The sequence below is a fragment of the Pseudorca crassidens genome, chromosome 3 (genome assembly GCF_039906515.1).
Source record: "Pseudorca crassidens isolate mPseCra1 chromosome 3, mPseCra1.hap1, whole genome shotgun sequence".
In the NCBI taxonomy this organism is placed as follows: domain Eukaryota; kingdom Metazoa; phylum Chordata; class Mammalia; order Artiodactyla; family Delphinidae; genus Pseudorca; species Pseudorca crassidens.
The window spans coordinates 154,825,874-154,970,052 of NC_090298.1; the positions used below are offsets into that span (position 1 = coordinate 154,825,874).

A 144,179-nucleotide genomic window follows, 5' to 3' on the forward strand; every position below is an offset into this window, starting at 1 on the left:
AATGGATACCAGAGTGTTTGTGCTGGCCATCCCCATCATCTCTAGTTTGTTTAGGATGACTTTTCCTTTTGACCTGAAATGCCAATTTTTTTCATGTTCTCATACTTTATATGATGATTAAGTTTTCAAATAAAATATAGACCAAGGAGATCCAGTGTAAGATTTTTAAAGATAAGTTTTGAAAGTATCTTTATAATTAAGTACAAATTATTTTTTTAATCTGGCAAAATCACTTACACAGTGTTGTAAACGAATCAATAAACCTATATGAATTTCTTCTTTTATAACTATGGTAAGATCAGAGAAGGTAATATGCATAAATTATACTTTGATGGACTATTAATTAGGACATGATCTTTTCTATAATAACGTGTTACAGAGAAAGACAGGTGAATTATCGACCAAAACCAAAAAGAATCTTAGTATTTCACAATCCTATGGAAACTTTGATCTCTTTTTAGACTATAAATGTTTTATTGAAAAATTATGTGACTTTTGCAAATGTAGTAAATCAGCATTCTTTCAAATAGAGTTTTGACGTTTGCTAACTAATACAGAGGACAACCTTCCCTTTCTCTGTGAAATAATCTTAACGCCAAACATAGTATAGCTATTCAATTAATGATTACCCAATGAATGTGTGGATTTGTGTAGATATTCTGAAAAACAGAGATCACTAATCAGCTGAATTAGCCAAATTCAACTGGCTGATACATTACATGTGACAAACAATAGTTTCAAAATTGGAGTTAAAAAGAAATTCAGAATCAAGTGTTTGGTTTTTTTTATCCTAACACTGTAATACATAGCAATATGAGGACCCTTTCCCCACATGGCACCAAATAGCTGGAGCTGAGGCTAAAGAGCCTGGGGGCATGTACTGTTTTTCACAGTCCCCAAAGCTTCACTTGATGTGATATTGTCTGCTTTACATATACATGTTAGTTCCCTGGCAGTAGACTTTGTGACTGAGTTAAGTTTTAACGTGTTATTATCTTTGAATAAAAAATATGTCCCTTATCATCAGCAGCCTCCCCAACACTAAAGTGCCTGATAAATGTTGAATCATCTTTCAAAACGTAGCTCAGCCAACACTTTCATCTGAAGACCTCCCTCCTACCACTTCCCAAGTATAAATGCCCTGTACTTTGTCCCTTTACATCTTTTTTACTGTTATAACTTTAGGTTCACTTGGATTGTCTATGAAATTATGATCTTTCCAAGAGCATACTGTTATCTTCATCTCTGTAATCTCAGTAACTACTATAATACCGGAAGGGTTCTAAGATGTCCCAACTTTTTAGTCAGTGGTTAAATGGTTAACACCTCATAGGTTGGCCTTACATCCCAAGGCCACTGTCCCGTGGTGCAGGACTACTTCATTTCCTCTTATATTTCAAGTTTCATCTTAGACATTATTAGTTTCTACAGATTCAATAACCTAACCTTATGAAGAGTGGCAAGGAACCCCTGTTATGTGTTTCATAGCATCCTCTACTTTTCTTACAATATTTTTATCATTATTTTTGCCTAATTCTTTGTTTTCCTCCCCAATGATAGCATTGATTTCCAAATGGAAAAAGGCCATGAAATATTTATCTCTACATCCCTATTGACTAGCACAGTACTTAACACTGGGTAGAGACTCAGCAAATGTTAGTAGAATTTAGTTTAATTAAATTAACATTTGGAGTTAATTTATTTGACTGAATCATGGCTATAACATAATCAACTCAGATGACTGCTCTTGTTGGTCACAAGAGCTGGATGGATGTTAGAAAACTCCAACAGAAGAGATTAACGAACAGGTATAATTAAATTCAAACAGATGGTCGGTCATAATGCCAAGTCCATTCTTATTCTGATTCCTTTGATAATTGTTATGGTTAGCCTTGACATGGATATAGTTTGATAGCCAAAATAATCATTCACTACGTTCATTTTTATGAAAGCCAACAAATCAATGAATGTTATGGTTCACCTAGTTTTCATGGGTAGTTTTATTTGGCTTGAATAAGTCATTTCACTGGAGGATTTTAAAAGTATTAATTTTCCTAAGTCCTGAATCATTTTTTTAAGAAGATACATGTTGTATTGTAGAAATATAATTTACTTTGTTTTCACCTGGCAACCATTGACATAGAAAGATTTGGCCTCACATGGTCTTGTCTGTAGGAAGCAGGTACAGTTTTGTGCCTATTGTTGAAATTTCTCCGTTGTCTTTCAAGCAATTACAAGTATTTTGAACTTTTATTTTTTACAAAGGTAATTTTTATTTTTTTAACATCTTTATTGGAGTATAATTGCTTTAGAGTGGTGTGTTAGTTGCTGCTTTATAACAAAGTGAATCAGCTATACAGATACATATATCCCCATATTTCCTCCCTCTTGCATCTCCCTCCCACCCTCACTATCCCACCCCTCTAGGTGAACACAAAGCGCCGAGCTGATCTCCATGTGCTATGCAGCTGCTTTCCAATAGCTATCTACCTTACGTTTGGTAGTGTATATATGTCCATGCCACTCTCTCACTTCATCTCAGCTTCCCCTTCCCCGTCCCTGTGTGCTGAAGACCATTCTCTACATCTGCGTCTTTATTCCTCTCCTGCCCCTAGGTTCTTCAGAATCATTCGTTTTGTTTTTTTTTTTTACATTCCATATATATGTGTTAGCATACAGTATTTGTTTTTCTCTTTCTGACTTACTTTGTATGACAGTGCCTAGGTCCATCCACCTCACTACAAATAACTCAAACTCGTTTCTTCTTATGACTGAGTAATATTCCATTGTATATATGTGCGACATCTTCTTTATCCATTCATCTGTCGATGGACACTTAGGTTGCTTCCATGTCCTGGCTATTGTAAATAGAGCTGCAAAGAACATTGTGGTACATGACTCTTTTTGAGTTATGGTTTTCTCAGGGTATATGCCCAGTAGTGGGATGGATGGGTTTTATGGTAGTACTATTTTTAGTTTTTTAGGGAACCTCCATATTGTTCTCCATGTGGCTATATCAATTTACATTCCCACCAACAGTGCAAGAGGGTTCCCATTTCTCCACACCCTCTCCAGCATTTATTGTTTGTAGATTTTTTGATGATGACTATTGTGACTTGTGTGACGTGATACCTCATTGTAGTTTTGATTTTCATTTCTCTAATGATTAGTGATGTTGAGCATCCTTTCATGTGCTTGTTGGTAATCTGTATGTCTTCTTTGGAGAAATGTCTGTTTAGGTCTTCTGCCCATTTTTGGATTGGGATGTTTGTTTCTTCGATATTGAGCTGTATGAGCTACTTGTATATTTTGGAGATTAATCCTTTGTCTGTTGCTTCGTTTGCAAATATTTTCTCCCATTCTGAGGGTTTTCTTTTCTTCTTGTTTAATGTCTCCTTCGCTATGCAAATGCTTTTAAGTCTCATTAGGTCCCATTTGTTTATTTTTGTTTTCATTTCCATTTCTCTAGGAGGTGGGTCAAAAAGGATCTTGCGGTGATTTATGTCATAGAGTGTTCTGCCTATATTTTCCTCTAAGAGTATTATAGTGTCTGACCTTAGGTTTCTAATCCATTTTGAGTGTATTTTTGTGTATGCTGTTAGAAAGTGTTCTAATTTCATTCTTTTACATGTAGCTGTCCAGTTTTCCCAGCACCACATATTGAAGTGACTGTCTTCTCTCCATTGTATATTCTTGCATCCTTTATCAAAGATAAGGTGACCATATGTGTGTGAGTTTATCTCTGGGCTTTCTATCCTGTTCCATTGATCTATATTTCTGTTTTTGTGCCAGTACCATACTGTCTTGATTGCTGTAGCTTTGTAGTATAGTCTAAAGCCAGGCCTGATACCTCCAGCTCCGTTTTTCTTTCTCAAGATTGCTTTGGCTATTCGGGGTCTTTTGTGTTTCCATACAAATTGTGAAATGTTTTGTTCTAGTTCTGTGAAAAATGCCATTGGTAGTTTGATACGGATTGTATTGAATCTGTAGATTGCCTTGGGTAGTATACTCATTTTCACAATGTTGATTCTTCCAATCCAAGAACATGGTATATCTCTCCATCTGTTTGTATAATCTTTAATTTCTTTCATCAGTGTCTTATATTTTTCTGCATACAGGTCTTTTGTCTCCTTAGGTAGATCTATTCCTAGGTATTTTATTCTTTTGTTGCAATGGTAAATGGGAGTGTTTCCTTAATTTCTCTGTCAGATTTTTCATCATTAACGTTTAAGAATGCAAGAGATTTCTGTGCAATAATTTTGTATCCTGCTACTTTACCAAATTCATTGATTTGCTCTAGTAGCTTTCTGGTAGCATCTTTAGGATTCTCTATGTATAGTATCATTTCATCTGCAAACAGGGACAGTTTTACTTTTTCTTTGCCAATTTGGATTCCTTTTATTTCTTTTTCTTCTCTGATTGTTGTGGCTAAAACTTCCAAAACTATGTTGAATAATAGTGGTGGGAGTGGGCAACATTGTCTTGTTCCTGATCTTAGTGGAAATGGTTTCAGTTTTTCACCATTGAGAATGATGCTGGGGCTTCCCTGGTGGCGCAGTGGTTGAAAGTCCGCCTGCCGATGCAGGGTACACGGGTTCATGCCCCAGTCTGGGAAGATCCCACATGCCGTGGAGTGGCTAGGCCTGTGAGCCATGGCCGCTGAGCCTGTGAATTCGAATGTTGGTGTGTTTAATGTTGCCTTAGAGGTCTCTGAGGCTGTCCTCAATTCTTTTCATCCTTTTTGCTTTATTCTGCTTGCAGTAGTTATTTCCACTATTTTATCTTCCAGGTCACTTATCCGTTCTTTTGCCTCAGTTTTCTGCTATTGATTCCTTCTAGAGGACTTTTAATTTTATTTATTGTGTTGCTCATCATTGTTTGTTTGCTCTTTAATTCTTCTAGGTCCTTGTTAAACTTTTCTTGTATTTTCTCCATTGTATTTTCAAGATTTTAGATCACCTTTACTATCATTACTCTGAATTCTTTTTCAGGTAGACTGCCTATTTCCTCTTCATTTGTTTGGCCTTGTGGGTTTTTCCCTTGCTCCTTCATCTGCTGTGTATTTCTGTCTTCTCATTTTCCTTCACTTACTGTGTTTTAGGGTCTCATTTTCACAGGCTGCAGGTTCATAATTCCTGTTGTTTTTGCTCTCTGCCTCCAGTGGCTAAGTTTGGTTTAGTGGGTTGTGTAGGCTTCATGGTGGAGGGGACTGGGACCTGTGTTCTGGTGAATAAGGCTGAATCTTGTCTTTTTGTTGGCAGGATCGCATCTGGTAATGTGTTGTGGGGTGACTGTGGTCTTATTTTGATTTTAGGCAAACTCTCTGCTAATGGGTGAGGTTGTATTCCTGTCTTGCTAGTTTTTTTGGCATAGGGTGTCCAGCACTGTAGCTTGCTGGTTGTTGAGTGGAACTGGGTTTTAGCGTTGATATGGAGATCTCTGGGAGAGCTTTTGTCATTTGTTATTACATGTCGCTGGGAGTTCTCTGGTGGACCAATGTCCTGAACTCGGCTCTCCCACCTCAGAGGCTCAGGCCTGACACCTGGCCAGAGCACCAAGACCCTGTCAGCCTCATGGCTCAGAACAAAAGGGAGAAAAAAAAGAAAGAAAATAAATAAATAAAATAAAATAAAGTTATTAAAATAAAAAAAATTGTTAACAATAGAAAAGTAATAAAAAGAAAAGAAGCAAAGAATGAAAGAAGAGAGCAACCAAACCAAAAACAAAATCCACCAATGATAACAAGTGCTAAAAACTATTTTTAAAAAAACCCCGAAAAACAGAAATGGACAGACAGAACCCTAGGACAAATGGTAAAAGCAAAGCCATACAGACAAAATCAAACAAGGAAGCCTACATGTGCATACCCACAGAAAGAGAAAAAGGAAAAAAAAAAAATATATATATATATATAATCATTTTAAAAAGGAAGAGAACAACCAAATCAATAAACGAATCTACCAATGATAATAAGCTCTAAATTCTCAACTCAGATAAACATAAAACCAGAAACAAATTAGATGCAGAAAGCAAACCCCAAGTCTACAGTTGCTCCCAAAGTCCACCACCTCAGATTTGGGATGATTCGTAGTCTATTCAGGTATTCTACAGGTGCAGGGTACATCAAGTTGATTGTGGAGATTTAATCCGCTGCTCCTGAGACTGCTGGGAGAGAGTTCCCTTTCTCTTCTTTGTTTGCACAGCTCCTGCGGTTCAGCTTTGGATTTGGCCCTGCCTCTGCGTGTAGGTTGCCTGAGGGCGTCTGTTCGTCACTTAGACAAGGAGCAGCTGATTAGGGGGCTCCGGCTCACTCAGGCCGGGGAGAGGGAGGGGTACGGAATGTGGGGCGAGCCTGCAGCGGCAGAGGCTGGCATGACGTTGCACCAGCCTGAGGCGCGTCGTGCGTTCTCCCGGGGAAGTTGTCCCTGGATCCTGGGACCCTGGCAGTGGCGGGCTGCACAGGCTCCCTGGAAGGGGGGTGTGGATAGTGACCTGTGCTCGCACACGGGCTTCTTGGTGGCTGCAGCTGCAGCCTTAGTGTTTCATGCCCGTCTCTGGCATCCACGCTGATAGCCGCGGCTCATGCCTGTCTCTGGAGCTCGTTTAGGTGGTGCTCTGAATCCCCTCTCCTCGCGCACCCCAAAACAATGGTCTGTTGCCTCTTAGGGAGTTCCAGACTTTTTCCCGGACTCCCTCCCAGCTAGCTGTTGTGCTGTATTCACACAGCCAACTCCAGTCCTCTCCCTGGCATCTGACCTCCCAATCCTGAGCCTCAGCTCCCATCCCCCACCCACCCCGGCGGTTGAGCAGAGAAGCCTCTTGGGCTGGTGAGTGCTGGTCGGCAGCGATCTTCTGTGCCGGAATCTCTCTGCTTTGCCCTCTGCACCCCTGTTGCTGCGCTCTCCTCCGTGGCTCCAAAGCTTCCCCCCCTGCCACCCACTGTCTCCACCAGTGAAGGGGCTTCCTAGTGTGTGGAAACCTTTCCTCCTTCACAGCTCCCTCCCAGAGGTGCAGGTTCCATCCCTATTCTTTTTTCTCTGTTTTTCCTTTTTTCTTTTGCCCTATCCAGATATGTGGGAGTTTCTTGCCTTTTAGGAAGGCTGAGGTCTTCTGCCAGCGTTCAGTAGGTGTTCTGTAGGAGTTGTTCCACATGTAGATGTATTTTTGATGTATTTGTGGAGAGGAAGGTGATCTCCATGTCTTACTCTTCCACCATCTTGAAGGTCCCTCTCAGTGTTTTGTACTTTAACTTTTGTGCTTATAGAAACATTAAGGAATGTAATATATCTGTGGGAGGTTTAAAAACTATAATGCTGAGACTCTTCCTCTAAAACAATTAAACCAGTCTCCCGGGAGTAGATCAGAAAACAAATCTACTGTATTAACAATAGATATGAACAAACTACTATTGTTTCAGTATGTTGACTCTTTTGTATTTATGCTTTACAAATTTTGCGTTGAGGTGCTACTGGCAGCACCAGATACCAGGTGTTTAACAATTCCTCTTTTTGAAAGTGATTCATTTAAAATCATAGTTTAGGATCATACTATTGATACATCTTCAAAAATCTTCTGAGTAGCCTAGATTCTTATTAGCACTCGGCACTTTTAGGTGCTCCTACTTGAAAATATTTTAAAACAAGGCAATGGTAGGTCATATTGATAACATGAAAAGAAAGTCAAGCATTCCATTTTTTACTGAATAATGTTAGCTTTATTATTATAATAGAATACAGTATGACATAAAGTTAAGAGCTTTTGCTAAACTCTGTAAAGCAATACATGCATCTGCCATAAACAATCTCGATTCATGTTAGGTTTTATTGCCACTTCACTGCACTAAGGTGCAATAAACATTCAGTGTCATCTTTAAAAAAATTTTCCTGGGAGTTTACAGGAACTGTCCTCTATAAGAGTGTATCTTTATTTTCAAGGAAGACTTAACTAGTATTACATGGTTTAGCAAAGCACTGTAGAAAAGCTACATAGAATCATTTGTCTTTGATAAGTTGTGCAATCAATTTATACAATAGAATACTGTCCACATATACTAACAAACTAAGAAATGATAGAAATGCAGTCATTGCATAGCAGAAAGCAGACTAATAAGAAATATTCACATCTAATGAGCAAAATACAGACCAAATGTTAGCTATGAGGAGTCTGGAAGATAAAATGCTCTTAATAAACACATTAGATTAACGTCCCAAAATAACAAGATTAACAGCAACACAGAAGTTAGAGCCATATTTTACTTTATTTCTATACATGATATCTACACATGATACCGAAGGATGAAATATCCTGGTTCACACTTTATTGGGCTAGCTCATTGAATTTAGGCAGGACCATATCAAACAATAAAGCACATTTAAAAACAAAACCAGAGTTTGTTTAGGAAAACACAAACTGTATTTTCCTGCATCATTGGATAGCAGCTTTTTGAGACAAACGTTGCTCAAAACTTGGGTATGGATCCCAACTGTCTTATTTGGTAATTATGATGACAGGTTTATGTCATAGTATTCTAAATGTGGTTAGACCATAACCTGTGGATTCTGGACACTAATTTTAAATATCTCTGAAATTCTGTCAGACAAAAGGAGGCTTCAAAAATACCTTCTGCATAAATATTTATTTCTAAAACATCTGGGAAGTAATGAAACAGACTAGAATTTTCATAGGGAGTATTAATGGACCTCTTGTCATTAAAGCCCTTACGTAGTATGCCTACAAATATATTGCTACAGTATAAATGAAATGTAATATTACTCAATAAAAGCTATTTCCTGTACATTCTTTCATGTATTTTTATATTTAATGCTACATATGGTACAACACTTATTGAAATAGTTGGTATCAGCAAAGATAGCAATAATATACAGTTGATTTTCTAGCTCCCACTAGTGCTTTTCCATTTTCTTTCTATATTACAAGAGCTTAAAATAGGGAAATGTGGGATGACTTGAGCAGATAGCAACTGATTTACTGCTGTACACTGGACAATTACAAGCTTTCTCTCCATAAGTAGATTTTATACCCATATATTGGAACTTCCATCTGATTCCTTCAGGCTGTTCTGGTCTTAAATGCAGGCTCTAAAAGTATTTCCATAGCATTTAACAACATTCTAACAGCTAAGAGCGGTGAGTCCTACACAGTATTTTAAGAACACAACCTTTAAAAAAGTAAAAAAATTTACAATCTCATGCCGTATATTTACATATATAATTTATATATTCTATATTTGTTTACTAGTCATAAATTTCAATCTAAAGCTTTTAATGTACTGTTATATAAAATAATACATTCAACAATTCTAGAGCTTGCAAAATATTTTTGCCCCTCTAAAAACATCTTCAGAATGAAAATCCAGTGATTATTGGATGCATGTGCTATCTGGATATAGACAGGATGGAAAATAAATCTTTTAAAATTGTTCTATTTAAATTTATTATTTCTTTTTTTAGTTTTATTAAGTGTGTATCTGTTAAAATGACTCCTCATTGAGTCTAGTGGTAAAAGCTCAGATGATAGTAAAGCAGCCTATTTAAAGCATTTGTCTCCATTGGATTAAATGTGCTCTACAGTGAGGAACTGCACATTTGCCAATGCAATTTCCATAAATTTTAAAATAGCATTTAACAACAAAATAATGCATTAGGCATTTCTTAAAAGGAGAAAGAGTGGGGATCTTTAGCTTTGGAAACAGAATGTTAAAGCTATACATCGGTTTAAAAAACAAAACAGAAATGTAAGAAGCACATTGTAGTTTGTGCAATAAAGACATAGATTTTTTAAAATGCTTCTTCTTTAAACATTTATAATTTATTCTTTTAAACACCTTCACATAAAAATATTTTTGACATATACAGTATCTTTTTCTCTAGAATATTTGGAAATATATATCTACAAATGACCCAGAGTTATAGAATTAAGTTTGATTTTTCTTCTACTTTTCCTCATGTCTTTGGACCTACTTCCCCCACCTTTCCTCTCTCTTCCCTTCTGTCTCCTTCTGTCGTGATTTTTCTGTCTTGCTCTCTCTTTCAGAATCCTGTCTCAGCTGTATGCTCTGCTCTGGACTGCCAGACAGGGGTCTGTTGTTCTTATATGAATTATGGAAATAAGGAAATCTTCAAATTCTTTAAAATAGAGGCAATAAAGCAGATGGGAATTACTGCGTTGAGAACAGAAAGCAATTCCCAGCGCAGAGGACTGAACAACAGAATGTGAATGACAGGACCTACTGATGTGGGGTAGGGGCTTTTAGCTGAGGCTCTCTGTTTAAATATGTAGCCCAATAGACCAAGTTAAAGATTCCGAATAACAGCGGGAAGGCTATTCTTGACAGTCGGTCAATTTTGCTTACACTATTAAAGGTTTTCTTCGGTTCTGGTGGTTTTGTTTCCGTCTTGACTTCTTTTGGTTCTATGGTTGCACTTTTAGCAATGGTGGCTAAGCCGGGGTCACCCCTGGCCAAATTAGGTGTGTAGCTTGTTGCTGTTGGAGCATAAGTGTTGTTTTTCTTAATGAGAGGATCCTTCATTTTCTTTGGCTGTAGAAGGAAAGAGTAAAAGTATTTTGTTTAGTAAACTGTGGGAAGCATGTTTATAAGTTGCTGAGCAAAGGGACCTTTAGAACTCAAACATGTGCTTTATTTAAAATCTAAGGAACGTAATTTACAACTGCATTTTGGGGAGAAATGAAAAACGCAGATTGACAAGTGACCTTGCAGGACATTTGTTCCTGTCCAAAATGTCCATAAGAGAGTTGGTCCGTAAGACATTTGGTTTACGCCAAGTCCTTGAAATGTGGTCCTATCCAAAATGTCCATGAGCATATCGGGTCCATGCCAAATGGTTTTGGACAGGATGAAATAACAAAGTCCTTTGGTGTGGACCAAACATCTTATGGATGTTTTGGGCAGGACCAACTATGACCACGTATCAGGGACTTTTGGGCATGAGCCTAGGTCAGACTAATAGAAATACCATCAGGTTTTTCCCAGCCCAAAATGCTTGGTCGTTGTTTTAGGTCACTAAGTTTTGGGGTAGTTTGTTTTGCAGTGAAAAACTGCTGAACTAATTATTTGTTCCTTCTCCCCATGTTTCCAATGGGCAAATGGCAAAGCAGGGCTACGTAGTCAGGATACCCTGAATTCAATTCTTGCTCAGTGTTGCCTGCTTATCAACGTTATCTGTGCAGTAATTGACAAGTGCGGTATTTCTTAGAGTTTCTGTTTCTCAGAAATAAAGTGTATCATTGTTTAGAGCTATGTGCTCTGATAGAGTTGCCATCAGTAACTTGTGACTATTGAGCACTTGTAATGTGGCTAGTCTAATTTGAGATGTTCTGGAAGTATAAAGTACACATAGGATTTCGAAGGCTTAGTATGAAAAATAAAAAAAAGTACAGGGCTTCCCTGGTGGCACAGTTGTTGGGAGTCCGCCTGCCGATGCAGGGGACATGGGTTCGTGCCCCGGTCCGGGGGGATCCCACATGCCGCGGAGCGGCTGGGCCCGTGAGCCATGGCCGCTGGGCCTGCGCGTCTGGAGCCTGTGCTCCGCCGCGGGAGAGGCTGCCGCGGTGAGAGGCCCGTGTACCGCAAAAAAAAAAAAAAAAAAAAAGTACAATATTTCTCCTAAATAATGTTTAGAATTACTTATACGTAAAGAGGATATTTTTGACATTTGGCTAAAGTATGTTATTAAACTTAATTTCACTGGTTGGTACTTTTTAAATAAGACTACCAGAAATATGTTAATTATATATACGGCTCACATTTATGACTCACTTATATTCCTGCTGGATAGCACTAGTCTAGAAGAGTGAGCCTTGTTTTTATGTGCACACTAAATCACCAGTTAAAATTTTTTTAAGTGTAAATGTCTTGGGCACAATCTTGCATTTTGAATCAGAACTCCTAGGGAGTGAAGCCTGATTATTGACATTGTGAATAAACTACACAGAGAATGTTCATGAGCAGCTAAACTTGACCAACCAGACTCGATATACTCTGGACAATCTGTATTTTTAATATCAAATCAGAATAAACTATTACTTCTAGAAGAGCTGTTATTTCTCACTCACAAGGTGCAATTTTAACAGGTTAATTTCTTTATTATCCAACTCCATGACCTATCTGCTACCTTTTCTCCTCTCCAAGTCCTTAAGCATACATTCACTGGGACTTAAAACCAAAAAAAAGCCCAGATTTTTTTTTCTCCTAGTATTACACCATTAAAAGTAAGCCCACTTAGTCCAAGTATACACCCATTTCATAGTGAAGGCAGATTTGCTTAAGCTTTAGGAGGAGTGACAGAAATTTCTATAATTATTTGTACAAAAATAAAATGAGTAAAATTGATTCTCTCTGAATGTGGTCCAAATGACTACAAGTCAAAAAGTGATATGAATTATTTCAACACAAACAGCCAGACTGAACTTGTATTGAGTCCACTGCTTAGAAAATAGCAGATCTAATATTAAAGGATACATTGAAAAGCATGTATGTCCTTTAGATAAAATGTATATGCACTCTGATGTTGAAGAGAGGCAATGGGTTCTAATCTAAACAAAATTTGTTGAGTGACAGATACCTTATTAGATAAACTGAAATGAATAATCTGCCACAGGAAGAATTCTTGGAGAAGAGTTTGTATTATTGGTAGATTTCGTCTCTCCTACTGCCAATTTATCATAATACCCTAATACTAAATTTTCTCAACTTAAGTGTTTTATTTCTTTCTTTCTTTTTGCAGCATCATGTTGAAAAGGATATTTAGAAATATCTGGTTGGTTTCTCAGGAAATAATACAGTTTTTTTCATTTCTGAAAATATTGAGCTCCCCCATATTCATTAAGAAGTTGGGGGCTTCCCTGGTGGCGCAGTGGTTGGGAGTCCGCCTGCCGATGCAGGGGACGCGGGTTCGTGCCCCGGTCCGGGAGGATCCCACATGCCACGGAGCGGCTGGGCCCATGAGCCATGGCCACTGAGCCTGCACGTCCGGAGCCTGTGCTCCGCAACGGGAGAGGCCACAACAGTGAGAGGCCCGCGTACCGCAAAAAAAAAAAAAAAGAAGTTGGTATTTCTTTCAACAATTAAACATATGAGGATGGATCTTGAGAAGGCTACTATATGCTTGCTTGAAAACATGATGCCCTATGTGGATTTTCTTTTTTTTTTGAAGTTATACCATGTCAGAGATTGAAATTTTACCTCTCCTGAAAACACTCACCTGGTCACAGGAAAAATATGTTATTTATTCTCTCTGAATGTCAAAATGAGACCTGAATCACACTGTGATCATGCTCCTTATTATAAGCTAATCAAACTGGCAAAGCCCTGGGGAAGATTTTTACAGAGACATAGATAAATTATAAAAAATATTCTCTTTCTCATTAGGATGACAGATATAGGCATTATGTATATGTATCTATCTATATATACGTAAAATATATAGATATGACCATACCTATAGCTATATGTGTACACTGAATAACACGGACTGTAGATTGATAGAGATTGAAATATTTTATTTGAGACACAGCACTTGAAAGACTAACATACGGTCAGAAAGAGAGAAATATAAACTCAACTATGAGCTCACCAATGCCTCAACCCAAATTCTGTGCTTTCCAGATCCAGTTCAATTCATCTAACAAGTCATTAACCACTGATACTGATGAGCCACAATCAGAAAGACATTGGCCTCTTGCAGCATGCAAAGAAAGGATTAAGATAGAAAAGCAACTTTTCCCAGTGCTTGCATTTCATTTTTCAGTTGCATATCACCGATGTTTGCATATAATTAATTTTGAAGAACTTTAATAGAATATGCCAGTGATTCTAAGATGTGCATTTTTAAAATGTCCACATCTATGACTTTGGGCTATGTCTTACAATTGGTAGTGTCTTATGATCACTCATCTTCAGTTTTGGTGCTCTTTCCTTTGGGACTGCCCTTTTGTTCTAGGACAAACGGAGGCCATCAATGGCTAAGGTAAGTATTGGACACAAACTCTGTCTCCACTCTCTCACCCCTTTCTCCAACTGGTAAATGCAGTCCCTTTTGTCTTGTCTCCTCTTTACTGAACCTGAGCCTAGGTCCTTGATTTGAAAATTCAGAGATTTTTTTTATACTGGGCAAGGATGTTTCAAGGCAAGGTGAATTTTGAGGACTGGTTCTGGCCCATTTTGGTTGTGATAGTGCATCTGATGCAGAACCTTCTATGCTGTTGCTTGTGTACAAGATCATTGAGGTGTTCAACTGATTCACCTGTGGCTGAAAGGTAAAGCTCAAAGAGCTTTTGCTTGGCAGCATATTTTCTTTCTTATGTATACATGTATTAGTGGTACATCGTATAAGCAGTAATGCTTTAGATTCTATTAAATGTGGTAGATGTTTCCAACACAAAGGATCCTCTTTTCAAGTATATTTGTGGAGCTATGGGAAAAACATCATTAAATGGATTTCTTTACTATACACCCTCTCAGACTCTTTACTATACTGTGACTTGGTGACAGTATGCAGAATTATTCAAGTGTATTTGACCACAGAACTGTATTTTTAGGGACTGACTCAAGACACTAGAATTCTATATTTGCTGTAGAGTGATTCCTCCTAGATTACTTCTAGATGTCTTAGAATCTCTGTGTCTGTGACTTTGCCCTTCTTTCCACCATCCCAAGGCTCCCTTGCATTTTGACATATTTTTCCTTCAAACCCCAGAAGTAGAAATATCCTCCCCAACTGTGCTTTATTTATTTACTTATTTATTTTGGCTGCATCCTGCAGCATGCAAGACCTTAGTTCCCTGACCAGGGATGGAACCCTCACCACATGAATTGGAAGGAAGAGTCTTAACCACCGGACCATGGGGGAAGTCCCTCCCAACTATGCTTTAAAATTCACTCTAAAGTAGGTTCTAATTGAGAAGAACAGTGATATTCTTGACTTGATAATTTTCTACAGTGAAGAATTTTTCTGTGAATTCTGTGTGTTATGATTCTTAAAGCAAACCTCTATTTTGGAAAAAGAAAATGTGTTTCCTACCCTTTAGTGAAAATTAGAGATAATGCATTTTGCAAGCTCAATTCAATTGAGCCATTAAAGTAATAACATTTCTGACCAAAGTTATTAGGCTTGGAAAACAACCAGAAGACTATAATTTTCAAGTTACAAAAATTATAATGGCATAATTGCTCCTAATGTAAGGTTTGTTAAAACAGTTCTCACGTCAATGGGGACCATAGGAAAGCATATTTGAGGAGAGATGTTTACCTTTGTGTTTCTCCTTTATCTCATTCATTCTACTCTGAACATCTATCCACTGAAACAACCTTTGCTTAGCAATAACAAAATTCTCATAGCACTTAATCATTTGTGACATAAGAAACAAAGAATCCTCTTTACCCTTTCTCTGCATTCTTCATCCATTTCCCCAAGTCCAAACATTCCATCCTATATGTTTAAAAAGACATAATAGTGCTATATCACAGGAAATATTAAAGCATTTACCTTTTCTGGAACCACACTTTTGCCATCCCATGCATAACCTCTTTTGGTGAAATAGTTTACTGTGGCAAACTCAATTAGAGCTGAGAATACAAAGGCATAGCACACTGCAATAAACCAATCCATAGCAGTTGCATAAGCCACCTTAGGGAGGGAATTTCTGGCACTGATACTCAAAGTTGTCATGGTGAGCACAGTTGTTACTCCTGTAAAGAAAGAAAGTGAATTTGTAGGTTCATACTACAAACTTTCATCACTGAGGTCAGCCTACTTATGTAAAGGGAAACACAGACAGAGTGTGTCTTCAAGTTCATCCCATTTTGGTTTGGGATGGATGAGTTTTAATTTAACCCCAGTGTAGTTTGCAGTTCATGGTATGGCAGTATTGATGGAGAGCTCTTGGAGGGATAAACTCCTCTGCTATTGAGAAGCTGTTAATAAGATAGTGAACTCCTGTAAATAGGTGTCTTGAACATGGTGTCCTGGGTAGGAAAGGAAATAATATTCCTTCACTGTCCCCAACTGTAGGAAAAAGAAAGCAGGTATCTTCACTGTCCTTGATCCATAAGTAGTCCTGGATCCTCAGCTCTGTTTAATATTCTACCTGTGTACTTTGAATATACAATCCAAGAGACCAATAACTTTTTGATAATTCATCATTGATAGATAATTAAATTATTTTAGGATAATATCTTGTTACATTATTAACTCTTTGGCTTTTATACTATATTTTCCTGATTCTTCAAATAGATACTCTTTTGAAGATGTTCCTGAAATAAGTTGCATGTAACTTGCTTGAGGTCACATAGCTCAGAAGTAGCAAAACCAAATTTGAACCCATTCATCAGATTCAAATGTCCACAGTCTTACTCTCTCTGCTAATGCTGCCCTATCTTCCCTATTCTGTGAATCTATCCCTACTGATTAAAATCACCTACATTCAAAGCAATTTTCACATCAGTTGCTTTTAGTTTACTTAGATTATTATAAGTGTTGGTATGTGAATGATGACATCCATTAATGTTCATTTAACAAATTAATATTATCAACCTACTATATGTAATGCACTAAACTAGTTAGAATACTTTAAGTTCCCTTTTAAGCCATTTGAAAATGTATGAAAAAAATCACAGGAACCCAGTGGGGGTGGCTTAGGTTGCATGATGTTGAAAAAATCTTAACCTCTTCCAGTAACTAGTTCCTCACTACTTAGCTCTATAGCCTTGAGTAAGCGAGTTAACTTCTAGGGCCCTCAGTCTCCATAACTTTAAAAGTGATGATTTAAACTTCATTCTCTCGATTGTTTACATCATTGTTGAAATTCTAAGAGAGGAAAAGTTCTGCACATTTACAAGATTATTTGAGGATTAAATATAATAATATGTGAAAGCATTTTAAAGATAAGTAAATTATTGCCACAGAAGATATTGTCATCCCGTGTGTCTAAAACTCATACCTATGATTCACCCTTTTGATTAATTTTAGAGAATCAGCAGGGTTACACAGCTGGTCGGTGGCTAATTTTTCTAAGCTGCTTTAAACCATACAGTATTCCCTAGTTTCCATGATTTTCAAGATAGATGATCTTTAACTCTATTACAAAGTGATAGGACTAAGAAGAAACACTGAGATTTTTATTAACTCATATTTTTGATACATGGTCACAGTTGTAGGAAATAGACTTACTATGAACATTGGAGGTGTTGCAGAAAGTTCTGGGGCATTAACTATATTATGTAACCAACAAATGGTTTCAGGAATATTGGTGGGAAAATAGCCCCCAGATTTACATATCAATATTAACTTGAGCAAAGAGCAAGGTAATTAAATGTCAGTATTTGGAAAACAGAGCAACCCAGTTTCAAATCCCAGCTCTGTAACTGCTGAGTGACGTTGGGAAAATTGCCTCACGGTTCTGAGCTTCTGGATGTTTTGTAATTATTTCCTTATAAATTAATTTTACTAAGTCTAACTCAGAGGGCTATTGTGAGTATTAAATAAAATAATGTAATAAAGTGTTTAGCACTTAGCCTGATACTTACTAAGGACAAAGTTAATAACATTTTTTTATTGTTTGGCTGTGTTGGGTCTTCATTGCTGCGTGCAGGCTTTCTCTAGTTGCGGTGAGCAGGGGCTACTCTTCGTTACGGTGCATGGGCTTCTCATTGCGGTGGCTTCTCTTGTTGCAGATTACGGGCTCTAGAGCGCAGGCTCAGTAGTCGTGGCACACGGGCTTAGTTGCTCCGTGGCATGTGGGATCTTCCCGGACCAGGGCTCAAACGTGTGTCCCCTGCATTGGCAGGCGGATTCTTAACCACTGTGCCACCAGGGAAGCCCCAAAGTTAGTAACTTATTATGATCAACTTCAGTCCTTTTGGATAAATCCCCGCTAAAGTGAATTCCATTTTTTATTTGAATTTTGGCTTATGTGGGCCACGAACTGTTAAAAGTAATTGGGGAATGGGTGTTCTTAAAAAAAATGTATCCATAAATTAAAAACAGTTAACAATAACATAAAGAGAGGTGTGTGTATGTGTGTTTGTGTGTGTGTGTGTGTGTGTGTTGTCTTACAATTCCTGCTATAGGGAAAGGGAAAAAACCAAAAATATGCTGAGTATCTATTAAGTTTCAAGTATTGAGCCCGACAATTTACAAATTTTATTTTATTTTTCTCACTTAATCTTTTAAATGGCACTATTTTATTTTAATTGTACTCTCATTTTATAGGCAACTGACACTTAGAAGACTGAAGATTGAACCTAAAACTTGGGTCTGTCTGGCAGCAAATTTACATGACCACAGCCTCCAAATGAGAAAGAGCATGGAAGGTTAAGAAGATGATGTTTTAAGACATGAAATGGCTCCAGCTTTGTTGCCTTTTGGATGCCATTTACTAAACTGTTATAAGGTACAACTTTTGCTTTATTTTTTCCCTCTGGTATTTTTTCTTTAAATACCCATGACCCTCTCAGGCATTCCCCACAGCTCAGAGGAATGTGCTGAGCACAGACTAGAAAGAATAGAGACGTGTACTAAATAAATGTTAGAAGGCTGAAGGTCTCAGAAAATTGTATTTGTGATTTTATTGAACTTAAAACATTAGAAATATAACTTGATACACAGAAACACTTGCCAGGGTTGAGTTTACAGATATGCAGTTATGTTTACCAAAAGGGCATGAGTCAGCTGAGATAGCAGACTGTTGAAAATGTTAAAACAAGGTTTTTGACTTATAAAACATTCCAAAGTGCTTTAGAGGATTTCCAAAAAGGAAGGGTAGGATTTGTTGGGGACCAAGGCGGGGGAAGTGAGCATTTTAAAAAATCATTTTCACTACAGTGCTGGGCTCATTCTACAAAAATAAACATAAAGTACATGTCTTTTGTTCTCATTTTAAAAAAATTCAAATGAATAAAGGGCTCAAACTACATACACATATAGAAGTGAGCATCTGACAAGAATTCAATCTTCAGTTCTAATAAGTGGTGTAAACACTAGTTAATATTTACAAATTGTGTTAAGGGAAAAAAAGAGTTTTAAATGAACTACTCTTTTGCTCTGCAGGTGAAATCATTCTGGGTCTTGATTTAGCTGTTCTTAGGCTAATGTCACAGCAAAGATTTCGTGGTTTCCAACCCAGAAGCACCTTGCTAAGTTCAGAAGAAAAGATGTTTTTCTGTGCCCTTGTAACAGAGTCTTGCTTTTTTTCCTGAGATGACTGATGCCACAGGGGTCTCTGCACAAGAATAATCCTCAGTTTAGAATGTAAGCACCTGAAGGCTTCTGTTTTGTGGTAAAGGATTTTAAACATAGCATGTGCCTAGTTGATATTTTTGGAATGAGCCTTGATAATTGTACCTTTCACCAATTAAATATGTGGTTATAACTTCCAGATAAATTATGTTGCCCATGACAACCCCGTTCCATGCCTTGTCATTGCAGCAGGAAGTACATGGGTAGTTGTACCTCATCATCATTAAGTGCACAGACTCTAGAGCTAAGAGTCTGGGTCTTACTCCAGACTTCTTCACCTCATAGCTTCTGAACTTGGGCAAGTTACTTAATATCTCGCTCCTTAGCTTTCTTGTCTATACCACAGGGATAATATTACAGAGGATTCTTTTAGTGTTAAATAAGATAATATAGGGTTGTTTCATAGAACAAAGCCTGATATAAAAGCATTCAATAAGTATTCTGCATGATTTTATTGTTATTTAAATTTTAAGCTCAGAATTTAACATTCATGAAAAGAATGGTTTATGTTAAGGTAACAGCTACATTCCATGCATAGAACATAGTAGAACCTCATAGTAGATTTCAAAGAAAAAGTCAGTTATTGAATGAGTGAATGAATGAATGAATCAGTAAGTTTTTGGTGATGAAATCTTGTTTTCATCAGCCTGAAAAGTACACTTAAGACAGTGTACTATGACACAGGCAGGAAATACCTCTTTATATGAAATACAAACTTCTAAAATTATAAATTAGGGAGTGAGTTTTCCTATTAGTAAAACGTTATTACCCTTTAAACATTTTTCCATTAGACTGACTTAAAGCATCTAAGGCATTTAAAATATTTTCATAGAAAAAAATATTTGTAACTCTTCAGAAGTGCACACATTGGGTAAAATGAGATATTCCTGTACTGGTGTCATGGTCATCAATGAGTTCTTTCTACATAAGGACCCCTTGCTTTCATATATGTAAGGAAGTAGTTCTGCTGATACTATATTTTCTCAGATTCTCAAAAAATACACTGACACATGATTCTAAATGTATGATTTAAGTATTAATGTTTCAGAATCATTAGATTCTAAATGTATGATTTAAGTATTAATGTTTCTATGTGTGTATTTTAATCTATCACAGGCATTTCATACCTGCTTCATTCCATTTTTCTCCTAAAATAGCAAATCACGTGTTCATTAATCCCATCAATTAACATGCACTAAAACAGCTTGCTATTTTAAAAAAAGAATTTTTTTACAATCATGTCATAATGAGAATGGTAATTCCTTGAACATTCCTATTGTATTAACTTCAGATTTTAACGTATTATTACTTTTTTCATTCTATCTGCAATGTCACAGATATGATACAACTTGCCCTCCAGACCCTTGCATGTGCATCTTGATTGGCACTTACCAAAGACAGTCCTTGCTGGTACAGACTCTCTGTTGAGCCAGAACGAGACTTGGGAGAGAATAACCGTCATTATGCATGGCAGGTATGTTTGAATAACAAAATAGCCAATCTTTCTTTTCAGGTGGAAATGAGTGGTCATAACAACATATTCTCCTGGAGGGTAAAACAGACAGTAAGGTGAGCAATTTGACCTTGAAAATAAATTATCTGTGAGTTTTTCCATCAGCAGCAAGAACCTGGAGGTTAGACATAGCCTTTATCCATGTGACATCTGGTTCCTGGAGAGAAAAGCTTTTATCCAGGAAAGAAAAGAGACATTTAAAAAACACACCATAACACATTACTGTATATAAAATAGATAACTAATAAGAACCTGCTGTACAGCACAGGGAACTCTACTCAATACTCTGTAATGGCCTGTATGAGAAAAGAATCTAAAAAAAAAAAAAGAGTGGATATATGTATATGTATAACTGATTCACTTTGCTGTACACCTGAAACTAACACAACATTGTATATCAACTATACTCCAATAAAAATTAAAAAAAACAAACAAACACCAGAATGGCACTGAGGTTGAGATTGATGTGCCAGAGATCTCATCGATTTTCTTATGTCCTAATCCCGGTACCTGATACATTTAAGAGACAAATCTGAGCATGTGTTTACAGATTGGCTTTAATAACCCTGAAGGCAATGTGCTAGATCCTGATGGTGTACACCAGTGGATTAGAAGACACCAGTTTGTCCTCTGCAGAAAAGAATCAGGCTGTCTAATCGAGGAGCTTTGGTGTCCAAGTCAGGGGAGCTGAATTCCAGCTCTTGCACTTTCTTTCAGTAGCTCTCTGACCTTGGATTTGGCTTACCCTGATTATCAAGGTGAGAAGAGTGTGATAGAACTCTCAAAATTTGTTTTGAGGAACACCTTCATCACCATCACCTGGGAAGGTTTCGAAACATGCAACTCTTCAGGTCCCACCTATTCACACAAACCATTCTTTAAGGTGAGGGCAGAAAAATCCTATTTGTCACTAGCTTTTGAACTTGTCTCAATTCCTAGACCAGTCTGGGAAATAATGGAGTAGCTAGGCACTCTCCATGGTCTTTATATATGTCAAAGTCTGATTTGATTAGAGGCCCAAAGAAATAAACACACAGCCCAAATTGTAGGAGGTGTTTTCTGTTTTTAGTTGATGTTATTTCTTAATTGCAAGTCTTAGAAGTTTTTAGCTTTACTCACTCTGAATATATACTTAGTTATCTGTGTGTGGGTAGGAGAAAAATAGGTGTATCCTTACTAAGAAAATATTGCTGTCTTCGGTATTCACATTTCTCTATCTTCCTCCTTCCCTTCAACTTCAAACTTTTCCCTCCTCAACCTGTGATTTATGTCTCAGCTCATGGCCATCCAGCTTCAGCCCCTATAATGTGGTTAAAACTGCTCACGATCTCTTAATATCCATAACTGAACATCTCAGTCTTAAAGATCTCAATCTTCAAACCCACTGATCATCTTCTTTGTAGCACTAAAAATTAAGCAATGCTGACTGCCCCTACCATCTTGATAGCACTCTCTAGACTCACATTCTCCTTTTAGCTCTCATTTTCAGTTTCTTTTGCTAACTCACTGGATATTTCAGTCAGAGAGTTATGAGTTCTTCCTGTCTCTTGGGCACTAATCTTCATCTTTCTGCAAAGCAAATGCAGAGGTTCCTGGTATAGTTCTGTCTTTAGCTGTCATCATCTCTATTTTTTTTCTTGACTCTAATAAGGAATTTTCCTTCTCACCCCTGCTCTTAATGTCATTTTTATCCAGATGGCTGCGGGAATCTACATCTCTAAGTGACATTGCTCTCAAAAACCACTGTATTTCCAAATATCTACTAGACATCTCATAGATACTGATTTTTCATTGATATCACCAACTAAATATGTTCAAAAGTGATATTACTTAAACTTTTCCATAAAAAATAATGACTAGCATATAGCAGGGCTTCTTTTCCACTTAGCATCCATTTCTAAATTCATGGCACTCTCATCTGTCTGTTCACTCAGGCTATTGATAAAAACCTGGAATTAATCCTTGGTTGTTAGTAGGACTTCCAAAAGAGAGAGAAAGGAATCAGTTGATCATCACAATTTTAATTTCACCTGTGCAGTATCTTTCAGTCTATCTCTTATCTCATGGTCATTGCTCTTATCTCCTTTGCAGATTTACAATGTAAATCTACCGTAATCTATGAACTGTCTTGTTGGTCTCCAGTCATGTCCTAAACTACACTTTTCCCTAAATTTGAGGTCAGAGTGATTGTTTTAAAGCATACGTACATACCTTAAAACACCTTAATGGATTCCCATTATCCACATCAGGGTTTGTCAACCTCAGTACTACTGACATTTCAGAACGGATAATTGTTTATTGTGGGAGCTGTCTTGTGTAATGTAGGATATTTAGCCACATACCTTGCCTCTTGCCCGCTAGATGCCACTTGTAGCCACTCTCCCTTCCCACAATGTGATAATCAACAGTGTCTCCAGTGTTACATACTAAAAAGCAAACTCCCTAACCAATCCCCAACACTCTCCACATCCTAGCTCTGACACGTGTTTCAGTATCACATCTCATGTCTCACCACACATTTTCATATCTCAGTAATCTGATCAACAAAATTCCCTACTTGACCTCTTCTATAGCCGAATATTTTGTTCATCTATGGGTTGGGCTCAGTCCGTAGTAGAAGAGGAAGAAATGTACTGTATGGGGACACTTTATTAGCTTTAGAAGCAAATGAATTTGGGTTCAAAACCCAGATATGCTATTTTCTTGCTGTGTAGCCTTAAACTCTCTGATCCTCAGTTTCCTCATTATAAAACAGTGATACGTATATTGTGGGGAGGATACAGAATAAGGGCTCTAGTGAAGATCATTCTACATAAGAGTTTTAAAATAAATTTTAGTTGCTTTCTCCATTTCTTTTCTTGTTTCTCCAGTCAGAATTGGTAGAATTATTGGTAGAAGAAATGCTCCCTGTACTCTCTATAGTAGGAAATCATCGATACATTCAGTTATGTTTTCATGATTGTTATTAATGATAACACCTGCCATTTACTGATCAATATTAAGTAACTTCAAATTTATTTACAGCTTCTGTTTACACTTATCAATATATTATATACTTTTAATTTTAGTTATTTATATACTTATACACCTCCACCAAACCGAAAGCTAATTAAGAAGAGACAGAGTTCTTTGAGTATAGCATGGCTTTACATATCCTCAATATTCAGCACCTACCTATGGTGAAAAGGGATGAATGAGGCTTAAGAATACTCGTTGCAATTAACATCCACTAGCATCTCTTTTTTGAAAGGTGAATAAAATGTTATCTAATTTTTTTCTATTTTCTGTAGATAACTTGGATAATGTCTCCAAGGTCATCTGAAATAAACAAGTGATTCAAATTTGAGAAGAATGCAAAAAAACACATTTTTTTCCTGGGACTCTGCTAAAATGTAGCCTTGGGTAGATATAGTCAGGTTACATCTCACCTCCCAGGAGTACGCATTATCATTCCTAACCATTCATTCAATTGTAGACTGCAAAATGTCATCAGCTCAAAGAAAAAATTCCATCTGTCACATAATGTCAGAAAGGTGAATGTCTATATATATTCCATTATCATCTTTTGTTGTTCACAATGTGACATTTTGGGAAGATTCTGCAAAGATTATTTTTTTGGAGGAGCTATCATGTGACATTATATTTGTTTTATAAACCACTTCCTCACTAACAAATTAGAAAAAGTAGAGGAAAACTTCAAATCTTTTGACGTCACCTTCCTCAATTAAACAAAATCTAAGAAGTTTTGGTACAAAATGTTGATGGAAGAAATTTTCACATGTTGAGGCATGGGGAAGTCATTCTGGCTTATACATGAATTGCTTGATACTTTTTGCTAACCAGAACAGCCTGTCTTGTGGCCTGTCAAGCATGTATTGTACATCGACTTTAACCATTAAAGAAAAGAATTCATTTAAAAATCTAAATGGAATAACTGAGGTTCAGGCATCCAAAATGGATCTGGGTGGCCACTGTGGATGTGGTTTCAGATATATTCCTGTATCACTGAGAATTTCAATTTTCCGAACTCTACCAGACTCAAGGACACCACCAGCCATTCTCAAAATAATATCTGCTAGCAGCTGCCAGCTGCAACCTTATGGTCTCAATTTCTCCCCATGTAACTATGCATCCATTTCGGACCCCAACCAACCCTTGCTTAATAAACATCCTTACTTCTTGCCAGCTCCATCTATAATTTCTGACAAACAGCTTATGTAATTTTGCAGTTTTTGCCTTTGTAAGCCTCCCCCGTTGTTGTAGTCTGGTAGAGCACAATTTGAGCACTTCTTGAATCTGTGTATAATCCACAGATTGGCGCAAATAAAGCTTTTATCTATTCTTATTGGCGCAGTAAAATAAATAATCCACAGATTGGCGCAAATAAAGCTTTTATCTATTCTTATTCTATATTATTTATTATTTCCATAAATAACATTTAAATAAGGAGAGCAAAAGGCGGCAAAATCAGAATCACATTGTAATCATTTAAAAATGAAAGAAAAAAAACCAAAAAAGTCATGTAAATTGGATTGAAAGAGTATCTCTAGACATCAAGTGCTTATGTACTAAGCATGTCAAATTATTTACCTCTGATTTAACAGTCTAGAAGAATTGTAATTCAAATATCCTTTCACATCATGTAACCCTGAGGGAAGCTTGTAAATTAGATGTGACAATATTTCTTATACATCACAATACAAAATTAAAGAGAGAGAAGAAAAGAAGCAGGAATATAATTTTGTAAAGCAGCATTGAGGGTTTCTTTAGATCTGGCTTCCATCCTTTACTTTCTTAAATGTTGGTTACTTAGAGTAAATTCCTTGCTTAACTTTATTTGACTTCAGTTTTCTCATTTATTCAGTAAAAATGATAATGTGCTACTTAACTGTTTCCTGGGATGCTGTGAGGATAATATGAAATAACAGATGTGAAAGTTCTTCTAAAAAAGTCTGAGTCACATGCAGATTTACAGTGTAAAGGTAGAAAGGATAGAAATGGATTCTCTAGCTCCATTCATTTCTTTAACAAAATTGTAGTGGATACTTATTCCATGTAAAGCTATCACTTTCCTTTCAAGTATTCTAAATTTTATGTTTTCTAAGATGCTACCTGTTTCAAAGGAATGAGGAATAAAAAATGTCATTGAGGGAGGGGCTGGTATTTTAATATCTGCTTCAGAGAATACTGAAATAGAAATAAGGAAACAATGGTTATAGTTCTAGGCCACTTAACCCCTCTGGACCTATCTCCTCATCTGAAATATGATTAGGTTGACCAGATGACTATGTAAGTTTCCCTCTCCATCCTCCCTCCTACAAACCTGTTTTCATGTCTTACAGTTTTATTATTTCTCTGGAGATCATGTATTAGGCTGCAAAAATAGAAGTCCTGAGGCTCCTTTGGTGAATGTCGATCACCACTATTGCTCCCTGGTCAGTGAAAACTGTTGCTTTCCTCATTCATTTCAACCCTGCAGAGTCATCCTTAACTCATCCAGAGAAGACTGTTTCTAGGAAAGAGGATCCTATAATTTTCCCTGGTCATCTGTTCTAAGGATAAACAAAAGTCATTCACAAAGAAGAGACATTCTTTTTTTTTTTTTTTTTTTTTTTTGCAGTACGCAGGCCTCTCACTGCTGTGGCCTCTCCCGTTGCGGAGCACAGGCTTCGGACGCGCAGGCTCAACGGCCATGGCTCACGGGCCCAGCCGCTCCGCGGCATGTGGGATCTTCCCGGACCGGGGCATGAACCCGTGTCCCCTGCATCGGCAGGCGGACTCTCAACCACTGTGCCACCAGGGAAGCCCAAGAAGAGACATTCTTATTAGACAAAACTCACCTACGTTTCCTTTGATCACACCTGTCTATTGACTTAGGCAAATATGACGACTTTCCAGTCATCACTGTGTTTTAAAAAAAGCATTTTATATTACATTCTTCTTATTTTATAGCCGTGATATTATTCTTATACCTAATGCCAAATTTAACAACTTTGCATTTCTGTATAAGTCACATTGTCATGTCCCTTAATTACAATTATAATTTTTGTGTGGGCTTTCCTTAAAGAATTCCTTAGGAAGCATATTGTGGTATATTAGAATGAGTCAGGGGGCCATGGCTGGGGTCTAGTTTCAAACTGCCTTCCCTTATACTTCAAGAAGAAATGACGTCTTCTTAGGTGTCATCATGTAGCTTTCTTGTACTAACTTCATCATTACTATTAATAGTAATATCTAATATTTATTATATAATTTTTACATGTCAGATACTCTGGTAAGCAGTTTACATGCATTTTTCTCATTTCAATTTCACAGTAACTCATGAAGTAGATCCTCTGATCATCTCCAAGTAGTACAAGAGAAAAGATGAACAGAGAAAGGTCACACAGTTAATAAGTGGTAAAACCAACATTCAAAACCTCACAGTATAACTCCAGAATCCACCCCTTAAGCTCCATGCTATACCACATTGTTGCATTTTCACATGTCTATCTTGCCTATTACTAGTGTGTCATGTGTGAGAGCACACACTCTATAGCTAGACTTCCCAAGTTCAAATCCCAGCTCTGCCACTGCCTAGCTGTGTGACCTTGGAATAATTATTAAACCTCTCTGGGCCTCAATTATGTCCCATCTGTAAAATGGAGATAATGATAATACTTACAACCTCGGCCTGTTGTAAGGATTAGAACAACGCAATGCATATTAGCTACTTACATCACTCAACCATGAGCTTCTTGAGTGCAGGAACTACGGGTCCTTCACCTCTCTTTTCCAGGCCCGATCACAGTGTCAAACAGAGTAAATGAGCAAATGGTTGAAGGAATAAGCGAATAAATGAATGGATAACAGAGAATTGCATCGGATGTGAAAACTGACTAGACTCATCCTTCTGTGTCCTTGTAACAAGTTTGCTCTGCCAGGTGAATAAGTGCACTTCAAACTAAGTCTCCAACTCATTTTTTCCCCCAAACTGATGGCAGATTCCAATGAAGGGACTGTCCCTCTAATATGTTTGCACTGAGAAAAATCCAAGTATTGGATTGAGCCTCATATCTTCCCTCCTATGGCACTGAAGTGATCTAGAGGTATTTGACCTGAAAGAGGTCACTGGTAGTGTGTGTGAGTGAGTATTCACACATGTGCTGGTTGCACGCAAGCGGGGAAACACCTTCTAACCTTCTAGAAGGTGACCTGAATTGCTTCTCTCCCCACAGAGAATTTTAAGGTAAGAGAAGATGCTTTTTATCTAATCATTCTCAATGTGTGTGTACTTTTCTGCCACCATTCCTAGTCTTCTGGCAGAAACAGGGAGATAATAGCACTCAATGTCATTTATCTTAATGTTTGCAAGGCTCTGTAGGAGTTGTGAAATATGGGATTGAAGACCTTACAAAAGATCTTTGTTTCTTCTCATAGAAATGTAACAAGGTGGATTTTTGATGAGCTAAAGGAGACCCAGAGGAAGGGTAGTTCAGGGTTTTAGTGTGGAGGGGAAAACATACGTCAAACTGAGCTCCCACATTTGAGAATTTGCTCTTTATTCTCCTCCCCACCTCCCCCCATATCCATTATTGAAATGACAAAGGAAAAGCTCTTATTTTGTACAGATAAACTTGCAGCTCTAACACGAAATGATGACTTTTAATGAGCCTAACTTATGAGGTCTAGCCAGCTTGGTGGTGGTGGGTTGGACCACTCTTTCTCTCCTATTGCCCTTTTGGGACTGTATATCTTTTCTGAGTAACAAGAATATAGGTAGGCTGATTTAGGAAACCAAAAGTGAAACAGGTCTCCAAGTTCATAAGACTAAGCCACTCATTTTGCAGACATGGGAACTAGAATATAAAGAGGGATACAGTGACACACCAAGTTCACTAGCGTTAGAAGAGAATGGAAGCACTCCTTCCTCCCAGCAAACGTGGTATATATTTGTCCTATTGCATGCATGCTATTGCACTTGAATTACTATTTCCCTGACATCCTCTAACCTCCATTCTAATGATAGTAGGGAGAGAATTTCTTGAGGGGAAGTTCTTTGTCTATTATTCTGAATGTCCTGGGCCTAGAATAGTGATTACTTGGATCCCAACAAATACAGATTGACAAAATGAAAGTCAACCCCTGCAGCAATCCTTCCTTGACTACCCAGGCTGGATTCATTTATTTTTTATTCATTACTTCAAAATATTTATTTAGTGCCTCCTGTTTCATCTACTGTAGTAAATCATAGGGATACGGAAGACGGACACGTACTTGCCCTCACAAAAATGTTAATCACAACACTTACCACCCATTTTGATAACTATAGTTTGTGTTTGTCTGTCTTCCTTTAGACTTCAGATTTCATGAGAGCGAGATATGTCTTGTCTATCACTGACTGTAGCACCTGCCACAATATCCAGTTTATAATAGCATTCAAGTTTTAAAAAGTAAGCACTGCTCATTTTAGTATCTTTTCCAACATAACTTGGTGAGGAAGAAAAATTTTCGGTATTTTTCACGTTTGGGGATATTTTCAGGACAATAACAACAGCTATTGCACACCATTTTGAGCATCTACTGTATAACACTCTGTTTAGCGTTTTATACTATCTCATCTTTAATGCAAAATTACAGACTCGCCAATATTAGAAGAGAACAGAGTTTCTAATTGGATAAATGACCTTCCCAAAGTCACCAGGCTTCTAAGAGGCAGGACTAGGACTTGAACCCACATCTTTCTCACTGCAAAGCCTAAGACATTCCCACTATGCCATGTGCATTTCTAAGGTAGGCAAAGCTGAGGGAAAATCTCCATTTTTCAAAGCAAGAAACATAAATATTTCAACTTCTATAGTAGCCATGGATGCTATAAAGTAAGCAAAAGACAGATCCTGTTAAGCAGCAATTATCCAATAATCAAAGTAAGATATATTGACCTATTACTTGAATTTAGAATGGTCAGATTGTAATGATCATTGTCCTAATATAAAGTCTGAAATGTAAGGAAGAAATTTTCCTGAGAAAAAGAGCAATTCTGCCTTTACATATCACTTAATTGTCTTTTTTTTAGGAATTACAAATCAAAGTGAATGAACTAATTTCAAATTTTAGATACAGTCATAAAATTGTTGATCCTTGCTAAGCTTTCAGTAATTGAACATAATTAAAAATATTGGTATTAAGGGAGTACATTTTCCTAATTGTTAGAATCCAAATTTTATTTATAATTATCTGACCCTATGATCACATATCCCTTAGTCACAAAAGGGATACATGCATAACTAAACTCATCTTATTTCTTGAAGCAACTTCAAAAGTTTAAAATTTTAGATACAGCTGCTTCATAGTATCTGATCTAATTCTGAGTATTTCATTGGTAAAACAGTTACAGTACCAAGAAGGATGGTGGTGCATCTACTTTTAATTCCAGAATGGAGTGATCAGTGTAGATTTTAGCTGTAGAAGATCCCTGGCTAGAGTTACAAATGGATTTGTGGGGAAAAAAAGGCTTTTTGGTATCCTATGCGTAATGATTGCCGCTAGAAATTTACCAAGATTTATTGAATCATGACAATAAATGGGGCCTAGATGATATTAATAGCTAACATTTATTAAGAGTTTTTTATGTGCCAGGAAGTGTGATGATTACTCTTCATGGATTTAATTCATTCCTTCCAACAACCCTGTGAGGTGACCACAATTAACTGGCAAGCTGGAGGAATAAGGATTTAACCCGTATATTCATCTCCAAAAGTTCACATGTCTAAATACAATGCTACCCTGATCACATGGAACTACTTCTTCATTTTGTAAACAAACAAACAACAACAAAACCTCCCAGAGACCAAAAGGCATTAAATGTCAAATTCAAGGTCACAGGTCTATAGAGTTTACACTAGTTCCCAGTCCAACTGTTCCCCAGTTTAGTGCAATTTTCACTCTCTCTACTTGTGTCATTGAGGGACTTAACTGAATTTGCACATTCTTACAAAAACTTTTTCTGGTCCTTCTCCCCTATCTAAAGTAACTAAATGGCACTCACCTGTGCTAGACTGAACAATTCCAGAGTCTACTGTTTGTCCAAGAAGATCGTATTGGTTTAGGCGTGACCCATCTTCTGCTACAACCACTGAGCGTGCCGGCTCTCTGGTCCACTCATAAACAACTTCCGCTCTCGTGTAAGCATCTAAAAGGAAAGAATGGAAGATGGTCCATGTGTTTTGCCGCTTTGCTTCTCCTAGTTAGTTGGTGTGTTCTATCAGTTTCATATTTTCTAACACATGGTTCCAGAGGTCAGCCTAGGAAAGGAGAGCCCATATCCCTTAGTTTAGGAAAACTGACACATTTTCCTGATTCATTCAGTTATCAGTTCACTCATAACAAATGGTATTTAAGCATCTACAAAGGACTGAGTACCTTGCTGAGGATACAGCAGTGAACATAACAAACACCTGATCTTGTGGAACATGCATTGCAGTAGTGGGGACAAAAGCAGAGAAGCTAATGAATACATAATTCAAGTAGTGTTAAATGCAGTAAAGCCATATACAACAGATATGAGGATAGAGAATGGAGGGGATGGGGCCTATTCTAGGTAAGGGACTCAAAGAGGTTCACTGAGGAAATGACATTTATACAAATACATGACAGAAATGTGAGAGGGAGCAATGTCTTGGGGAAGGGTACTCTGGATAGATGAGCTAACAAGTTTCTTCCTCCAGGGCAGGTAAAAGCTTGACATATTTAACGAAGAACAAGAAGACTAATGTGGCCAGAATGAAGAGTTGAAATGAGGTTAGAGGCAATAGCCTGGGTCCAGATTATATCAGGCCAGGGGAAGGTCATGATAAATGTGATAACACTGGAAATTTTACTAAGCATCCTTTTTTTATTTTGACATCCTTATTGGAATATAATTGCTTTACAATGGTGTGTTAGTTTCTGCTTTATAACAAAGTAAATCAGATATACATATACATATATCCCCATATCTCCTCCCTCTTGCGTCTCCCTCCCACCCTCCCTATCCCACCCCTCTAAGTGGTCACAAAGCACTGAGCTGATCTCCCTGTGCTATGCGGCTGCTTCCCACTAGCTCTCGATTTTACATTTGGTAGTGTACATATGTCCATGCCACTCTCTCACTTTGTCCCAGCTTACCCTTCCCCCTCCCCATGTCCTCAAGTCCACTCTCTACATCTGTGTCTTTATTCCTGTCCTGCCCCTAGGTTCTTCAGAACCTTTTTTTATTTTTGATTCCATATATATGTGTTAGCATATGGTATTTGTTGGTTCTCTTTCTGACTTACTTCACTCTGTATGACAGACTCCATGTCTATCCACCTCACTACAAATAACTCAATTTCATTTCTTTTTATGGCGGAGTAATATTCCATTGTATATATGTGCCACATCATTTTTATCCATTCATCTGTTGATGGACACTTAGGTTGTTTCCATCTCCGGGCTATTGTAAATAGAGCTGCAATGAACGTTTTGGTACATGACTCTTTTTGAATTATGGTTTTCTCAGGGTATATGCCCAGTAGTGGGATTGCTGGGTCGTATGGTAGTTCTACTTTTAGTTTTTTAAGGAACCTCCATACTGTTCTCCATATTGGCTGTATCAATTTACATTCCCACCAACAGTGCAAGAGGGTTCCCTTTCCTCCACACCCTCTCCAGCATTTATTGTTTGTAGATTTTTTGATGATGGCCATGCTGACTGGTGTGAGGTGATATCTCCATTTTTAAAGTGTGTGATTTTACTTTCTTTTTAATTAATTATCCTTCTCATAGATATTTACTCTCATGATGTTGAGGAAGAGGAGGAGGAGGACCGTACAGCTCTTTCTACTTCTCAGTCATTCTTATTTGTCATGTAACACTTTAACCTAGTCATCCTCCTATAGGAGAAGTTAGGTCATAATCCTTATCTTTAATTCAGGAAGGTTAGACGGGAGATGTACAGAGTGAGAGAGACAGAGAAGGAGAAAGAGAAGGAATTCCATAGCTTTTCTGATTTCTAGTCACAGAACACCCACGTCATTTAGGTTGTAATGGTGGTACCTATTCTCCTCTGTTTAGATGTAGAGAGATAAACATTGAAGGGATATCGCAGTAGCAAAAACAGTTTCCAGGGCTTCTGAGTGTGAGATATGATAGCAAAAGTTAGCCTTATGGTGAAAGCTTTACCCCTTGGCCAACTTCTCCATTAGGGACAGTAGGCTCCATACCTAGGAGGCACAGACATGTTTCACTTTCTTTTAAAATCAGAAGAAAAAAATGAATATAATCAAACTTTTTATTAACATCGTATAAAATATAAAAATTTAAAAGAGAAAATAAAAATGAAAATACATTTTTAATATATATGTTTGGAGGAATGGCCCTCAAAGGCAAACATGCCTTTGGCTCAGAAGCCTTAATGAGTCCCTGCTCGACACAACCCTCACCCCATGGTAACCTGGCTTGGATACTTTGTCCAAATTTGTATTTGTCCAAACTACAATACTATGAGATGTAAAATAATGGTGGCCTTTTCACACAAACATGAGGCTGCCTAAAACCAGATGTGAGCCCGTGCCCCTCATTCTCTGAACCACATTCTCTTTAGAGTGACCACTTGTTTCTGGGTGATTGATGCAGAAAAATGTAGCTAGTATTCCCCAGATTTTATGTGGGTATCCTATCTGCTCCAGCATCATTCCTGAACCAACTTGCAATCAGATAGCTTTTTAAACAAATTTTTTCAGAAGTTTGAGAGAATATACAGGAATTAATTTAGTGGTTATGGCTTCTTTCAGAAACATGTAAGAGTGACAGTAGATAATTTTGGAGTTTATCGTCATTGCCTTTTTTATTTTATTAATTGTGGTGGTCCTCACTGAAATTTTTTTAACTGCAGTAGTCTTTTATTTATTAATTTATTTTTAGCTTTATTGAGGTATAATTAACAAATAAAACTGTAAGATATTTGAAGTGTACAACGTGAGGATTTATTATACATTGTGAAAGGATTTCTCCCATTGAATTAACACATCTCATTGACTTAAAAAAAAAAAAAAAAATTAAGCATTTCAGAATTGTATATAGTGGCATGATTGCATTTGATAGGAGGGTCTAAAACTTTATTTATTAAAAAAAAAAAATCCCTTTGGAGAGGCCAGAGCACACATTTGAAAGGAACCATATCACTTAAAATTTGTAGGTACCTATATTCAATAAAATGTTTTTCTGGTCATGATAAACTCTTGTTTGTCAAGTGGAAGGGTCTTACCAAAGAGGACATACTGGGTTTATGGTGACCTGGAATCACTGAATGTTAATGGGGAAGAACTTTTAGAGTCACATAGTTTATTTCATTTTACAAATGGCAAGCTGGGGCACAGGTACATTAAATGACTTGTTTAAGGGTGCATAGTTACTTACTGGGAAAACCAAGATAAGAACATAGAATGGCATTCATTCTACTCCACTGCTGTTAGTAAGAATTTTCTAGGCAAAGACTCTCTAATATATGCTCAAAAGCCAAGCAAAGGTAACTGGTGGTCATGTAACTATTGATGAAACCAATTCTAAACCTTGTGTCATTTCGTAAAAATTAGAGTTCTTGCTACTTTATCACACTGTCATTAGCAACAGTGGCTGGACCCTATCTTTTTTTTTTTTTTGCGATACGCGGGCCTCTAACTATTGTGTCCTCTCCCGTTGCGGAGCACAGGCTCCGGACGCGCAGGCTCAGCAGCCATGGCTCACGGGCCTAGCCGCTCTGCGGCACGTGGGATCCTCCCGGACCGGGGCACGAACCCGTGTCCCCTGCATCGGCAGGCGGACTCTCAACCACTGCGCCACCGGGGAAGCCCTGGACCCTATCTTTTTATACCTTGTTATGTGTTGCCAATGGGCTGCTGATTTACTTGTAGAGGGAAAAGAAAAATGTGTTACCATCGACTTCTCATTTCATATAATTCAGGGTCTCATTTCTTGCAATTTTTAGAAACTCCATTGTGTATGAAATCTACTATAAATATGCTATTGTTGTGAAGGTAGAGATTACTCATTGTTTACATCTCTCAATAGAAATCTTCCAAAATGAAGAGTAAATTCACATGATGAAATTTGCTGTTTTAAATATAGAAGACAGATACACCTAAAAGCTCAACCTAAAGTTCCACAATAGGCGATATATCTTATTATTTCTTTGTTTCCATATCTGGAAAGTAGGTCCTATGAAAACTTTTTTGATTTGACAGTATTTAGCATAAAGAAAAGAAGGTTAGAAAGAGTCTTCAGCTATGTAGTCAAAAACGTTAAGCTCAGATTTCAAATAAATCAGTAGATTACTTAAGAAAAAAATTTTTTAAACGACGGCATAGACAGTATCAGGAGAGCATCTGTCACTTCGGTTTTATGGGCCTTTGTTTTTCCATTTGTATGAGGCAGGTACACCAAATAATTTCTAGAATTATTTATTGTTCAGAATTCTTTTGAATTTCTATTTATCCCTTTCTCCTTGTTTATAAGACACTGCTTGATAATCAGTCAGGAAATGATCATTTATTATGTCCTGACTACGTCTAGCACTTGCCTAGACCTTATTGTCAGAATATAATCTGAATCTCTTCTTCTAGAATCAAAGCCTTATTTTGTAAATTCCTCAGAAAGCAGTTAAAAGATGTCAGCTGCCTTATGTATATATACTGTGTTTGAGTTATCTGGCCTTATACAGAGGGTGTTATCCCTAACAAGCAGAAAGTATAATGCAGCACTGACAATCAGAATCTAATGGCGAGTGGTAAGGAAAACATCTGCTTTTCCAGGTTTGGTTCTTATCAACATGTGGATGAAGTTGCTTCTGCACCTCATGAACACTTATTACATAGTGCTTTACTAAATTATTGTGAAATCATCTTGCTTATGTTTTCCTTATTTTCTCTGATACTTTGGCAAGGTGTTTGCTTCAAAAGTTGGGTCAAAGCATTTTTATCTCACTTTTGCCTCAGTTTCTTTATCTCTGAAATACACTAGTTAGGCCACGTTGGAGAAATGACTATACAATAAATGGACCACCGCTGCATCTTCCCATGCTACTGGCAGGCAACAGTAATTCTCCATGGTGTTCCCTTCCACTGAGCATGTGCCTTCTGAGACTATTCTTCAATATTAAGTCTTTGATGTTGAGGTTTCATTCCCCACAGTCCTTAAACCCTCTTTTCTGAGGCCACCATTTCTGAGGCTTAAACACTGAAGGGGCATTTAAAACCTGATTATTATCATCTTTATCCATTCAATAAATATTTATTGAGTGCCTACATTGTATTAGGCTCTGTGCTAGGAAATGTAGAACAAAATAGATTCTGCTGTCATGGAGTTTGCAGTCTCCAGACAATAACAATGTTAACAGAACTAATAATTATTTCTGTGATAAATAGTATAAAATAAATGTGTATTGTGATCAAGAAGACTGATGGGAGCACCTACAAGTTTTGATAAGGGCTTCAAGAAAGGCCCTAGGAACCGATATTTATGCTGAGATGTAGGGGATAAATAAAACCAGCCACGGGGAATTCCCTGGCGGTCCAGTGGTTAGGACTCGGCACTTTCAGTGCCGAGGACCAGGGTTCGATCCCTGGTTGGGGAACTAAGATCCCACAAGCTGTGAGGCATGGCCAAAAAAATAAATAAATAAAAATCCTATATTTAAAAAATAAAACCAGCTATGCTAAAAACCAAGGGGAGAGTAACCCAGGCAGAAAAAAGAGCATGTGCAAAGGCTCTGAGGTGGAAAACAGCTTACTTGTTTTTCTTTAAATTTCAGTTTTCTTATATGAGACATTATTTGTTTTCTCCTCACTGTTGATTTTCTTCAGGGTGACAATGTGCCTAGTTAAAAATATTTTTCCCCAGCCTCCTTTGCAGTTAGCATTGGTCATGTGACACAGCTTTAATTAATAAGATGTGAGAAGATACCTGTTAGGTCTTTAGGGAAAGATTTTACTTTTTTGACACAGGCACTACTCTTTTCTTCTTTTCCCACTATTCCTCTTCATCTTGAAAGCAGAGGCAATGGCTGGAGTTGCAACAACCATTCTGTCATCAGGAAGAATTTCTAAGGACGTCTTAAGACAGCATCCTTGTAAAGATGCTGAACTAACCAGCAATTAACCAACAGTCACTTACCTTCATATATCTTGTATAAAAATATAAACTCCTCTTTTTTAAGCTATACTCACTGCTTAAAAGTGAGTGAGCTAACTAATATACTAAACATAAAATTAATTGTCTAAAACAATATATTTTTGAAGCCAAAAGGAGGTACTATTAATTATACCAGGATTTAGTCATGAATCAGTACTGTTTCAGGCAAACTATGATGTATGATATCCCTAACTATAAGGTTATTTTGTGGATTAGATGAGCTGATGCATATACAAATATTTAGTACACTGCCTGGCATACAAGTAACACATAATACATAATATTATCGTTAAAAATGGAACCGGTAATCAGAAAAAAATAATAGTTCATGGTATAGAACATACATTAAATTGGGGAAGAAAATGGATAGGAGGGAGTTATCATCAAAGGCCTGTTTAGCTGACAGTTTTTGAAGTAGTCTACCCTTGGGTTTCAGTATAGAATGAGATTTATAAATAGAGAAAGTTGTCTTTCCATGACTAGCGCTGCTAGGAACCCGAAGGCCCTTTGCTATTTTCTTTGCTTGCTGTCTTCCTACACTACCACTATTTTTCTTCTGTGAATCATACCTTCACCAAAATAGTTGCTCAGATTGCCTGTCTAGTGAGAACAGAAAGCTGGTTAGGTTAGTCAAGAGGTTGACTCAGTCCTTATACGTAACTCCCCTGCAGGAAACCAGGAATACATTATTCCTCCTCACTTTATGCATGCACACTATAATCAAAAGCAGAAAAGCAGAGGAAGACAAGAGAACCTAACTCTGCTGACCACCGTTCTCTGGGCTCCTGTAACGTGTGCGCCTGCATATTTTCAAGTAGCAGAAACCCTGAAAGTTATCATAAAGGTGATTTATCTAAGATAGCTTCAAAAGCATTCATATATACATGAACTTCATGAGATATCCAAACATATCTAGAACTGTTTTAAGACTATAATTAGAGTAAATTCTTTTCTAGCATCATCTTTGGGTGTAGGCTTCATTATTAAGAGGACCTAATTATTGTCCTTTGCCACCTACCAATATTTCCATTTGATAAACAAGTCACATTATTCTTAAGAACAAACCAATGTCAGTAATGATATAAAATAAACACAGTGACCTCCATTTATTGGAAAGAAGATATTATCTATGAGGTATAAGCATCCAAACTCCATTTGGTTTTTTATGAATACTACTTGAACAAAAATAGAATTTTTCCACTAAATAGTTAAATCCCTTCCTTCTAGTTCAACAGATAGGGAATAACCCCTTCCTGAAAAAATATTAAAAAGTGAAGTCAAAGATTATTACTTATAGAAAGCACTTGCAGTAAATCACTGTTTAAATATTCTTGATGTTCTTTATCTGTCTCTTGAACATTCATAACTAACTGGAGGTTTCTTGCTTAAAGACATGCCTCTCATAAAAATAAAAATAAAATAAATTTACTCACAGCTCCCAAATTTTAGTGGGCAGGCATGGGCATCCATAGGGAAATCCTCCAAATGCATTGGACATTCAGCTCTCACCGTCAGCCTTATCGATTAAGGGAAATATGGGATACAAACAAAAGTCCTATAGATTAGATACTTTCTGATAAATACAAGTGGGATGTTATTAACTATAGCAAATATATTAAGAAAGCAGGAGAGACAAACACAAATGGCAATGCTATACCGAACTGTTAATAATCAAACGATCTAAAAAGAATTATTGGACTTCCCTGGTGGCTCAGTGGTTAAGAATCCACCTGCCAGTGCAGGGGACATAGGTTCGAGCCCTGGTCTGGGAAGATCCCACATGCCGCGGAGCAACTAAGCCTGTGCACCACAACTACTGAGCCTGCGCTCTAGAGCCCACGAGCCACAACTATGGAGCCCATGAGCCACAACTACTGAAGCCCACGCGCCTAGAGCCCATGCTCCACAACAAAGACAAGCCACCACAATGAGAAGGCTGAGCACCACAACGAAGAGTAGCCCCTGCTCACCGCGACTAGAGAAAGGCTGTGCGCAGCAACGAAGACCCAATGCAGCCAAAAATAAATAAATAAAATTTAAAAAATAAAATAAAAAATATAAAGAATTATTTACAACAATGACTGGATTCTATCCATTTTTTGGTCTGTTTTGAGAAAATAGGTGACACCTGATTTTGTATGATGGGCCAAAGATTACCAAAGATTACCAAAAGATAATTACCAAAGATTACCAAAGTTTTCCAAAATAGGCATCATCAACTAATCCACCTACCAGAGCAAATCCTTTGAGAATAAAATGGGATGTAAGCAAATAAATACTTGCAATAATACTAATTCATCCTTGGTTGAGAAGACATGGATAACAAGGAAGAGAGGCAAATTTCTCCATTCCTAAGTGCATCTCTCCCCACCCCCTTCCCTAATATAGCACCAAATGCATAAGACAACAAAGGAATAGGTGAGGGAGGAACTGTCCTCAGGTTCTGTGAAGCTGACATTCACTTAAAGTCTCCTTTATAAGTGATTTCACTATATTCCAACCATTTAGTTTTACCTACAAATCTACTGCCTAATTGAAGCCAGTACTCTGCTGAGCTTCTTTTTAGTCCCTATGTTATGGGAATGTGAATGTGAATTCTATTTATGTTTTTAAAAGGGTAGTCAAGAAAGGAATTCACTGAAATATATTTGATGTCATTTGGTGGAACTATGGAAAATTTACACCCAAATTCCTCACATAATTTTCAGGAGATATATTTACCCATATTATTAAGTAACTCTAATGTGGCAAGATGGCTTTATAACAAGTAAAATCATGAAGTGATTACAATATTAATTAAAGTAAATATGAAATGTGTAAATTAATGATTACACTCTTATACTTAAGTCAAACTATTCAGGGAAGTGGTAACACATTAGCAAAGGTGATGAGAAATTTAGGAGAAGGGGGATATAGCTTAGTTACTGTGAAAGAATATTACACAAATCAGGAACTATTAACTGATAAACTGTTCAGTATACACAAATCCCTCCTTAGATAATTAGCAGCTGGCAGGAAAGGATACTAGATTTAGGCTCAAAAACAAGTGTAGGGTATTTTACAAGGGGAGAATATTTCAAATTTCAAATATAAATAGATCCTGCTTAGATGATCTGGAAAGTTCTCAACACATCTGTCCACTGATCCTCTACTTTCTCTCTTTTCTGGAATTTTCATTCTTTCAGTCCTATTACACTTTTACTAGTTGAGTCCAACATCTATCTAAAGTGGCTCTTAAAGCAGTTTTTCTTTCATTTGGGTATAAAAAGCTAGGAATTCTGGCAGCTTTCTCCAAAGTCAAAATATCACTCTACTCCCACTCGAAACACAATCCGCCAAGTCTAGGGGTTGCCTTTATTACCTTTTCATACCAAAGGAATAATTGGATGGTCTAAATTACCAAGTGCTGGCCAGATCTATAAAAACAACATTCCAACAAGTCATCTGGATATGAAAAAACTGCATCTCTTCAGAATGAGTCCTAGATAATTTTTTTAATATTTTATTTATTTATGTATTTATTTTATATTTTGGCTGTGTCAGGTCTTAGTTGTGGTACACAGCATCTTCATTGCGGCATGTGGGATCTTTCGCTGCAGTTCGTGGGCTTCTCTCTAGTTGTGGCGTGCGGGCTTTGTAGTTTGCGACACACAGGCTCTCTAGCTGAGGTGTGCGAGCTCAGTAGTTGTGGCGCACTGGTTTAGTGGTCCCGCAGCATGTGCAATGTTAGTTCTCCGACCAGGGATTGAACCCATGTCCCCTGCATTGGAAGGTGGATTCTCTACCACTGGACCACCAGGGAAGTCGCAAGTCCTGGATAATTCTTAATTTCTCATAAAATAGGAATGTTTTTAAACAACTTTTTTTCTAAAAATATTCAAACCTTTATTCAATTCATGTTTCTTTCATTCATCCATAAATGAATGATTGGTATCCAGATTCTGGGCTTACAGTAATCTCAAAATGGGGAAAATGTTTATGGAGCAAAAATATATATGTAGTCTTCAGTTTAAGCAAAATTAAGAATATTTATATTCTCAGTCTAATTAACATCATTGTGAATTAATATACTTCTTCAAAATGTATACTTCCACATGAATTTATATATAAAAATTTTGAACTTTTTCTATTTTCTGGTTTTTTTCTCCTTTTTAAATAGAAATATTTTCAGATATATACCATGAGATAACTTCTAGAAATTTAATCTAGACCTTACTGGAATGCAGGAATCCACGAGGATAATAGTAGGGAGAAGTCCTCTATTGAATTAGAACATATATATATTGCATTACTTATACATTGTAATTTTTTTTTCATTTTGTCTAATCATTTTACTTAACGCTTTAATACTTGCATAATATTTCAGCCAGTTTAGTTTTCATAGTAGAATAATTATTAAAGTTGAAAAACAGGGAAAACAGGAAACCAGATGCTCTACAATGGCCCATCAGCGTGTTGACTGCCTACACATGAAAGAGAAGGTCTAGAAAAACTCACGAACGGAAACACAGTCATCCTTACCTCATGGTGTACAACAAGGTCCCATCCTCTGTGATCCGTAGGAGCTTGTTGGGCATGGTCATGTTGTGCGCCACTGATTTCTTTCCATTGTGGAAAAAGGTATCCGGAGTCCAGATTTTACTTGCCATTAGGTTATTTAACCGGAGTACCGTCATGGGTCCTTTAAATTTTAACCTTTCATCCTTCCAGCTTTGACGGAAGAATACATCTATTGTATATTCCTAGGTAATTTTGGAAAATGGCAAAGAGTTCACTGTGCTGTATTTTGCAATGCAAATGGCTTACACAGACGATGCATAATTTTTGCAACTTTAGAAGCAAAATATGACCTAGATGATATTCCTAGAAGTAAACTTGTGGTGGCCTGTACATATTGGTATCAGGTGAATCGTTGGTTGACATAATCACTTGAAAAATATCTAAATGCCTGAATTACTTTTTGGTGAGAAAACTTCTGCTGAGTATCTCCTCAGACATGTGAAAGGAAACTAGCACCCTATTCCCACCACCACCTGCACCACAGCAGTACTCGAAGAGATGGAATATATTGCAAGTGAAAACAAAACTCATGTTACAGATTATTACATACAGGAAAATGTTTAAGTTAGGCAATCCTAGTTATAAAAATAAAGCATTTGGGGGGCCCTCTTATGGTTTCTGAAAACCCCACACCCAGTCCCAAGACATCCTTGGTGCTAATGTGAATGTGATAATCCCATCTTCTTTTTGGCTAAGTGAACATTTTTTTTCCACAAATAATGTATATAGATTTTCAGTTCTACACAGTGAAGAAGATTATGAAAATAAGAAATTGTTTCAGGTAATTTGCATACTTTCCAAGAAAAAAAGAAAAGAATGCAGAATATGCGGGGGTGTGTGAGTGTGTGCTTGTGAGTATATATATGTGTGTGTATGAGACACAGGAGAAATGTGTGAAGCTCATCATCATTCACAGCCAGGGAATCTATTTATTTGAATAAGCACAGCATTCCTCATGGCAATACCCAGAGACAAACATCTGCTAATCTGAAAACAAGCAATGTGATTTACCAGCTCCTAAAATTGAAAGGGGTAATAATATCCATCTTCTTTGCAGGACTTGCTACACTGACACTAAAATTGGAAGTCAATGGTTTGAAATAAAGATTACCACATTCTCCATTAATCTTAGAATGCTCCAAACTGGAAGGAAGACTAACTTGAAAACATCATGCTCTGTTTTCTTAATCCCCTAAACCCTGATGCATCAGAAAGCTGTTTTTTAAAATCTTTTATACGTATCGTCTTTAGCACATGCACAATAGTGTCTGTGTTCAGGCTTTTTGTGCATGAATTTTACGACCTGTCTCTTTCCCGGGGTTAATGCAAGTTTGGGTAAAGACTGAATGAAGATTTTCAAAGCACACATTTGACATTGCTGAGCCCTTACTGATCAGGTAACTAAGAATTATTATTGGTTAGTCTATAATATACGAGGCATAGTGGTAAGTGCGATTGAGATAGAAAAAAAAAAAAAAAAGGTGTAACAGGACACCAGTCTATCTTTGCAGGCAGGAGAAGTTACTTTGTTTGTTTGCTCTGTCTGGAAGTGTCAGATGAGAGGCACTGGGATACCTGGCATAGGAATTTACTTAGACACATTTATTAAGCATCTGTTAAATTCGACAGAGGGAGAAACTGTTTGGACTTGGAAGCTATAGGAAAAACTTGTGGAGGAGTAAACTGGTTTAGAATAGTATTTTTCTTGAGGAGAGAAATGAGGGGGGTGCCTGTGGATTATATCAGGAAAAGATCCAGAGTAGCAGTGCTTGCTAGGGAAGCAGAGCGTATGGGTTTACTCTGGGCTGTGCATGTTCTCTTCTCTGGACAATAGACAAGCTTCTGAGATAGGGCTATGATAATGATGCTATTTCTATTACTCAGGAATCAGCGCTCTATAGTTTATGCAACTGAACAACTTTAGCCTGGTCAGCAGTGGAGGCAACAGTCTCTCGTAAACCAAGGTTCCAAGGATGTCTAAACTGACCATATCCCCATGAATTTGAAACATTTGTTCACTTGTTGCTTGCTCCAAGGAGATTTTTGAATCTAAAATAAATGTTACATATAAAATAAACTTAAACTATATTTATCATCAAGCGTTTGACAAGATATATCCCAAAGGCAAAGATTCCAAAAAATTATGTCAAAACTTGCCAAGGTCCTAAGGTTTACAAGTTTATCATATTTACAGCTAGCTTTATTTACCTGTGATAATGGTGGACAATGAAATCCCCAAATTCATTTAAGATACTCTCTTTTCGAATACCTAGTTACACAAGCATGCGTGTGCACACACACACACACAGACACACACACACACACACACGCAAGTACAAGGGGCAAAATTAACTGGATTAGCTTTCATTTCCATGATTTCCTCTGTTAGAAGTGGAAATGAAAACTGATATAAAGCAGTTGATCATGATCACCTCTTGCCTAAAAAAGAGTGTATTTGGTCTCCCATATCCTGAGAATGGCCCCTGCAATATTGCCATGGTAGCAGCATGCAGCTCCCAGCAGCTACTTGTATAGTGTGACCTCTCCCCATGGTTGAAATTCATTAGACCAAGCTGGGCCAGAGCCCCTTTTTTAGGAAGTTGGAACAAGAAGGAGAGGGTAGAGCCAGAGCATAATGGTTACACATGTAAATTCTAAGTCTGCTAACTAGAACTGAATCGTCCCTCTGCCAGATGAACGGCCTTAGGTCATTTTCTTATTTTCTCTAATGCCCTAGTTGCCAATTTATAAAGTGGGGATCATGGAAATACTTATTTCACTTTGCTGTTGTGAGAAGTGTCAACACAAGTGAACAGCTTACAAGAATGTCTAGAGCAGCGGTCTCCAACCTTTTTGGCACCCAGGGGCCGGTTTCGTGGAAGACGATGTTTCCATGGACCGGGGCGGTGGGCAGAGGGGTTGGTTCAGGAGGTAATGCGAGTGATGGTTCAGGCGAGAATGGGAGCGATGCGGAGCGGCAGATGAAGCTCCGCTCGCTTGCCCGCTGCTCACCTATGCCGCTTGGTTTCTAACAGGCCACGGGCTGGTAGTGGTCCATGGCCTGGGGGTTGGGGACCCCTAGTCTAGAACACAGAAGTTCTCAGTAAACATTAAAAGTTATTGTCTCTCTCTCTCTTTTTTTTTAATCAACACAAATTTATATTAGATTTCTAGGTAGCTGGGAATGGAAAAAGTGCAATTTCTTTGGAAGGGTGGTAGGACAGAAAACCTGAAGAAAGTGAGAAAGTGGTCATAACTAAGCAAAACAAAAAAAGGAGGCAAAACAGAAGACTCCACAGAAAAGTGCCTGAACAAATAAGAAGCTCTGGTGAACACTTTGTTCAGGGTTCAGTGTTCTAGCCCACACCACTTGAGTGAAAATTCTCTCCAAGTTACCCTGTTGAATAGAGTAGGACCCTAGAGAATATGAGCCTTTTTCTGAAGACTGGGACAAAACATCCATTATATTCCTAAATAAATATTGTACTGTAGCGTTCCCGCTTGCACCGTTTATTACTGTCTGTGTGTGCTTTGATTTAATACATTTTAAGCGCTATGGAAAACAGGGTTGTATGATTGTGCTGCCTGGATATTTCTGTCAGAACCTAGTGCCCTGGGAATGTGAGGTTTGATTGCCAATTAATGGTTTTTAAAATAAAGTTAAGGAGTTGTCCTAATTTTGTTTTCTATTCCAGATGAAGTCAAATGCCTTGGGAGCTATGGAGTCTCTAAGGACGGACAGGCTGAGTTCAAGTTGCTACCTAGCTGGGTCACTTTTCTCCTCTGGAAAATGTGGGTAATAATAACACTTAGCTAAAATGTGGGCAGGAGGATTAGAAGAAATATGATCTATAAAACCCTTAGCACAGTGCCTAACATATTGTAGCATTCAATCGTGTTGAATGTTGTTATGGTTATTATTATTAATTAGATATTTTATCAGCGCTCAGTTTAAAAACTACATTTCATGTCTTGAAAAATAGCTTTGTCATTCTGCCTTTTAATTTTGATAGCCTCTAAATCATACTGCTCTTTCATACGGATAATTCCCCAGTAATGTAGTTTAAATGATTAATCTCAAAGTGGTAAGGTACAGTTTCTGCTTGTCACTTAGGAAACCGGTTGCAGGCCTATGGCTAATTTGATCCCTTGATAGAACAATTCAGATATTGTCTTGTTCAAGAGTTTTAGGCAAAACGGTATCACTGGTTTAGACTCCGTTCCCTTCTTCCTACCTGATATTTGATCAAAGGCCATAAATAAAAAGTGATTCATGATAATCTTAGGGTTAATGGTGTATCCAAAATCCTAGAGTGCATCTTTTGTCTAAGACAAAAGACATCATTGGTTCCTAAGATCATACTTAATCTGAACCAATAACTCAAAGGTATACCAAATATTTTTAAGAGAAAACTTTTTGATTGCATATGGCTTTATTTGGGCACTGTCCCTAACAACTTCTATCGAGCATCTACTCTTTGTGAGACATCATGCTAGGTGCCAGAGATAGAGAGAGAAAAGTTATTTATTATTATTATTAGGAGTAATATCATTATCAGTATGTGCTCTTTGTAATGCTTCATCCCCTCTCTTAGTGTTTCCATCTATGAGAAGAGAGCTTCACCAGTGTAAAACTTCTGAAAGTTCTCCTTTATCTCACACTCTTCTATTTGGGGAGGGGAGAGAGGAGGAATAATTTAATTCGACAGGAGAATTTGCAAGGAGAAATCAATCTTGCCTATCTCAGCCTCTTCCTCTTGTCTTCTGCATTTTGGATGCTGGCTGTCCATTAGACTCACAAATGCAGCTGTGTTCCTCTATGCTAGAAGTTTTACACGGACAGTCTACACCCTCGCAGAGGGAAACCAACTCTGCCTGCTGATGGGGTGGGTTAATCTGACTGGTTGTTTACTCTCTGGAAACTCACTTGTCTGCAGATATAAGCCACCTTTTGCAATACCATCATTATTAGTAATAAAGATGATATTCTCATTTTCCATATCCCTTACACTGCAGCCTTATTTCTCAAAAGGCTCAAGATTCAGGTAAGAAAGAGGGTGTTATTTACTGAGTTTCAGAAGACCTTAATTTTTAAAAGATAATATAGACTCCTCAGCCTTTCACCAAATAAGTAGAAATTCAACAGTTACTGTAAAACAGCAATGCACTGTTACTGTGAGGGATGCAAAACAAGAGTGCCTTTATGTTTTTTGGCGTCACTTTAGGAAAATAAGATATTTATGTAAGATAAATAACTTTACAAAGCAGTGTGCAAAAGCTAAATTGTACCTTACAGTCAATAAATGTGATTATAATGCAGAAAGGAAAAGTTAACTTGTTATTGGATTAATTAAAAAAAGAAGTTTTCATCAAGCATTTGGGTCCTGATTAGGGCTTTTGTGGAAATACAGAATTTAGATGGGTGGAGAGTAGAGGAAATTTCCACAAAGAGTGCATGGCTTGATAAAGGGTTCAGAGGCAAAATAATAATAGCTACCATTTATTGAGCACCATCACTAGACCATTATTTACATATCTCATTTAAAATTCCTAACAGTCTTACAAGGATAGGTAATTATAATAATATACTCACTTTAGAGACTTTGAGCCTTACAGCCTTAACTGATTTGCCCAAGGTCATGCTGCTGTTAGTGAGGAATTTGAATTCAGCCAGCCTGAATCCTAGAGCCAGTCCTGCTAACCCCCAGTGTTATGCCTCACAGAAAGTAGTACTAACGTGAATGACTAAATAGTAAATATTGGGAACAAGTGAGGTCTAGTGGTAAATCGTGTATGGATTGTATGGGATACAGGCAGAGGAGTTTAAATTTGACCTTAAACTTGACTAGGATCTATTAAATGTTCCTGATTAGAAAAGTAGCATGAGAGAATAGGGTGGTGGGAAGACTGAGTTCCAATATGGGAGAATCACAGTAGGTACTCAGACCGCAATCAATTTAGCAAAAATAATTGTATCACACAGTATTTCAATAAAGTGGTCTACGGACTGACCACAATGACAAAATGAATTGCCAGAGGAATAAATCCACAATTATGGCTAACTTTTATATTTCTATTTCTTACATAGTAATAATGGCTGACATTTGTTGAGTGCTCATGATACGCCAATGATTTTTAAGTGCTTTTCATGTATTAATTTGTTTAATACTTGTGATAACCCTATGAAGTATTATTATTATTACTCCCATTTTACACATGAAGAAACTGAGGCAGAGACATATTAAGCAACTTCCCCAAGGATACACTCTTATAAATGGAGGAGCTGGGATTATAGACCCAGGCATTCTGGTTCAGAGATCTGTATTCTTACCTAGCACTCTGCTGTCTCTCATATGCTCCACTGACTCTAATTTGTACAGTTGGTGCATTTCATAACCTCTCTTAGGCATAAAGTATCTAATTATCCTAAGCCAGCATTTCCCAATGTATGCCTCACAGAATGTCAACAAGTATCACTTGAAGAAAAGGGTTTTGGACAAATATGATTGGAACACACTAGATTAAATGCAGTTAAACAGTTTACCTTACCTCAGGACTGGTCAGAGCTTTAACCCTGCCAAGCTGGGTGCCCTGTGAATTTCCACACTTTGGGAAATGCTGGTCTAAATGGATATTTTCTGTAACTTTTATTCTGAATCTTCTGAGTTACTATGAAACCAGAAGACTTTAATGTTAAGGTGGTATCAACAAAAAGGCATTTCAAAAATAGTATTTAATTAATATATCTTCAAAATATCCATAACGATGAATCTTCATGGCTTCTTTATGATTTTTTGCTTATACAGGAGCTTGGCTGTTATGAGTTCAGAAATATTATACAATATCTGCAGAGCTCTACGGATTTACCAGCTCCCACCAGATAGAAGAGAAACTCATGTTAGTTCATTTGGGTTGGGAAAAGAGAGAACAGGTATGTATTCATTTTATTCTCACTCTTGGTAATAATTTAACGATTGCCTTTTGCAATGAAGCTGAACCTTTCCCACAGGTGTTATTTCATTCTCTGTCTAATTCTGGTCAAGTATTCACTCAGCTTTTAAACACATTTCTCCTTTTTAACCAAAAATAATTCAGCAATTGCAGTGTTTATGGCTGTTTTATAATAGCACTGGCTATCCAGAAACCTAGCATTCTTCAATCAGTATGTCCTCCTAACTAAAATATAAGGTAATTCACAGTACTTGTCTCGCAGAACATAAACCAAGGCAAAGGAATAATTTCAGGGATGGAACAAAAGAAGACTGCAGTGGTTGATAACCATAAATAGGACTGGTCTGGAAAGTAAATGGGTATTTTCTACTACATAAATATTATATGTATTACATATTACATATTATGCATACAGAGAGACACGAAGATATAGCCAAGGCATCGCGAGCTGCTTCCTAAATACCTAATCTATATTTTTTCTTTCAAAAGTTAAATTTAGAAAATACCCCAGGAAAACCAAAAATGCAGTCACTTACCATATCATGGTCTGAAACAGGTCCGAAACTGGTGACGAAGATGTCAGTCTTCACTTCAGTTACACGCTCTGATGAAGCAAGAAATTGGGACAGTGAATGTCTATCAACAGCCCTTATTAGATCTCACCACCACAAACTCACACCCCAATGGGAAATTTATAGGCTTTGATTAGCAATTTCTAAAACTGGTCCACTGTGTAGTCCTGGTAATTTACTGCTTACACATGAAATTTCACAGTGAATATCTTTCAGTGGAAAAACGGAGCCTAAATATGCCACTTTGGGAGATAGATTTTATGGAGATGTCAGATGATGCTTAATGAATTCTTTAAGAATGGACACACTTTCCTGAGTGATACCAAGCCATTTCATATTATAATAAAAATATGTTAGCATATGGATATGGTTTGAGCTTAAACAGTCTTATACAGCTCGTCAGATGCTCCAGGTACTTAGGCTACTCTTGGGAAGTATATAGTGTACTGTAGTGAGCTTTATTAACTGTCTAAGGACTCAAGGGTATGTTTTAAAAATGATTGCTTTCTGGCACTAAATCATAAGTTAATTATCCAAATTACCCCTGGGAAAAAAAATCTGACAACCTATATAAGTTTCTTCAGTTTTGAGGATAAGAAGAACATATGACAGTACAGCAAAAGTTCATTTAATAGATTCCATTTCAAGCTCAATGTGATTTTATGTTATTGGTCTCTGAGGCATATATTTCAACCAATAAAACATATGTATTATAGTTTGGTGACAACTCAACACAGATATTTTCAAGGAAATACAGTCACTCACCAAAAAAAAAAAAAAAAGAGAGAGAAAAATATTGCCTGTATAAAAGGAAACAGTTTGTTAAGAGGTGAAAATGAAAAAAGATGACTCTGTTATTTTCAACTTTAGCTCTGAGAAATAACAGTCCAGTATTTTAAGCAATTCATTTCATTTATCAGGACATTTGTATCTTTGGTGTAGGACATTAAAAAGGTGATCCAATACATGCAATAAGAATTCTTTTGAAAATCAAAAATTTTATCCGTTAGCAATTCACTTGTAAACAGGTAATACTTTCAGTATAAATTTGGCTCAACAAATGATATAATAATTTTGAGGTGGAGAGAGTCGCCTCAATAACCAATCTAATATTTTTAGGCCATTTCACCCCCAACAATTTGACTGGCCCCAAAATGCTTAAATGAGCCCCCTGACATAAGAGTTATGTGGGGTACACTGTTTAACGCCTCAAAATAGAGGAGGTAGTTTGAGACAAAGAGAATAGAGATGTGTTTTTAGAACTCATTTCCAACCTCAGCTTTAACATCCAACATCCTGCCACAACTGCGTCGCTTAAGAAGAGCAGCTGTCAGCAATAAGTCTCAGCTGTATTAACCACTTGCCTCTCATACCAGTCCCCCTTCTCACCCCTTCCAGCAGCCACTTCTGCAATGTATACGTCTCTCTATTGCACACTCTCTTTCCATATATATATATATATATATATATGTATATATATATTTTTTTACTAGACTGATTCTTTTCTGTTTTTGTTGTTTTTGTTTTTTTTGCGGTACGCGGGCCTCTCACTGTTGCAGCCTCTCCCATTGCGGAGCACAGGCTCCGGACGCGCAGGCTCCGCAGCCATGGCTCACGGGCCTAGCCGCTCCGCGGCATGTGGGATCTTCCCGGACCGGGGCACGAACCCGTGTCCCCTGCATTGGCAGGCGGACTCTCAACCACTGCGCCACCAAGGAAGCCCTGATTCTTTTCTTAGTTTAAATATCTGCTATTTCTTATGACTCCATCAAGAGCTCATACTTTATTAGAATGTCAGGAATGACCTTCAATTAAAAACCATAATGAAAAGAAAATACATGCTATCTAGTCACAAAAGCTAGAATCTGTCTTATTAATTGAGCTCACTTTCATCTTTCTCTTTCAAGATTTCCCCTTCTAGATCAAGCAAAAAACCTCATTTTGTTCCCAAGTTTGAGTTTTGGTTCTCTCCAGATTATAAACTATAAGATTTATGGTGAATATCTTACAGATTTGAGTGACACTTATGGAATTAAAATTATGTCCTTTCTTTCATTTTTATTTTTACAGCAGAGATCTGTCATTAAATGCATAATCATTTGGGAAATATATACGAATCTCAGTTTGCACACTTGCAAGTGCTTGGTGGTGTGGGATGGTTCTCTTGGACTCCTTTATCACTATTATCCATTTCGGGGGTGTGAGGAGGGTATAATTTCTACACTTTAAGGTAACTCCCCAAGGTAGCTAGCTTTACACAACTTGGCTTACCAGATATTTTAGGGGCAACCAATCTTTTCTTTTTTTTTTTTTTTAAATGCTGGAGAGGGTGTGAAGAAAAGGGAACCCTCCTACACTGTCGGTGGGAATGTAAATTGGTACAGCCACTATGAGAACAGTATGGAGATTCCTTAAAAAAACTAAAAATAGAGCTACCATATGATCCAGCAAAGAAATCCATAATTCAAAAATATACATGCACCCCAATGTTCATAGCAGCACTATTTACAATAGCCAGGACATGGAAGCAACATAAATGTCCATTAGTAGAGGAATGGATAAAGAAGATGTGGTACATATATACAATGGAATATTACTCAGCCATGAAAAGAATGAAATAATGCCATTTGCAGCAACATGGATGGACCTACAGATTGTCATACTGAGTGAAGTAAGTCAGACAGAAAAAGACAAATACCATATATCACTTATATGTAGAATCTAAAAAATAGGATTCAAACAAACTTATTTACAAAACAGAAATAGAGTTACAGATGTAGAAAACAAACTTATGGTTACCAGGGGGTAAGGTGGGGGAGGGATAAATTGGGAGATTGTGATTGACACATACACACCACAAATCTGTTTTATCTAGCATGATAAAATGGTCTGAAGAAGTGAGCTATCCACTTGCCAAATATATGGACTATTTCCCTCTGCTGATTTTAGATTGTTAGCAGATGATTCCATCTTCAACTTGGGGGGTGTAAGATAATCAGAAGAGAACACTCACTTTCTATATTTTCCCTTCTAATATATTTCCCTTGTCACACATCCAAACAGTTTTCTTTGATTTGTCATCAGCTGTTAGTAAGTATGCAGTGGAGCAAGAAGTTTCCATTGCTGTAAAACTCTGCTTATTATGTATGCCTCCGAAAGATTTGTCTTGCACATTAGCATGCTAATGTCTCTAAGAAACCATGTTTTAAATAAAAACGTGGTCAACATCATCTACCTCTGTGTTTCCCAAACTTACTTGGGAATGCTACTCTAAAACATTACAAAAGCTTTAGGGTAAGCATGAGGCCCATATAACATATTATGTTGTTTATAAAAATTTTTTAAAGTTCATAGTATAAGTTTAAAAACTTCAGAAAAATATTTTAAAAAATTTAAATTCCCTGGAATACCACCTTCCACATAAATCCACTGTTAATATCTTGATGTATTCCCTTACATATTTTTTTCTATTCAAATATACACTTAATGATTATCCTCAAACCACATTCTCACTCAGTTGAGTACCATCTCAGAGACAAGGAATAGGATCCTTTGACCAAAGTGTGTCTTTCACTCCAGCTTACCAGGGAGTCCGTGAGTGGCATGTGAAGTCATTCTGCTTTAAGATAGAAAGTTTATAATCTGGAGTGCAAAGGTTCAAGACAGAAGGTTGTTGTGAATCAACTTCCGCCAAACTGTAAATAGAGGCATCGTTAACTTGCTTTTTTGACAAAGAAATGGTGGTTTGTAATCAAGTGCTCTTCAGGTGTACCAGGCTTAAATGGAAGATGAGCTCATACCTATGTGCTTTGGCTGAGAGCTAGGGCAACTGCTGAGGAACCTTATTTTTTCCCAATTCGAGAAAAACTTTGTCATCTCCCCCCCAACATGAAATCCCTGTTGTAGGGATATATATATATATATAAAATTTATTATTTAAGGAACATTGAAACAGAATTTAAATCACGTGCTCTAATACTAGACTTTATTGACTTAGCGTTAGACTCTAAAGTGTTACTAGAAATACCTATAAAGTACTCAAGGCCTTTCTACGGGTCACATGAGGAAAAGTCAAAATATTTTTTTGCTTTGATATATTGTATTTAAGAGCATACAGCATGAGTCAGGAACTTCTGATGAAGTTCAGCTAGGAAGATATACACCTAGCCAAAGTTAAACATGAATGAACCTCTTAGGTAATGAGGAAATTGTATGCAAGTGGAAATCAATTAAAATAACTCAGTTGGAAGAAATGTTCAGAGAGTAGATAATTCAGCAAATAATTTTTTTCAATCAAATATTTTCATCACAATAATCCTTCTCTGTCCAATGTAAAAAAATCAACAGATTCTTTCAAATTAGTATAACTGAATACACATGTTCAAGTTTTCAAAGGATAAAGATAGAATAGAATTATATAAAATGAGATTATGATGATGATGGTTGTTATTGCAGTGACTAAGAATATCTTAATATAGTACATCAATGTAAATGAAGTTTATGATGATAAATTAATTAAAATCAGTCTTTAAACAAGCACACTCTTCAAAGATATGTTTTACATACAACATATATATATAATTTATAAACATATATGAACACACACATATATGTACACAAACACACACATATATGTATACACATATATATACACACTATATTATATCCCTCTATAACAGCTAAACAGCAGTAAATCTGTTTTTTACTGGGGATTTCCTACAATGTTGATATCCTGCTGATAAGTTTTGAAGTAACAGATGTTTTGAAGTGATAATTCAAAAAGATGATTAGTGCTTGAGGCAGAAATGAGAAAAGCAGTGCAGTATAGTGAGTAATAAGCACATTGGATTAAGAGTCAAAACACTTGGATTTTAACTCTGATTTTCCTAGAGAACAAGCTGTGTGACTTTAGGTACAATCCTTTAATGTCCCTGAGACTGTTTTATCACTTCTTTAATGAAGAAATAATACCTGCACAGTCAACTCCATTGCATTAGAGTGAGGATCAAATAAGATTTTAATGCCGAAAACACTTTGAGATGTATTTACTGGGTACATTAATTTAGACAACGAATGTTTACTGAGCATTTTCTATGTGCCAGGAAGGCACCGTTCTAGGTAATAGTAATATCGATACATTGATGAGCAAAAGTGCAATTGCTCCTTTTCTTCTGTAGCATATCTCACAATCTTAGGTAAAACATATTTTAGGTAAATAGGTTAGAAACATAGATAGGTAGGTAGATAGATAGATAGGAAGAATTACATACGTAGTTGTGTATGAACACATATGCACAAATTATACTAGTTAATGTCATCATTATAAATGTTCTGAAAGAGTGTCTTTGAAGAGATGACATTTGAACTGCAACCTAAAAGGTGAGAAAAATTCAAGGATGAACAGAGACAGGGAAAGACATTTCAGGGAGAGGAAAGAATAAGGTGAAGAACTGAGGTGAGAATAGATGCGCTTGACTTAAGAAACAGAAAGTCCAGTACATCTGGAGCTTGGTGAAGCTGATGATCACGGTACAAGATGACACTCTAGAGGAAAGAGGGCCACACCTAAAGAGCTTCTTATAGAAGCAGCTGACCTTTGTTCTAATGCAATGTCTTTGGGTAATGAAGTGAAGGAATGTTACTTGCAGTTTAAGAAGACAGCTGATGTGTGAAGAGTGGATTTTAAGAGTGACTGTAATTTTAAAAATAATGGAAGAGGGAATCAATAGTGAAGAATTGTAGGTGGTGTTTCCTTAGGAATCCCTATTACAACAATTTATTTAATATGGCATTGGCCCTATTTTCACTGGAAATGCTGTCTATTGAGGAACTCAGAATAATATTCACTGGGCCCAGTTCTGTGTACTCATAACTTAATGAAGGACGTTTATTGCCTCCTTCAAGCTACTTTGCTTCTATTAATTCACAGAGGCAGTCACTATATGGAGAATGAATTGGCTAACATTAGTCATCATAATAAAGTATGTCTTAAAACCCCACTTTGAAATGGTCCTGTTTGGAAATTGAAAGTATCCTGAGCTCCCTACATAACCATCAATTTATACTCCTGGATTGGACAATGTTTCAGCTCCCTGCCAATCTGCCTGGGGCAACATTTTTGCTCCTTGTCCTTCACTTCCATTCCCTTAATTCTTTAGAATAGTTGGCAATTTTCCCCTCCCTGATAATGTAGAGCAACTTAATGTTGGTGATATTCAGCTACTAAACCTGGATATGGGGTAGAAAATCACATTTCGAGGTGTCTAACCAATACCTGGTCCTTTGTGTTTTCAGATTCCAAGAACTCAGATGATACAAGAATCTCCCAGGGAAAAAAAGGTAAAGTTTATTACAGGAGACATTTATTTCTTCTCGACTGAGAATTTGCCTCCTTCCCTCCTTACATCATGGCATTTTCTATTGGGAGAGAGCAAAGCTGTAGAGAAGAATGTGATTGCTGTGTTGGAGGAATAGGTTTCTTTTGGTCTGTAGAAGTCTTGATCAAAATTGCCTAACCTGCAGTAGCTTTGAGGTATCCTACTTTCTGTTCCTATTATTGAATTTTAATTATATGAGAATAATAATATAATATCATTATATATTATATATATTATGGAGGGATATGGCGTCCACTTAGGACTTGGTTTTAAGTTCTTCAAAATGGCAGAGTCCATAACTATTAACAATAAGATTCTTACTTCAAAAACACTACAAACACTATTTTTCAAATATGGGATTCTTACCTCAGAAACACTACAAACACTATTTTTCAAATAAAGAACTCAAGTTCAGGCTGCAAAAAAAAAGTCATATACAGAAAAAAAAATATGTATATTTTTTAATATTTCACATTGGTTCTAGAATCAAGATAGGAAATGAAAACTATATAAAAAGTCCAAAAGTAACTGCACAAAATATAAACTGCAGCTGTTTACTAATAATCTGGCCGTTATAACTTTAGCAAAATCCAAGTGGCTACATTTTATCTTAGGAAATGCTTGGCAAGATGATTTATATACAATAGGAAAAGATGGAAGCAGAAAGTTTCTAAATATGCTAGAACATTCCTCTGGGCATCTCAGTTGGATTCATTAGATGAGCTGGCTTCATGAGCTGACTGGATTTCTCAGCCAGTAAAAGTTAAAAGGTGTTCTCTGTTCATTTTAACAATTCCTCTTGGGTTTTTGGTAACTGCTTTTTCTCTAAAATTCAACTGAATTATAGAATGTCTAGATATAGTATTTCAGTGTAAACAGATTGCATTATGCCAAAGTCTGAGCATCTGTTCCACACCTTGCATTAAAAGCACCAGATACACCTATAGAAAATTCAAAAAGAATTCCAGAGTAGAATTTCAAAAGCTGATACGAAAAGCCATTATCTGGTAAAGAAAATGTAACAACAGCAATAAAAAAATATTGGATAAATCTAACCTTTTTAAATTTGGGGGGGGTATTGTCAGTAATTTAGAATCTTTTTATTTTATTGAAGGTGAACACATTGTGACACGGATATCTTGCCCTCTAAATTTTAGAAATTCTGGCTTTTTAATATAAATACAAAATGTGTGTTTTAAGTTAGGTGAACATGAATAAAATGGTTGCCTCTGATCTCAACATCACACAGGATACAAAAACATAATAAAAGATCACATGAATATCAGATATCATCTTGAGATAGAACAAAGTCTAGTCACCTAAAGTTTAGAGTTGCACAAAATTTCACAAGTTAATCTGATTTTTTTCTCCAGAACACTCTTAGTTTCCCACCTTTACTTATTTTGACCTAAAGAAACATAACCCAATATCCCAAGCTAATTCCCCAAGGAGCCCGTACCACCTTGCCAGTAGCACTCATATCCAACCCAGTCTCCTTGCCTTGTTGGAGATGCTTATATCTTAAAGCTAAGATCTCTGGCAATAATAGGGCTAAATGAAGTCTAAAAGGTCTCATACAGGCGTAAAAAATCAAAAATTGGGAAAATTAAGAAGATAAGGAGTAAGTCTGCTTTGAAGCATAGATTGTTTGTTAAATAGTATGTCGTGCTAAAATACCTTGAGGGAAAAATCCCAGCTACATTCCAGTCACAAATACTCACCTAACTGATAGCTTCAATTAAGTAAAATCTAAAACAAACAAAAAAATTCCCCCAAATTCTATAACACTTATAGGAAAAAGAAGAAAATCTTAACTAAATGTGTTAAGCATATAGCAGGAATAAAGCCCATTCTCTACCTCCATTCCTACCTACCTATTTACTTATTTACTTCTCCCCCCATCCATCTGGGTTTGTCACATGATGAGTACACACGTGTACTCTTTCAAAAGAAAGAGAGATGTAGCCTGTATATATGGTGTGGCAGAAAGGAAGGGAAAGCTATCACTGGAAGGGCATTCCTTCTTAAAAATCTGAAAACTTTCTTCAGAATGTAGTTTTGGATCTATGTTTCTGGATTGTTCTTACTCCCTCTCCCAGAGTGCAGGGAAAGCCAAAATGATGGTGGCTGAAATTTTACCCAGATAGGTGTAATTCAGGGGGAGCATCATTTAATTTTTTCGGACGTTGGAGAAAATTCAGGCTTCTTTCGTTTATTAGATTCAGAGTCAATAAGGAGAAACCTTGAGGAAATGAATTTTCTCAGAAGGTGATTGGTTTGGTCTTGATTTAAGGCAAAAAGAGGAATCTTGATTAACCAAGGAACACCTGAGCCTACCCATCCTCCTACCACACATGCCTTTTCCATTTTCTCTAAGTTGCTCTCCTTCGCCTTCTCCCACCCTCTCACTTTTCTCTGTTCTTTCTCCTTGTTTTCAGTGCCCTCTTTTGCTCTCCTTTCTTCTGTAACCTTTTCTTTCTTCTCTTGCCATTTTTTTTTTTTCCTGGATTTTACCTCCTCCCCTCCCTCAACCATTTTATTCTTCTCTAGTGACGATGCTTTAGGCAAGAGCTTTTCAAAAACATTCTTCAGGCCCTGATTGCAAGGAAGAACCAGCCCTCCGCCTCTTGTCCTCAAAGAAAGAGATATTAAATGAGAATGAATCCAACAATCACTGACAGTTTCGATTTGTATTTTCTGACTACTGACTATTTCAATTCAAGTCTATTTAAAGCTTTCTTCATTAATTTTATACTTAAAATATGAACTTGCCAACATATTTTTCTCTTTACATCCTTGAATAGAGTATATTATTAGAATTCCACACAGTCTATCCTTTTTAGTTCTTTTATTTTATTTAAAAAGATACGTGTCTTCCAGGATATCTCTAGGTTGCCCTTTTCTTTCTACTTTCTCAGGATTGCTCTTGACCCTGAAAAGATAGCCTTTTGAAATAGTGTTACAAAATCTGCAACTGATTCCTATCATCTGGATGAACCGTGTTATATATCTGTTTTCTTAGTTATTGGATCCAGGGTGTACATCTCCAAAGAATAATGTTACACTTTTGGATTCTGTGTGTGTTTCTGAAAAACAGGTCATGATGAATCTGCATGTACAAGAGTTTCTTACATTAGTCTCAAGTCTTAGCTTATCACATTTCTGTATTTTCTCAAGACATTCAGAACAAAATATCCCTGCCTTCTGCACAATGTTGTTATTTTTATAAAACCAGACTTTTATCATAATAAAGAAGAGGGTGGGCTCCTATCTCTTGCGAGAGAAGATTATCCCAGCTGTGATCATGAACCTACTAAGAGGAAATTTTTACTGCCTTATAAGCTAATGATAATCTTTCAAGTATTGCCTCTACATAGTTTTTACATCTGAAAGCAAATGGATCATGTAAAAAAATCCATTTTTATAATGGCAAGAGAGCTACTGGAATGCATGTCATACTTAGCTTACCAGAAATCTATGATAAAGAAATAAAATTAAATAATTTTGCAGAAGTATATATATTAGATAATTTCAATTTATAGCATCCAAAAATCATGGTGTTAACATTTTTCTCTATTCTGTAGCTGATTATGTTTTATAAAATATCTAAAATCTGTGTTTAATATTTAAGATGTTTTCTGAAGACAGATAAAGATTCTCAAAATGTACTTAAACATGTTAAGATGTTTTCTAAAGACAGATAAACATTCTCAAAATGTATTTAAACGTGTTAATGATTCTGCAGATATATGTAGTAAACACATGCTATATATGTAATAAACACATGCCATGATATCCCTTAAGACTGAAAAAGCATGACAAAAAAATGACAAAAATTTAGTTAGTATTAAAGTTTTTTCATAAATCTCAAATCCATCAGATTTAATTGCAGTATGCTCCAGGATGATAGATAAAATAGAAATAGAGGAAACTATTTGGGCTACTTTTTAATTTGTTTTCATGTCTATCATAATCTCAAAATCACTGTTTCCAGAAATCATAAATATCAGAAAAATCATCTTTAGCAAAAATTAAAGCATATCCATTCTTTTTGATTTTCCTGAGCCCTTGAATTCTCTATTACTGTAACATATTATATCCATTTCAATTAAAAAGAATATATCTTGTCTCTATTTAGCCAACTACTATTTCTTTTCTTTAAATATCTATTTTTGTTATTTTGAGGGGATTAAGTAGGTAATAAAGTAGGTTCCACCAAAACTGCAGCCTGAATTAATGTAGTTGTTTCTGTTAATAAATCCACCATTATCTTGAGTCTTGAAAATTAGCTTTTTGACCCATTCTTAGTCTATAGTATACATCCTCAAGGTCTGTGGCTCTCCAAGACTCAGGTATACATATGAGGAGTAGGTGAAATGCTTCCTGCTTATACTATACTTGATTAAAGAGTTATTACACATAATTAAATGTAAATGAGCAGTCATGGGCTTGTTATTTGTACTCCAAATAACAATACGACCAAACAGCTGATTATTAAAGAAGGGGTGTGTGTGTGTGTATGTGTAAAATTGTTTAACAAACTGAAAACTATGCACAGAACTTATAGAGGATACTCACATTCACAAGGTAAAGTATTAAATGGGATTTCCTAAACTAGAATGAAGATAAGATTTTCTAGATGTGTTATAAAATTCTGCTGATTTTCTAAGGAGATATCATGGAGAAGGAAGAATAAGAAGTAAAGAAATCAGATGCATGCCCATTAGTACTTTAAAAGTCTTCTTTTTAAAAGTTATTATCACTGTCCTGAATTTCTTCTTTTTGTACATTCCTCCCCCACCTGCAGTCTTTGTAATTTATTTCAAATTTTATGAACCAAGAACAATTTTCCTGAAACCACTCCAGAGGTTTAGATATACACGGACCTTATATTAATACATCACATACACATTTATGCACTCCATTTTGTGACCAATGCATTTTGTTCCTTAATATTTTTTCAAAGAACTTAGTAAAAGGAAACCAAGTGGAGTACAAACCTGGAGGAATTTGTATAGTGTGTCCTAGAACGAATGCTTGAGATTGATAGGAAAGGACACCTGGTAAGACCTTTGACATATATCCGAGTCATGTCTTCGATAAAGGAGTTTTCCTTAAACCTCTGAGACACTAATGACATTTGGCAGCCTCAAAACAGACCTATGATCCGTATCTGTGTCATTACACTGCCCAGAGTATTAACAGGAGGACTAAATCCATGTTACCATTCTGTTTTAAAATCAAAAATTGAATTCTTAACCTTCTTATTCTTTGCATAACTTTGCTGTCTAGATGAAGAGGAGATGAATTTCTTAATATTGTCATTTCATTGTAATTTAAATATTGCTATTAAATAGTTTCAACAAATGCTCTGGAGAGAGTGCAGCATAAGTTATAGTTGGGAGTCATAGATTCTATCCTTGGTTTCCTATGTGACTTTGAACAATAATTTATTTCCTCGCTTCACTTGTTTTACTCTGAGATCAATGTTTTGTTTTGGCTTCATTAGTCTTTGTTTAACTAAATAAGATAGGTTGATTATCTTACTCAAGGACTATTTAAATAAGTATGTAATGCCTTGCACTATTTACTCTTATTGTTATAAATACTGTATTATTAAGTGCTAACTTCTTCCTGAGTAGAAATTCATTAGTAAAACCAATGAACTGGTATACAAAAAAAAAAAAAAAAACCAAAACATTTTCACTATAGAAAATTAGGGTTTAAGTTTAAATTCACAGTCAAAACAAAACACACACTATCATCTATCTCATTCACCTTTTATCCTAGAGGTGGGGGTACTCTAACACAAAATAGTGGATCAATATGTAATATTCCCAAATAAATGTTTAGAGCAATAGATTCAGAGATACTCTACTTGAATTCAATGCAAACATAGCTATGCCTAATGAAACAGAGATGCAGTATTTGAGCTGGAAGAGATGATATTACCCCCCTTTTTCCCTTGTAAAATCAAATCATACATGGAAAAGATTGATTGTCAAGTAAATGTAACATTTATTTCATGACATTATGAGAAGTTTGAATCTGCCTTCTACTACGTACGGGTATGTGCATGGGATGACCGTGGAAAATTGAATTAATATTGAGCAATATACTAAAAATAGGATGTCATTACACTACGTGCTTCCATTCTTATTACTTTAACATGTAGAGGGAAGCAATAATTTAATAGTAAATGTTTAATATTGTTCTGTAAAATAAAAACACGATAATGCTACCCACCTCCCAATCCTGGTCTCAGGCGATTGTCATAACCATCTAGGAGTCGGTCCAAAATCCTAGTGAAGACAGTGGTGTTGTCTTTAAGTTCATCTTGTAATGAGGGTTGTCCATAGCTGAAAAAAATGTAAAGGGAGGCAATATCTAAATTATACATTTCTACTAAAACCTTTTTCCAAATAAAACCTTCCGCAATTTTCCAACTTCCTTTCTATTGAATCTTAATTTGAAAATTTCTTCTGGTAAAGTAAAAAGATGTCATAGTTTAATTCTTACCATTTTCTCATATTTGTTCTCATAGATGATATGCTCTTTATTCTAATATTTCTAACTATGGAAGGAAAATTACAGGAAATGAGTTGTGTCTTTACATTTATAATTCTCAGCATGTATACAATGTTGTAATGAATGTTTTCTCTGGGCAAGCAAGAACACTAATGCACTTTAGTAAAAAACCTAGATCTGGGAAACTTCTTCCCAAATTAAAAAAAAAAATGTATTTCTGAGCTACCAAAATACGTAATAGCTTTGTTTTCATTTAATTTAACATGTAGCATAATCCTAAGATTTCACCTACCAACAACCGTCCCTTTATCCACTTCATATATATCTATGTTTTGTGTTTTTGTTGTTCTTTCTGGTATTTAGATGAGAAAAATAGATAAAACTTGTTTCTTAGGATAATTACATGTTCACATCAGTGTGTAATTTCCATTCTTCTTAAGGTTTATGAACCAATTTTTATAATTTGTCTATTCAAACCTCTAATTAATTGAATTTTGTCATTTCTGGTCTTAGAAGTAAAAGATAGCTTGGAAAAGATATGGTCCAGTATTCTTAATTTATGGTTTTACTAAACTAATGCAGGATTAGCGTTTTAGGAAAACACAGCCATTTGTAGAGTTTGAACTAGAATCCAGCTTTCTTTAACTTTTAGTCTAAAACTTTATTTTCATTCTTCTATATCAGAGTAATTGTTCCTATTTAAGTCTTTCTATGTGAAGGTCTAGTTTTTATCCCTTACCAGTCGTTACTAGTCTTTGAATTTTGACCACATAATGACTGCAGTTCACATATTATTTATTTATTACATCAATCACATTACTATCTATGCTCCTTGAATCATATTTTATGTAATGATTAGAATGACACCTCCAAAATCCTTTGAGAGAAGAGTATTCTATGTTAGGAGGGATCACACTTACTGATATATTTCAATGATAGCTCTGACCTTGAGCAAAAAGAAAAACAAAAAAAGAATATAGAGTGTGAACTAAAAAACGGACACAAACGTATCACTTTCAATTTAATATGCTTTTGGCATCTCTCTTGTGTGTTTATATTACTGATCAATCTAAGAAAAATAATAACATTTGAAACCAGGGTTCACTGATTTGACAGAAGCAAGAAATATAATCAAAGTGTCAATTCAAAAACAAACACTATTATTTGGGTAATAATGTTATACTGGCAAAATGCAAAACTTTTCTGATAAAATTTTAATTTAATAAGCTATTATAACTAAAAGTTATTCATGATATGAAATATATGAAATGTACCTCTATGAAACAGTTCTCCATTCTCCTAAATTCAACATTAATACTGTGCAGATTGAGGGTTTACTCTCCTTTGGCAGAATTAAAGATCTTACTAGTTTTTGAAATCAAATTTTCAACGAGCGCTGTGTCTTCCAGGATGTCTTGCTAGCAGATGACAGCAGTAAAGCAAAAATAGTTTTCTGAATACAATTATTTATAAAAACTCATTGTCACAAAACCTACTGCCATGCATGCATCTTTCAAGGATACTGGAAGGTCATCTTGATAAAGGTGGAAAAGAAATGCTAACACACTTTGAGTTGTGACGAGAGCCTGACCAAGTAGTCTAAGGAAGAATCACTAAAATAAGAAGGGAGAAAAAGATGAGATGGTGTGATATGACAGAGCAAATTAGATTGTTAATATGATTCCCAAAATATGGGGTGATCTACTACCTATACCTGCATTCTCTTTGTTTTCATAGCTTATGTCAAATTCAGGAAATGCTTTTTTCCCCCCTGGTTTTATTTTATAAATGTTGTACTCACCAATTGTTTGCATTGGAGTACAAATGCCAAAAGAGACTTTTCCCTCCCTCCCAGAGAACCAGTTCTGCTCTGCCAATTGGAATGATAATCTTTCTTTTATGTGCTTTTCTTAATCAGGTTATGCTTCATTTTTAATTCTAATTTACTATGTAATTGTCAGACAATGACCCTAGGATAAAGATCAAGATTATTTATTTGCTATTAAATACTCATGCCAATGTAATGTTTCCTAAACTGAATATATAATTTGTAGAGAAATGTCAGTTACAGTATGTGATTTTGATTCCATATGAACCACTATATAATAAAACATTGTGCACTAACTCCATCTACAGGTCATTACAATAGCAACACTTCATACAATTTTTCGAGAGCGGTGAAGAACATTTAACTCCTCAGATTAAGAGTATCTGGCAATAATGCACTTTCTGTTCATCTGGCGGTCATTATTTATCATACACAATAACAAACAATAAAAATAGACAACTTCTCAATTTAAAAAATCCTCCTTAGTCCTTATCTTTCCAGTCTATTCCATCTCTCTGCCTTAACTCATAAGGGTTCACTTTTCATTACATTATGGAGAATCTTAGATTTTTGTAATATGTCTAAGACTTTCTTTGGGGCCACAGGAGTGGACTACACAAAAAAATATAAAAGCAGATAAAGGAGAATCTGAAATATTTGGTCATTTGTATCTTTGTTAGTATAATATGTCTATGCATTTGATGGGATCATTAGCAAATATTTTGAATATGGTTAATCATATGATTACATTTTTTTTCTCATAACTTGTCTCCACAGTAGTTAAATAGAGAAGTTCAGTTTTATCTAACGTTCTTAAATATGTGTGTAGTATATTCTACTTCTATTGGTTACATAAATAACAGTTTCAAAACATAATGCACATGCATTTATAAAAACTTATGACTTTCAAATTACAAATGTTATTCTAACCTTTCCACTTCCACATAGTTAGAAGTTACTCTATGATCTTTGCAACTGGTTAGAAATTTTCTTGTTGGAAAATCAACTCACATAGTATGCTGACATTAATTGGGGTAACTTTTTCTGTGAATTAGGAAACCACATGTTTTGTTCAGTTACAACTGAGCAGTGAAAAGTTCAATTTAAGAATTAAATGTTGAATTAATACGTTCCTTAACAGAAGCGTGTTAAGCGTATTCTAACCAACATGCAAATAAGTTGATTATTTTTTCATATTGTTCTTCTTTATTAGCTGGAATTTTATTGCAGTTAAGCTTTTTGAATTCCCTTAGTCATGAATTCATCCAAGGACAATTTTCTTCCCCCTGAAAGAATAAATGAAAAGTTACAGAAATTCTCATGCAGATTTAAAATAAAGGGTCCCCACCTTCTTCCAGTCAATGTGCTCAGAAGGAGGGTCCAGCCCCAAATGTAGTCAGAGAGACCCGGACTTTTCTTCATTGCGGGCTTGTGCAGCTGAAAAGTAGAACAAGTAGAGATCAATGTCTCTTGCAAGAAACATCAGGTTATAACCACTAGGGCTGACTGAGGCAGTTCAGATAAATGCTTTGAAGTCAGGAAATGACCTCACTGGGCTATGACACCTCACTGGAAGCAATGGAAACCTGGACCATCCATTCTCCACTTTCACTTGCATTTCTCCATTCAGAAATATCAGTGTCTAAATTTCTCCTGTAAAAGAATACAAGTTGAAATTCTCTCAGGTGACAATATTGCTTAACATAAAAACTGTGAGTTGTTTTTCCTCTAGGTTTTATATTTACAATGTAGTTTGCATTACTCTTTTCTTGTTATCATCTGAAAAATTTGACCTTTCTTATTTGAGTTCCCACAACTGAACTGTGCACTGACAATTTTCAGCTGGTGTCTACAACAGGGAGAGCATGTTTGGAGGCTGTGATGGGGTAGGTTCATATGCTTTGATGACTGAATTCATCTTTGGATTCTGGGTGCACCTTGATTTCAGAAGCAACTGCTATTTATCTTTTTTTTTAAAAAAATAAAATCGTAGGAAACACTCAGTTGAATGCTGAAATCATGCTTGTAATTCTCTGCCTGTGATTGCCTCGTTAAATATGCTCGCTAATGCTTCTGTGAGGCTAAAGGACATACTTTATAGTCAAGCCATGTGCTGATCTCTCACATACAAACCACACTCACATAAATGCACACAAGCATGCCCTCACATGTCTTTTAAGCCCTCTCAGATTCTGCCAGGTTGCTGCTAGAAAATGTTTCATCTAAAACAGATGGAAGCTGGAGTGCTTTGCTTTGCATGAAAAAGGGAATCTTTTTTCCCTCTTAGGTAAAGTGCAATCAATCACCCTCTGTTGAATTTAGACTTGGTAGTGGGATGTTGGAGGAATGGAGGAGCATGGAAAGCTTAGAGGATTTTTAAAATTATAATCTATTTGTGTAATTCTTAAAAATCAGAGCACTACCTGGTGAATGAGCAGACATGGTAACACTATTTGAATGTGCTATAACTGATTCCAGTCATAATATGAGAAATGTTCAAGGTAAAATTTGTTAGCACTTCCCTGAATCTGTACTGCTTAGCAGGATCAATGATTAATGGATTGCAAGTCTTTTAAAGCATGTTTTCCATTAGGCACTCTATAGTTTAATGTGGTATGCCTTTAAATACATCTACACAAATGCTTTCCGCACTCTCCAGGATCATTTATATCAGTAAAAACCATTCCAAACAGGCATGTAAGCAATGAAACATAATTAAAGTGTTTAGAGTGAAATGGTCTAGACCTAGAGGTAAGAACTGTGAGCTTCATAGTTTTTCCCTAATTTAGTGACTGCTTTTGACATAGATGAGTTGAATGCGACAAGAAATATTGGGTAAATATCCTTATGTTAAAATATTGCACCTAAATTGCATAATTATAATTCACCCTTTTATTAACCTTCAACATCCGTTATGAAGGAAAAACAACTTCTCGTACCCTTTTAATATTTGTTGGTCTTTATAAAAAAGGGTAATTCCCAAAGGGGTAAGTGAAACAAAACAAAACCCCAAAGCAAGAGAGCATAGCTTTTTGTCCTCCTCTGACATTTTGAAAAGAGAAAAACAAACCTATCATGGCACTTGAGTTGTTGAGTAAGAAAGTTTCTTGCAAATGCAAACCTAATAGTTTAAAAGAAACGCTAAGCTGTCTCCTTACCCCTTTCCACCTTCAACCTCGCCCCATCAAACACACACTCTGAACACCCATATCTATGCCACCCACAGCAAATGATAACTTGAGTTTTTCGTGTTCGGAATGAGAGAGACCCCTACACCAGACGGCATTACGGCAGCGTCCACTGGAAAGGAGAAAAAAAGCATTTTTGCAGCCAGAAAGAGAGAGTGCCTTCCCTACGATGGAACATTGAGATAGGTTTTCTATCCCAGCGTCTTAACTTTAGACGATGCACCCAACGCCCCTCCCCACCTCACCCCAGCTCCGTCTTGCAAAAAAACAAAAAAACCCAAAAAAGACCAAAACAACATGTCACCACCCACCCCGCGGAATACATTCAACTCTGCCTAAGAAAGAGGGAAAGAAAAGAAGAGAGACAGAGAAAATAATAATAATAATAATGCTCCTAGATCGCTGCGATTTTCACCCTGAAAGAAAAACATTCGTTCTTTCTACCTGCTGCGGGATCAGGCTCTTGTCCTGTTCCCTCCTTCTCTGTTTTCTATTGCATTCCTGTCACTCCAGCAAGGAAAAGGCACGTTCAAAGCTTGTGTGTAGCGGTCCGATGCCGCACTTACCTCGGGCCCCCTCTGGGCAGAGGATCGCTCAAGACCCGAGAAAAGTCTGCGAGAGAAAATCGTGGAGAGCTGGGAGCCAGCGCGAGTCCGCGAGTCCCGGCGCGCCGGCAGCGCAGGGGCGTCCTCGCTCTGCCGCTCACTCACTCGCTCTGAGCGGTCAGAGCCATCATGGACTCTGCGTGCTCCTTTGCTGAAGATTTCACACCCAAATTTGCTTCCCAGTATCCAATCTGCAGCTATACAACAAAAGATTTTTCTTTACCAAGACAGTAGTAATACGTCCCAGGGCAAACCGGATGTGAAATAGGCGGTGACTTCATGCCAGAGAGATTTTATTTTAGAAAGGAAGGTGGTACCAGCCTCTGGATCTGGAGACCAATCCGCCCATTTTTTATAGGCAGCACAATTTAACTTGCACCGCTCTGGCCCTAATCCCCTTCTCTCTAGCTGCAGACTCAAATCCTTCTACAATCTGCTGCAAGCTTTCCTTTTTTGGGGGGAGTAGACATGGGGGAGGGAAGAGTAGAAAGGGTTAGAGACATAGGGACGATACTCAGAATCTTTTCACACTTTCAGTTTATGAACCCTCTATTTTAAGGCGCGCCTATTAAAAATACAACTGATGAGTATAACTATTCCACCCTTGATCAAATATTTAACCACTGCATGCATATGAACGGACGCAAGCTATGAGACAGGGAGATGCAGGGTTCCACATGTGGAAAGCGCACTCTCCTGTCGCCTGTCTCCCTCACACACACTCCCACACACGTCTGAGTCCCTGTGTCTTGCAGAGTCACGAATGATGAGGGCTGGTGGGGAAGAGTTCTGGCCGGTGGGGAATTGGCCACCGGGTTGAGAGAGTCCTCCGCACTTTCACAGGTTGTGAGCGCTCTCCACCGGCCCTCAGTCTGCAGCTTAGAGGACAGCAAGAACACGCTCCGGAACCGGGTTTTTCATCTTCGGAGGCAACTGTTTGTTTATGTCATGATGGAGAAAACACGGCCTCCTTTAAATATGAATTGTGCTGGGTTCCTAGCACGAGGAGTATTTAACTTTAAATAAATCGCCCAGATCATTTCTAGGTTTGAGAGTCATATCTGCATTTCCGGAATCATTCCCTTGCCTATAACTCCATCATTCTCGGGATTAGGAAAATGAGAGAGGGGGACGAGAGATTAACAGAAAGCCTTTTAGAAGTCAGGTCAAAACCCGCTTCTACTTTTTTTTTCCCTCTTTCCTCTTCTGTTACCCTCCCTGGTGGCTCTTCACCCACGAATAATTATACACTGAGGGAAGGAGGGTGTGTTTCTACATCAGTCTAACTAAATTTCCAAGGAATCAGGGACGACTGTAGTTCTCTCCTCAGATTTTGTGAATGGGTGTTTGTAGCAGAGAGGAGATGGGTGTTGTGTTCCTGGGAGCGCTTACTGAAATGACCTGAGGCTCTGGGAATTGTCCCTTTAGCACTTCCCCCTGGACTAGGTAGCAGGTGCTGAAAAGAAAAGGTGGGTGCCTCCGTGCAGTGCTTCTGGTGAATAAGGGCTGAACTTTGGTGAGCTCCCTAGTCATTTTCCGTGGATTTCTACCAGAGGAGACATTTCAGATAGGGTCAGATCTTGGCTAAGGGAAGAAAACAATCCAAAATGGCCAGTCCATAACACTCATGCGTTTTTGATTCTGCAAGTGTTCATTGACTTTGTGCTGCAATGCAGTCAGCTAACATGAATAAAACTTAAGACAGGTGAATGAAATAATAAGGAATATATAATTGAAGACCACATTTAGAATTGGACTTGTTTCTTCTGAGTTTTGAAAGGGAAGTGTCATTGGGAAGTTATTTTAGAAATAAATCTTCAAGGAAGGGAGATTTGAAGATCATTTTATAATATCCTTGTTTCGTTGCCTACTCTATTCAGACACAACAAATGTAATGTATTTTTTAAAATAAATTTATTTATTTGTTTTTATATTTGGCTGTGTTGGGTCTTTATTGCTGTGTGCGGGCTTTCTCTTCGTTGGCGAGCGGGGGCTACTCTTCGTTGCGGTGCGTGGGCTTCTCATTGCTATGGCTTCTCGTTGTGGAGCATGGTTCTAGGCGCGCGGGCTGCAGTAGTTGTGGCTCGTGGACTCAGTAGTTGTGGCTCGCAAGCTCTAGAGCGCAGGCTCAGTAGTTGTGGCACCCGGGCTTAGTTGCTCCGGGGCATGTGGAATCTTCCCGGACCAGGGCTTGAACCCATGTCCCCTGCACTGGCAGGCAGATTCCCAACCGCTGCGCCACCAGGGAAGCCCATGTAATGTACTCTTAACAATAACCGTTGAAGGAACATCAGAGCTTCCTTATGTGACATTACCCAATTTTTATTTATTTATGTGCTTATCCATTCATTTGCTTATTTATTGAGCAGTTCTAAGAATAAAGCTCACATTGGTAAGGTTTTGAAACCCCGAGTTAATTAGAAAACATTATTTTCTTACCTGGCAATATAAAATGCAATTCCATAGTTTTGTTTTGATTCAACAAAGACTAATAGTCCTAAAAGTGACCTTTTAGACTTTTTTTTTCCTCCTGACTAAATTGTCACAGCTCATTTTACTTCCCTTTACAAATTGAGAATGACTTTATATCCTATACCTAATGACATACAACCAAATCACTCTACTGATTGTTTTTTCGAGCACAATTGCTGAAACGTTATCATTTGAACAATAATCTCTGAAAACAATGCCAGTCACATTTTACTTGAGACTAAAAGTGTTATGTGACTATCCAACAGGATACAATTGCACAGCATTTCCATACATTTTAAAACAAATGAATATTTATAAATAGCTATGGGTTTATCTTAAAGCTATGGTACAGATATGGAAATGGAAATTCCATATTCTGATTCTCTGTTTAAGATACAATATTCACAAGGTAGTTTTTGCTAGATGATGTACCTATAATTTGTTTTGGGACATGTATGTTTTTAATAAATAAATTTAATAAATAAATTGTGGGTGTTTAAAATATGGTAATTTGACTATTCCAAAAACAGCAATTGCAAATCTAAATTATGAGTATGCTTATTATTTTCCATCTAAGGTATCATTAACATATGCACATAACACTAGGGAGTAAACCATAAGAAATTAATGGCAAGGAAATCACTTTTTTATATTGTCTTATTAAATTGACTCTTTTATATAATTGTTGAAATTCTTGATAAATCTCTTCAAAGTAAGTATGCATCTGATTGAATTAAGTTCTTGAAATCACAATAACCATGATGTTTAATATTCTTAAAATATTTACTGAGTGCCAAGTAATGTGCTAACAATTTGCATAAATCATTCCATTTAATTCTCAAAACCAGTCTGTGATAGTCTTATATCCCTCTTCTACAAATCACTCAATAATTTGTGGATTAGAGAGAGCGAGAGATTTGGTCAAGGTTACACAGCAAGTGAGTGTTTATGCTAGAATGCAAACTCGGATCTTCCAACTTCAAAGCTTATTCTCTTAACCATGTTTCTACATTACTTTATTTCCTTACTATGTCGTTGTGAGCTCATGTTAAGATCTGTTTTATTCGTCTTATATCTATGTTCGACTATCTTAATATCAGTCACATAAAACCTACCTCCGAGTATTTAAAAAAGGTATTTATTCATGATGAGATTCTTCCATTTGATGATCTAGTGCATCCAACTGCAACAGGGTGTCAGGCTGACTTTAGTATTTTGGAGTTTCCTGCTGTTCTCCTTCAGTCTCATGAGGCCAGTTTTGAAGGCCCTTTGAACAGTCACTAGTTTTGGGCAGAAGGGATTTGAGGTCAAACCTAGGACCAGGGATCCTGGGGAGGCCTAACAGCTCTATTTCCAGTGTTGCAGACTGGTACATTTTGCTTTTTCTGTCGATTTTGAATGGCAGGAAGCCCTGACCTAATTGAAGAAGTGTACTGATTCTTTTCAGCAGAAATGTTTTTACTTCATCCAACTAAATGTGAACCAAATGAGAAAAAAATAGCAAGCATGTTCTCATTAATTCAGTGTGGCTTTTTAACATTTACAAAATAATCTGAGATGAGGGAGAAGAGATAAGTAAAATGATAAAATACCAAATAAGCTTCAGCTGAAATCTAGGATAAAGTGGTCTTTTTAAATGTGTTTGCATGGCTCAGATATATACACTGAAAATATATTTTAATGCTAACATTTTAATGGTTATCAATCTGTAACAAGAAATGTACACGTGGCAGTTAAATATGATTTCACCCCTATTTATGTATATATATATATATTTGGATATTTATATGGAATATTTTCACCCACTAAACTAGCTCCCCTTTTTCTAATTTCCCTGTATATAATACAGACCATCTTGTTAATGAACTATACACGTGTCCAGAGGGCTAGCCCTTCTCTTATAATTGATATTGAACTACTAGTTCAGTTCATAAAAAGAAAAGAACTGTGATAAGTAATAGAGTAATTTTTGTTCCTGAAGCGAGACTTCTTTGTCATCAGGTTAGTTAGACAAATTCTTTTTCCCAGGCTGGAAGGCTAGTTTGACATCTCAGCATAGTGAGAGACTTAGTGAGTACAGTAAAAAGAAAACCAAACTTTTCTCATACTTAAGTCATAAATGTTTGACATTCTAAAGGAATGTAGAGATTGTTTGTTCCAACCTCTTTGACAAATCCAAAAGATTATGTAACTTCCCCCAAGATTTTTGCAGAAGAAGAACCCAGGTTAGGATGGCACCGTGAGTCCTCATACATGGATATAGATCTGAAGTCACTGACCCCTAATAGATGTGTGACCATTGGTATGTTACTCAACTTTTCTGAATCTCATTTTCTGAAGTTTTAAAATGAGGTACTATTATTAGCTGGTGTGGGATAATATGGGAAAAGAAATGCAAATCATATAGTCCTCTTGCATAGCACCTAGTAGGTATCCAGTGAATGCCAGTTTCCTTCTCTCTTTTTTATCTCAACACAAATTCATTATTTATCAAACATTTTAGCGGATTATCTACAGCATGTTCATATAACTCGCAATACTGATTATTTTATCCACATTTTCCATAAGCTTTAACTGAACCATAAAATTCTCAGTTATCAGACAAGCTACTATGGCAAGTAGCTCACATGCCACCTTAAATCCTAGGCGCATATTCTTAATTCTAAGGTATCCCGAGAAAAAGAATGCTTCTCACTACTCCTGCCCTAGGCATAGAGTATTTTATACACAATCCAAACCATACATCTCAGTTCTTCTTATTTTCTAACTCTCTGTTAAAAACTTCTGACTTCCCGCTCTATGCATCCATTCTCCTCTCATGTTCTTTCATCATTTTTGCTATCATTACTCTGAACTCTTTCTCCGTAGATTGCCTGTGTCCCCATCACTTAGTTCATTTTTTTAAATTAATTAATTAATTTATTTTTAGCTGCATTGGGTCTTCGTTGCTGTGCGTAGGCCGGGGCTACTCTTCATTGTGGTGCTGGCTTCTCATTGTGGTGGCTTCTCTTGTTACGGAGCATGGGCTCTAGAGCATGGGCTCAGTAGTTGTGGCTCGTGGGCTTCAGAGTGCAGGCTCAGTAGTTGTGGCGCACGGGTTTAGTTGCTCCGCGGCATGTGGGATCTTCCCAGACTAGGGCTCGAACCTGTGTCCCCTTCATTGGCAGGCGGACTCTTAATCACTGCGCCAACAGGGAAGTCTCTCACTTAGTTCTTCTTCTGGGGTTTTATCTTATTCCTTCATCTGGAACATGTTCCTCTGCCACCTCATGTTTTCTAAGTTGCTATTTGTATTTTTATGTCTGTGGTAGGTTAGATATGTTTCTCGGCCTTGGAAAAGTGGTCCTCTATAGGAGGCGTTCTATGAGTCCCAGCAGTCACCCAAGCTATATGCTCTGGGGGTTCCCCCTAAGAGGGCTGCACGAGTCCTTCTATTGTGGTGGCTAACTATGTGGGCTGTCTGGTAGGCTTGGTTGGCCCCTAGTCTGGTTCGCTGCCAGGCCCTGCCTTGTGTGGCTGCTGTTTAGTGGGGCCTGGTCACAAGGGGGCCGGTTGAGGAACCCTAGGAGTCCCAGGGCTAGTGCTGGCTCACTGGTGGGCAGAGTTAAGGTCCTGAAGACTCAGGCTGTTGCACACCTAGTGGCAGGTGAAGCCAGGTCCGGGGTTACTGCCAGCCTACTGGCAGGCAGAGCTGGTTCCTGGAGTCTGGCTGCGGGCTCAGGGATCCCAGAGCTCGATTCAGATAATTGGTGGTGGGAGATGGTTCTCGCACAGTTGGGTAAGGGGTAGGGGGTGTCCCGAAGGTTGCGTTGGTCTGATCGTGGACAGAGCCAGGGCCCAGGTGGTCCCAGGGTAGGGTCTGACCTGGGTTGCTGATCCTAGTTTTCTTGCTTCTGGTGTCTGCCGCCCGGTGGGTGAGGCTGCTTTAGAGGTTTGTGTGGGCTTCCGGGTGGGAGGGGCCGGAGTCTGCCCCCTGGTGGGTGGAGCCGGGCCCTGGCGTCACGCGGGCTGGGCCGTGTCTAGGGGCGACTGTAGAGACAGCGGAGGCCTCTTCAGTCTTTAAGCAGCCTGCCTGCTCATGGGGAGGGCTCTGTTCCCGCGTTACTTGTTTGGCTCCGAGGCTTCCCAGCTCCAGCACGCGTAGGCTGTTGGGTGGGACCAGGTGCCGTATCGGTGCTAACGAGGCAAACACGCAGACGCCATGTTCATGTGGATGAACGGCCGCAGGGTGAGGGACAGCCACCCCGCCTCTCCAGGGACCTCTCCAAGACCAGCAGGTAGGCCTGGCCCAGGCTCCTATGAAATTACTGCTTTTGCCCTGGGATTTTATGTGTGCCTTTAAGAGTGAAGTGTGTTTCCCTCAGTCCTGTGGGCTCCTGCAATGAAGCCCCGCTGGCCTTCAAAGCCAAATGCTCTGGGAGCTCGCCTTCCCGGTGCAGGACCCCCGGGCTGGGGAGCATGACATGGGGCTCAGAACTCTCACTGCTGTGGGAGAACTTCTGCAAAATAATTATTCTCCAGCGCGTGTGTCGCCCGCCTGAGGGGCGGGGGATGGGATTTGATTACTTTGCGCGTCTGCTCCTCCTACCTTCTCATTGTGGTTCCTTCTTTATGTTGGAGAAGGTCTTTTCTGGTAGGTTCCAGTCTTTTTCATTGATGGTTGTTCTGCAGATAGTTGTGATTTTGGTGTGCCTGTGAGAGGAGGTGAGCTCAGAGTCTTTCCCCATCATCCTGGCTGCTCTCCCCCAAACCAGAAAGATTTGAGGAGAATATGGTCCAAGATAGAACCGACCACACACACTCTGCAAGCACGGGCTACTACAGTCAGCCTTAGTTTTGCCCAAAGGTACAGTTAACAACATTATTTTTCCACAAGATTGAAGAAGGACCCAACCAATAACCATCAGGAATAAAATACACATGTGAGAGTCAGATTCTATTTAATAGTCATATAAGTAGGACAGTATCCAATTCTCTTCTGTGGCAGTTTTCAGTTATCAGCAACTCATGTGTAACTTAGGTTCACCCATTTTCTTTGAGTCTTTTCTTTGCATAGATGTCAATCCCATCAATCCAAGCAGGAAGCTGCAGTTTTATTCAAAGTTAAGAGGGATTATAGTATATGCTGATCGTTGAAAGAAATGATTTTCAAATACCATATAAATATCGATAATTTCTAAAACTTTGAACAAGGGTTTTGGACTCTGTAGATTCCATTTGCAACTTGAAGATTGCAGTGTAAGCCAGGAGGGAGGTAAGGAAACAAACATAGTTTGTTAAAATACTTTAAAGTATTTTGTTTAAAATACTTTGTTTTTAAACAAAGTATTTAAACAAAATTTAACAAAAGTATTTAACAAAAACAAAGTATTTAAACAAAATTTAAACAAAAAAGTATTTAAACAAATAAATATTTGTATTTAAACAAAATTTAAACAAAATAAAGTATTTTGTTTAAAATACTTTGTTAAAATAAATTAATGTCACAACCCTAGATTCGATATTTTTAAATGTTATATCCTATGTGACTTGCGTGAGGAAACATGCATTCTCTATTTTTATGGCAAAATTAAGGCATTTGCGATGTCTGTGTGTTTCCTTCAGTAAGCTTTGAGCGTGTGCATGTGTGCATATGGTCTCTGTGTAATGTCCTATAAACCATTAGTATGTTCATATATTCCTATTTTTGTTTAAGATAAACATAATAGATAATCAGTATCATTTATTAAGTGCAGCATGGAAAAATAAAGTTCTGAGTCAGGGATCAATTTTCAGATATTAGTTATCAGAAATAATAAAAAACATTAGATATGTTGGTGCCAAGAAACTGCATTTAGTTTATGCAGAATCTTCTGACAGGATTAGGATATGCCTAGTTTGCAATATTCAAAGATTTTTAATGTGTCCTCATTATCCTGTTTGATCACCTGTGTTTACATATTTGTTTGAAATAGTAAAACACAAAAAGTGACATGAACAATAAAGCAGCGTTTAAAAAATCATTCATCATGCCCTGAATGACCATAGGATTTGTGCAAAGGATATGAAATGGAAGGATTTACTAGACCAAAGATCAAGAATTAAGACACTAATGCCCCATCTGTTCAATAGCTCCCAATTCTTGATGTTTATAATAATTGTGTTCTGTACAATGAAATGAAAACGAGTCTGTAGATATGAACGCATTTTTATTAGGTTGTTAATAAATGTATCCAAATGTAACTTATGTCCTTGTATTAAATGTAGAAAATAGAACTAATTAGACTTTTTTTTCTATCGTTTACAACTAAAGAATCTCAACCTAACCCATTTCCGTTTTGCTTATAATAACATTCACCAAGCTTTTTCTAAGAGAATATTTCAAAACCTCCTTTAATTATATGTATTCTTGTAATATAATATATATTCAGTTATATATATTGTGTTATACATATATTCTTATATATATATTCAATTATATGTATGTATATACACATGTATACATATGAGCTTGGGCAGGGGTAGGGAGGAACTAAAGAGTTTTAAAGGAGAATGATAAACACTTTTGAGTAATTGTATTTATGAAACAAAAAACCCATGCAAATCTTGGAAGTGTAGGCTGTTCACCATGAGAACTAGATACTTGGCCCAGTGAGCATTACTCTTGAGGAGTAAAAAGATACATCAGAAATCATAAAGTCCAATACCAACTTGAAGACTCAAGATGACAAATGAAGAAATATTTATCTGTCCTACACTTCAACTGCTTATAAAGATGACAGCTCCTAATTGCCTTTGAAAGAGGTAAAGTGTGATTCTGAAAGCAGTTGAGTGGGCTTACTGTTTGTTACTACTCATATTCAGTGTTAGAATTTCGACATAAAGTAGACCTTTCATAAATTTCATTTAAGGAGATGAGAGAATGAGCTCCAGAATACTATTCTCTCCCCTCACAATAGAGATTATCGCCTATTTAATAGCTATAATATACAAGACACCCTCAACATAATCTTTGCAACTGCATTTTCACAGTAATGCTGTTTACAGATAGAGAACCTAGGTTCAAAAAGAATAAGGGACTTTCCCAGAGACACCTGGGGTATAAATCAGAGCCTGGATTTGAACTGAGGCATAGATTTTGTGGCTTCCAAAAATTCATAATTATAAGGCAATGAAGGTAGGTCCCTTCTGTGTAGCCTGGGGGTAGAACTGTCATGAGAGACTGATGAAAATATTTCTGATCACAAATGTTTGTGATAGTGAAATGTAGTTCTTATGAAGTAAAATGTTTAAATGTTTGATACAGAGAAGCAGAATAATATATTTAAGAAAGTAGAATTTGGAGTCAGACATTTTCGTTCCCTGTCAATGACTTACTGTTTGGTCACCTAACTTCTCTAAACTTCAGTTTCTTTATTTGTATTGTATTAACGATTAATAACTTTATTTTACATGGAACATCCATGATATAATACCTACAAAATATTTTCAACAATTGGTAGTTGTAGTTAACATAGTCTTTGCAATGTAATAATCTGGGATAACATATGACTTTTCCAGTAACTTAGTTTTTCAAATATTGAAATTAAGGTTTTGCACATGGCAAACAATTAAGTTGAAGCTTTGCAGTTGAACCAATACAGCCAAAGTGTATCAAATACCAGATTGATCATTCAGGCTTTTTCCTCATATAGTTGGAGGCTGTAGTAAGAAACCATTGGCCTTTGCAAGGAAAGTGAATTCATTATTTCAGAGAAATTAGACTCAGCAGGTGGTAGGACATGAGACATAAAATGCTTAAGGCTGAAGCATTTGCAAGACTCAGCCATAACCCCACAACAGGAGATGAAAAATTCTTCCCCATCCAACTTCTGCTCAACTATTTTGCCAGTAAGACAATGTACGTTTAGTGAAAATATAAGATGGCTTAATATTGAAATTAGATGAAACGGAATACAAAATAAATGGGATGAAAATTAATGAATAAAAGGTTGAGGAAAATTATCTATTCTTGCTATGCTTTACTCTTTTCTGATAACTGGAGTAGATGCTGGTGAGGTAGGAAGCAGTTCAGAAACTCTAGAAGGAAACATTGAAGGACAAGCCATTTATTATGGATTCAGCAGATTCTGAAATTGAAAAGCAACCTTTACTAGACAAATAAGGAATCAGGGAAAACTCTTATGAAGATCTATTTTTATACCATGCTTTTTCTTCTATTTATGTGTGTGGGAATCTTTTAGCAGGGAAGTTCATTCCTTGATGAACCAAGCAAATCATATCGATGTTCTGAAATTCAAGTTAAACACAAATATCAACTATTATTGAATTGAAAATCATGCAAAACATTTTGTTTTGTTTCACAATTTTCAATAGATCCATCTGAATTAAAAGAGTGCTTATATTTCTTCTAAACGAGCCAAGTGCTATAAAGCCAGAACTTAGAAACAGTGTCTGAAAAGCAACTTACTAGACAGAAGTTCTGTTCTTATCCTTCATTATTAGTTCGGTGAACCAGGTTAAAATACTATAGTTACACTTTAGGTGACCTTGAGAGACTCCATACCTCTAGGAAAACTAGCTATTTCAGGGACTGAACTGTCCTAAGTTAGTCTGACAGCCATATGTTTAAATCATGATTTCATTGCCTAGAGAAATTTTTGTCAGGCTCCCAAGCAAGTCAGCGAATTCAGAACTGCCCTGTGGCATTGGAAGAACAGGGCCGGGGAAGGTCAGTCAGGGTTCAGAAAGCCTTTCTAAAGGCTTAAGGAGGATGCAAATACAAGCCCTGTTCTCAGACAGAGCAGCATCTATAGCCCATATATATGCTCATGGGAGGCCCCATAAATTATGAAAAAAATTCCATTACAAACCGTGGCCTCCTCCCCTCACATTTCTCCAAATCAGTGTATAACTTGGCCCTGAGCAATATATAAGAGCAAAGGAAAATAAAAACAGGAGACAGGCTAATACCTTCCTTGAGAAGAGCTTGTGAGGTACCAGGAAAATGTAAGATGAGAAAAACCCAAACATTTTAGGACTAAATTTGTTTAAACCTTATAGTAGCTCCTCTACTATAATGCAGGGATACAGGTAGAGAAAGTGTTCGTAAAATTTGAAAATGTAGCCCTTTCAAATATCATTCTTACTCTAAAGTTGCTAAAATCCCTTCTCTTTTGAAACATTGATTAAGACATAAAGATAGGTAACGTCTTCAGAGCTCAGCACATCAAATATATGGAAAAATAAAATTTTATATAAAAATTTAAAAAATGACACCTGGACAATATTAAGTAGTGATTTGTTCATGTCATTTTTATTTGAAGAGGACTCAGTAACCACCCTTTTTACAAATCATAATTTCTATTTAGTTTCCAAATTCAAATTTGAGATTTCTTTATTTAACAGCATACTCTGTTGAAGGACACACCTGCTTAGGACTACTAGTTTCACTCTCTCCTGCCCATTTGCAGAATTCAATCTATATATATTACTGCCTTGGACGTTCCAGAGTTTATTTCATATAAAATCTTCACAAATTTACTAAATAGTTAGTCAGATTATTTTTAGAACTGGTGAAGTCAATTCACAAGTTCTTCTGAAGGAGTATATGTGAACAAAATCATCAAGAATTTTTTGGGGGAGAAAAAGTCTAGCCATAGAGATTGTTCTACCACATAGAAAAATATACATGAAAAGCTATAGTAAATAAACTCAAAATTTCTGGCCCAGAAACAGATTCATGCACATATGAGAAATTTTATATGAAAAGGTAGTATTCCTAATGAGTAAAATAATTTATTATTTAATACATGAACAGGATTATGAATCATACATTAAAATCAAACAAAAACCTTTAAATTAGATTTACACCTCCAACTGTAAATAAAAATGGATTCCTGGTGAAGGAAGGAATCTACAAATCCTCTATATCAATTAAATCAATAATAAAAGACAAACAACTCAGAAAAATGAGTACAGAGGATGAAATGATACATCAGTATGGAAATTCTGCTAATAGAAACATGACAGCAGATATTTAACTGCAATTGTGATCAAGAAAATACAAACTAAAGCAAGATAATGTCTTGGTTATCAGATTAATAAAAATGTTTTAAAGAATTTGATGTTCTTATTTAATGTTCATCTGAAATGTTGCTGGTAATAAAATTGGAAGCATTCTGTTAGTATATATCAAATGATAAATACATATATACAAAATTTAAATAAGTAATACTATTTCTAGGAATTCATTCTTTAGATATTTTAGTGCAAGTGGGAAAGGGTGTATGTAGATGGAAGTTTAATGTAGAATCATCTGTAAATACCTCTGAAATTAGAAGCATCTTAAAAGTTCAAAAATAGGGGAATGGTAGAATAAATTTTGGTGTATTCACATCATGAAATTATATGCAATGTTTAAAAAGACCTAAGTAAATCTTTACCCATTGACACCGAAAGATACTTGCAATGTATAGCTGAATCAAAAAGCAAACATGTAAATAGTATGATTTCTGTTTTGCAAAATACATATAAAAACAAGATAAAATATAGGTCTGAAATGGCACACATTTCAGGTACACAAAACCATCAACAGAGATCACACCTTTTTATTTTTTCCTTTCCACATAGTACAATTTTTAAGTAAGTGTGTGCATCTTCTGTAAAATTTTTAATAAAACAATAACCAAAAGAAAAAGGATAAGACAAATGCCTGGATACAGAAGAAATAAATCAACAACACCTGAGTTCACTTAAAACCCCAGAAGTCTGACTCTTATGTGTTTACAGAGCCAGGTTTGTTATTATAATTGTCACTCAGAAAGAGTTGGATTCTCAGAATTGCTGAGGTTTCATTCACTTCTCTTAGAAGTGGAGGAGGAAGTGGCAGCCTAGTGCTAGAAGCTCAAACTCACTTTTTCCTAATTACCTAGTTATCCAGGAGTAACAGTTCCCTTCAGAAATAAGATAACCTGTTCAGAATCTTAGGCACTGCTCCAAATAATGTGCTTATAGGTTTACTGTAAACTCCATAACAAATGATGGAAAGATAGAGGCTGTCAAACAACTGAACAGACATGGTTGAGTAGGAAAGATGCTGGGGTTCATGCTATAAATACCAGATCAGTTTACAGTATCACCAGTATGGAGACTTACAGCCCTCCAGCCTTTCTTTCTTTTTTTTTTTTTTTTTTTTTTTCTTTCAGGGTTTCAGGCAGAATTTATTTTGTGCTTGCCTCCTACCCTAGAGAGCATTATGTTTAAATATGTTAGCATCACATTGATGGGAACCAGAGTTCTTTGCCTAGTTCTCTGTCTGCAGACTTTGGAACTCTTCACTAGTATGTAATTCTCATAGGCTTATTGTTAAATAAATCCCCTTTTATCCCTTACTTTGAAAGATGTTTAAGTTTGGTTCTGTGGCTTTGCATAACAGGTATGTAAGTAAACAACTCCAAATCCCTGTCAAGCATGTTCTTTTCTCTCATATGGAAGGTTTTATTTTTGTTTTTGTTGTTTTTATTTTCACATAGCCTCAGCAAAGAGAGTAAGCTTTAAAACAGAGAGTAAATTTAAATGTGTCAAGTTTCTTTGTTTTCACTCCTAAAATATGTACCATCATAGTTCATTTCTTATGGAAATTTAAAAAAAGTTAACCTCATGGTCAAGAGAAAAGTATAATTCTGCTTTGCATCTTTGTACAGGGAAAGAAAACAATTCTTCCATAATGAATATACATTACATTTTGGGCATCTATTTTCTATGGATTGAAAGCATAGCTTTCTGTCTGAAGGATGAAAGGATCAGGCTTAATCATTGATAAATATATCTGCAGGATTTTATTGAAATACTTCTAAGTTAATGAGGATATGGGGAGGAGGAAGGGTGAGCTGTGACAAAGCGAGAGAGAGGCATGGACATATATACACTACCAAACGTAAGGTAGATAGCTAGTGGGAAGCAGCCGCATAGCACAGGGAGATCAGCTCGGTGCTTTGTGACCGCCTGGAGGGATGGGATAGGGAGGGTGGGAGGGAGGGAGACGCTAGAGGGAAGAGATATGGGAACATATGTATATGTATAACTGATTCACTTTGTTATAAAGCAGAAACTAACACACCATTGTAAAGCAGTTATACCCCAATAAAGATGTTAAAAAAAAAAAGATGTTAAAAAAATAAATTAAAAACAAAAAAACCAAAAAAAACCCCAAAACTCTGTTACATTTTACTATTGCATTGTGGTAGATGAGATTAGCATTTCTTATTTCCCACCCAACTTAAATAAATTTGCATTTCAAAAGAGTTTAAGTGAGTAAAGCTTAGCTTGATAGTCAACGTAGCATGATCCAGGAAAGTAAGGCATGCATCAGTCTCCAGACTGGTCATGAAGAGGACTTCCCTTCTGCTCTTAGATGAAGATAGAGTAGAGTCTGCAGGTAGGGGCTAGATATCCAATCTTGGAAGGGCATAAAGGTGACTTAGAGGTTTTGTTCAAAACAAACTGCATGAAATAAATGTCCAAGTAGAGGTACAGCAGAGCAGTTTCAGGGAAACAGGGGTCATGTCTTGGCTCAGCTAATTACTGAGCTAAATCACTTAACATTTCTGTGTCTCTGATTATTTGCCTGATAATTAGGAATAAGAGTCACTTCAAATTTTTTCCTATGAGGCCTAGATTGGATAGATAAAGTGCTTAGCACAGTGCCTAGCACATAATAAATGCTCAATAAACATTTTAAAAAAGGTAACTGATATTATTTCTACTCTTATTAATATTATTATTATCACTACTATAAGAAACCTTTCTGAGACTCAGTTTCTCTATAGACTGAGATTAATATTTGTTCCTCACAGTGAGGTTAGAAATCAATAATCTGAGGGAAATTTCACCATAGGTACCATTACTGGAGACAGTGACACTAGTAAGATTTTTATTTAGGGAATACAGCTGTGTCACCATCACTTGAGAATTTACAAAATAAGCATGCAAATGCCACACATCAATGAACACATGTCTCTGAATGCACTGTACAATTTAGGATTTAATTGATGAATTCAAGATTCCTAGAAGAAGTGATGCTAATGTATATCAGCATGGGCAGTCATTATAGGCTTTAGATAACCCTATTTTAAAGACTACACTCTAGTGATAAATGTTTAGAAAGATCAAGATCATACGAACACTGGTTAGATCAGTCAGAATGCACAATTACTTCTCCTTGGCTCCATGAATCTGTGCATAAGTAAAAGTATGTTAATGTTGCAGTTTTCAAATTATATATGCCCCCATCCCCTTCTCTACTTTTTGAATTCTAAAGGCTATGTCCCTCATTGCAATTATTAGGCAAGAAGATTGTTTTCCTATATATCAGCCCATGTATCCCTTATGTATAAGGCAAAAGACCTTACTGAGCATTTTCAAAAACTTGACACTCCAGTATTGGTGCCTAGGCTTCTACTGGACTAAAAACTTCCCTCCCCTAATCCTGTCCTTACAAATATAGACAGATTACATTGCAAACTATGACAGGCATATTTCCAGCTCCAAAGTATTGGAGCCATGCTGATTAGGGATATTCTGATTATTACAAATATCAACAATTCACATGAGGGGATTTTTCTCAGTGCAGTCATTTTTTTTTTTTTTAATGAAGCGGTTCTTTTTTGTCGTTGTTGTTGTTGTTTTGGATGTGGACCATTCTTAAAGGCTTTATTTAATTTGTTACAATATTGCTTCTGTTTTGGTTTTTTGGCCACAAGGCATGTGGGGTCTTAGCTCCCCAACCAGGGATTGAACCCACACCCCCTGCATTGGAAGGCAAAGTCCCAACCACTGGACTGCCAGGGAAGTCCCTCAGTGCAATCATTCTTAAACTTCTCCTGCCGAGTTCAATATTTCTAAGTGCTTCAGAAGATAGCCAGTCTTCTATTCTCACTGAAAAGCATTACATGACTACTTTTTGTCTAGTATACCTAGGGAGATAGCCCTGAGAAACAGTGGCCGCCACTTCAACTATTTAGGGGGCTGTACTCACGGGGTGGGGTAGGTAATACTGGTTTTGGAGCTGGAAAACCTGGGTTTCCTTACCCACTAATATTAGACTATTCTGCAAAGATGCTTCTGAGAACCAGAAGCATTCAGAGTAGACAAATGGATTGAACAAGTCATATATAAGGTAGAAGCTAGAAGAGCAAAATAGACATTGGGGTGAAATGTGAGTAAGAGTTAGAGGGACTTGTTGGGAGACAATCCTCTGTTGTTTTCTAGCATTTCTGCACATCTTATGAGCAGAGGACAATCGTTGCTTTATTCCAAATTATTTTTTCCTGGATGTTTCTTTAGTAAACATCCTTATAAGAGAGTGTCTCTCTTCAGAGCAAAAAGCATATTTTCTTATAGCCTTGGAAGGTAGAGATATTGTTCCCATCTGGAACAGAGGGCAAGCATGCTCGCTTCTCATAGTAAGAGATGTGGGTTCCCTAAGTTGAAAGTTCTTCTCCTATAATGCACCCCATTCAATTTGCAGATGTTACCTGGCCCTGTGCGTGTCACCCTGTGGAAATTGAGGCATGGAGCACTGATGCAAACGTGATGCTCGTGCTGCTTGCTGTGCCTGGAATAATAAAGTCCTTCATCTTTGATTTAGGAGTCTTATGTCTTCTGCCAGCATCCATGAAACTGCAGCAGAATAGAGTGTTAGCTTACAAGTACGATAAAGTATTAGATACTTCATGGTTCTTGACAGAACATAGAAAAATAAAGAGATAGGGCATATAAAAGAACTGGATAAAAGAGCAAGGATAAAAGAGCAAACAATACCCTGTGATTCCCTTTCTTCATGCTTAATAAATGTTTACTTAGCATTAATTCATTGATTCAAGCGTATATCAAGCGCATTGCAGGTGACAGGTATTATTCTGGGTACCAGGAATAGAGCACTAGCCATGACTAACAATTTCCCTCCTCTCGCTGCATGCCTACTAGTGAACAGGGACAAATATAAATAGGTGAATAAATAGATTTTAAAATCCCAGATGGTTATAAATGTTATGAAGCTAAATGAAAAGGATAATGTCACTAGGACAGCTTCTTTAATTAGGGAGGTCAGGGAAGGCCTTTCTGAAGTGATAGCATTTAGGATAAGATCTGCCATGTAGAGTTTTGGGGAAAGAACATTCCAGGAGGACAGGGAGAAGGAGGGGGAGAGAGAGTGAGAAGGTGGGAAAAAGAGATAGAGGGAGAGAGCGAGAAGCAGCAAGAGTAAACACTGAAGCTTGAAAAAGAGAAAGAAAGGCAGTGTGGCTGGAATATAATGAGTGATTAGAAAAGGGATACAGGATGAATTTAGCCATTTGTGCAGGAGCCAGATCTTGTTGAAAATTATAGAGTACAGTAGGCAGTCAGGTGGGATAGATGCTGTCTCTGTTCCTTTGTGAAGTTAAATTGGCTCATGTTCCTCATTATTATTATTATTATTTTTTTGCGGTACGCGGGCCTCACTGTCGTGGCCTCTCCCGTTGCGGAGCACAGGCTCCGGACGCGCAGGCTCAGCGGCCATGGCTCACGGGCGCAGCCCTCCGCGGCATGTGGGATCTTCCTGGACCGGGGCACGAACCCGTGCCCCCTGCATTGGCAGGCAGACTCTCAACCACTGCGCCACCAGGGAAGCCCCCTCATTACTTTTAAAAAGACACAAAGTCTATTGATGCCATGAGTTTTCTGAAAATAAGGAATACATTTGCACAGTGGAATGCAGGTGTATGGACTGTGAAAAAAATGAGAAAAAACATGCCTTTACCTGAAAATGTTTGTAGAACAGGATGAAGTATATTTGCAACTAACTTTCTATTACTACTAAAACACTAATACTTCTACTGCTACTAAAAATAGCAATCTAAAAATGAGGAAAAGGATGACGAGGGGTAGGGAAGGAATAAGAAGATAAGGAAAACATCAAATTATGGAGGAACACGTGTGCCAAGAACCATGCTCAACACTTTACTGGCTTTTTTCGAAACCTTGAAATTACTCTGCAAAATGCTTTGATGCTCCTTTCAGAGATGGAAATTCAGGCTCATAGAGGTAAAGCTCTTTGACTGAGATTTTTCCATCTACCCAATGCCTGAGCCAGGATTTGAACCTTTGAACAATTTGGCTCCAGAGCCAGGATCTTTGCAGAATAAGCAGCCTGTATTTTCATGCAGCATCTTTTATGCTGCAGATGTTTCTTCCCTTATAAAGCAGGCAGCTTTGTCATCAGTTGATAGAGAATTGTAGTATCCCAACGATTGTTAGGTTCAGTCATGGGACAAGATGATTGGTGGTTTTTATCTGCATTGTTTGAAAAGCCTGGCTCTATACAGCAGCTGAAATACAGCACATAACAGTTTTTCTTCTAGTGGATGCCATAGCAGACAACAGATTGTCTACATAATAAGATGGGCAGAAGTGCCAAAACTGATCATCTAGCATGAGAAAATAGCTGACCCATGCTTTATTCCAGGTGCTTCTAGACTATGGTCTTTTGGAAGAAAGATGATGCATTTCTGGAAAATATCTCTAAAGAGAAAAGATCATTATCATCCTAGAGAAATGCTTCACAAATGCACAGAGCCAAAGGGAACACAAAAATTTATCTTAACTAAAAAGGCAGGTTTTGATCTAATAGAAGAGTAGAATATCACATCTGAGGGGATCTGAAATTCACTCCTTGGGTAACTAGTAATTAATGACATGTTTTTACACTGGGAGAAGTGTTTAAAAGAGATTATCTAGACCATTGTTTCCAAAACTGTGTTGCAAAGAATGCACGTTTCTAGAAATGCTAATATTTTATGAAATTAGGGTTTCATAGTTTGAAACACCTCTAGCAGAATTTATTTATCCACATCTCTTCCTTCTTAGTAACAGAACACCGTTTTTTATGTTTTATTTGGAGAAGGAGTAGAACTAGGGTAATATATATATATATATATATATATATATATATATAATAACCAGGTGACGATATTTCCCAGCCTCTGTTTCATTGAGGAGGCCAATGAAATGTAAATCTAATTTCGGATTGTGTTATGAGAAAAGTTCTTTAGAGAGGGCTGTAAGTAAGACTGGAAGGGATCCATTTTGCCATTTTCTTGTTTTACTTTTCTGGTTGGTAGTTATATGTGAAGGCTGGAGTTCCAGTAGTTCACACTCTTGTGACATTGGGTTGTTTTTAGGGTAAAATCCAAGAAGTTAGCATGATACCACTGTTTTGTGCCAGTCTCAGCCTGCTGATAACCAGGGTTGTGGCTGGCCCAGCCCTTGTGGTTCTTATTATGACTGCAAGTGTGCGGGAGGAAAAAACGTTCCTCTGCCCTTCCAGGTTCTTCTGGCTGGTCTAAGAATTTATTTAATTTTTTTTTTTTTTGAGGGGGGGTGTACGCGGGCCTCTCATTGTCGTGGCCTCTCCCGTTGTGGAGCACAGGCTCCAGACGCACAGGCTCAGCGGCCATGGCTCACGGGCCCAGCCGCTCTGCGGCATGTGGGATCTTCCCGGACCGGGGCATGAACCCGTGTCCCCTGCATCAGCAGGAGGACTCTCAACCACTGCGCCACCAGGGAAGCCCCTTCTAAGAATTAAATTGACATGAGACAGATTAACAGGAGAAAAATGAGCAAAAAATTTAATAATTTTAATTTAATTTCCTGGGTCTCTCACATGCAAGAGACCCAGGAAAAACAAGTAACTCACTAAAATGGCCAAAACCCTCACCTTAAGCACTATCTATTTACAGCTAAAGACAAAAGGGAACTTTGCGGGTATTGGATTGGGACTTCAAAGGGAAGGAAGGCGATTCACATGGAGATGGAAAAACAAATGTTTGATAAACAAATGTTTGCTGGGCCATGCAGACACAATGGGACACAGACAGGACTTTACCAAGGACTCTCCAGGCCCTGCCAAGTTCCTTCTCCCCACGTAGCCCAGTTCTTGGTAGATACCTTTGGTGATAGTTCCATTCCTGTTGCAGCCCCTTTTATCTAATTCTGTAGGCAGCTTAGGGGGAAGTAAAAAGAAAGACTTCCTGAGTCTTCTTTCTCTTAAAAATAGTCAACCTAAAATAATCCTCATGTCAAAGAGACACACATTGGGGTGCAAATTTTGCTTCCCTACACAAGACACCCCCAGCAATAACCATCAGGAAACTTTAGGGGGAAAAAAAAGGTTTGTTACTTACAAGTCCTGTGAATTACTTGGCACATTTAGGGCCCCATGGCAGGTCTCAGAGAGAGAGAGAGAGAGAGAGAGAGCCAGAGCACTTGGAGTTCAGCTCGATTGAGGTCTAGGGTGAGGGCCTATGGTTTCAAAGGCTCATTCTGTATTGGTGAATTTAAAACCTAAGTGTGGAAATTTAAGGCACAGGAAGAGAAAAACAATGTCCCAAATAGTCGGTTATTGAAATTAATCAAGATCTCTAAAACAAAGCGGGTAGGGGGGCATGGCCTGGCTCTTTATCTGGCCCTGTGGTTGGCACTGTGTTTATTCCAGACAGCCATCATTGAAGTGGATGCCTAGGCAGATTTTAAATCACGCACTTGCATTACAAAAAGAAAAACCGTCAGAGTTTTTTCTTTTCTACAAAACACTGTAAATGAAACTTCAGTTTACTCTGTGGCATTGCCACATCAGCCCTACCTCTTATCTTGATTTCAGTGAGAATATAAAACCCTGATGTGTTTAAGCCATTCCAACCAGGTCTGTTACCAGCAATTGGATGCAATTCCTGATACACCCTGTACGTTCCACACTCCTCTTATAGGATCGCAGGCACACTTGTTCATTAAAGATCCTGAAAATTACTGTCATAAACATTACATACATAAATAAAACAACCATTAAGAAATTACCAGGTACTGGCTACTGTGCGAATGTTGAGGATGTGGGAAAAGAGAGAATGTTTGAGTATGTCGTGGAAGTTTTTCCAAAAGAAGCTCACTTAAGTTTTGAGGGTTGAATAGGAATTTTGCAAGTAGAGAAGAAATGGAAATACAAGATGGGTACAAAATGTAGTAAATGAAAAGAGACAGCAGTATGGTGTCTCCCAAGAACTTCAGCATCTTTGCTATAGCTAGAGAATAAAAGTGAGTTGACTTTTGAGTAGATACACGGTCCTGGGACAGAAGTACACATTTAGAGAGGTAGACAGAGGCCAAACTGTGAAAGACTTTTAATGCAAATCTAAGGAACTTAGGCTTTATATTCTAGGCAATGTGGCACTCTTAAGCAATTTTAGGCAAAAAGAAACATGATCAAATTTGTGTTCTTCAAAGACCTCTCTGACGTCACTGTGAAGAATGCATAAGAGAGGCTGATTTGAGGAGGTAAGTGAGGTGGGGCACGAAACTAGATACTAGAAAGCCAAGTTGGAATCTACTGGAATGGTCCAGAGCAGATATCAAGAGGGGACAAACTGCTGCAGTAGTCACTGCTTTGACGGGCTAGTAACAGGCCACTAGTATTTATTCATGGAGCAATGCCAATTCCATGAACCTAACCAACAGTCATAGGAGAAAAAGGCATGCTGACTCATTTTACCAATAGAAATCCCATGTTTGAGGAAACTGATTCTATGAAATAAAAGTTTTTTTAAAAAAATTCCAGGGCTTCCCTGGTGGCACAGTGGTTGAGAGTCCACCTGCCGATGCAGGGGACGCGGGTCAGTGCCCCGGTCCTGAAGGATCCCATATGCCGTGGAGTGGCTAGGCCTGTGAGCCATGGCCGCTGAGCCTGCGCATCCGGAGGCTGTGCTCCGCAACGGGAGAGGCCACAACAGTGAGAGGCCCGCGTACCGCAAAAAAAAAAAAAAAAATCCATTCTCCAATTTTTTAAAGAACCACTTTTTTAAGAGCACAAAATGCTGATGCTTATTTGATCTAAACTGGTTCTCCCACTAACACTCAGCTTGCTCCATGCTGAAGATGGGTTTGATTTCTCTGCCACTTTGCAGACCTCCCATGATCCCAGGATAGGAGCACAGAATCGACGCATCTCTTCATATCTGTAGTCAAGGAGACTTCCATTTTTCCAGGGCTCACCATTCCTGGTATTGAGAAGATGCTGAGAAACAGGCCACTGTGGCATTTGAGCATTGTGACTGAAGCCAGGGTTCTTTTCACTGAAGTAGTACCATTTAAGCTAATGAACCAGTGACCACAGCATCAACAAAAATCTGCACAGTCCCAATTTCAGAGAAAATGATTATTTCCTTGGGAGACAATAACATTTTTAGGATCCCTTAGCCTTTCTAAAATTAAAACAACGATGTTGCAATTATTTATATCCCATCCACAACTCTCATCACCTCCATCCACCTTGCCAGCTAGATTTCTGGGAGAAATCAGTCAGCATATGAAGAAGTAGAACTCAAGTTCATCAACGCTGCTTTCGCCTACCATCTATCTTCCTTTAAAAAGAGTTCTACCTCTGACATTATTCCCTTAGGAAACTTTTTCCTTTTGAGTTCATGAAATACATACTTTTATGCAAGAGAATGTATCCAAGAACCACTACTCACAAAGCTTTTGGCAGAAAGCAACACTACCTCCATCAGATTATGGCAGAGGCTGAGTGAGTGGAAAATTGCGTCATGCTGTTGCATACCCAGTGGACTTAATAAATAAATAAATAGTTTAACTACAAAATAATGATTAGGTAGATTAGACATATATTTCAAGAAAGTAGCCTACTTACTGAACATAATGTAAGAACATAGTCTACTTATGTTTTGTTTATTTTTATATGGACTCCACCTAGTTCTCAAAGAGAATATGGCATGGCTTGTGGCATTCACTACCTCTGTTTTATTATCATTATTCTATTAAAAGTTTTACTGATGTCCTAGAGCACAAATTCAGAAGAAGAGGACATTATTGCACACGGTAGAACCTTCTCTTTTATATCAATTAAATTCATCTGTTTATTTCCATAAGAGAAATATATTCAATGAGGAAAAAAAGGCAATAATATTTCGATAATTTGGAAATTAGGAAGATAAAGAGCCAGGAAGCTTAGTGTTTGTTTTTCACAAATGGAAAAGAAAACAGTGAGATAAAAATCATGGAACTGAACCTTTAAAACATTTATAAAACAAGAATTTTCAAGGCTTAAAAGCATTTCCCTGTGTCTGGAAAACATCCTGACTACAGTCTTATAAAATTAGTAAAAATCATGAAATCCCACAGATCTTGAGATGAATCAGCTTATGCAATGATGATTCTTAGAGAGCATTTAATCCAGTGCCTGAACTTCACAATAAGGAAACAAAGATCCCAGGGCAGTTAAGCAAATTTTCCAATGTCACACAGTAACAGAGGCTAACTGGGGCTTCCTGAACCTTACTTCAAATTTCTTACTATGTGAAGTGCTCCCGGCAACTTATTCTAGAGGGAAAGCCCTGGTCCAGGACTCTAGTTTTGCCCCTTCTACTATGTAGACAGGTGTATGTATGAACTAGGATACATTTATTTTCCTGAAATTTTGATAGAAGGTACAATCCTGGTTTAAAAAAAGAAAAAAAAAAACTAACAAAAACCAACTAAAGAAACAACATTTGAACCAATGTCAGAGATCAAAGACTGAAGTGTCCTCTGTTTAGAAACTAAATGTGACATATTTCAAATCAGATTTTAAAAACCAGGTAGAACACTGTATGTAATTACTTCCCTTAAAGAAGGGAGACATGAGAACACATTCCTTCAAAAAAAAGGCCTTTATTATATTCAGTTAAGCTTCCACCAGTTAAAAGGTTAAAGAGTCTTCCCTAGGTTTCTAGAAGTACTTGGTAATCCAGTTTCATAAGATTCCATTACATCACAGCAGGGTGCATGTTTGAGAGCTCTTGGATGTAAAAGTTTAGCCTAGGGGAAAAGAAAAGCCAATCTAGTGGAAGGAAAGTACTCTCTTTTCTTGAATTTCACCTTTAGTAATTAAATTAATCAAATAGATATTTTTCACTTTCCTTCCATAAAATACCTATTTAGGTACCATTCAAATATAAATTGCTCTCATAATCATGCTAATTGGCTCTCTGGTAATTCAGGAGATGACTTCTTGATGAAGATAATAATGATAAGCTCTCAAAGGAATTTAAGAAAATTCAATTTTTAAGAGCAATCCTACTCATATTTTTTTCAAGTTGTAAATAAGAAGAAACACTTCAGAACAGAAGCTTGAGAAGGGTTCCTTAAAGGTGTAGTAACATTGATATTCATTATCTCTAATCCTCAGGGTTAAAAAAAGGAAATCTCTAAATTTCAATCTCATAAATTGAGTAAGAATCACAGACTATCAGATAATATGATGAAAGTGTGTGTTCTACTTAGCTCCACCATTATGATTTTCCCAAAATGTAAAAACTTTGCAATTGCTTATATCCTATTATTCTATATGGAAGAGAAAGACCATTTTCCTCCTTTGCAATGAAAAAAAAAAGTTTAAAATTCATAAAGCAGAGAAGTAGAAATGTTCCTGGAATCCAGGAGCCTGGCAGTCTCAGTTGGTTGCCCCATCTGCCTATTTCTTTGCTGCAGAATCTCCATTTGATTGGATGTTCCCCTTCATATGACTCAGAAAAGAAAATAGAGGGGAAGAATTCTGATAGGTCTTCTACCCCTTGACAGTCATTAATTAGGCATGAATGAGCGACCCAATCTTGACCAAATGAACAGGCATGTAAATCTGTCAATGTGGCCTCACCATTAAAAGAGAAGCAAGAGTAGAAACATCTCTTTTTCACTAGATCAGGCCAGACATCAATATGATACCAAGAAACTGCTGTAAACATCTTACAACCATGAGTAAAAACATCAACTTGCTAAGGATAACAGAGAACCAAAGTTCTCTGGACCACTGGGTCCATGATGCTATTGCTGACTTGCTAAAGCCATCCTGGAATCAACCTGAAGCTAAAGCCTTGAGAGACAATTTCCCATGGGTCTTCTGCATTTCTGCCTATCTTGCAAGCAGTGGTACTGACAGCCTTTGTGTCTTATTAATTTTTCAAGGATGTTTGTATAATGAACAGGCTTGGAATATAGAAATTGCATCTCCTTCTGCAACAAAGAGCTGGTTTGTTTACTTTTCAGTATGATGAAGGTAATATTTACCTGTAAGATAAAGCTTGGGCAAGATTACAGCCTGTTAAAAAAGATTCTGGTTTCCTAAGCTTAGAATTTCTCTCCTGTAATGCAACCAACTTTATGAACAGGCATCACCCAGCCCTTTGATTTTCCCTGTGGAAATGGGACTCATGGGAGTGGTGCAAAAGCTGATACTGTGGCCCGTGTTATTGCTGTGATTAATAAAGCCTTCTATTTCTGACCCAGAGTCTTGTGTTCACTTGCATTCATGAAACTGTTACAGGCCAGTTTTTTTACAGGTAGAGTAAAATCTCAGACCCTTTACAGTTGTTGACAGTAAGCTTCCTGTTGTGTGAAGTAGTATAATCCCCAATGATTACCCCTTATTGTGAAGTTCAGGCATTGGATTAAATGCTCTCTAAGAATCATCATTCCATAAACTGATTCATCTCAGGATCTGTGAGATTTCATGATTCTTACTAATTTTGTAGATCTGTAGTCAGGATGTTTTCTAGACATGGGATATTTTATTGTTTATGGCTCAAGTCATCCATCAAGATATTATCACAATACTGTGTATTTTTGGAAGAGAGGAGCAGAATACTCTAAGTGTAATTTTACGTTGTCTTAAAGTCAGTTGCGTGGTATAGTGAAAGTGGAAGAATTTGATACTTCTGAGAACTTATAAAACTATTGTTGAATAGTGACAGTAAATATGACCTACCTACATATGGTCTTATATAAGGGCTGTACTTTGCATATAATATATATAGTTGCCTTTATTGAATTAAAATCGTAAGATTTTATGTGAGTATTCTCTATAAAGAAACTTATAATTGTTTATATAATTAGTGTTGCACCACAACCTTTTTTATTCTAATTTCAGGGTTTACAAGTGATAGAGTTCTTGAATTATAAAATAAACACCTTTTAATTTAATTTAATTTTTTTCCTCTGGGGATAGAACTGCAAAGGGACAAAGTCTTAGGTACCATTGTAGAATTATTTCTTTAGTTGACTCAAATTTACATATATAACTCCGAAAGCAAACAGAAAGAGCTATGTATTTTTCCCTCTTCTTTCCTTTCTCTTTCTGTTGGTATTCTAGGAATGTACAGTGTGAACTATGATGAATCTCTTGTGAAGTACTCATCAGTGGACAAAAATGCTATTAAAAATTCATGTGTAGTTTTTCTTTTCCTTCTCTTCCCTGTGTAAAGGACAACATATGTCACCTAGCATGTGAGGTGGTGAGGGGACAGGGAGTTGCATAACTGCATGGAGCTGTGGGATTGTAGGATTGATGGTGACCAGGAAGGCAGGGCACTGGAAAAGGGCTAGAGATACACATTGCTCAGCAGACTGGAAGACTTGATGACCAAGAATGGGAGTGATGTGAGAAGGTTGGAGATGACAGAAGAGATGACCTGCATGGCTAGAGTGTGGTTACATTGAGCAAATAAATACATGCATTGAGAATAATATGAAGCCTCTGGAAGCAAAAGAAGATATTAACAAAGAAAAGTAAAGGATGAAAAGAAGCATGAAGTGTTAGACTAAAACTGGAGATTTCAATATGGACTCATGATTTTGTAACACATACATACAACTATACATATAAGTAATTGTAGTTGTATATGGAGTCATATACATATATTTCCAAGCTCTGCCCATTAATTAATAGGGCAACAGCAATCTTATAACAATGAGTACAGTGAGTGCCAAGACATCTAAATGATGTCTTCACTAAAAGGAACCAGGGCTTCCTGGAGAACTAACTATTCCTAGACTAGGCAGGGAAAGGATGAGATAAGCCTTGAACATCATATTGTACCTGAAATTAATGTAATGCTCAGTGAATTTTGGGACTCCTAAAGCACATAGGAGACAGTTTGGGATGATTTTGGCATCAAAATAAATAACAATGATAGATTGCAACCCCAATGAATAAGATGTTAACTCATGATATTATACTGATAGAATATATGAACAAATGAATGAATGAATAGAATTGTGGGTTCTATTATAGATAGCCTATATATTATGTTATAGCTATATAAATAAACCTATGTAGAAATAAAATTCTTCCTTACAATAGATTGCCAGCAAATTTTGTAGGGATAATGGAAATAGAGAATTGCCATTTGGCAAACATCAGAAATCATGGTTAATTAAGAAGATGCTGTTAATGGATACCAAAATTATTTGGTGGTGGTTTGATAAGGAATGGGTTTATGGAATTATTTTTAAATACTTTCCTACAATATAATACTAATCAATTAAACTGGGGAAATGATGACTGTAAAGGGGAAGAACTTGGCAGAGGCCAGTATTACTAGGTAGTTAAAGTTAAAGTGACCAAAGGAAGGATTGTTCACATCAAGTGTCCCCTCAAGTGATGCTCCAAGAAGTGTGTAACATCATTTCTGTGGAGTTCCTACCAAAAATGCATGGCCTCCATCAGGACAAGAAGAATCATCAGATGGACCCAGGTTGAGCGTCATGCTATAGAGTTTAAGACCTGCCCCCTTTAAACCCATGAAAGACAAAAAGACATGAAAATACTGAGGAACTGATTCAGGATGGAGGTATCAGAAGAGACCTGACAGTTTAAGGCACTATGGTGTCTTGGATAAGAATGAGAACCAGAATGGGAAAGGAGTCATAATTGTGGCGGCTGACAAAATTTGAATGGGAATGTGGGCTTGAATTTTGTACCAATTTTAGGTTCCTGATTGAGGAACTTAAATTGAGGGAGGGTTATATGATTTTTATTCGAGAAAGTATCCTTGTTTGGGGAACATAAATACTGTATTGTTTGGTGTGGGGACATTCTGCGTACATCTTACTCTTGAAAAGTTTAGGAGAAGATGAAAGATAATGGCTATATATTTATATATAGATTGGGCAATAGAACAAATGTGGCAAAACTTAACAATCAGAGGATTGGGTAAGAGAAATAGCAGAGCTATTTTCAATAAAAACACTCTCTCAGCAGTAGGAAGAAAATGTTCAGTTGGAGGACCTACAGTGGAGAGATGATGAGTTAAGAAGAAGGTAACAATGGAAATGGGAAGACACAGTCAAGATTTGGTGACAAAGTAGATGTCAGGGATGAGATAAGAACCATTCAACTGATGGGGGGGATGGACTGGGAGTTTGGAATTAGCAGATGCAAACTATTATAAATATATAGCATGGATAAACAACAAGGTCATACTGTATAGCACAGGGAGTTCTATTCAATATCCTGTGATAAACCTTAATGGAAAAGAATATGAAAAATAATGTATAAATATATATATAACTGAATCACTTTGCTGTACAGTATAAATTAAGACAACATTGTAAATTAGCTATACTTCAATAAAATAAATTTAAAAAACAAAACAAAAAAATCTTTTAAAAATATATATGTGTACATATATATGTATATATTTGCATGACCATTGGAAAGAATAGAGTTATCTCCATTTATATTTAAGTTGGGTATTCAATATATCATTCATTAGTCCAACAAATACTGAGATTCCACTGTGTTTGTTCCACTATTTTAGGTACAGGATCTGCAGGGGGAACAAGATATAAACAAAGACCCCACCCACAAATACCTAGAATCTAGTGGAATTCACATAACCATGTGAGGTCTGTGATTCTTCTTCTGAAGTAATTAATTCATTAGAACATTATTTTTATTTATACTATTTTTAGACATTCCAGTGGCCTTGTGAAAGGAGGCGAGGAAATCTGAGGAAGAAATAACATTCAACAGAAAACTATATCCACCTAAACCTCTTCTTTATGGCAAATGTATTCTCTTTTTTAATTTCTGGGATCTTGAGTCTAGAAAGTATGTTATATTCTATTATTATTACCAGGATTATTGATGGATGAGGTTTTTTGTTTGTTTGGTTTGGTTGTTTTTTTAACTTTTCCTGTACCTTCACAAGCTCTGATCTCTTTTGTCAGAGTGAAAATCAGCCTGGTTATGCACTGCCACCTCAAATAATAAATAATGATTCCCTCCCAGTTCCTTGAATTTCAAAGGTCAGCAGCATTCTGAACAAAAGAGTAAAGACCAGAAACCTTTATAAATTGTGGTAGAGGCCTTCAGTGGAAACATTATTTTTAAAGTGCTTTAAATCAAAACCGTAAAAAGGTGGTATCCACAGTATATTGACATATTTCTTCCAAGTTCAATTTTTTTAAACAGTAAAACTTGTTTTGGACTTTTAATTTATCCATTATTCTTCATTATCTCTTTCATAAATATAGACTTCCAACACCACAAAGAAAAAAAATGCCTAAGAATGTTTGCAATCTCACTAAGAATTTATGTTGTGTTTCCTTTTGTCAAGTTGCAATACTTTTTTGCAAGGGGGACTGGACAAATGACTAATAATAATTATCCTGGTTTCCACTTTTACTTCATGATCTGAATTTACTTTATTTGCACATGCATAGTAGTTATTCAGAATATCTGTATAGATGAAAAGTAGAATTCAATCTAGAACATATTCCTTGAATGGCCAAACTGCCTCAAGCCCAATGCTACTAGACACAAGAAGCATAAAACAAATGAAAAGTAATCCCTTAACAGGAAATTCATTCTGGTAATAAATAAATACCAATTTTATAAGTGAATTCATTAATATATCCATAAATAAGGTGTAGAGAAAATTTAGAGAAAAGTATCACTGCCTCCAGTTAAAGGAGTACCAGGGATGGCTTTCTGGGAATATGACAGCAACTGAGCTTTTAAGATTGAATACAAGTTTGTCGAATCAAAAAGCAAACATCCCCAAAGCTTGGGGAAAATCATAGAATGCAATGACTATATTCATTACTGCTTCAGCACAAAGTGTGTGTGTATGCATGTTTGTATGTGTGTGATGGATGAACGGGAATTGCTTATAAAGGTGAGAATAGAGAAAGATACAGGGACCAGATCATGAGGAACTTTTTTTGAAAATTTATTTTACCGAAGTATAGTTGATTTTTAATGTGTTAATTTCTGCTGTACAGCAAAGTGATTTAGTTATACATATATATATTATTGTTCATATTCTTTTCCATTATGATTTATGGCAGGATATTGAATATAGTTTCCTGTGCTACACAGTAGGACCTTGTTGTTTCTCAATTCTAAATATAATAGTTTGCATCTGCTAATCCCAAATTCCCAGTCCGTCCCTTCCCCGCCCACTCCACCCCTTGGCAAACACAAGTCTATTCTCTTCATCTATGAGTCTGTTTCTGTTTTGTAGATAAGTTCATTAGTGTCACATTCTAGATTCTACATATAAGTGATATCATATAGTATTTGTCTTTCTCTGAATTACTTCACTTAGTATGATAATCTCTAGGTCCATCCATGTAGCTGCAGATGGCATATTTCATTATTTTTTATGGCTGAATATTATTCCATTGTATATATGTACCACATCTTCTTTATCCATTCATCTGTTGATGGACATTTAGGTTGCTTCCATGTCTCGGCTGTTGTGAATAGTGCTGCTATGAACATTGGGATGCATGTATCTTTTTGGATTATAGTTTTCTCTGGATATATGCTCAGGGGTGGGATTGCTGGGTCATATGGTAGCTCTATTTTTAGTTTCTTAAGGAACCTACATACTGTTCTCCATAATGGCAGCACCAATTTACATTCCCAGCAACCGTGTAGGAAGGTTGCCTTTTCCATGAGCAACTTTAAATGCCTGAATTTTATCCTAGAAAATAAAAGAAAACAGAGAGCTGGTAAAAAAAAAAAAAAAAAATTAGAGGTAAGAATTACCTGGCCATAGAAAAAAATTAAAGAAAACCGTTGTTAACAATTGGATAGAATTCAGGAATAAAATGCACCTTAACAATAGAAAACATGTAAGATGTTACACGCTGAATGTTTTGCATATGAAATTATGTCTAGTTTAGTGTTCCATTCATATCAGAGTTGCCATCTGTAGGGTAGGGTCCCATTCCCCGTGAGGTTTCTCATACTGCTGCAGAGGGCAGGCAGCTTGGACAGCGAGGGAGACACACCTATATCTGGTGTTCAGAGACGTGGAATGCTATCATAAACTCCACTGTCACCATGTACCTAATGCTGTGCAAAACACTCTCTTTCCCCATCCTTTACCCCCTTCCACAGGTGACATGTGGGGTGTGAAGGTGTGGTGTATGTATGTAGATTTTTCCCATTCTTAGTTCTTTCTCCATGCAATAGCCAGAGTGACTGTTCAAAAACTCACATTAGATCATGTCACTCTTTAACTTAAAACCAGTGGCTTCCTGCTGTGCTTAGAATAAAATCTGAATTCCTTTATATAACCTACAGGACCATGTAGGATCTAGACTTTGCCTACCCTTTAGTCTCATTTCAAACACTTTCCTTGTCAGTCACTCAAATTCCAAGTATGTTGGCCTTTTGTCAGTTTCTAGAATAATCTGTACTCTTCCCTGACATATGGGCCCTTGAACTTACTGATTCTTCTGCATAACTTAGCCGCCTACCTATTAGCAGAGTGACTCCTTTATATACTTCATGTTATAGATTAAATGGCACTCAACTCAGAAAGGAAATTCCATATGGCTCAAACTACTACTACATTATGCTGCTCTCCACGGACATGGTGACATTAACTGCTGGAAGCAAGATGGAAACAGTTGGCGCAGTGGAAGGCACACAGGGTTTGGGCTGAAATCTGTAGTTAAAATTCTGGTTGTACAACTTATAAGTTGTGAGTCTCTGGATAAATTCCTTAAAAATATGTTTCTCTTCGCCTCCTTTATTCTGTTTTGCACAGGTTCATTCATTCATTCAGGCACTGTTCTAAACACTGGGGTTTAAGCAGTGCCTGAGACAGACAATACCTCCACATTATTAATGATGGGAGTTACAGTTTATAAATATATATTACAATTTCCGGGAGTGATGTAACTTGGGTGGAGCCTGTTTTCCACAGTTTGATCAAGAAAATTCTGTCTTTCTTAAGAAATGGCATTTTAGCAAAGTGGCAATGCCATGTTTCTCTTTACACTAGGTGTAAAGTACAATTAGGGGCAGACAGAATGTCAGCAAGCACCAATCCAGAAACAATACTGGAGTGCTTCCGGATTAAAATGTGCAGTTACTGAGACCATTTTACAACATTGCTGTTTTGGAAATCAAGCAGAGTGTATCATTTGGTCTGCTATTCATTCCTTCTAGTGTGTTTTTTATTTCAGCTATTGAATTCTTCATTTCTGATTGGGTCTTTTTTATTTTCTAGTTTCTTGTTAAAGTATTCACTGATTACATCACTTATTTCCCCTAATTCAGTTAACATTTTAATTCCCAATGCTTTGAATTATTTATCTGGTAAATTGTTTATTTCTGTTTCATTATTTATTTTTTCCAGGAGTTTTCTCATGCTTATTCAATTGAGAGTAGTTCCTCTGCCTTTTCATTTTGCTTAACTTTCTCTGCATCTATCAATTTGAGTGAAACAGCTACTTACTGTGGTCTTGAATGTGTGTCCTATGTGGGAGTGTCCCTGTACAGACCGTGTGTGCCCAGTGCCTTTGGTGGGAGAGCTGGATTTGATGTGGATGCAAGTCGTATCTTGCCTCAGGGTGTGCTAGAGCTATCACCTTGGTAGGAGGTGACGTTGGAGGTGGAGGGGTTAGAGCTGGAGCCAGGTGTGAGATGGGACTTCCTCTCTGCTCAGTGACAATCACCACCCTATCAGGGTGCGGTCTGAAGCCCAAGCAGGCTCTGTTCCCTTGAACTGTGTGTTTTTCCCTCTCCCAGCACCGGGACCTTTGCCCCAGAGAGGGTAGTGCTGAAGTAACTGGGGCCCCTGCAGGTCCTCGGCTTGTGTCAGACACAGACAGAGGTTCAGTGTGCAGGCACCGGTGCTTTCTCTCAAATGTATCCTTGGATGCAAGTCCCCTTTGTCCAGCACAGCTGATCGCTCACCCCAGCCTCTGCTGCTCCTGCCCCATTGTAGAGCTGCTTTTCAGTGTGGACAGGGCCCACGTGGACTCTCAGCATGTCTCAGGAGGGGAGCTGTGGTTGTGCGGCCGCCGTCAGAGACCTGGGCTGCTTCTGAGACACTGCTTGAATAAGCACCGACCATGGCCACTGTCCCACTCAGGCTCTATCTCAGGACCGGGTCACCTCTGCGTTCCATGGTCCAGCCTTTTCCCCTGTCATAGCCACCCCAGATATAGTGCTGCTCTGTGATGTGGAGTAAGTGGGGCCGAAGTGTTTGCTCAGCTCAGACTGGGATACACAGAGAAGTAGTTGCTGGAAATACAGTAGCCTTCAGAATAGACCTCTCTCCACCCTGCCTCGGGGGCAAGCTAGCATGTAGGCACCTCATGAGTGGCGTCCAGGCTTCCCACAGCCCTTCTGTTATGTCCAGTGGTCCTCCAGCCAGCCAACGGGGATAGTCTCCCTCTCATGGGACCCCAGGATCCGGGTGCCCAGTCTGTGGCTCAAACTGTACACTGCCCAGGGTGGGAGTCTGCCCTTGTTATCTCCTTTTTCCTCTGTGTCCGTTCCCAAGGGCACAGGTCCTGACCCGATTGCCTTTCTTCCCTTCCTACTCAATTCGGTGTGTATCTTTCTTACAGCCTTGGTTGTACAGAAGCCCTTCTGACAGATTCCAGTTAGATTTCAGTGAGGATTGTTCCACCTGTAGATGCATTTTTGTTGTGTTCATGGGGGAAAGTGAGCGCCATGCTCCTTTAGCTCCACCATCCTGATCTGAACTGCCTACTACAGGTGTATAGTAAAACTTGAGGTCACGTAGTATCAGTCCTCCAACTTTGTTCTTCTCCTTCAGTATTGTGTTGACTATTCTGGGTCTTTTGCCACTCCATATAAAGTTTAGAATCAGGTTGTTGATATCCACAAAATGACTTGCTGAGCCTTTGATGCAGATTGCATTGATCCATGTTAGTATTATGATAAATAGTCTTTACATGTTTTTAAGTGCCATTTCTATCCTGAAGTGTGAAACAAACATGTTTAGATTTGGTTTTAGTCTAGATCTAAGGATAGGAGTGCCATCTGCTGAGTTTTTGCCTATGTTTTCTAGCTGGCCCAGAATAAAATGTGGAGACAGCGAACTCTAGAGTAAGATCATGTGGTACATCCATATTCCATAAAAGTCAAAGGCATGGCGGATCACTGCCGTTTTTTGAGTGTACAGTTAAGCCACTAAATTAGTCATCTTCACCAAATGTTTCAGTACTTATGGATTTTTAATTATTTTGTGGTGTTTTTCTCTTACAAGTTATCCTCAGACCTTTTCTATCTGGTTCTATATTACCTATAGGTAAAAAAAAAATCTACCAAAGAATCTTTTTTTTTTGTACTGTATTTTATATACAGCAGGTTCTTATTAGTTATCTATTTTATACATATTAGTGTATATATGTCAATCCCAGTCTCCCAATTCATCCTACCACCACCCCCCACCACTTTCCCCACCAAGGAATCTTATGAGAAATCACTTGCTTTAGTTTTATTGTTGTTTTGTCTGTTTTTAAGTCGTGGTTGTTTTTCCAAATGATAGGTACAATACATACTAAACCAAAAATAGTGAAAAATTTAGAAATTTAAAACAGAAAAATGTGACGATAATCTCATTGTTCAAGTATGTCTACCATTAATATTTTACTTCTCATTCTCTTTAACTTTTGTTGTCCATGGAAAAATAAATACCCACACATAAACATTAGTCTCTTTTCCTCTTCCTAAATTCTGTAAAATAATGAACACTTTTGGAAAGCCAGATTCAAGTTAGTGAACAGTATTAACCTGGCACTAAAGTTAATCCAATATTCCATAAACGGGATGGATTTATGTTTAGGATGGCAGCAATTTAAAGATTTTATTTAATTAATATTTTCATAATGCCTCTAGATTTTAAGCACATTTTACCAGAACTAGAGTCTTCCAAAAATTTAGTTACTATCATTTATATTCCAAATTCATAACATTTTTTCAAGTATGTAAATTTATTTGATTAGTTAACTGTCCCATTTAATACTTTTCAAATGGCGTTTTCAATTCAGTTTAATCACTAATTTCTAACTAATTGCCAAGGAAAATACAAATCATTAAGTATTTTTTGATGATGGCCATTCTGACTGATGTGAGATGATATCTCATTGTAGTTTTGATTTGCATTTCTCTAATAATTAATAATGTTGAGCATTCTTTCGTGTGTTTGTTGGCAGTCCGTATATCTTCTTTGGAGAAATGTCTATTTAGGTCTTCTGCCCATTTTTGGATTGGGTTGTTTGTTTCTTTTGTTATTGAGCTGCATGAGCTGCTTATAGAGTTTGGAGATTAATCCTTTGTCAGTTGCTTCATTTGCAAATATTTTCTCCCATTCTGAAGGTTGTCTTTTGGTCTTGTTTATGGTTTCCTTTGCTGTGCAAAAGCTTTGAAGTTTCATTAGGTCCCATTTGTTTATTTTTGTTTTTATTTCCATTTCTCTAGGAGCTGGGTCAAAAAGGATCTTGCTGTGATTTATGTCATAGAGTGTTCTGCTTATGTTTTCCTCTAAGAGTTTGATAGTTTCTGGCCTTACATTTAGGCCTTTAATCCATTTTGAGCTTATTTTTGTGTATGGTGGTAGGGAGTGATCTAATCTCATACTTTTACATGTACCTGTCCAGTTTTCCCAGCACCACTTATTGAAGAGGCTGTCCTTTCTCCACTGTACATTCCTGCCTCCTTTATCAAAGATAAGGTGACCATATGTGCGTGGGTTTATCTCTGGGCTTTCTATCCTGTTCCATTGATCTATCTTTCTGTTTTTGTGCCAGTACCACACTGTCTTGATTACTGTAGCTTTGTAGTATAGTCTGAAGTCAGGGAGCCTGATTCCTCCAGCTCCATTTTTCGTACTCAAGATTGCTTTGGCTATTTGGGGTCTTTTGTGTTTCCGTACAAATTGGGAGATTTTTTGTAGAGCATCATTTTTTTGTATGCTTATCACATTGTGGCTAAAATATATTATTTATATGTTAGCCACATATATATATTTATATACGTGTATATTATATATATATATATATATATATAAAGGGTATATAAGGGTACTGTACCATTACCCTTAAATTCCTGTGCTTACAGAATATGAGCACTCTCAACTTTTACAAATATAGGTACATGTAAATTCAAGATTCAGTGGCTATTTATGTAAAGGCTTTAGAACAGATCTTTTTTTAAAAATTTAAAAGATAATTTAAATTGTGTTTAATTTTACAAGCATTTTTTCAATTTTAAGTAAAGAGTATTTAAATGAAATTGTTTTTACCAATAGAGCCACCATGCCGGGAAGAAGGTGGGAGTGAAATCAGAAATGGAACCCACACTGAGGCCATACACTTTCTAATTTATGTTCTGCTGAGGAAACTTTTCCGACTCTAATTCTTTTAGTCGCAGTAGACTTAAAGGATTTAAAGAAATTCCTAGTTTTGTTAGAAAGAGTTTTTCACAAATAACATATAAATCCGCTTCAGTATTGCTGTGACATAGTATTTCTGCTATGGTCACAGTTTTTTTAAAGCATGAGAAGAAACTAAAAAATATAGAATCTTAAGTTTAAGTGCATTTAGTTAAGGAGAACTGTACAAAGTTGTTTTTTAATAGTTTTCTTCCCTGAAGTAGATTTTTAACACATGATCTTATCCAAAAAGTCTTCCATGCTATATCACCTTACAATTCCCTTAATATTTGATCCAAGACCACTTCAATAATCAAGAGATTGAGAGAAAGATGAGTTTCATTGAAAAAAGTAAAGGAAAATTCTAAATTGAAAATAATATCTAATAGTAAGTAACAGCTAATAAATGCGATTAGAATTCCATACTGCATTTAACTAGCTCTGTAACTTTGGGCCTGTCACTTCCTCTCTCTGAGCTTCAGTTTCCTGACCAATAAAACAAAGATATTGAACTAGAAGTGATCTGTAAAATGTTTTCTATTTCTTATGTCCAGTTACTCGTAACAGTATACTTAAGTCAAGTAATCTTCCTGACTTTGGAAGAAATCACATTACACCATTTGCAGCTCCTGCCACCCCCTTCCCACCCTCCAGTCTTTGAGGCAGAATTAACTACTCCCATGACACAGTGATTACACCTCCTGAAGAGCACTTATGCTCTCCTGCCTTATTTGATAAAATTGTTTCCATCACATCCTACACTTTCAGACCTTATGACCACTTGTGCACTTCACAGTCCTAGGGATCCCCACGGAGGGAGCAATACTATGAAGGCTCCCAGGGGAGTCGTTAGGGTATCGCCACACACAGCTTGGATTTTCAAGTTGTTATCTCCCATAGCATGTAAGTTGCTTGAAGACCAAGATTGTGTTTTGTTCTTCTTGCAGGTAGCACAAAGCCTAATGTTTTGTACATAGTGGGCTTTTGCTAAATACACACACACATACATACATACTGAATGAATAAATACAGGATGAATTAATATGTAATCCTTTATTTGGCAATTAATTCCTAGTCAGGTTTAACATGGAAAACAAACTCATACATCAGGTTTGATTGCTAATGTCTCTTTGAAAACAGATCTTATGAAGCTGGACCCACCGCCAGTAAATGCAGGCAGATAAACACAGGTGGGAGAGACTGTGCTAAGAGAAAAAAAAGTCCATAGTATGTGAGATTGCAATGTTGTTATTTTCTTAGGATGTAACTTTTGTTTTGTTTTGCTTTTGGTCTTTCTTGTTTTAGTAGTTTTCAGTTAATGATTGAAATTAGGTAAAACTCTATTATAATTTCTTATGGACCCTTTTAAAATGTAAGGAAAAAAGTTCCTCTTTTGTTACTGGGAAAATATTTTGAAAGCAATAATATCCTTTAGGCTAAAATATACCTTGCAAAACAAATTTTGAAAGATTTCAGGAACTGATGCCTAAATCCATGATAAATTATTCCTTTTAAAATTAATGCAGCCTTCTTAATTTTTAAATAATTCCCTAAATATGGAATCATAGTATTATAAGTATTTAGACAAGTATCCTTGATTATTGCTTCTATTAGAGTCCCTGATTACATGTAGTTTACTAAAATGAATCTAAGATATATGTAGTTATATTTATATATTGTTCAAAGTTTCTTGTATTAATAACTTTTACTTAATGCTATATTTGTATATATACAAATATGTGTATATTAGATGTAAGACAGTGTTCTAAGTTCTGATTAGTATTAGTAAAAAAGCAGCTGAAAACCTCTGCCCACATGGAGCTTTCATCCTTGTGGATGGAGATCACGTAAACAACGTAAAAATTATATACTTTCCTATAAGGTAAGTTCTGGAGAGAAAAGTAAAGCAAGGAAGGGGAACAGGAAATATCGATATGGAGGTGACACTTTGAATAGAGTGACCATGGAAGACCTCACTGAGCAGACGATATCTGAACAACATTGTGAAGAAAGGGAGAAAGACCTGAGCTGGTTTGAAGACGTATTCTGGACAAACGGAACAGCAGGGGCCAAGTTCTAACGCACGGTGCCGCACAGGTTGAAGGTGCTAGGCTGGCTTGTGAGCAATAAGTGACTTTAAAAATAATTTTAAAGATTATTTACAAATAAGGAAAAAACCTTTCTCTTAAAAGTCTCATACATTGCACTAATACAAAATCAATAAAGCACATGTCTCTCCCCAAATATTATATCAGAATACCACAGGAACAGAGAACAGTTACTTTCTAATTATAACCACTAATGAAATAGAGCTAGGATAAAGCTCACAGAACCTGTTTGAGAGAAAGCTTGTAAATCAAGGACCAACAAGTTTTTTGCTTCAATCTTCCTTCTCTCCATCTATACTGCATAAAATAATGTGTCTTTATATTAACCCACATAGAAACCAGCCACAGAAATCATATTTGATCCCATATTTTTTCCTGAAACTTCCCCAAAGGCAGTATCCCTGCTTGAAAAATAAAGCCTACCATTATGATGTGATGGGGTTCAGGGGAGGCTGCCCCAGAATGTGCCACTTTGGTAAGTGAGTTATTTCTAGCTGAAGACAATCAGGGCCCAACAGACTCAAGAAGAGGCTAGATCTTTTTTTTTTTTTTTTTTTTTTAACAGAAGATGTTGGGGGTAGGAGTTTATTAATTTATTAATTTATTAATTTACTTTTGTTGTGCTGGGTCTTTGTTTCTGTGCGAGGGCTTTCTCTAGTTGTGGCAAGCGGAGGCCACTCTTCATCGCGGTGCGCGGGCCTCTCATTATCGCGGCCTCTCTTTTTGCGGAGCACAGGCTCCAGACGCACATGCTTAGTAGTTGTGGCTCACGGGCCTAGTCACTCCATGGCATGTGGGATCCTCCCAGATCAGGGCTCGAACCCGTGTCCCCTACATTAGCAGGCAGACTCTCAACCACTGTGCCACCAGGGAAGCCCCCGAGGCTAGATCTTATAGTAAGTGCTGTGATCACAAAAAGGGAAAACATATAAACAAACAAGCAAAAAACACAAGGGGAGCAAGAGGAAACTTTTGTAAGTGATGGATACATTGGTTTCAAGAGTGTATACCAATCTCCAAACATCAAGTTGTATAAATTAAATATTTACAGCTTTTTATTTGTTACTCATACCTCAGTAAAGCAGTTAAAATTGTAATTGTTTGCAATTCAAATTTTACAAGGGAAAATGGTATTTTAAATAAATGTCATACTATCCACACATATCATTTAAAACAGCATATCTTGCTTTTGCCCTCAACAAAGAGCAAAATGTATGAATTAAAAAGGAGCAGCTCTTGGGACTTCACTTGTGGCGCAGTGGTTAAGAATCCACCTGCCAGTGCAGGGGACATGGGTTCAATCCCTGGTTGGGGAAGATCCCACATGCCATGGAGCAACTAAGCCCTTGCACCACAACTACTGAGCCTGCGCTCTAGAACCCGTGAGCCACAGCTACTGAAGCCTGCATGCCTAGAGCCCGTGCTCTGCAACAAGAAAAGGCACTGCAATGAGAAGCCCGAGCACCGCAATGAAGAGTAGCCCCTGCTTGCTGCAACTAGAGAAAGCCCACGCACAGCAACAGACTCAATGCAGCCATAAATAAATAAATAAATAAATAAATATATTTTAAAAAAAAGGAACAGCTCTTAAAGGTACAAATCCCTAAAATGGAGTTAAACAATCTTACCATCAAATAGTTTCTTTCCAACGTCTATAGCACCAACTAGAGAGATGCAGATGTTGCTAAGATCAGGAAACATGTGAGTGCTATTGTGTGGACTTGTTCCCAAGGGGGTTATTCAGAGGACACTCAGCCTGGTGAACATGGCACACATATGTCCTGTTTTCTTAATCTGTTGCAACACTTAAAATGCATTTGGCAGTCTAAGCACATTGATTCTTTCTGAAGGAGGTTTTCTGCTGAAGGTTATGCCATGCTTTCCTCTAAAATGTAAATCCGTTGGCTGTTTGTTAAGCCTCCTGTTCAGTGAAATCAAAGCAATCATCAGTGGATGTGGTTCACTGGAAAATGTAAACTGGCTTCTCTACCCAAGAGAAATGGATTAAGCAATGCAGGAGATCTTGCACACACACTCTCTACACACAGCATCTCTCTTTGTAGGGAAATTTTTACTGCAGTGCTTCTCATTGCACCTGCCAACTCCCTCTCTTCTCCTGGAAACACAAATTCCCATTCCACATCAAAGAATGAGTAATGCCTCTAAGTGCCCCAAATACGTTTATAATAATTGATATTTCACCCTTTGGTGCCAGGGCTAGACAAATGAAGGGTTTTATGTAAAAGCTCAGGAATGTGCTTTTGTCCCTTTGGTATCCTGCCCAGATTAAATGTGCCCACAATCCACACAGGACTAATGGAATGAAGTCCGTAAGAGACAGTATCTCACAGAAAGAGGAGCACTGGAAGCTTGCATTATATGTCAGAGATATCAAAGTTTTCTTTGGGGAGATAAAAATAGGATACAGGAAAATAGGATACAGGAAAACAAGCACTCAGTTTTTCTAAGGAAATCAGATCTATATTTATAGAGATAACAGGGCAAGAAATTTAGACTCCGAAGCTTATTACACCTCTAAACTTTGTTTAAATCAAGTATTTCTATTCATTGTTATAAACTGTCTCTGCTCTTTACTCAAGGAAAAACATTTACCATCACATGAATCTCATCTATTATCTAATGAATATAGTCTTTAATAATTTGAATAAATTTTATTCAGTCATTTAGATTTCTCTTGGATATTTTTTTTAATTGAAATATAGTTGATTTACAATGTTGTGCCAATCTCTGCTGTATAGCAAAATGACTCAGTCATAGACATATAGACATTCTTTTTTTAATATTCTTTTCCATTACGATTTATCCCAGGAGATTGAATATAATTCCCTGTGCTATACAGTAGAACTTTGTTGTTTATCCCTTCTAAATGTAATAGTTTGCATCTACCAACCCCAAATTTGTGAACCATCCCTCTCCTTCCCCTCCTTGGCAACCACAAGTCTGGGCATTTTTCACAGAAATAGAAAAATATTCTAAAATTTGTGTGGAAGCACAGAAGGCCTCTACTAGCCAAAGCAATCCTAAGAAAGAAGAACAAAGCTGGAGGCATCATATTTCCTGATTTCAAACTTATTACAAAGCTATAGTAATTAAAACAGTATGGTACTGGCAAAAAAAAATACACAATGAAGCAATTGAACAGAATAGAGAGCCTAGAAATGAACACTTCAACTGATATTTGACAAAGAAGTCAAGAATACTTAATGGAGAAATGATAGTCTGTTCAATAAATGTTGTTGGAAAAACTGGACTACCACCTGCAAAAAATAAATTGGACTCCTATCTTGCACCACTCACAAAAATTATCTCAAAATGAATTAAAGACAAACATAGGATTTGAAACTGTAAAACTCCTTGAAGAAAACAGGGGAAAAATATTCCTTGACATTGGTCTTGGCAGCAATTTCTGGATATGACACAAAAAGTACAAGCAATAAAAGCAAAACTCGATAAGTGGGACTACATCAAACTAAGAAGCTTCTGCAGTTTTTAGTTCTGCAAACTAAAAAGTAAAAGGAACAATCAATACAATATAAAGGCAACATACAGAATGGGAGAAAATATTGGCAAACTGCCTATCTAATAACAGGTTAATACCCCAAATATGTAAGGAACACATACAACTCAATAGCAACAAATCAAACAATCGAACTAAAAATGGGCAGAGGACCTGAAAAGACATTTTTCCAAAGAAGACATACAAATGGCCAATAGGTATATGAAAAGATGCTCAATATCACTAATCCATCAGGGAAATAGAAACCAAAACCACAATGAGATATCACCTCACACCTGTTTGTTATCAGAAAGTTAAAAAATAAGTGTTGGTAAGGATATGGAGAAAAAGGGCCCAGTTGGTAGGAATGTAAATTGGTGCAGCCACTGTGGAAAACAGTATGAAGTTTCCTCAAAAAATTAAAAATAGAACTGCCATGTGAGCCAGCAATCCTGCTTCTGTATATATATTCAAAGGGAATGAAATCAGGATTTCATTTCATTCTCATGTGCATTGCAGAATTATTAACAATAGACCAGATATGGAAACAACCTAAGTGACTGTCTACATATGAATGGATAAAGAAGATGTGATATATATACTCCATTATATTCAGCCATTAAAGAGAAGGAAATCCTGCCATTTGTGACAACATGGATAGAGCTTGAGGGCATTATACTAAGTGAAATAAGTCATTGAAAGACAAATACTGTATGATCTCACATGTGGAATCTAAAAAAGCCAAACTCCCAGAAACAGAGAGTAGAATAGTTGCCAGGGGCTGAGGGTTAGGGGAAATGGGGAGATGGTGGTGCTATCAGAGAGGGATGGGCATGAAGTTGCTGTCACATCAGACGATATGAAAAATGATGGCCAACGTGGGGTACCAGGAAATGTCCTTTAAGATAGGCAGAACATGGCAATGGGAGAATTTGAGAACAAGCATTATATAGATATTAGGACTGGTTTTATTCATCATAAAATTCAATAATTAGATATGTCATTATTGAAGTATTTTTTTGAGAAACATCTTAACAAATGATCACCATCCCATATTTCACACAATTGTGCCCTTTGGAATAGCAATGCTGCTGTCACCAGACCAGCAGTGCCATCTACCACAGGAAATTTTACCCTGCAGATTTTAACCAGAAAGTCTGGATTTTCCATCAGTCTAGATTTTATATAATTTCAGTGGACAAAACTAGCATTGCTTGAAATATTACTCCTCTTACAAGTAATTTTAAATATTAATAGTATTTATTCTTTATTCATTTCAATATAATGACTGATGTTAGCTTTGGGCTATTATTTTATTCATTCATTTTTAAAAATTCGTTGTAGGAACAAATATTTGTCAGTTGCTCATTATGTGTCAGGTTTATGCTAGTCACTGGTGATATAAAGGTGAATCAAATTGATGAGGTTTCTGCTCTCAGGATTCTAACAGTCTAATAAGGGAAACCTTAATCAAATAATCATAGAAAACTTGTGACTGAAAAATTTGCTAAGTCCTATGAATACTAATAATTAACACTGAGGGCTTGTTCTGTGCCAGACATTGGTGTAATACTTAATTACATTTAATGTTAATATTAACTCATTTAATCCTGACCACCACCTTATGAGATATATACTAGTATTATCTCCATTTCACAAGTAAAGTAACAGAAGCCAAAGACATTAAATAATGTGATATCTTAGAACACAAAACACCAAGTGGCAGAATGGACATCGAATATAGGAGTTTGAATTTAGAGCCTGTCTAATACTACCATGCTCTACTTCCTCTTATTTATAAAAAAAAAAAAAGTAAACTATGACAGTGAACTACTCAGCTTTCATTACATTATATTCAAATAACATATCTCAAGTCTCTGTGACCTACAACCATAAAGGTTTAATTACTTATTTATTACTCATATTAATGTCCCTTGTGGGTCAGCTGCAACTCTGCTCCATGTCCTATTTTTCTGGAATCCAAGAGAAAAGATCATCTCTTATCTTAGCTATATCAGCCTTGAAGCCGCTTCATGAACATGCCATCAGCACTTTCATTCTCATTTCATTGTATAAAGCAAGCCTCATCGTAAAATCATGCATCAGTGGGAAAGGAAATACACTCCTGCTATAAAAAGCAACACCAGAGAAGGGTCCCACCGAGAATATTTTAAACAAATAATGCAACCCACAATAGACATGTGAAAGAGATCCTCAGCCTAGTTGAGGAGGCAAGGAAAGCCTGAGGGTAGCACTGTCTCAGTGCTGTTCTAACGGATGAGATGTAATTAACTGCAAACTGTGGTCCACAGAGAACATTCCATGCAGTACAAACAGCAAATGGAAATGTTATGAGGTGCAAGTAAGCATGACCTTTTGGAAAAATGAAAGAAATAAAGCTGAAGTAAAGACAGAGATGGGGAGGTTATCCTGAGATGAGTATGTAGCAGTGAGTAAGGCATTTGTAGCCTCTTTAGAATTTAAACATTTATCTTAATGGGGAGCCACTGAAGTATTTTAAGCAAGGGAGTGATTTCTCTGGTAATATTGGCTGCTTTACAAAAGAATCATTCTAGGTGAGCTTCATTAACCTGGAGATCTCCCCATCCCCCAGATCTTCCTAAGAGTATTGTTTTAACTCTTTAAGAAGAGAAAGTGAGCTATATTTTCTATGAAGTTACCCTAGCAGAGCTCACTATCAGGTACATCCAAATATAGTGATTCAGAAGGAAGTCAGTAACTTCCTCCCTTCCCCTCACAGGGAGCAGTTTATACCTTATCACCTTTATGGTTCACGTTCTCCCCAGTCACAGGAATCCTTCTGTATTCCCATCTAGTCTTCCTAATGAGCTGAAAAGGGAGTGAACAGTGACATGGCAAATGTGTGCTGAGGCTTTTTGCCCTTTATAGTAAGGAGTGGAGCTCAGCAGGGAATTGTAGCAGTTTAGGGTACGGAATCTGGGCAGATAACTTCAAAGTAGAGTATTCAATTTGGAAAAGGTGCTGCATGTGCTTCAGATATTTTCAACAGAAATAAATGCTACCACCCTGTTGCCGTGGCAACATTACATTCTGATGTGAACTCAGGTCTGCCTCAAGCATTCCATAGAGAATTGTGCCACCCCCAAAAGGATGTACTGCTCATCGTAGCCTTTCTTCCTGCTATTAGTTATATAGGGTCATTTTATTTGTCTCTTCAAATGCTACCATCAACTTCCGGAAGCTGGTCAGTTAAGAGGAAAACAAACAAAAGAAAAAGCACCCATCGTATGTTTTGCTAGTTTAGTACTTGGAAAACCTATCAGTCAATATTTGCATCTGCTATGGAGAGCACATAGTATTTGTTAGGGTAATACCAGGTTCTATATCTGTGACCATCAAACTTCCAAATTCCACTCCACATTAAGTGATGGCATTAAATGCTCCATTGTGTCAGTTCACTTTCCAAGATCATTCAGGAAACCAGCATCCTTTCCTCTTGTGGGTTTACAATCCTCTGTGGCCTTTTAGTCCTTTCATTCAACCACTAGATGAGGAAAAAGCATGGAGGAACTCTGGATGGAAGTATTTTATAGAGAAAGTGTGGAAAAGAAGCATGTTAGCTTCCACTCACACCCCGTATTGCATGGGCTACCATCCAGCCATATGACCACACTGAACTAATAGCACAGCTGGGAGATAAATGATAGCACTAAGTACAAGAAATAGAAGAAACAGATTTGGAGAACAGCGAAGTAGTCTCTACCATGTACGTTACATCTTTATTTAACCTTAAAATTTGGGGATAAAATGGTAAATTTTATTTTATATATTTTGCCATAACCACAACAAAAAGTATTGGGGGAATGGGATCTTCAGAAATAGTCAATTTCTGGTTCATTGAAATTTACTAAAAAAAATGCTTTGGGTGGTCCCAATCTTATTGTTGAAAGTAACATTCAATTATTTTATTTTCGTGATTATTTAGTATAACATGGTTTGCAATTTCTGACATCCAGATTGAGGGTCCAGAGTCTGATTAAAACTTTTAGTCATCAAACATGGAATAATTTTAGATAACCACCCAGGACCTACTATGTAGCACAGAGAACTATACTCAATATTTTGTAATTACCTATAAGGGAAAAGAATCTGAAGAAGAATATATGTATATCTGAATTACTTTGCTGTATACCTGAAACTAACACAACATTGTAAATAAACTATACTTTAATTAAAAATTAAAAAAAAGATCAACCAAGAAAAAAAAATATTCAGTATTAAAATTCTGAAGTTGCAAATATTTAATTCTGGAAATTTATATGAGGTTATATAATCCTATATAATATAATGGACAAAACCTGTGATTGTGTTACATTTAGTGGAGATGGATGCCAATATTGTTAAGTTAAAATTGGTTCTTTACTTAACATTGAACCTTAAAAGATCGTTAACTTGAGAACATTGAGAACTTCATTTAATCAAAATTTCATTTTCCTAACTTTCTTACCACAATATTGACCATCAGACTTGCATGTGTGGGAGACTGAAAAAGAATTGGATTATTTTTCTCTGCACTATGACCCCAGATACTCATCCTTGAAAATCACTTAAAATTGTACTAATTATGAGTGGCTCATAGCATATTTTTTCCTCAAAAACCATCATTTCATTTATTTTTCCAATAAATATTTATTGTGTTTATTATGTTCAGGGACAATGGGAACATAGAGATAAGCAAATGGATAAATCCATGACCTTGTGGAATGTATATCCTGTAGAGGAAGAAGAATATACCACAAGGAAAAAAAAGTTTATTAACAACTATATGATATTCGTTACAAAGAACACGGCCTGTCATGAACATGTAGAACTAGGAAGATAACTGTGATTTGTGTAGCCAGCACCAGCTAGTTGCAAGAGGGGAAGTGGATTAGAAAAAGCATTTCTGGCACTGCTAGTACATAGACTCTAGTTGAGGAGAGGTAACAACAGTAGAACAACATGGTTAGGGAGAGAGAAAGGGACATGAGATAATAATGGGGAGTTAGGTAAAGGCAGATTAAGCATGGACTTAAAAAAATTATAGGACTTTGGACTTGCTCCTGAGAGCAATGTGGACCCATTATATTTTTAGAGCAGGACATCAATTACAATTTGGAAAGATGACACTGGTGGTTCTTTAGATAATATAATAGAAAGAGGGGAGACCTTCAAGATGGTGGAGGAGTAAGATGTGGAGATCATCTTCCTCCCCACAAATATATCAGAAATACATCTACATGTGGAACAGCTCCTACAGAACACCTACTGAACTCTGGCAGAAGACCTCAGACTTCCCAAAAGGCAAGAAACTCCCCACGTACCTGGGTAGGGCAAAAGAAAAAAGAAAAAATAGAGACAAAAGAATAGGGAGAGGACCTACACCTCAGGGAAGGAGCTGTGAAAGAGGAAAAGTTTCCACACACTAGGAAGTCCCTTCACTGGCGGAGATGGATGGTGGGGTGGTGGTGGGGGAAGCTTCGGAGCCACAGAGGAGAGCACAGCAACAAGGGTGTGGAGGGCACAGTGGAGAGATTCCTGCACAGAGGATCAGTGCCGACCAGCACTAACCAGTCTGAGGGACTTGTCTGCTCACCCTCCAGGGTGGGTTGTGGCTGGGAGCTGAGGCTCCAACTGGGGTTGGCTGCATGAACACAGCCTGAAGGGGGTAGTGCGCCACAGCTAGCCAGGAGGGAGTCCGGGAAAAAGTCTGGAACAGCCTAAGAGGCAAGAGACCATGGTTTTGGGGTGCATGAGGAGAGGGGATTCAGAGTACCGTCTAAACAAGCTGCAGAGATGGGCACGAGCCATGGTTATCAGCATGGACACCAGAGACGGGCATGAAATGCTAAGGTTGCTGCTGCAACCACCAAGAAGCCTGTGTGCAAGCACAGGTCACTATCCACACCTCCCCTCCTGGGAAGCTGTGCAGCTCAGCACTGCCAGGGTCCCATGATCCAGGGACAACTTCCCTGGAAGAACACAGGGTATGCCTCAGGCTGTTGCAACGTCATGTGGGCTTCTGCCGCTACAGGCTCGCCCTGCATTCCGTACCACTCCGTCCCTCTGGCCTGAGTGAGCCAGAGCCCCTGAATCAGCTGCTGCTTTAACCCCATCCTCTCTGGGTGGGGAAGAGACGCCCTCAGGTGACCTACACACAGAGGCAGGGCCAAATCCAAACCTGAACCTAGGGAGCTGTGCGAACAAAGAAGAGAAAGGGAAATCTCTCCCAGCAGCCTCAGGAGCAACGGCTTAAATCTCCACAATCAACTTTATGTACCTTGCATCTAGAATACCTGAATAGACTATGAATCACCCCAAAATTGAGGCAGTGGATTTTAGGAGCAAATATAGACTTGGGGTTTGCTTTCTACATCTAATTTGTTTCTGGTTTAATGTTTATCTTACTTTAGTATTTAGAATTTATTATGATAGGTAGATTTGTCTACTGATTTGGTTGCTCTCTTCATTTTTTTTCAATATATATATATTTTTTCCTTCTTTTTCTCTTTTTGTGATTGTGTATGTGTATGCTTCTTTGTGTGAATTTGTCTGTATAGCTTTGCTTTTACCATTTGTCCTAGGGTTCTGTCTGTCTGATTTTTTTGTTTTGTATTGTTTTAGTATAGTTTTTAGTGCATGTTATCATTGGTGGATTTGTTTTTTGGTTTGGTTGCTCTCTTCTTTCTTTCTTTAATTACTTAAAATTGTTTTGTTATTTCTAATAATTTTTGATTTTAATTATTTTATTTTTTTCTTTCTTTTTTTTTTTTCTTCCTTTTCTTCTAAGCCATGTGGCTGACAGGGTTTTGGGACTCTGGTCAGGTGTCAGGCCTGTGCCTCTGAGGTGGGAGGGCCGAGTTCAGGACAGTGATCCACCAGAAACCTCCTGGCTCCATGTAATATCTAACAGTGAAAGCTTTCCCAGAGATCTCCATCTCAATGCTAAGACCCAGCTCCACTCAATGACCAGCAAGCTACAGTGCTGGACACCCTATGCCAAACAACTAGCAAGACAGGAACACAACCCCACTGATTAGCAGAGAGGCTGCCTAAAATCATAAGGTCTCAGACACCCCAAAACACACTACCAGACATGGTCCTGCCCACCAAAAAGAAAAGATCAGCCTCATCCACCTGAACACTGGCATCAGTCCCCTCTACCAGGAAACTACACAACACAGTGAACCAACCTTAGCCATTGGGAGCAGACACCAAAAACAACAGGAACTACAAACGTGCAGCCTGCAAAAAGGAGACCCCAAACACAGTAAGATAAGCAAAATGAGAAGACAGAGAAATACACAGCAGATGAAGGAGCAAGGCAAACCCCACCAGACCAATCAAATGAAGAGGAAATAGGCAGTCTACCTGAAAAATAATTCAGAGTAATGATAGTAATGATGATCCAAAATCTTGGAAATAGAATGGAGAAAATACAAGAAATGTTTAACAAGGACCTAGAAGAGCGAAAGAGCAAACAAACAGTGATGAACAACACAATAAATGAAACTGAAAATTCTCTAGAAGGAATCAATAACAGAATAACTAGGGCAGAAGAATGGATAAATGACCTGGAGGATAAAATAGTGGAAATAACTACTGCAGAGCACAATAAAGAAAAAAGAATGAAAAGAATTGAGGACAGTCTCAGAGACCTCTGGAACAACATTAAACACACCAACATTTGAATTATAGGGGTCCCAGAAGAAGAGAAAAAAAAAGGGACTGAAAAAATATTTGAAGAGATTATAGTTGAAAACTTCCCTTTTATGGGAAAGGAAATAATCAAGTCCAGGAAGCGCAGAGAGTCCCATGCAGGATAAATCCAAGGAGAAACACAGCAAGACACATATAAATCAAACTATCAAAAATTAAATACAAAGAAAAAATATTAAAAGCAGCAAGGGGGCTTCCCTGGTGGCACAGTGGTTGAGAGTCTGCCTGCCGATGCAGGGGACACGGGTTCGTGCCCTGGTCCGGGAAGATCCCACATGCGGAGGGGCTGGGCCCATGAGCCATGGCCACTAAGCCTGAGCGTCCGGAGGCTGTGCTCCGCAACAGGAGAGGCCACAACAGTGAGAGGCCCGCATACCGCAAAAAAAACCAAAAAAAAACAAAACAAAACAAAAAAAAAGCAGCAAGGGAAAAGCAACAAATAACATAAAAGGGAATCCCCATAAGGTTAACAGCTGAACTTTCAGCAGAAACTCTGCAAGCCAAAAGGGAGTGGAATGACGTACTGAAAGTGATGAAAGGGAGAAAGCTACAACTAAGATTACCCTACCCAGCAAGGATCTCATTCAGATTCCATGGAGAAATTAAAACCTTTATAGAAAAGAAAAAGCTAAGAGAATTAAGCACCACAAAACCATCTTTACAACAAATGCTAAAGGAACTTCTCTAGGCAGGAAACACAATAAGAACCCAAAATCAATTAAGAAAATGGTAATAGGAACATACATATTGATAATTACCTTAAATGTAAATGGATTAAATGCTCCAACCAAAAGACATAGACTGGCTGAATGGATCCAAAAACAAGAACTGTAAATTTGCTGTCTACAAGAGTCCCACTTCAGACCTAGGGACACATGCCCACTGAAAGTGAGGGTATGGAAAAAGAAATTCTATGCAAATGGAAATCGAAAGGAAGCTGGATTCTCATATCAGACAAAATAGACTTTAAAATAAAGACTATCATAACAGACAAAGAAGGAAACTACATAATGATCAAGGGATCAACCCAAGAAGAAGATATAGCAATTGTAAATATTTATGCATCCAACATAGGAGCACCTCAATACATAAGGCAAATGCTAACAGCCATAAAAGGGGAAATCGACAGTAACACAATCATAGTAGGGGACTTTAACACCCCACTTTCACCAATGGACAGATCATTCAAAATGAAAATAAATAAGGAAACACAAGCTTTAAATGACACATTAAACGAGATGGATTTAATTGATATTTATAGGACATTCCATCCAAAAAAAAACAGAATACACTTTCTTCTCAAGTGCTCATGGAACACTCTCTGGGATAGATCATATCTTGGGTCATAAATCAAGCCTTCATAAATTAACGAAAATTGAAATCTTATCAAGTGTTTTTCTGACCACTACACTATAAGACTAGATATCAATTACAGGAAAAAAAATCTGTAAAAAATACAAACACGTGGAGGCTAAACAATACACTACTAAGTAACAAAGAGATCACTGAAGAAATCAAAGAGGAAGTAGAAAAATACCTAGAAACAAATGACAATGAAAACACGATGACCCAAAACCTATGGGATGCAGCAAAAGCAGTTCTAAGAGGCAAGTTTATAGCAACACAATCCTACCTCAAGAAACGAGAAACATCTCAAACAACCGAAATTACACCTAAAGCAATTAAAGAAAGAAGAAAAAAAAAAAACCCAAAGTTAGCAGAAGGAAAGAAATCATAAAGATCAGATCATAAATAAATGAAAAAGAAATGAAGGAAACAATAGCAAAGATCAATAAAACTATAAGTTGGTTCTTTGAGAAGATAAACAATATTGATAAACCATCAGCCAGACTGATCAAGAAAAAAAGGGAGAAGACTCAAATCAATAGAATTAGAAACAAAAAAGGAGAAGTAACAACTGACACTGCAGAAATACAAAGGATCATGAGAGATTACTAAAAGCAACTCTATGCCAATAAAATGGACAACCTGGAAGAAATGGACAAATTCTTAGAAAAGCACAACCTTCTGAGACTGAACCAAGAAGAAATAGAAAATAGAAACAGACCAGTCACAAGCACTGAAACTGAGACTGTGATTAAAAATCTTCCAACAAACAAAAGCCCAGGAACAGATGGCTTCACAGGTGAATTTATCACACATTTAGAGAAGAGCTAATGCCTATCCTTCTCAAACTCTTCCAAAATATAGCACAGGAGGAATACTCCCAAACCCATTGCAGAAGGCCACCATCACCCTGATAGCAAAACCAGACAAAGATGTCACAAAGAAAGAAAACTACAGGCCAATATCACTGATGAACATAGATGTAAAAATCCTCAGCCACACACGAGCAAACAGAATCCAATAGCACATTAAAAGGATCATACACCATGATCAAGTGGGATTTATCCCAGGATGCAAGGATTCTTCAATATACAAAAATTAATCAATGTGATACACCATATTAACAAATTGTAGGAGAAAAACCATATGACCATCTCAATAGATGCAGAAAAAGTTTTCAACAAAATTGATCACCCATTTATGATAAAAACTCTCCAGAAAGTAGGCATATAGGGAACTTGCCTCAACATAATAAAGGCCATATATGACAAATCCACAACCAACATCATTCTCAATGGTGAAAAACTGAAACCATTTCCTCTACAATCAGGAACAAGAAAAGGTTGTCCACTCTCACCACTATTATTCAACATAGTTTTGGAAGTTATAGCCACAGCAGTCAGAGAAGATAAAGAAATAAAAGGAATCCAAATGAAAAGAAGAAGTAAAGCTGTCACTGTTTGCAGATGAGATGATACTATACATAGAGAATACTAAAGAAGAAACTGGAAAACTACTAGGACTAACCAGTGAATCTGGTAAAGTAGCAGGATACAAAATTAATGCACAGAAATCTCTTGCATTCCTATACACTAATGATGAAAAATCTGAAAGAGAATTTAAGGAAACACTCCCATTTACCATTGCAACCAAAAGAATAAAATACCTAGGAATAAACCTAACTTAATAGACAAAAGACCTGTATGCAGAAAACTATAAGACACTGATGTAAGAAATTAAAGATGGTACAAACAGATGGAGAGATATACCATGTTCTTGGATTGGAATAATCAACATTGTAAAAATGAGAAAACTACCGAAAGCAATCTGCGGATTTAATGCAATCCCTATCAAACTACCACTGGCATTTTTCACAGAACTAGAACAAAAAATTTCACAATTTGTATGGAAACACAAAAGACCCCAAATAGCCAAAGCAATCTTGAGAAAGAAAAACGGAGCTGGAGGAATCAGGCTCCCTAACTTCAGACTATACTTCAAAGCTACAGTTTTCAAGACAGTATGGTACTACCACAAAAGCAGAAATATAGATCAATGGAATAGAATAGAAAGCCCAGGGATAAACCCACACACTTATTGTCACCTTATTTTTGATAAAGGAAGCAAGAATATGCAATGGAGAAAAGACAGCCTCTTCAGTAAATAGTGCTGGGAAAATTGGACAGCTACATGTAAAAGAATGAAATTAGAACACTCCCTAACATCATACACAAAAATAAACTCCAAATAGATTAAAGACCTAAACGTAAGGCCAGACACTATAAAACTCTTGGAGGAAAACATAGGCAGAACACTCTATTGCATAAATCACAGCAAGATCCTTTCTGACCCATCTCCTAGAGAATTGGAAATAAAAACAAAAATAGACAAATGGGACCTAATGAAACTTAAAACTTTTGCACAGCAAAGGAAACCATAAAAAACATGAGAAGAGGACCCTCAGCATCGGAGAAAATATTTGCAAATGAAGCAACTGACGAAGGATTAATCTCCAAAATTTACAAGCAACTCATGCAGCTCAATAACAAAAAAAACCCAACCCAATCCAAAAATGGACAGAAGACCTAAATAGACATTTCTCCAAAGAAGATATACAGATTGCCAACAAACACATGAAAGGATGCTCAACATCATTAATCATTAGAGAAATGCAAATCAAACTACAATGCAATATCATCTCACACCGGTCAGAATGGCCATCATTAAAAAATGTACAAACAGTAAATGCTGGAGAGGGTGTGGAGACAAGGGAACCCTCATACACTGTTGGTGGGAATTAAATTGATACAGCCACTAAGTAGAACAGTATGGAGGTTCCTTTAAAAACTACAAATAGAACTACCATACGACCCAGCAATCCCACTACTGGGCATATACCCTGAGAAAACCATAATTCAAAAAAAGTCGTGTACCACAATGTTCATTGCATCTCTATTTACAATAGCCAGGACATGGAAGCAACCTAAGTGTCCATCGACAAATGACTGGATAAAGAAGATGTGACACATATATACAATGGAATATTACTCAGCCATAAAAAGCAACGAAATTAAGTTATTTGTAATGAGGTGGATGGACATAGAGACTGTCATACAGAGTGAAGTTAAGTCAGAAAGAGAAAAACAAATACCGTTTGCTAACACATATATATATGGAATGTGAAAAAAAAATAGGTCTGAAGAACCTAGGGGCAGGATAGGATTAAAGACACAAACATAGAAATGGACTTGAGGACACGGGGAGGGGGAAGGGTAAGCTGGGACAAAGTGAGAGAGTGGCATGGACATATATACACTACCAAATGTAAAATTGATAGCTAGTGGGAAGCAGCCACATAGCACAGGGAGATCAGCTTGGTACTTTGTGACCACCTAGCGGGTGTGTGATAGGGAGGGTGGGAGGGAGACACAAGAGGGAGGAGATATGGGGATATATTTATATGTATGGCTGATTCACTTAGTTATAAAGCAGAAACTAACACACCATCGTAAAACAATTATACTCCAATAAAGATGTTAAAAAAAAATAGAAGGATACCATCTAGGTGGCTGTTATTTTCCTTCAGTTAAAAATAGCCAAAACAAATGCTAAAAGTTTACTATTAAGGAAGGAAGGAAGAAAATTAGGCAGAGAAAATGAGGGGGGTGTTAGATTTATTATAGAAAATGTAGGAAACACATATAGGAAAGCAGAGGAAGCAGGTGAGTTAAGACAAATATGAAAGGATATTTATCTTTTCTCCCGTATCAGTTTGCTTTTAGAAATCAACTATGCGGTCAAGACCTGTAAATGTGTGTCCAGTTCTCTGCTAAGTTACACAAATGGATGACAAAATAAATCAGTTTTCAGTGGCTTCAATAATCTCCCCAGTCTGATGCTCCCAAAACTCACCTACACTGTAAAATGCACTGTATTATGTCTAGTATGTACCAGGAACTGTGTTACGTCCTGAAGATAACTTAAATGAAGAAGATAGTTCTCCACTCATAGATTCAGTAGTCTATTGGGTTTCCTGGCTGCACCTACTTAGATAATTTTACCCAACTGAATAGTATGCCTTTCTATGGTTTATTTATTTATTTACTTGTTTGTTTGTTTATTGGTGAAATGTCTTTCTACATTTTATTCTAGGCCATGGCCATAGCATTTGAAATTAACAAAGTTCACATTAATGGAATCTGTCAAATGCTTTGGACACACTGACTCTGGTGACAAGTTGAAATCCAGAGGTTTATATCTTTGAATTGGGAATACTCAGTTTATAAACTAAATGTACAATATGAGTACTTAAATTCAACTATATAAAATTTTAAACACATATAGCTGCCAAGATATGGGAGGAACCTAAGTGTCCGTGAACGAAGATGCATATGTATATGTAGACACACACACACACACACACACACACAATGGAATACTCCTCAGCTGTGAAAAGGAACAAAATTTTGCCATTTGCAGCAACACGGATGGACTTGGAGGACATTATGCCAAGTGAAATCAGTCAGAGAAAGACAAATACTGTATGATATCACTTATACGTAGAATCCTAAAAAATGCAACACACTAGTGAATATAACAGTAAAGAAGATATAGAGAATTCACAGATATAGAGAACAAACTAGTGGTTATCAGTGGGGAGAGAGGAGGAGGGGCAGTATAGGGGTGTGGGTGTGGGAGATACAAACCATTGGATGTAAGATAGGCTCAAGGATGTATTATACAACACGGGGAATATAGCCAGTATTTTGTAATAAGCGTAAATGAAAAGTAATCTTTAAAAATATTTTAAATTATTTAAAACATATAGCTGTAATATTGAATCAAAATATACTCTAACTTTTGTCATTTTAAGTTAAAGCATTGGGTCTTCAGACTTGCTAGCCTATTTTCATCACTAAATATCCTCTTTTCTTCCTTTATCTTCAAACTCTCCATCCTCAGAGACTTTGCTAATCCATAATTTCATTCCACTATGAAATCTCTTATAACTATGATTGTATATAGTCTTTACATCACCATCAAATTTTTGAGACAGTAGTTTATATTTTATCTAATTCTCACCTACCATTCTCGACTTTTTATACTACAATGTGATTTATACCTCCACAAAAGCCACTGTAAATGGCTCAGGTCAGCAGTGACCTCCCATTACAAAGTATGTTGGGTAATTTTAGCTCTCATTTTACCCAATCTGTCTGCTGTGCCTGACAAAGTTGGCCATTCCCTCTTTTCTGTGCTTCTGAAACACTTATTCTCTTCTAGAATAGCACTGAGTCTCACTGACTCTCGGTCTCCTTTAGCTGCTCCTTTCTTCTGTACAATTGTAAAAACACTCATTGTTCCTAGGGTTCCATTTTATACCCTATATTCTTCTTACCCTTTATACTCTCCCATGCTGATAATTTCAAATACGATTTATGATCTATGTGCTATTTACTCTCAAATTTTAATCATTGTTTTCCACTTCTCTATAGAATTCCAGATTTATATACACAAATTCATATTTTTTATTCACTTCAAACTTAGTAAAGCCCAAACTGACTCTGACTTTGCATTGTATCCACAGATCCACCAAGTACTAATCAACACACTAAGACAACTCTGCTTCCAGTTTTCTGAAATCCACATCTGATTGGTTGATAAACATCATTGACTCTCTCTCTCAAATATTGCCAAGTCTTTTCACTGCTTCCCAGGGACTCAGCAGTATCAGCAACACTTAATCTTTCCCTGGATCACTCCAACAACCTCCAATTTGCTCTAGCCTTCAGTGGCTTGTTCTTGCTTTCAAGATAAATTCCGAACTGTTTGATAGAAACTTCACTATCTGGCCAAATCTCTTTTATTTTCTCTTCTCCAACTACAATCTTAACCAGTTTGCGTTTGCCTAGTATTTCAGTATTAATATCAAAGTATTATCATTTTCCCTGTGAAGCCTCCCTTGCTTGTCTCTTGTGGCAGAGTTAGCCACCTCTTCCTCGTGGGTCCCGTAGCTCTGTGTATATTCTTATATCATATCACTTAAAACATTGCATTGTAATAGGTTGTTTCCATGTCTTTCTACCACCTTGGGATTTGGGGATATGGAAAAACATTTTATTCATATTTGTTTCCCTAGTACCTAGCACAACCTAAGCTTACAGTTGACGTCTGACGTTTACTGAGAATAAAAAAAAATAAATGAACAAATAAATGAATTAATTTTAAAATGTGGGGAATTGGGCTTCCCTGGTGGCGCAGTGGTTGAGAGTCCGCCTGCCGATGCAGGGGACACGGGTTCGTGCCCCGGTCCGGGAAGATCCCACATGCCGCGGAGCGGCTGGGCCTGTGAGCCATGGCCGCTGAGCCTGTGCGTCCGGAGCCTGTGCTCTGCAACGGGGAGGCCACAGCAGTGAGGCCCGCGTACCGCCAAAAAACCAAAACAAAACAAAACAAAATGTGGGGAATTATATTGATGGTCTGTGTTCTAATATCCTATGTTATTAAAATTTTAAGAGAATTTTGATTATGTAGTTTGCCTAGACTATTACAAATCTGAAAGCAACTCCAAAAGAGGAAATATATTCTCATTTGATTCTAGATTTCAATACTTCAAGCATTAACAACCCACTCTTCCATTATTTAGAAATCCTGTCTTTGAACTTTATAGGAACAGTTATTAGCCCCATGCTTGGGATAATTAATGAGGATTAAATGATAGCTTCTTACACAATTACTGAGAGTAAAAGTAAACAAACTTTTCTGAAAGCAATTTGGCAATATATTTCAATAGCCTTTAAAAAGTTCATGCCAAGTTATTCAGTAATTTTATTTCTGGGAATCTATCTTAGGGACCTAATCAGAGTATATAGAGACATTTAGATAAAAGGATATTTGCCACAGGTTATTCTGTCTACAAGTCTCTTGGCAGGAATTGGGGGCAGGGAGAGTAAAAGATGAATTTCTAAGAGAGAATATTATATAGTCATCAAAATCAATTATTTTTCCTAAGAGGAGTAAGTAGTATAAATAAGCAGCTAGAAATGGGAGATCTACCAAAATACAGAGTGAGATCCCACATCTTTTAAAAAAAATGTATACAGTACACAATATTGGAAATATATGCATGAAAATAGACTGAGGAAAATATATTAGAATACATGTAATGATTCAGTGTTTTAAAGATAACCATGAGTTATCTTTAATTATATATTGATTTTATAATCTGAAAAAGTAGCCAATAAGTAAATGTTTGCACTAGATCTCTTTTATGCCTGTCCACTTTTCCATGGTTTCTTCTCAGAAATCTGTAATTATTTACACCCCTGAAGAAAGATCAGCATGCTACATGACCCTGAGCCACAAATTGCCCTAAATTTAGTCTATATATTGGGTGGCTAGTTACTTATTGTCTGAACAGAAGATAGAAGCTTGTCAAAGGAGACATTACACTTGACATTTAAAAAATAGGCTATCAAGGTGTTAATCAGTTATCATTTGGAACAAAATTACAAATGTTATAATAAACAGTTACCAGAACCCAAGGAGGTAGAAGAAAACTACAGTTATGGTATACAAAAAAGCACAAGGAAGCAGAGGCAGTGATTTGACATTGAGAGAGAATTTGACTGGGTAAGATTAGCAAGGCTGGACCACCCATCATTCAGCTCCCAAGAGGGACAGAAAGAGCAAGGTCTAGTTCTATGCTTCCCAGCTATATTGTAGAGTCATTTCTGTACTTCAATACCCAATGAAATATGTCATATTAAATAAATTCCTTCTTCCTCCTTCCTTGAGATCACTTTTATCACTGCTCCTTGCAATTGAAATAATCCTAAATAAAATGAAGTTTTCCTGTTCATATAGGCAGGATATATAGGAGTATTGGTCATTAAAAGATTTAATGATTCCTCATTTCTATTGATTTCACCTGTTATTACTTTCACTTGTCACATAGGACTTTAATCATTCCTTAGAGCACTTAGGATATTTGATCCTGCAAGACAACTGTTTCTATACCATCACCCCCAGTAGAGGGCAAGGTTCAGGCCATTCTTTACTACTATTTAGTTTATTTATTCAGTCAACAGTTATTTATCCAGTGCCTACTTTTTCTCCAGCACTGTACTAGGCTCTGGGGATACAATAATGAATAAGAAAAACATTGTCTCTGATATTGTGGTACTTAGAGTCCAGTGCAGGGAGGTCAGTTCTAGGTGTGACAGTTAATGAAGCCTAAATTAAACATCACTCAGTTAATTGGGAAAGTTAGATGTTCTTCAAATGTTTCAAAGCCAATTCCATCATATTTTATCTAAAATGAATTACTGGGAAGAAATTTTGGTCTCAATTGGATTTTTATGACTTTTTAAAAAAATTTTTTGAATTTAATTTTATTTATTTTTTTATACAGCAGGTTCTTATTAGTCATCAATTTTGTACACATCAGTGTATACATGTCAATCCCAATCGCCCAATTCATCACACCACCACCAACACCCCTCCACGGCTTTCCCCCCTTGATGTCCATATGTTTGTTCTCTACATCTGTGTCTCAATTTCTGCCCTGCAAACGGGTTCATCTGTACCATCTCTCTAGGTTCCACACATATGCGTTAATATACGATATTTGTTTGTCTCTTTCTGACTACTTCACTCTGTATGACAGTCTCCAGATCCATCCACGTCTCAACAAATGACACAATTTCGTTCCTTTTTATGGCTGAGTAATATTCCATTATATATATGTACCACATCTTCTTTATCCATTCGTCTGTCGATGGGCGTTTAGGTTGCTTCCATGACCTGGCTATGGTAAATAGTACTGCAATGAACATTGGGGTGCATGTGACTTTCTGAATCATGGATTTCTCTGGGTATATGCCCAGTAGTGGGATTGCTGGGTCATATGGTAATTCTGTTTTTAGTTTTTTAAGGAACCTCCATACTGTTCTCCATAGTGGCTGTATCAATTTACATTCCCACCAACAGTGCAAGAGGGTTCCCTTTTCTCCACACCCTCTCCAGCATTTGTTATTTGTAAATTTTCTGATGATTTCCATTCTACCTGGTGTGAGGTGATACTTCATTGTAGTTTTGATTTACATTTCTCTAATAATTAGTGATGTTGAACAGCTTTTCATGTGCTTCTTGGCCATCTGTATGTCTTCTTTGGAGAAATGTCTATTTAGGTCTTCTGCCCATTTTTGGATTGGGTTGTTTGTTTCTTTAATATTGAGCTGCATGAGCTGTTTATATATTTTGGAGATTAATCCTTTGTCCGTTGATTCATTTGCAAATAATTTCTCCCATTCTGAGGGTTGTCTTTTCATCTTGTTTATCGTTTCCTTTGCTGTGCAAAAGCTTTTAAGTTTCATTAGGTCCCATTTGTTTATTATTGTTTTTATTTCCATTACTCTAGGAGGTGGATCAAAAACGATCTTGCTGTGATTTTTGTCAAAGAGTGTTCTTCCTATGTTTTCCTCTAAGAATTTTATAGTGTCCGGTCTTACATTTAGGTCTTTAATCCATTTTGAGTTTATTTTTGTGTATGGTGTTAGGGAGTGTTCTAATTTCATTCTTTTACATGTAGCTGTCCAGTTTTCCCAGCACCCCTTATTGAAGAGACTGTCTTCTCTCCATTGTATATCCTTGCCTCCTTTGTCATAGATTAGTTGACCATAGGTGTGTGGGTTTATCTCTGGGCTTTCTATCTCATTCCATTGATCTATGTATTTCTTTTTGTGCCAGTACCATATTGTCTTGATTACTGTAGCTTTGTAGTAGAGTCTGAAGTCAGGGAGCCTAATTCCTCCAGCTCCATTTTTTTTCCCTCAAGACTGCTTTGGCTATTCGGGGACTTTTGTGTCTCCATACAAATTTTAAGATTTTTTGTTCTAGTTCCATAAAAAATGCCATTGGTAATTTGATAGGGATTGCATTGAATCTGTACATTGCTTTGGGTAGTATAGTCATTTTCACAGTGTTGATTCTTCCCATCCAAGAACATGGTATATCTCTCCACCTGTTGGTATCATCTTTAATTTCTTTCATCAGTGTCTTATTGTTTTCTGCATACAGGTCTTTTGTCTCCCTAGGTAGGTTTATTCCTAGGTATTTTATTCTTTTTGTTGCAATGGTAAATGGGAGTGTTTCCTTAATTTCTCTTTCAGATTTTTCATCATTAGTGTATAGAAATGCAAGAGATTTCTGTGCATGAATTTTGTATCCTGCAACTTTACCTTGATTGGCTCTAGTAGTTTTCTGGTGGCCTCTTTAGGATTCTCTGTGTATAGTATCATGTCATCTGCAAACAGTGACAGTTTTACTTCTTCTTTTCCAATTTGTATTCCTTTTATTTCTTTTTCTTCTCTGATTGACGAGGCTAGGACTTCCAAAACTATTTTGAATAAGAATAGTGACAGTGGACACCCTTGTCTTGTTCCTGATCTTAGAGGAAATGGTTTCAGTTTTTCACCATTGAGAATTATGTTTGCTGTGGGTTCGTGGTATATGGCTTTTATTATGTTGAGGTAGGGTCCCTCTATGCCCACTTTCTGGAGAGTTTTTATCATAAATGGGTGTTGAGTTTTGTCAAAAGCTTTTTCTGCATCTATTGAGATGATCATATGGTTTTTATTCTTCAATTTGTTAATATGGTTTATCACATTGATTGATTTATGTATATTGAAGAATCCTTGCATGCCTGGGATAAATCCCACTTGATCATGGTGTATGATCCTTTTGATGTGCTGTTGGATTCTGTTTGCTAGCATTTTGTTGAGGATTTTTGCATCTATGTTCATCAGTGATATTGGTCTGTAATTTTCTTTTTATATAGTATCTTTGTCTGGTTTTGGTATCAGGGTGATGGTGGCCCCTTCGAATGAGTTTGGGAGTGTTCCTTCCTCCGCGAATTTTTGGACGATTTTGAGAAGGATGGATGTTAGCTCTTCTCTAAATGTGTGATAGAATTCACCTGTGAAGCCATCTGGTCCTGGACTTTTGTTTGTTGGAAGATGTTTAATCACAGTTTCAATTTCATTACTTGTGATTGGTCTGTTCATATTTTCTATTTGTTCCTGGTTCACTGTTGGAAGGTTATACCTTTCTAAGAATTTGTCCATTTCTTCCAGGTTGTCCATTTTATTGGCATAGAGTTGCTTGTAGTAGTCTCTAGGATGCTTTGTATTTCTGCAGTGTCTGTTGTAATTTCTCCTTTTTCATTTCTAATTTTATTGACTTGAGTCCTCTCCCTCTTTTTCTTGATGAGTCTGGCGAATGGTTTATCAATTTTGTTTATCTTCTCAAAACCCAGCTTTTGGTTTTATTGATCTTTGCTATTGTTTTCTTTGTTTCTATTTCGTTTACTTCTACTCCGATCTTTATGATTTCTTTTCTTGTACAAAATTTAGGGTTTGTTTGTTCTTCTGTCTCTAGTTCCTTTATGTGTAAGGTTAGATTGTTTATTTGAGATGTTTGTTGTTTGTTAAGGTAGGATTGTATTGCTATAAACTTTCCTCTTAGAACTAACTGCTTTTGCTGTATCCCATAGGTTTTGGATCATCTTGTTTTCATTGTCATTTGTCTCTAGGTATTTTTTGATTTCCTCTTTGATTTCTTCAGTGTACTCTTGGTTATTTAGTAACGTATTGTTTAGCCTCCATGTGTTTGTGTTTTGTGTTTTTTTCCCTGTAATTCATTTCTAATCTCATAGCGTTGTGGTCAGAAAAGATGCTTGATATGATTTCAAGTTCTTAAATTTACTGAGGCTTGATTTGTGACCCAAGATGTGATCTATCCTGGAGAATGTTCTGTGCGCACTTGAGAAGAAAGTGTAATCTGCTGTTTTTGGATGAAATGTCCTATAAATATGTATTAAATCTATCTGGTCTATTGTGTAATTTAAAGCTTCTGTTTCCTTATTTCGTTTTGGATGATCTGTCCTTTGGTGTAAGTGAGGTGTTAAAGTCCCCCAGTATTACCGTGTTACTGTCGATTTCCTCTTTTATAGCTGTTAGCAGTTGCCTTATGTATTGAGGTGCTCCTGTGTTCAGTTTATATATATTTATAATTGTTATATCTTCTTCTTGGATTGATCCATTGATCATTATGTAGTGTCCTTCCTTGTCTCTTATAACATTCTTTATTTTAAAGTCTATTTTATCTGATATGAGTATTTCTACTCCAGCTTTCTTTCTTTTTTTTTTTTTGCATTTCACAGGCCTCTCACTGTTGTGGCCTCTCCTGCTGCGGAGCACAGGCTCCAGACGTGCAGGCTCAGCGGCCATGGCTCACGGGCCCAACCGCTCCGCGGCATGTGGGATCTTCCCAGACCGGGACACGAACCTGTGTCCTCTGCATCGGCAGGTGGACTCTCAACCACTGTACCACCAGGGAAGCCCTCCAGCTTTGTTTTGATTTCCATTTGCATGGAATATCTTTTTCCATCCCCTCACTTTCAGTCTGTATGTGTTCCTAGGTGAGATGTGGGTCTCTTGTAGACAGCATATATATGGGTCTTGTTTTTGTATCCATTCAGCAAGCCTTTCTCTTTTGGTTGGAGCATTTAATCCATTCACGTTTAAGGTAGTTATCGATATGTATGTTCCTACGATTGTTTTCTTAATTGTTTTGCGTTTGTACGTCCTTTTCTTCTCTTGTGTTTCCCACTAAGAGAAGTTCCTTTAGCATTTGTTGTAGAGCTGGTTTGGTGGTGCTGAATTCTCTTAGCTTTTTCTTGTCTGTGAAGCTTTTGATTTCTCCATCGAATCTGAATGAGATCCTTGCCAGGTAGAGTAATCTTGGTTGCAGTTCTTCCCTTTCATCACTTTAAGTATATCATGCCACTGTCTTCTGGCTTGTAGAGTTTCTGCTGAGAAATCAGCTGTTAACCTTATGGGAGTTCCCTTGTATGTTATTTGTCGTTTTTCTCTTGCTGCTTTCAATAAGTTTTCTTTGTCTTTAATTTTTGCCAATTTGATTACTATGTGTCTTGGTGTGTTTCTCCTTGGGTTTATCCTGTATGGGATTCTCTGGGCTTCCTGGACTTGGGTGGCCATTTTCTTACCCATGTTAGGGAAGTTTTTGGCTATAAGCTCTTCAAATATTTTCTCTGGTCCTTTCTCTCTCTCTTCTCGTTCTGGAAGTTTGCCTATCTCCACTTCATTTAGTTGTTTTTCTGGGGTTTTATGTTGTTCCTTCATTTGGTACATTGTCCTCTGCCTTTTCATCTTGTCTATCTTTCTGAGAATGTGGTTTTTGTCCACAGCCTGCAGGATTGTAATTCTTCCTGCTTCTGCTGTCTCTGGGTCTTTATGACTTTTGAATAAAATATTTCGCCACTGTCATTTTCCTTTTTGTCACTACTGAAGAACTTCCATTTTTCAGTTCGTGAGAAATAGAGAAACATAGTGTATGAAACTTCATTAACTACTATTTGGGTACTACATGCAGAGCTCACAGGACCAGGCATATTAAACATGAATGTTTAGTCTAGGAATGTGCTTTTTGTTTGTTTGGTTTTAACTTTTTGACGAGAGTTATTTAAAACTTTCTCACTCAGGCCTCATCCAAATTACAGAAACACAGTTAATAAATTAAAAAGTGATTCATATCACTAGGGTATCAGTTAAATATTACAGTACATTTGTACTGTAGTACAATTAGTACATAGTACAATAGTACTATGAACTATTATGAAGCAATTAAAGACAATAAGGTAGAGATGTATGATGGCATAAAATATGTTCAAGATATATATGTATATTTATATGTCTAGAGAGAGAACTATTTATTTGTGTGTAGTAAACATTGTAAACTGCTACTTAGCATTTGTACCTTCCTGTCTTCTTACCAGAATACAAACTGTCTTCAGAAATTCACATTTCTTCCGTGCATCCCATGTGTCTCCATGGACCTAAGACCCTCCATATGCTTCTTCCTTACCAGTGATTCTTTCAGGAATATGATCCAGTAGAGGCCTATGTGCTGTGAGAGGAAATTTTCTGGGGACCTTCTAGGAAAACTCTTCTTCCATTTATGGGATAGTTTCTGAGAACAGCTCTCTCTTTCTGAGGATGTTTGTGTATGTGGATGTAAGACCCAGAAGTACTTAACCCATCCTACTAAGAAGCTCAATGCACAGGGGAGGTAGAGTCCAGCAGGGAGTCACAGGAAATATAGCCAGAGGCACTGGATTAAATCAACCTGGAAATCTACATTTATCTAGACTTTCAGTAAGTGAGCCAATAAATGTCCTTAGTACGAGGCTGGATTCTTTTGTATGTTTAGCTTGTTACATCCAAAATCACTTTGAGATTTTACATGTTAGTGTATGTGGATGAGCACATCAATTCATTGAAAAAAGATGGGCAGAATGCATATCAGTTAACAAAGAAAAATAATGGGAAAAGTGGGTTTAGGAGAAGAGAAAGGAGTTTGCTACTTTTACTCTATTTAAGTTTTTATAGTTAAATAATGGATTTTAATGATATGTTTAAAACATAAAATGGAAATATTATGAAAAAAATGTATTTCTAATAGTATGCTCTTTCACTGTTCCCTGAGAAAACCACCTTCTAATTTCCAGTAAAAACACCAGTGAATCCACCAGAGAGTTCATTGATGAATATTTCAAATTTTAAATGTTGGCAACGTCGTGTATTGGAAGGGAGACAGGAGTCAGTGTCAGGAGACATAGGTTTCTGTTCTGTTTCTGCCTCTAATTTAGGTATCTGGCCTCAGGTAAAGCATAGAACCATTTGGTCTGGTTTCTATCATCTGCAGAGTGAGAAGAATGAAACCAGACATCCATTCTACAAATTTTTCACCCTTCTCTGATTATTTTGGTTCTAACTTGTACCCACAAATGAAATAGTTTAGATTGGATACTAGCTAAAGTCAAAGAAAGGAACCAGATAAATTGGCAGTGTTTATTTCCAGTGATTCCAGAATTGCTGTATCTTGTGGCACATGAGGGATGATGAGCAAAAGCACATAGAAACACCATTCATTTCCTTAATTCATTTATTGTCAAATTAATGTTTTGCAAGGGGCATTAAAATAAAAGCTGCAAAAGGAAGTGGGTGTTTTATCAATTAATTCATTTTTCTATAGTTTTGTAGTTTTGTAATTTCATTTATATAATGATGTTTTCTTCTATAGGCCAAAAACGTGTCCCCTTTAATCTTAAGTATTAGCCTGTTTTCTTTTTTATTTTTTTGGTCTTTTTTTCCCCTCTTTTATTTCAGGTCAGTGAATAAAAGATAGGTCTTTGGAATGACAAAGTTAACGCTTTGACAATCAGCAAAGTTGTTCAATTACTTTCTTATCATGTTCTTGATCAGGAAAAGTTTAGTTAAAAAAATATGTCAATGAAAAATATTAACATATTCCAACTGTATTTTCTTCTCCTCTGTCATTTTTTCTTATACAAACAAATGCATTTATATTTGATTATCCAATTAATTTCTGAGCATAATGTAATTAACTTCTTTGTTGGCTAGTTATTCGAACTTTTTAAACAAATAATTGATGCTAATGGTTTCTTACAAGGTGATATTTTATAATCTTCAAATGTAAAGGTTTAATATACTTTTTCTTAGGAATCGAAAACTCTTGAAAAATCATTCCAGGGAAATAAAGTCTCCAATGTACAGATGATGAAGTGAAAGTCTTAAGATGCTAATTATTTTTCCTAATTAGTTAGCTAATTATATGGCCAGTCAGCCCAGATTTTAAAATGAAATGAGACTCAAGTTCTTTCTCCCTCCCTGTTTGTCCTTATGTTTTCTAAAGCATCATCCAATTTAGTTTCTGGCAGAAAAATTATGAAGTTAAAATATGTCCAGATATTTGCAAGTATTATTAAAATGTGCTTCAGGTGAGAAAATATAACTGTTTCAGTTTATAGTATTCCTGTATTCACAATTAACACTTGTCTCTGATAATAATGAGGTTGCCAGGCCAGTGAGATGATAGGTGGACAGTATAATATCTGGACCCTAACAAAGTCCCCAGATAATGCACAATTGTTCCATGCACTGATGAGAGTGATTGATGGAAAAATGCCACAGACACAGGAAAATGATTCGATGTCCTTTCAAGTGAGTGTGATTACAACCTGGCTCACACAGAAGCGCACAGAGGGTAAGGGAGAGTGCACTCAGTAAGAAGGGAAATTGCCCATGTCCTCATGTCCATTATAGTGCCTGACTGCCAGTGATCCTCAAGACAGTGTAAAGATCCTGTCAGGAAGCTTGGTCTTGTCATTATGAAATTGACCGGCATGGGATGAAGAAGGATTGCATTCTTCTGGATATTCCTAACTGATTTTGAGACACTTACATGTAATGCTCATTGGTTCAAATAACAGAGAACCACCTGTATTACTGTAAATCATGAATTTTTAAAGCACTCCAGGTGCAAATTAACAAAATTAATATCTCTTGGCTGTCACTGGTACTAGAAACAAATAAGAATGCAATCAGGACTCACAAAGTATTGGGTTGGTCAAAAAGTACCTTCGGTTTTTAAGTAAAAGTAAAAGACACATTTTTCATTTTCACCAAGAGCTTTATTGAACAATCTATTCACCCTTTTGTTTCACTACCTTCTGCCATTTTTCAGGCAACTTCATAATTCCATCTTCCCCAAACTTTTTATCTTTTTGAGCAAATAACTCTTCCAGGTGCCTTTTCCAGTCTTCCAGGGCATTGAAATTTTTTCCATTAGGAGAATTTTATAAAGACCTAAATAAATGGAAATCCGAAGGTGCAATGTCTGGTGAATACGGCAGATGAATCAGAACTTCCCAGCCTAGCTGTACCAGTTTTTGCCTGGTCATCAAATAAACATGAGGTCTTGCGTTATCCTGATGGAAGATTTTGTGTTATCCTGATGGAAGATTATGCCTAATCTTATGACTAGGCAGATTATGACTAATTCTGGACGCTTTTCGTCGAGTGTCGCTTTCAGTTGGTCTAATTGGGAGCAGTACTTGTTAGAATTAATCATTTTGTTTTCCAGAAGGAGCTCATAATAGAGGACTCCCTTCCAATCCCACCATATACACAACATCACCTTCTTTGGATGAAGACTGGCCTTTGGTGTGGTTGGTGGTGGTTCATTTCACTTGCCCCACCATCTCGTCCATTCCACATTATTGTACCGTATCCACTTTTCATTGCCTGTCACAATTTGTTTTAAAAACAGAATGTTTTCGTTACGTTTAAGTGGAGAATCACATGTGGAAATATGGCCAAGAAAGTTTTTTTTGCTTAACTTATGTGGAACCCAAACATCAAAGCAATGAACATAACCAAGCCGGTGCAAATGTTTTTAGATGCTTGATTTGGATCCTCTGAGTATGTCGGCCGTCTCCTGTGTGGTGTAACGTTGATCATTCTATGTTATTGTTTGGATTTGATCGCTCTCAACTTCAACTGGTCTATCTGACCATGCAGCATCGTCCAGAGAGAAATCTCCAGCAAGAAACTTCGCAAACCACTTTTGACACGTTCATTTGGTCACAGCACCTTCTTCATAAACTGCACAAATCTTTTTTTGGGTTTCGGTTGCGCTTTTACCTTTCTTGAAATAATAAAGCATAATATGCCAAAAATGTTGCTTTTGCTTCCATCTTCAATATTAAAATGGCTACACAAAATTTCACCAATTTTGACAAGTCTTTTTTTAAATACACGCTGATGTGACAACTGTCACATACAATCTAACAAAATTGTTTTGAATGAAGTTAAAGACAACTAAGTACTACTAGAGTCATCTTATAGGAAAAAAAAAAAAAAGAATGAACTTTTTGGCCAACCCAGTAGTTATGAAATTTAAGGACACTTCCATGTGCTGCTCGATTTTCCAAGCCAGGAAAAAGAGCCATCTGACTTTTTGTGACAGGTAACTAAGGTTTCTGCTAGACTCTGTTAAATGGAAATTTTATTTAACCAGATGCCTACTCTCAGCATAATTCAAGCATTCATGACTCTGCCTTCACCAGCCTATGTTCATCTACCAAGACTCCTCAAGATATAGATTCTCAATCTTTGTTTACTCTCTTGATTCTGATGAGTGTCAGTGGGGGTAGATTTTTAAACACCATGTTCTGTGTGGAGGAAATTCTTAAATAGTAATGCTATGTGCAATGCTAATTCTTTTGAAAGGTTAAAAAAAGCCTCAATGTGCCTTATATAACGTGATCTATTTATACTCTGTCACTAAGGAGAGTCAGCTGCATTTATGTTTGGGGTGAACAGAACAATTTATTTGTATCTTCCCATCCAGTTGATCACTTCTGGTTTACCCAACTCACTGACAGCGCTGAGTTAGGTCTTGAGAATTTTTCAGACGTATTAATATGTTTGGAATGGAAATATTTAACATAAAAATTAACGTAAGAATTCCGTGAACAGAAATTTAAGCATCAGTGTTTCTGTATCTTCCTCTAGTATCAGTTAAAATATTAAGTTCCATTGGTGGATGCTATGCATGACAACAGTTACTAAGAGACTCTTACAGTCTCCAAATCAGATGCTTTTAAACCTCCTTTAGTATTTCCAGCAGCTGGTAGTGACTAGTGACACCCACGTGAATTTTTTAAACCAATAAAAAGCTTTTTAAGTGACTGATGTAAAATTCAGGAAGGGAAGGAGGCAGATTCAGGGTTACACAGCTTCTGAAACTGAAATCCGACTATAATTTCATACGACTGTTAATCATGTCACCTTCATTTATGTGTGGGAACCCCCATGGTACATCAGTGCTACTATATTTACATCCCTCTTTTCTCTGGGCTTCTCTTAATAATTCTTATATCTGCTTCTAGTACTTATTCAATGTTTAACATATACGCTCTTCTGTTTTAATTTTCTCATAACTATGAACATGCTGTATGCTGCATTGTCTGGAGCACATTACATGCTACATTTCAGTACATCTTCACAACAACCTGCTCTGGTAGGGACTACTATTATACCATTTCACGGATGTAGAAACTGAGGTTTGGAAAGTGAAATAACTTGCCTAAAGTGATGCAGCTTGTTAGTGATGGAGAGAAGATGTGGGTCTTGACTACCTGACTCCAGCTTCCATAGTCTTATTATCCTTTCGCCTTCTCCAATGTTTCTGCTTCCCACCCTCCCACCCTCTGCCACCATATGACAGCAGAACCCAGGTGTTGGGAGCTGGGGACTAGAACAAAAGAGAAGCTAGTGTCTACGTAATGAAAGTCATTGACAGAATTAACAATAAATTATTGTAGCATTAGACTTTATTTCAGTGGTTCCCAATTTTTAACTCTTTTCTAATAGATGCAGGGGAGCTACTGTTATGTATACAGACAGCATGGTTCTTCTTCTCTAGCTGCAAAGGCAGAGGATTACTTGGTACGTGCAAGGACACATGGAGGAGGCTTCCCACCACAGTCAAACATTTATTACACAAAGGAACACTCTTTGAAGATTTGTTACTAAATCCTTCCACTCACTTTTGGTGTTGTTTCACAATTCACTAATGGGCTTCAGTTTAATCCAGTGTTATTTATTCTTTGCTTATTTTATTACAGTTAAAAGATGCCATTTATAACCTCACAAATTACATCCTTCTTTATATTCGTGTTGTGTGGGAGAGTTTTGTAAACCTTACAAAGCAAGGCGCAATGAAAAACAGCTTGCAATACAAAAAAACTAACTCAAAGATAAAAGCACTTTGAAGAATGGAAACAAATGCAGAAACAAATCAGCCAAGTCTACTGTCATCACTACACTTTTTAAAAAGATATTAAATAGTACATAATGTCTTTCTTATTATTTCCTTTTGTACTTTTTTCTCCAAACACGACGATATTTCCATGTCTTTTGTAATACATACTTCCACCTCTACCAGTCAGAGATGAAATAAATAAATTAGACATGAACTAAACACTGCAAAATTATTTAAATCAGACAACTTAAATATAACCCAGAGATTTTATCAAAGTAACAGAATAGATTTGCTAAAATAAATATATCTTTTAAAAACACTCTGAAAAGTGGCAGATTTATAAGGCTGCAAAGACAAAAAACTAGCTCTAAACTTTCTGTGTTGCAAATCCCATGCAGTCTCAAGGCTTTCTCTATAGTATAAACATTATTTTAACTGCAATGAGCCCAATAAGGAAATTATACGAAAAGGGGTGTGAAGAGTCAGGATATAAAGTATATGCATAAATTTGCATCACTTACACGTCCAGAAAAAATTCACTCACCAGCCAAATTTAGTTTAAGAGATGAGAGCGTTTTGATTCCGCCTCCAATTTTTACTGCAACATTTGCTTAGGAGAGCCCTGTATCATCTACTCCTACAAGTGCTTTTGCTGCTGCTTCTGCACACATATCACAATCTATTGCACACATTTTGGGGAAAGTATTTGCTTAATATCTATTTTCTTCTGCTAATCTACAAAATTCCACAAGGGCAAAACCATTGTCAAGTTTTCTCCTGTACCTCTCAGAGCTCTGTTCAGTGCTGAGTGAACAGTGGGTGTTCAACAGATATTTTTTAAATGAACAAATAAATGCATTGGATATCTCATTAAACTTGTCAGGAAAAACAGAAAGCAGATCATCCACTGACCTACTTTAAATCTTTTTATTTCAGTGCTAATGCTGGTTTCTTGTTGAGTCTGGGTCACTGTGATGACTGGGCGTAACATGGTTTGGAATAACTGGAACTGAGCAAGGGAATTAGAGCCACTGACTCACAGTGAATAGTTTTGGCTCAGAATAGATTTTGAAACGGTTTACACAATGTTTAGGTTTGGCCAATTAATATTGGGTTAGCATTTTTAATGGTCCTATGAAAATGTTTTGTGCTGTGATATGGTTTGGGATTCAGCTTTGAGAATGGTTTAGTTCAGTTTTTAGTTAATTCAGATTAAGTTCCTTAGTAATAACATTAGTAATACACACACACTTAAGTTCTAAGACGCATGCTGAAATATAGGTTATTACTATATATATATACATAGTATACTATATATATAGCATATATACCATATATATATCCCTGTGTCTTCTATAAAGATATGTATTCAAATGCACAATTCTGGTGCTTCATGCCTATATCTTTTGGAGTGTGATATTGTCAAAATAATGTAAGAGGCAGAACTGGGGGGACCTCTTTGTACACATGGAGTTATTGCTGCCTAATTCCCTCATATGTTACATGAAGATGGAGATGTTTAACTTAGTGAGATATGGGTTTCTGTTAAGTTTTAAAATTCTGAAAAAAATCTGTGTAGCCTATACTCATATTTGTGAAACGTACACATCTACATCAAAGTGTGCCAAACAAAATCTCCCTATTCAGGTTATAAATACATATCAATTTCCAGATGTAAAAAAATATATAGCAAATACTGTGCTGCTTAAAAAATACATCATAGGTCTCAGAAATTAAATTTATTTTATCTAGCTATATAGTTTATTTCTCTCCAGGCTGTTTTGTTAATGAAATTAATTTCTGGTTTATAGAATCAGAGAAACATGTCTTCATTAATTTCTAATATCTAATTTCACTTGGAATCCCTGAGCCAAAGCTTAGAATTGCCTCACTGGGCAATTTCCACTCCATAGTCCAACTTCAAGCCCCATCTAAGTGGTGACTCTTTGTGTGTCTCTCCCTTTACAAGTGAGCAGAGATAATGAACAATGATCAAGTGATGTGTTCAATTAATTAATACATATGTTTTAGTCCCTCATTTCATTTATTTCACTATTTTGCTTCAAAGTCCTCTTCTTGAAACTTGGCAGAGTGGCCAATTTCCTAACTTCTTTTTTCTTCCTTTCTTATCAGCTAGTGTCTTTTCTAATTCAAAAATTCAAATGTGTTATTGTACTTGCTTGCATTTAAACTTTCTGCCATTTTTCAAACTGTGCCTGGACATAGCCATAAATATATGCTTCACAGTATGTGAATCTCAGGAACTCCACTACCATCTTAAGTCACCATCACCCACTGTGACCTCACTCCTTTTGAACTCACAGCAAGTGAATGACCCATGATACTCAGTAATTAATCATGCCCACCTTGCGACATTTCTGATGATGTATATTTAACATCACACAGTTCTATAATTTGTCAGTGTATCCATCCCCAGCCGCCTCAGTTAAATCACAAGCTCTTTGAGGCAGATTCAACATCTATCTTACGGAATGCATTGTAAATAAGGAAAATGTGTGCTGATTGATTATTTAATTGATTGACTATATCCATTTAGCTATGAAGGAATTCAAGCAGCATGAATAATAGAAAGCTAAAAACGTCTTCCCCTAATCAGGTGTTCTTGAACGTATTAGTGTCTGGGAAGCAATTGTGAGAATTCTCAATAAAGTGTCCACAGATTTCCTTGTCCTTGTCTGAACAGTCAAGAACAAGGTATGAAATGACATAGGAGAAACATTATGCTTTATTTCTTTAACTGACTTGTTATACCTCCAGCCCAAACTTTTCTACATTTAAGAAGATGCCATTTCCTGAAATGTGCCCTGTGAAGTTAATAGTGTGGCATCCATAATGGGACCAAGGGTCAACTAAATTTGAAAAAAACTCACATAAACAACGTTAGACAGGTTTCTTCCTCGTAGGAATTCATGGAGGCTTTGATACTCTCATATTTCCAAAGGAGTGGGACAGAGAATATTGTACATCAATATACCCAAATCTGTGTAAGCATAGATTTTTGTTTTAAGCACCTTACAAGATCTGTGTGCCATGGTAATCACTTTTGGAAACTCTGAGGTAGAAATTTCAGGTACATCTTACACAATTCATGCTGGATTATCAATTGCAGGGGACCATTTCTTTTTTTGGACAAAAATCCAATACTGAGTTTGGTTATTCATTTATTTAATACTTCATTTATCAGCATACAGCAGATCCTTCAACCTTCCTCTTTCCTCTGTGGCCATTTCCTCCCATTGTGTTACTGTACTGTGATACTATGTTATTGCTTTTCTAAACTTCGCCTTATTTAACCGACTAACTTTTAGGAACCTATATCAGTCTGTCTTCTTCCACTGCTTTTGATGTCCTCTTGCAGATAGCATAAGCATGCATGCCTACCCGTGTTAGTTCGGAGTCTTCAAGGCGGAAGATCTATATCAAAGTCATACCCCCCAGACACTAGTTATGTGATCTAATTTGTCACTTTCCTTTCTAAGCCCCAGTTTCACCCTCTGTACAAGGTTGGATAAAGATAACAAATTATATGAGAGTTATTAGTAAATTGTAAAATACTTTGCACAAGCAAGAAATTATTTTTATATCATGTTATAATTTCTTATATTTCTTCATATTTTGGTTAATGAGAAAGTGCTAATAGTTAAGTCTGGGGAGTAAAACAGGAGGTGATAAAAAGCACAAAGGAAACATTTACATTATACCTCTCTGTGCTTTTAGAAATTTTACTATTTAAAAAATTTTCCAGACTTATAAAGAAGTAATATAACCTCAAACCAAGTGTCATGAGAATATCTATTTCAAGTGACCCTTGTCTAAAACCATAACTTAAACAAACGTGGAACTTGCAAGGGCAGGGCTAAATATTGATCAAAATGTTAATAGCCTATTTAGTTGTTTATAACTCAAGACTAAAAAGGAGCCAGCTAGTGCCATGTCCGAAGGGAATGCACAAATGGTCTGCCAAAGCATTGTTCTCATCCTTATACAGTACATGTTTGATGGGGGAAGGCAGTGTCCTCTCCATTTTCTTTTACAGATTTGACAAAAACATTAATCATGACTTTTGTTAGTACTATGAGAGCATCATTTTTTAAAGGAAACTCTTGTGTTTCTCACATTCAGATGCTAATCAATTATGTCCTTCTTTGCCTTTGGATAAAAATCAAACAAAACATCCATTAGCAAATTATCCTCATTAGACTCTGGGGAAACTTTGAATAACACTTTTCAGAGACCCATGGAGCCCCCAGGGGATGTAGTTGCTAAAGGGGCACTGGTCATGGAATTAATGTTGGTAAAATTTTACTCTCACTACTGAAGGTTTTTATGTTAAGTGGTGTTTTCATTTACTAAGAGATACAGTTTTCATTTCTCAGGTTAGAAATAGATGTTTTCTACATGCTTTTTTTTGTTTGTTTTTGTGGTACGCTCAGCGGCCATGGCTCACGGGCCCAGCCGCTCCGCGGCATGTGGGATCTTCCCGGACCGGGGCACGAACCTGTGTCTCCTGCATCGGCAGGCGGACTCTCAACCACTGCGCCACCAGGGAAGCCCTCTGCATGCTTTTTAAAAATCTTTTTAGAGAACTGTAGAAATGTCTGCCTTATTGCTTATGTCAAAAAATGGGTTATATTTTGTTAATGTTAATAAGAAAAAAATTAACAAATAGATTTTTTTCCAAAAGTGTAAGCATTTATGTGCATAATAAGGGTAATAAGTGATGGAAATATCTATAGCTCTGGATGAACTTCTGTGTATGTTCTTTTGTAGCACTAGAATCAGGTCTATCAAGAAATCTAGAACCCTTATACTTACTGTATTTTAATAATAGTTTGCTTCTTCCACTGCCTTTAGCCTTTAACTACCCTCACCTTTTTCATTTCTATGAGTTTCAGAAGATGTTTGGTATCAAAGTGATGCAAGTTTTATTTTAATTTAAAAAACGTTTTTCAATATAAATAAAATGACGTTTACAATCTGAGGCCTTCCGAGATCTTGACCTTTCAAAGAAGAGCTATGGATTTCTTTAACTTTTAAAGAAAGTCATTCCAAATTCCTCCTTATCCTAGTTCAGGCCCATTACTGGACAATCACAGAATTACTTTAACAAATACCTTTAATTCTCGA

The 144,179-nt window shown here is 37.0% G+C and overlaps 1 protein-coding gene across 3 annotated transcripts; it reads right to left on the minus strand.

The window, feature by feature from the left end:
• Positions 1-8,249: 8,249 nt before the first annotated feature.
• On the minus strand, positions 8,250-68,010 carry GABRA1 (gamma-aminobutyric acid type A receptor subunit alpha1). Of its 3 annotated transcripts, none has more exons than XM_067732929.1 (10): positions 67,543-68,010; positions 65,137-65,225; positions 61,679-61,791; positions 49,020-49,087; positions 41,494-41,714; positions 38,406-38,488; positions 30,815-30,958; positions 20,667-20,819; positions 15,525-15,727; positions 8,250-10,558 (listed from the first exon to the last, which is right to left on the minus strand). In XM_067732929.1, exons 2-10 carry the CDS (start codon positions 65,208-65,210, stop codon positions 10,247-10,249), a joined length of 1,371 nt encoding a protein of 456 aa, XP_067589030.1. In that variant the 5' UTR covers positions 65,211-65,225; positions 67,543-68,010; the 3' UTR covers positions 8,250-10,246. The 3 variants fall into 3 exon arrangements, with proteins under 3 accessions (XP_067589030.1, XP_067589031.1, XP_067589032.1); XM_067732930.1 differs by having other exon boundaries at positions 67,421-67,556; XM_067732931.1 differs by lacking the exons at positions 65,137-65,225; positions 67,543-68,010 and adding an exon at positions 63,235-63,254.
• Between the last annotated feature and the right edge of the window lie 76,169 nt (positions 68,011-144,179).

Coding starts and splice junctions, on each gene's coding strand:
- GABRA1 (XM_067732929.1), bottom strand. CDS start 65,210: ATGAAGAAAAGTCCGGGTCTCTCTGACTACATTTGGGGCTGGACCCTC. Junction 41,715..49,019: donor CTGTTTCAGACCATGATATG/GTAAGTGACTGC, acceptor AAAATTACCTAG/GAATATACAATAGATGTATT. Junction 30,959..38,405: donor CCCACTAAAATTTGGGAGCT/GTGAGTAAATTT, acceptor CTTTCCTTTTAG/ATGCTTACACGAGAGCGGAA.